At 41.5% G+C, this 144,179-nt stretch overlaps 3 protein-coding genes and 2 non-coding genes across 6 annotated transcripts; 2 read left to right on the top strand and 3 right to left on the bottom strand.

The window, feature by feature from the left end:
• Positions 1-5,670: 5,670 nt before the first annotated feature.
• On the top strand, positions 5,671-29,414 carry LOC133130032 (adhesion G protein-coupled receptor G3-like). The gene is made up of 14 exons (XM_061244245.1): positions 5,671-6,060; positions 13,790-13,876; positions 14,072-14,512; positions 17,074-17,107; positions 19,824-19,938; positions 20,142-20,261; positions 20,377-20,487; positions 21,486-21,528; positions 21,728-21,831; positions 23,213-23,334; positions 23,884-24,164; positions 25,043-25,142; positions 25,704-25,978; positions 28,034-29,414. Exons 2-14 carry the CDS (start codon positions 13,813-13,815, stop codon positions 28,147-28,149), a joined length of 1,926 nt encoding a protein of 641 aa, XP_061100229.1. The 5' UTR covers positions 5,671-6,060; positions 13,790-13,812; the 3' UTR covers positions 28,150-29,414.
• Positions 12,228-12,298, bottom strand: trnag-gcc (transfer RNA glycine (anticodon GCC)). Its single transcript has one exon. It is a non-coding gene; the product is annotated as a tRNA-Gly (tRNA).
• On the bottom strand, positions 13,133-13,203 carry trnag-gcc (transfer RNA glycine (anticodon GCC)). The gene has a single exon. It is a non-coding gene; the product is annotated as a tRNA-Gly (tRNA).
• A 27,039-nt stretch (positions 29,415-56,453) lies between the features above and the next one.
• Positions 56,454-64,460, bottom strand: LOC133131573 (von Willebrand factor A domain-containing protein 2-like). Its single transcript, XM_061246945.1, has 11 exons — positions 64,451-64,460; positions 63,876-64,009; positions 63,601-63,710; positions 63,151-63,342; positions 62,265-62,402; positions 60,777-60,884; positions 60,181-60,236; positions 59,788-59,895; positions 58,256-58,825; positions 57,061-57,612; positions 56,454-56,623 (listed from the first exon to the last, which is right to left on the bottom strand). Exons 1-11 carry the CDS (start codon positions 64,458-64,460, stop codon positions 56,454-56,456), a joined length of 2,148 nt encoding a protein of 715 aa, XP_061102929.1.
• Positions 64,461-68,082: 3,622 nt separating this feature from the next.
• LOC133130927 (serine protease HTRA3-like) lies at positions 68,083-78,353 on the top strand. Of its 2 annotated transcripts, XM_061245933.1 has the most exons (10): positions 68,083-68,923; positions 71,998-72,097; positions 73,193-73,415; positions 73,557-73,751; positions 74,117-74,149; positions 74,269-74,377; positions 75,285-75,350; positions 76,290-76,347; positions 76,892-76,987; positions 77,459-78,353. In XM_061245933.1, exons 1-10 carry the CDS (start codon positions 68,500-68,502, stop codon positions 77,625-77,627), a joined length of 1,473 nt encoding a protein of 490 aa, XP_061101917.1. In that variant the 5' UTR covers positions 68,083-68,499; the 3' UTR covers positions 77,628-78,353. The 2 variants fall into 2 exon arrangements, with proteins under 2 accessions (XP_061101917.1, XP_061101918.1); XM_061245934.1 differs by lacking the exon at positions 75,285-75,350.
• The last annotated feature ends 65,826 nt before the right edge of the window (positions 78,354-144,179 follow it).

Genomic DNA, 144,179 nt, shown 5'->3' on the forward strand with positions numbered 1-144,179 from the left:
ACACACTGCCTTTATTTAACCATTAAACTGCAAGATATCTGTGTAGAAAATCTGGAGGGACACCACAACCAGATATGAATGATATGATACGTATTTTCAGCAGATGTTTGAGATCAGAACAGGCAGTTAGAATTAGAATTAGAATTTGTATATGTATAAGTATACAGCAGTGTAAACTCAACAAATCCCTACTCCGGTAGTTATGAATCTGCACCAGATAGAAGATACACACCTTGACAACACTGAATTTATCTACACACAGTTATTATAATTATAAAACTGACCCCGCTGTTGTAACAGTGGGGCATTTTAATGCATTTACATTTCTTGAGTTGTTTTTAAATTTGTCCATTTAAAAGTTAAAGGGTTTCTGTTATTCTCAATCCACAACAACAACATCAGGCCTTTACTACAATTTAATCTAAAACTAAAGCAAAAAAGATATATACCAGTCACACATTAAAGTTGAGGCCAGAACTTTGGAAATGAAAAATGTTCAGAGCCAACAGCCAGGTGGTTTAATTGCTGACACAGGGACCCGTGCCTGTATCAGGTGAGCGCAGGGGTATTTTTAGTCAGCTTGGAGATGTTGTAATATGCCTGGTGAGGATGTACTGTAATATAACTCCCAATACACCCTCCACCATTGCTGCTGTAGCTTGGCGGTAAAGTAGGCCTACTGCTGTACCCAGTGGTGTGTCTTGACAGCCATAACTGGAAAAGTAATAGCCAGATTGGCATGAGATTTGCTGTGTAGATTCAAGCAACTAGGATGAAGAAACACATTGAATTGTGTGACCCCATGACCTTTCCTCTAGCGCCACCATCAGGCCAAACATTCCAATTGCGATCAACATTTCTGAAACAGTAATGGTTGGATTGGCATGAAATTTGCAGGGCACATTCACGTTCCCAAGAGGAAGAAATCTCCTTATTATTGTGACCCCATGACCTTTTTCTCAAAAACATTCACATTCAGACTGCTGTGTCTTGGTAGAGGTGTTCAGTCTTACTGAGTGCATTCTTTCTAGTTTTCAACATGCTACCCTGCTGTAAAATCCAGCCAGCTTGAAAATTGCTGGGTATGAGCTGATCAACCAGCTAGTGCTGGTAGCTTCTTTTTTTCTGCAGGGTACAAGAGCTTTAAAGTCTTGATATCTCAAAATTATACTATCTGTGATTCTCAGTTGTCAAAATGGTACCCATGAATAGGTGTCTCTCTGGTAAGCTAATTACGGTAATATAACAGCATGGCTGCACTCTCAGAAATATAAGGGGTATGAAAAAGTGCTCAAAAGGGTACAATGCTTGTCACTGGGATGACACCCTGTAGGTACATAAAATAGTACCTCTAGCCAGCAATACATAATTCATGTGTACCTCCTTTGCTTGTAAAAAGGTACTTATTAGTACATTATTGTAGTTTGAGGGTACATTTGGGAAATGTGTAACCTAAAGCACAGAAACGTGCCTCCACTGTGTGTGAGAGGGATGTGGTCTGGGGCCAGGCCTGGCGTACAGGGGCCTGTTTGTCTGCCGTGGAGCCTCTTAGTGTGCCCACGCGGATCAGCCCTGAGGAGAGGCGTTATTAATAATGCAGGCGTTAGCGTCCTGCCGTTATCCCCCCAGCCGGGCATGCGTGTCTGTCTGCTCTGTGGGGGGGGGGGGGGGGGGGGGGGGGGGGGGGGCTGTGTGACGCGATCGCTTAACGCTACCCTCAGTCAGCTCCGTGCCACAGACGTGTGTCATAGGCAGGAGGCAGTCCACCCATTCAGGACTGCCCTTCCTTCATCTGAGAGGAAAGAGAGAGAGGAGGAGGGGGGAGAGAGGGAGAGAGACAGAGAGACAGAGAGAGAGGGGGGGAGTAGGAAGGGGGATTCACAGAAAGGGTGAGGGAGTGAGAGACTGGAGGGGGGGGCTAGGGTGTGTGAAAGCACAGAGAAACAAAAAATGTACAGGGCGAGATTGGGGTGCTGGTGACAAAGAGAGAGGGAGAGAGAGCGAGAGAGGGAGAGGGAGAGAGAGAGGGGGAGATGGAGAGAGAGGGGGGGAGGGGGAGAAAGGGTGAGGGAGTGAGACAACGGGGGTGAAAATGGCAGAGAAACAAAAAAGAACAGAGGGAGACTGAGATGCTGGTAAGAAAGAGAGAGGGAGAGATAGAGAGAGATGGGGAGAGAGAGAAAGACAGAGAGAGATAGGGAGCAAGATAAGGAGCAAGACAGAGAGAGAGACATAGCCAGAGAAAGAGGGGGAGAGAGACTGACAGACAAACAGACAGATGGAGACCAAACAAAGCGCGGGGGGGTATTTCTGGTATTGGAACAGAGAGAGTCTGTTCAGTTTTTTGTTTTTTTGGCGCTGACTCAGACAAGAAGAGAGCTTTATGGAGGGTTATGATTCGGGATTGCGTACTTTAGATTAAATGTTTCACAATTTCTGTTTGTCGTTGTTCTGAAATGTTTGGCCAACGCAAAGCTAGGTTTTAGGTGTGACGAATAGTCCTGAATATAACCCTCAGATCATAAGGGTGTTCAAAAGAGACAAATGTAGGCATTGTTCAGGTGACATAACGGGCACAAGGCAAGATGGAAGCTCTAACTTTGAGAAACAGGGGTAGAGATAGACATATAAAAGGGGGAGGGAAGAGAAGATAAAAGAAAAGACTTTAGAAGGAAGGCGAGGGAAGGAAGGAGAAAAAAAGAGAAGGAGCAAAACTGAGAAGGTGATAATTTGAAATGAATGAGAAACAAAACAGAAGTACGACAACACCCACCATTACCTCCCTGACGCTATAATGAGCAGAGAGGCTATTATAATGCACTAAACACAAACACGCCCACATACAGTACTAGATTACTGTAATTACTGAAGAGCTGGAAAACAAGAATCACTTTCATGGTGACATTTTTGGATATTCCACAACTGCATTTGACTCTGAGTGACTGGAAAGGCTTCAAACAACAAAAGGCACTACAAACAAAGTTTGGAGGTTTGAGGGCCAAAAAGCAGCTCTGCTCTTCTCTGAGAGACAGATACGAGGGAGCTGGGAAACCCTCATTTTAACATCGCTTATCACGTGTAGCACACTGAACAGCACAAAATCTCAACATCATCTGATGTCTTACCAATGTCCTGAACATCTGTAGTATTTTTATTTTGAAGTAATTTGAGCACTAAGCTTTCCTGCATAGGTTCACACATAGAAGTCCTGCTAATATTAAAGTATATTCTCAGCATCTGTGTGTATGTGTGTATGTGTGAGTATATGCCTGTGTGAGTGTGTGTGCCCGTGTGAGTGTGAATATGTATGTGAAAATGTGTGTGAATGAGCGTGTGTGTGTGTGTGTGTGTGTGAGTATGTGCCTGTGTGAGTGTGTGTGTGCCCGTGTGAGTGTGAATGTTTCTGTCAATTAGTGTGTGTGCGTGAGTATATGCCTGTGTGAGTGTGTGTGTATGCCCGTGTGTGTGTGTATGTGTGAGTGTATGCCTGTGTGTGAGTGTATGCCTGTGTGTGTGTGTGTATATGTGTGTGTGAATCAGTGCGTGTGTGTATGTGTGAGTGTATGCCTGTGTGTGCGTGTGTGTGTGTGTGTGTATATGTGTGTGTGAGTGTGTATGTGTGTGAATGAGCATGTGTGTGAGTGTGTATGTGTGAGTGTGTATGCCTTTGAGTGTGTATATATGTGTGTGTGTGTGAGTGTATATGTGTGTGAGTGTGTGTGAATGTGTGTGTGTAAATGAGTGTCTGTGAATGAGTGTGTGTGTGTGTGAATGAGTGTGTGTTTACAGGCTGTAATCACACAGGGAGGGTAATCTCCTCTCAGAGGCTTCCTGAGCTCACAGTTACAGAGACGCAGAGGAGGGGGCAAAATTGCCGCTGCCCCGTTGGCACCACGTCAACAAACCAACGACCGTACAGTAATATGACTGTACCTGCTGTAATCATCACCAATCGCCACAAACAAGATGCAGTTTTCGAGGACAGACAGACCAGACGTGTTTTTTGAGGAGGAACTCGGCTCTGACCAAAATTGTGTCAGCAGAGCATAGAGCCTGTGATCTGCGGGGAGAGAAGGAGGAAGAAGATTTAACAGAAAAGCAGTATTTCTGAGAATTGTGCACATCAGCCAGGACCACAGAAACAACCACAATCTGGTCCAATGGAGCTGAACTCCACAACACTGTGGGACATTTCTGTAGTCTTCTGCAGTAGACCATCCACTACACCGTTTACCTTCTCTGTGGCAACAGTGCTTTCAGGGTGTTGAAATAAACGGTTAAACTGGCACTTTCCCCCATCAGGGTTAGTGGTTATGGGGCCCTTATATAATCCCAGGCTGGATATGTTGTTAGGAGATCAGCTCAAAGATACCGCCTGTGTGCAGTTGGTTCACACTCCTAGTCCTTGAGGTATCATATCTCTGCATGGTTGCCACCCCCCTCACCTTTTCCTTGCAGGGCTGCCACTGTGTGTATGTGTGTGTGAGTGTACGTGTGCGTATGTGTGTGTGTGACTGTACGTGTGTGTATGTGTGTGACTGTACATGTGTGTATGTGTGTGTGACTGTACGTGTGTGTAAGTGTGTGTCTGAGTGACTGTACGTGTGTGTGTGTGTGTGTGTGTGTGACTGTACGTGTGTGTATGTGTGTGTGTGACTGTACGTGTGTATGTGTGTGAATGCACGTACTTCTGTCGTTATGTGTGTGTATGTGTGTACATGTGTGTGTGACAACGTGTGTATGTGTGTGTGACTGTACGTGTGTGTGTATGCGTGTGTGTGTGTGTGTGTGTATGCCCCCAGTGTCTGCAGGGCTGTCACTCTGAATGGAGAGAGGAGTCTGACCGCAGGCCACAGCAATCTCCGCCCCTCCTGTCAACAAGATTTGACATGGCCCTCAGGTTCCGGTCTTAACCAGACACCTTGCACCGTGTCTATGGAGTGGGCCAAAATCAGTTCTCCAGCTACGCCAACACCTTTCCCCAAAATGAACCTCCACCACGCATCCTATTACTGCAATTATAGACAAACACACACACAGACACACACACAGGCATACACACAACCACACACAGACACACAGACACACACACACACACACACATACAAATACATACTGTTAACCTGAGGCACTTGCAAACGCCACTGAAGACATAAAGAAACCAGGTGCATTCCAGTCCGCCATTAAAAAAAAACACCATCTCTAGTCCTGCTCTCAAAAATATAGCTTTAAGCAAGATTCCAATGGGCAGGAACTCTATGCCTGCACGACTCTAATGTCTCTCAAGAAAATGTTTTGAAACTTTGAAAGTCAAAACCAGGCGATCACAACATGTTTATTATTATTATGGATGCTGTTCTGCCAACCTACTGGAACGCAGTATGTAGGCTGAAGTAAGACAACAGTGGTGCGTTTTTTTTTTTTTTTTTGTCGTTGTAAACTATAAATCTGCGTCATGCCATTGGGTATAAATAACCTAAAATCCGTAAATGACGACAATAAAACGTTATGTAAAAATAATGGTGTAATTGTATTCAACTCTGCCCTCATTCCAACGTGACTCTTTCATTCCGTTTTTATGTAAAGACGAATCCACACAAACCGAGCTCCTTCTCTGTCACGTGCTCGCAGCCAGCCAGACGCACACACCTTGGCCATGCAGACGCCGCCTCTGGCCAAATTTCTTCTCTCTCTTGTTTATGTAGAGAGCAAGGATCACGACAGTGCTGTCACCATATCGGACGCTGATGCTCTCACTGGTGCGGTAGTGGCTTTCGTTTCGTGTCGGCCAGACAGTGTCTGAGAGTGACAGGTGTCGTTTCAAAACCCCGGAGTCTCCAAACGGGGGAAGGGGTTGGACTGCTGAGTGCACTTGAGCGACTTGTGCTCTTTTTTTTTTTTTTTTTTTCTTACTGTGACTGAATAAAAAATCCGATTGGAGCAAGCGGCGTGTCTCGGTCGTGTGAGCTGGAGTGTGAACTTCCTGAAACGCACAAATATTCAGTAGATACTCAGAAACAGTAGCACAGTGCTGTGTACAGATAAGGAGCGATCAAGAAGGTAAAAATCGCCTTTGCTTAACACCTCTGTTGTTTTAATGTAGCATATTTAACGGGAAAAATGACAGTAAAACGGGTCAATCACGATTATTTAGTATGACATCAATTGTGTTTACTCTAACACCGACCGTGTTATTATTATTATTATTATTATTATTATTATTATTATTATTATTATTATTATTATACGGACAGAATAAACTTGATTTGCAATGTGACAAATAATTTGCAAATGTTTTGTATGTTATGTGAACTAACGTTTCTCTTTTAGGAGCGGGTGTTATTTATCTGCTTATATGATAACGATCACGTTTTCAGTTCTGTGTGTCAGCAGTTGCACCTTGATCGTCTTTTATTTGATAAATATATTAATTTACAGTATTTAATTTTGATATTTGATTTTTATTTCTAATGCATTTCCTTTGGGTTTCAAGGCATTACGTTACGTGGTGTTCGAGTGTGAGCACATTCTTTGATTTGTGTCTTATCTTTTAGATTAATAATAGGTCTAATATCAACCCGTTTTAAAGTTTGTGGAATTTAGCCTTACGGGCGAAGTCCACAGGTCTCCGAGGTAACGCGATGGTTATCACTTTTTCTGTATCTGTAGCCCAGTAGCCGCGGCAAAATTAGATGATTTATGACTGGCATAATGATACTTAACAGTTCCTAAATTTTGGAACTGTTGGAAAGCCACTTTCCAATTTGAATAAACTAGACCAATTGTAATAGCCTACTTGCAGGTGGTGAAACAGATAACACGGCCACTGAGCTCGCCCGCTCAACGGCCAAAAGTTCAGAGTCCACGCAGTTCGGAGACAGATAGCAATACGTCTTTGGCGACGGTGCTAACGGCAATAGACCAAGACGTTCACGCACTGTAAGCGAGCTATACCATATTTTTGAGTCGTGGGCTTACGACAGCAACAATCAAAGTGTGCCCGGTTTCCAGGGCTATACATTTTTAAACGTTATCTTAAGTTACCGGTTAGGGGAATTTATTGCAACGAGAGATAACTTTACTGGGATAACTGTTCGAAAATGTCGAGCACACATATACACACACTCACATTAACACTGTGTGTTAATCGGTTAGCTAATCCACGGTAATCATTAAGTGAATCCACTTGGCGCACGTTTTAATGTGGGAGTGACAGGGTATTGTACTCTGTTCTGTTTAGGCTATTTTAATGTCTCCCGTGGATAACAAACAAATCTAATAACAAAATACTAAATAGGCTACTACAAGTGTTCTCAGAATCCGATTATAACACGCGTGTAACCTCTCTACGATGTTTTTGAGTACAGTTTGTCAACCATCACAAATGGAGGATAATGTATGTTTTTCGTTAACTTGGTTTTCCTGTCTCAACCGGGCGGTTTTGTTTATACACCTGCGTTGTCCACAAACTCAGCGCTCGACCCTGGCTTTCGTCCTAGCCTCTAAAGCGAGCTGTTTGAAACGGCGGGTGTGGGAGCACTGTCTGTCTCCTCCACAGCTATACATATACCTATACAGCTGTATACTACTACTACTACTACTACTACTACTACTACTACCAATAGCTTCATTTATATTACATTAAAGTGTGCCTCAAAATGCTTTCCAAACATAGCGAAACCACCTAAAAAGTTTCGTTGTGACAAATGGACATTTGCCTCTTAAGCATTTAAACAAAATTTTGTAAAATTTTCATAGCAAACCTTCTTGGTAATGTTGAATGTAAAACACAGCATGCAGAGATCTGTCCTAGACAGCTTCCACTGTTCTTCTGGCGATGCCCATCAGCCACACTAACTAATCCAATAGCCAAACCTAATAAAGTGATCACTATAAATGTATACGGGGCGACATGGCTCAGGCAGTGAGAGCAGTCGTCTGGCAGTCAGAGGGTTGCCAGTTTGATCCCCCGCCCGGGCTGTGTCGAAGTGTCCCTGAGCACCTAACCCCCAAATGCTCCTGATAAAGCTGGTCGGGGCCTTGCATGGCAGCCAATCGCCGTCAGTGTGTGAGTGTGTGTATGAATGGGTGAATGGAGAAGCATCAATTGTACAGCGCTTTGGATAAAGGCGCTATATAAATGCCTGCCATTTACTATGCAAAAATGTAAAAGCTAAGTAAATTGCTTTAGATTAGAGCATCTGCTAAATGGCTGTAATGTTACATTGTAATAATTTAGCGAGTCCACTAGATGTACTGTAGATGTTACACACAGTACATGTACTGTAGATGTTACACACACACACTTTCGGAATTGTACTGTCCTCTCAGGTCCACTTTTGCGCTTGTTCTTGTGTTTGATTTGCACTTTGTTGTACGTCGCTCTGGATAAGAGCGTCTGCTAAATGCCACGTAATGTAATGTAATGTAACTTTGCAGGTCTTGGGGGCTGCAGTGCTGGCTGTATTTTGGTGTGTTTGAGCACAACACACATTGTTTCCAAAGTGTGAACAGGCTGTCGGTTAAAAGGAAACCACAAAATCAACTGGCTCTTTAACCCTCTAGGACTGCAGTTTGGGACCCCTGACCCTAGCCACCAGGGCTCGAACCCAGTATCTGTTCTTGAGCCCAGGTTTCAGTTTGTGGTGAGCAACTTACACTCAGAAGCCCGTTCTAGAAACATCTATTGTGCATCACTCAATGAGAGTGAGTGCCTCAAAACTGAGGCAGTTCACTTCACAAGTAAGGGCAACATAGAATCACTGGAGCATCCAACCTTTGTCATGATATACTTGCTCCCAGTGAGAGCCCCCATTTTCACTGCATTTCTCAGTGAGGCATTAAGTCAGGTAGACAAAATAATGCCAGATTGCAGTCATATCTGACGGGATACACGCATTTTTAAGTCACGTACTCAGAGTGAACAACTTGTTTGATTTTCTTTTTCGAAAGGTGAGTCAATGCGAGAATTCAAAGTATTGAAGTAAGGTCATGTGGAATTTCAGGACCTGACCTCAGAGTGCCTGCAAGAGATGGTTTTCATACGTCTGCGGAGGTTTTCATACACGTTGAGTACTGTTGGCCTTGGGTTGAAATGAGTGCATCCGCAGAAACTTCTGATGTTACGTATTTGAAATATGTGTGGTGAGGACTGTTCCTCCTAGCCTGGTTTTGTAGACATTGCTGACCTTGGTTGATTCAACCGCTGCCCTTTTTAAAACACTCTTGCGCTCTCAGAAATTAAGGTATGAAAAGTGTCTAAAAATGCTTGTGGTACCCTATAGGTCCATACAATTGACTATTCTCCTTTACACTGTACTTTACACATTAGTGTCCTCTACTATGCCTTATACTACTTTACTGTGCTTTGTGCGGGGGAAAGGTGAGACAGCAAGCACTAGGAAGTGTTTATTTTTTTGACAACATGCCAACTACTGAAATGAATTAAATGAAAATTAGTCTTAAACTTTTGGGTCAGGAAGGCAAGAGGAGATGGTGCACTCCTGAAAATCACCCCCCCCCCCCCTATTTAAGCAGAACAGGAACATTCTTTACCACAGGAAAAACTTGTACGGGACAATAGAGAATGGGAGCTGTAAGGGGAAGTTTAAAGAGGTGTGTCTTCACCTTGCTCAAATAAAAATTCATTGTTCACATGCACATAGTGGGAGGGGAAGCAAGTTTTTATTTAGTTTTTTTGCATTTTTGCTTGCAAAGTTAACCCTAGAGTTTGAACCCAACCTTCAGTCTAGCTGACAGCAGGAGCACTGAATTTTCTTTAGGTGTGTTGTCAAGTGTATGCGTGCGTGTGTGTGTGTGTGTATATGTGTGTATGTGTGTGTGGTGTGTATGCATGTGTGTGTGTATGCGTGTATGTGTGTGTGTATATGTATGTATGTGTGTGTGGTGAATGTGTTTGTGTGTATATGTGTGTATGTGTGTGTGGTGTATGTGGGTGTGTGGTGAATATGTGTATTTGTGCATAGATGTGTGTACATGGGTGTGTGGTAGATCAGTTTCGACCTGGTGAAATATGCATTCTGAAGTTTGAGTAGCTGAACCAGGGCCAGGTCTGTAGCATGCAGGGACATGCTAGGAGCTGTTAGCTGTTAATAACACAGAGGAAACTCTACTTGCAGTGCACATTCTCAGAAATAGAGGTACTGCTTTTTTGGAAGTGCCAACAAAAGTACAAAAGTCCACTCACTGTCACTTTGGTTCTGGGAGTGCAGATGTGAGTCTATCCTCTGTTCAGTGTGGGACATGTTGCCCTGTTGCCACAAACCGGTTTCATTTTCTTCTTACAGATCATCCATTTGCAGGGGGGAAAAACTTTCTAACACTGCAGAGTTTCTAATGAAGCTTAACATTCTGTGGGAGCTGAGGCGTTCTCATGGTTTCTCGATTTCCCTTTCTGTGGGAGATAAAGAGAGGAGTTAAATTGCACTGCAGTCAGACAGGATGAGGTTAGGGAACTCAAAAAGAACAGATAAAGCATGCTATCACACTTTTCCAAAGCACCCAGCCGATCGTATTTCTGGCAATTTACTCTGGGGTTGGAATATGATATCCCTGCTTTTCATCTGTGTGTGTCTGCGTGTGTCTGTAATCTGTCCTGTTTTCACCGCCAGTGTAAAATGTTCAGTGTAAAACCATCGCTGATTGAGAACTTTTACCTTTAATAGAGTATAAAATGTAATTTAGTCCCTACTAGGCCGATTAACAATGGTCATAGTGGATCAAACTCTACAGTTTCACATAGATTAAGCTCAATCCTGGACTAAATTGAGTTTTGTTTGGAGAATCTAATCCAGGATTTCGATTTAATCTGAGTCTGTGAACCTGGTCCAAAGAGGACGTAGTCCAATGAGTTGCCGCTGCCTATGCTCTATGTTTCTGTAGAGCAGGGATCTCGTACTCAGATCCTGGATGGCTGTACCGTCTGTTGGCTTTCAGTATGTATGTACCCATGCTTAAGTGCATAATTTAAGTCAATAATTATCTACACTCCATGTTCCCAAAGCTAGCCTTGACCTGCCTGCGGACTGAAAGCTGTTGTTGAACCACGAGATCCTGCGGACACTGTAGCCACGTCCGAAACAGCTTATTGCCTACTATTGAGTTATACAGCTTGTATGCAACTTGTATACTTGATAGTAGGCAAGTAAGCTGTTTCAGACATGGCCAGTGTCTCCGCAGGGCTGGTATCTGAGACCCCTGGTGGAGAGTTTGGGTATGGCACTCCTGTGAAGACCTTGGAAGCGAATCGGCATCCTGAGGATGTTTTGTCGCATTATCAGGGAAAGACCAGCAGAACAGGGACGTTCCCAAGTGAATTTTTTAATCCGGCAATGTGTTCTTATTCTCGTTTCTTATTTTAACGCTAAACCAAAGTTCAGTCTGCAATGAATGTCATTATTTCATTTGATGGCGCTGCACAGTTTGATAATATACTCAGACAGAGGTCTGTACAGTAGGGGGGCATTTTTACTGAAATATCTGAACCTTCTGTGTTGTGTGCTAAATGGCAAAATTACATACATACCATTACTGAAAGTGCTGGTGCTCGTACTTTTCCTGTTTTCACATGGCAGCAAATTTACTTTTTGATTTAGTTAGTCATTTACAGTAAGATCAGTTATCATTACACATAGAAAAAAACCCCAAACAATAATTTTGCTTTAGTGTAAACGTTAATCCATGACAACACTTGACAAGTTATGGCAGTCAGGATTCCGATTAAAGGCCTTTATTATAATAGCGAGTCCAAATAGAAATACGGAACATCAGCAAAGAAAGTGTTGGTATACACCTACAGTTAGGCTGAGAACAGGAAGCTTTCCCTCGGGTGTCACCCACTAAAAAAACCCAGGCTGTGTATTTAGAGACTGTTACCTAAATAACACTTTGGACAACCCACGGTACAGAGAGAAAATAGCTTCTGAGTGCTTAAATGTGTACCTCTCCTGCCACAGTATTGAACTTTTTTTTATCAAAGTGGTCAAGTTACGTTCAGGGCCCCTCAAAAAATGTCCTCATTTTCTTCAGTTCGCCTTCTATTCGGAGAATGGTGGGTGGGGACGAGGGCAGGACAGCAGGACGGGACGCAGATCAGCACCGGGTTGTGTGGGTGGAGAGGGAGGGGATGAGTGGCGATCAGCACGTGGACCTGCGGCCGGGTTGTGTGGGTGGAGAGGGAAGGGCGGGTTTTATAAAACGGGGAAGTCTGCATTGGCCGGGAATCGAACCCGGGCCTCCCGCGTGGCAGGCGAGAATTCTACCACTGAACCACCAATGCTTGACTGTGCTGCAGGATGTCATGTGATCGTTACAAGTCCAGCACGTCGCCATAGAAACAGGAGCAGCGAATGGCTGAATCTTATTCAGGTCTACTGAAACCTGATCCTCCTGCCCTCAGGCGCGCCTACACAGCTGTTAAATTTCGTGAGTGACCAAAGTACAGTGTGCAGACTCCCATAAAACATGCAAAAGAGCGTTTAGTCTTGGGGATCGGTGTGAGATGAGTCATAGATGAGGGGTAATTATTCACTTTGGAAAGTGCTGCATCTGCGTGCACTGAGAGTGAAAGTGTGTGTTTGCAGTGAAGAGCGTCTATCGAATGAGACATCGAGACAGAAACGGCATGCTCATATGCATCATAGGCATGCATGTTCTCACTTCATGGGCTGCTGAGTGGCTCTTCCTGTGAACGCATTGTTCTAGATCAGGTGTGTCCAGTCTTATCCAAAAATGGCTGGTGTGTGGGTGAACGCACTAATGAACTAATCATGGTCTTCAATCAACACCTTGATAAGAAGAGTTGGGTGTGTTAGTGCCGGGCTAAATGGTAAATATCAGCATTTATATAGTGCCTTAATCCGAGGTGCTGTACAATTGATGCTTCTTATTCACTCACACCAATTGGCTGCCATGCAAGGCACCAATCAGCTTGTCAGAAGCAATTGGTGTCTTGGGACTTTGACAGCTCAGCCATTTTTGGATGAGACTGAGCACCCCTGATCAACTGTTGCCGGCAGCTGCACAGGTCAACACACAGTCTGGAAGAGAAGGTGTCTGTCAGCCAGGAGGCACTGTGCTCTGCCCTACGGGAAAACAAAACAAGAACGCAGTCTGCATTGGCCGGGAATCGGACCCGGGTCTCCCGCGTGGCAGGCGAGAATTCTACCACTGAACCACCAATGCTTGCATGGTGCCTGGACATTTCATTTCCTCTGAAAAGGGAGATGCACCTTCACTGTCTGCCTCAGCTGCACTGACTGCAGTGTGTGCCCACACATGCACATCATTGGTGGTTCAGTGGTCACAGTCAGAAAACACAGGTCCTTGTGCTGAGTGCTGATGAGGACTAAGATGAAGTCCAAGCCCTACCATGGCCATGTGTTCACACGGAGAGCTCCGCAAGTTTTTTCCTTCCTCAGTAACAGAGCTTTTCTTTATTGTATGTCACTCTGGATAATGCCTGTACCTGGAAATGGATCCTTCCAACCCCTTAAATGTTCCATCTAGGAGCTAGAAGCAGAAGTTAGGCACTCCCAATCTTTCCTCTGAGCAAGAAAACATCAGCGCATCCTTTTGCGGAAGTATTTTTCCGGAAAGTGGGATTGGAATGAGAATTTCACCGAGCGAGACTCTGCTGTCGTGACAAAATGAGCGTTTGGAAACTCTTTGTGCACTTGGTCTCCTGGTGACCAAATGTGGTTGAAAGGACTGTGAGAGTTGTCATTTATTTAGGCTGACAGGTACATGCTGTTTGTCTCCATTCTTACAGGGGTCAAAGGTCATTCCACTGCAATGGAGAGAGGCAAAACGAGAGGGGTCTTGAAACTGGCTCTTTTCCTGGCCCTACTACACCAGGGTGAGATATGGAAGCACATTACACAGTAGCAATAAACTAAGATACTATAGTGTCTGCAAACACAAAATGTGCATTTCAAAGTTATATCAGCCAGGTATTACATCTGCTGTGTGCTTTCCTTTGAATGTTACGAAGTGCTCATATTTATAAGAATAAGTCATTTTTGTAATGTTGTTTTGGTTTGTATCCATACAGGTGCCGGTGAATACGTGAGGGATTTGCAGATGTGTGGGGAATGGATTCATGGAAAATCCCGGAATGTCTGGTTTGATGTTGGCAAAGGGTGTGGGAACATTACCATCGCGGCAAACGAAACCACACTGTCTATCCAGGGGGATATCACCGGGAATTGCGAGAATTCCTCTACGATCCCTCTTCCTGTGGCCGGAGGGAAGAGCTTGTTCTGCGTGTTTTGGGAACCTCTCCTAGACCTCCTGGAGGTAAACTTAGGAGACAGGAACTACACCCTGTGTAAGAGCGCCGCCCTCCAGGAGTCCTGCTGTGCCGGCCTGTCCAGCAAGGGAAACAAGGCTGCCTCTGGGAATTATGGAATTGTGAACGGAAGCGAAAAAGGGGATTTCATAGAAACCAGAGTCCAGGAATCCTTCAAGTTCTACGGGCACCAGGAGGACTGCCGTAAGCAAGCCTTCTTTTCATCACAGAGAGCCGCACAACTCCAGTTCTGGCCACCAATCACCTTAGTTTCCGTTTTTTCACTGCTCTATACTGTGAGCCAGTCTTAACTTGTTGTGTATGCAAGCTTTCAGTCCATCCAATGAATGCTGCCTTGATTGATTCCAGTTTCACATTTGACCACACTATGCATCTAAATGGAATAAAGCTCCGACTATAAGTGACAGTTGTTATTCAGATGACATATGTTACATATTTCACTTTATATTCACATTACATGCAAACCTGCAGCCCAAATTCAGCAAATGATTGAACTAATTTTATAATCACAATCTGAGGCTGGAGTAAAAGCCGGCGTACGTGTTTGAGACACTGCCCTCCATGGTGCTGTGTTTGAGACACTGCTGTGCGCTCTCCTGTACTAAACACAGTAAAGTCTTTAGGATGCACTTGCAGTATTTGTGCTACCAATGTATTTGGTGCTACTGTAATGCAAATGTCAGATCAAGAAGACACAATTGAGCTAATTAAATAATTAAGATCAGAGGTTGGCACAGAATCCTGAAATGGACCTTTTTTCTCCACAAAGATGTAAGACTTATAAGAAACAAATGCATACTTGCATGCATACTTAATACATTGTAGCTTTAGATGCATACTTAATAGCGTATAGATTCCATCCCTGCTACCAGTAACCAGTGTCGTGGTGAAATACAGACCTGGGTCAAATACAGTGGTACAGTACAGTACTGATTTTGTAGGTTTGCCCACTTACAAAGAATGGAACTGTGTAGAATTTTAATCATAGGTACATTTTAACATTCAGAGACAGAATATCACAAAATAATCCACAATAACAACATTATATTAATTTGATAAATGTATTATCACATGTTTGCATGAAGTAAGTATTTGATCCCCTACCAATCAGCAATAATTCTGGCTCCCACAGACCAGTTAGTTTTCCATTAAGAAGCACTCCTAATCTCAACTCATTACCCAAAACACCTGTGTCAACTCGTTACATCGTTATGTAGCTGTATAAAAGACACCTGTCCACACAATCAGATTCCAACATTTCCACCATGGCCAAGACAAAGGAGCTGTCTAAGGACATCAGGGACAAAATTGTAGACCTGCACAAGGCTAGCATGGGCTACAAGACAATAAGCAAGCAGCTTGGTGAGAAGTTGACAACTGTTGGAGCAATTATTAGAAAATGGAAGAAACACAAAGTCACCGCTAATCTCCCTCGGTCTGGGGCTCCACGCAAGATCTCGCCTCGTGGGATATCAATGATCATGAGAAAGGTCAGGGATCAGCCCAGTACTACACAGGAGGAGCTTGTTAATGACCTGAAGGCAGTTGGGACCACAGTCACAAAGAGAACCATCAGTAACACACTACACCATGAAGGATTAAAATCCTGCTGCGCGCGCAGGTTCCTCTGCTGAAGAAGGCACATGTACAGGCCCATCTGAAGTTTCCAAAGTACACCTGGATGATCCAGAGGAGGCTTGTGAGAAGGTGATGTGGTCAGATGAGACCAAAATAGAGCTATTTGGCATCAACTCGACTCGTCGTGTTTGGAGGAAGAGAAATGCTGAGTGCAACCCCAAGAACACCATCCCCACTGTGAAGCATGGAGGTGGAAACCTTATGCTTTGGGGGTGTTTCTCAGCTAAGGGGACAGGACGACTTCACCGTATCGAGGGGAAGATGAATGGGGCCATGTACCAGGAAATTTTGGGCGACAACATCCTTCCCTCAGTGAGAGCACTGAAAATGGGTCGTCGATGGGTCTTCCTACATGACAATGACCCAAAACATACAGCCAAGGCAACAAAGGAGTGGCTCAAAAAGAAGCATATTAAGGTCCTGGAGTAGCCTAACTAGTCTCCAGACCTAAATCCCATCGAAAATCTGTGGAGGGAGCTGAAGCTTCGAGTTATCAAGCAACAGCCTCGGAACCTTAAGGATTTGGAGAGGATCTGCAAAGAGGAGTGGACCAAAATCCCTCCCAAGATCTGTGCAAACCTTGTGAAAAACTACAACAAACGTCTAACCTCTGTGCTTGCCAACAAAGGTTTCTCCACCAAGTATTAAGTCCTATTGTTCTATGGATCAAATACTTATTTCATGTGAAAATATGATATAAAATTTATAAAATGTATATGATGTTGTTATTGTGGATTATTTTGTGATATTCTGTCTCTCAATGTTAAAATATTAAAATTCTACACAGTTCCATTCTTTGTAAGTGGGCAAACCTACTAAATCAGCAAGGGATCAAATAATTATTGCTCCCACTGTACCTCATTGTTTTGGATTCAAATTATTTTCTACACTTTACTGAGCTTGTCTAGTGTGTTGGAACCTATGAAATACTCTCAAAAAGTGCAAACCCTGCCTTCTGGTCCACTGGCTTAATCTCACAGAAAAGTATTTGAATCGAAAACGATTACGTGTTTGACCCAGGCCTGGTGCAGGTGCAGCATTATGAAATTAAATGCAACTCGTGTACCGAAGAGTTTCACTCACTTTTACCCCTTTGTTGTCTGCAGAAAAAGACTTGTGCAGTGAACGTTCTGCAAAATTGTAAGTACGCGCCTCGCCCTTTTTGCACATCCTCCTTTTTACTGCCTTTTTCTGCCCTCTTCCTCGATCAGCAGTGAAAGGAAGTGATCAGTTCACACCTCCAGCCGCATGGAGATTGTAGATAGAGTTATGTGCAGCACTTAGAGTGAAATGCTGAGCTTTTGCTAGCAAATAGGAAGCTGTATTTTTCGCAGCAATGAATAGAATGGGCGTTGGTGGATGCAACAGAAGTATTACCATGTGATTGCATGCGTTTGTCATGTTTCATCTTCAGAGCATTAATACAGACAGGCCAGGAGGTGTTTCACAAAGCAGGATTACTGAGTTAGCTGGATAACTGGCCCCAGTTTCACAAAGCAGGATTACTGAGTTAGCTGGATAACTGGGCCCTGTTTCACAAAGCAGGATTACGGAGTTAGCTGGACAACTGCACTGAGTATTCAGAGCAGTTAGGAAACAGAATTATTCAGTCTTAACTGGTGTTTTAGTCTTGTAATGGTTGCACTAACTTCATTAAACAAACACTGCTAAACTGAACTAATAACCAGTGCAGAAAGTTAAGGTGAGAAAAAACACATTTAAGCAGTTATATTTATAAACAATGTTGTACATTTTTAAATGATGCTAATCATTGTGGGTAGTCCTCTACCATTGCATTTGCAGTAGAGGCCAACCCAAAAATTAAGAGACACATCAAATTCATGTAAAATGTCAGCTTTAAAAGGCTTATAAATACGTATATACTTCTTTTCAAAAACAGCAAACTAGTTCTAGTACACAAATTACAAAGTTTTACACAAAATGCGGAAAACAATTAAATAGAAATAGGGGATCGAGTGAGCAGATGGGAATCACCCGAATCTAACTTGGTATTGTTAGTCAATTCTGAATTTACTGAGGAATGAGAAAAGGTGAAGTTGAGGTCAGAACTATAGAATCCCTCCCCACCTTCAAGCGCAAGCTGAAGACACACCTCTTCAAACAGCACCTCTCCCCATCCCTCCCTACCTCCCTGTGAACCTTAATTGTTGTCTCTGTGACTTGTGTATCAGTATTTTAGTTGGCTAGGTAAGCAGTGTTTGGATAGTTAACTTTGGTGACTTTTGCTCTGTTTGTTTGTTCAAAAAAAAAAAAAAAAAAAAAAAAAAATGGCCCTTGTCCTTATCTTTGTTGTACAGGTAGCAGTTGAAATTGTACTTACCTCTAGGGTCTTTCAGTGAACTTATCCCTGGGTATGGGTATGCACTTTGTTGTACGTCGCTCTGGATAAGAGCGTCTGCCAAATGCCAATAATGTAATGTAAAAGAAGCAGATCAACCGTTCTTAGTAAAAATGTGGCTTTAATGGTTTTTTCAATTTTCTAAATTATTTTTCTTTTTTTAAAACACATTGATTAACACAAAATAATCATTTAAACAGGGACTTAAACTAATGAAACAGAAAGACATCAAAAGAATGAAAACAAACTTTAAGAAAGAGTGATTACAAAATATTCCAAAAAGACCTTACAAAACTTAACAAAATCTATTTCTACGACAAAGAAAAACTAAAGTGGATTAAAAGACAAAGAAATAGTTCTTAGTAAAAAGCAGGAAAGTTTATTAGTCAGGAAAATGTTCCAAAGAGCAATGGAGTTTGGTGTTTATAGTGTTACATTTGCATGTATTCAAATATATCTACAAATCAATTGTAACCTCTGATTGGTGGTAAGGAATTGCACCTATCCCAAGCACTTCCGATTGGGCCATTCAAATCCATAATGGTAGTGGGGCCTTGCCCCGCTCCCCCCTGGAGTCCAGTGGAAAATCCCCAGAGGGGGAACCTTGAAACTAATAGCAGTCATTATCATATGTGAAGTGGTCCAGTACACAAATTTGCCTGTCTCCCAACAGTATTTAACACCAAGATTTTACTGTTTACTCTGGTGTAATTTCAACAAAAGTCATGGTTATATTTTCTTAAATGAACACCAGAAATGTGCACTTTTTCCCACGACACCAAGAATCTAACACTTTGGGATTTGCTGTGTGTGTTCCCGATTTTTAACGGTTCCAGGTTTCACTCAGTCTCTCAGTAACCCGGTGTGGTGATACTGGGCCACTGTGCAGTACGTTTAAAGGCAGATATTGTAGAAAAAAAGCTTGTCATTATGCTGCCTTGAACTGAATTATCGGCATTTTCAGTAATACCAAAATTACTCTGTACAAAAATGTTGGTTACCTAATTTACATATCCTTTGTACTGATGTGCGATTAACCATTTAATATCGTCTTCGGGGAAACTGAGAATGAAACTGTGAGGCGCTCCACATCAGTTTTGTAATCCCCAAGCCTTACGTGTGGAATAGCTGCTATGCTACATTATGCTATGCTTGGGTATGTTATGCTATGTTTTACTAGATACAATACTATGCTATGCTATGCTATGCTATGTTATGTTCCCTGTTGAAATAAACAGGTTTTGAAGCTGTTATCTGGTTGACCAGTTCAGACCAGCTCCTAGCTTGACCTGGTTTGACCAGCCCAAGCTATGTTTTTAAACAGCTGGTAGCTGGTTGACCAGATCGACCAGCTTGGCAGGGTTATGCCATGCCATGTCCTGTTACATTATGTGTAAACCAAGCTCAAACTGATCCAGGATCAGGGCTTGAAAGCAGACTGTGCTGTTGATTGGAGAGGGCCCCAGTGTTAACCCCCATCCCGGGTTCTCCTCGCAGAATTGAAGAGATGGCACTGAGGTCAGGTGTGATTGGCCAGGTAGACCTGCCCTGTGCCCAGGTGTCCACTCAGAGGCTGGGGGAGGGATTCCAAGGCCGTGAGGTCATCCTGCAGGTGAGACAGGTTCTTCCCAGACTGCACTGGGACCCTCCGGGGGTTGCAGGAGAGGTTGAGGCGGGTCACGATATACATGTGACAAAATTACTTGCTGTGTAGTCGATCGCATTAACACATCACCTAAGCACTGCGTGTGTGTGTGTGTGTGTGTGTATGACTGTGTGCGTGTGTGTGTGTGTGTGTGTGTGTACTGTATACAGGCCTCAGCCCTGAAAAGTGGGCCATCGGTGACAGTTTGGCTGCCCCCCTCTCTGGCACCCAGTGTGGGGACCGGAGCCTCCGCGGTGCTGACGTACTACAAGGAGAACACGCTGTTCCAGGTGAGAGTGCATCCCACAAGGGGGGGGGCAGTGGGGAACAGCGGCAGACCTGGGGTCGTTGCTGGGGAGATCTGGGGTCACGTCCCATAAAGCCTTTACCCATCCCGTTCCGCAGACGCCGGAGGACAGGATCCTGGATGAGGTGGTGGGCATCTCCCTGGAGGGCAAAGTCGTCTCCCACCTCGCCCCGCCGCTGAGGCTCGTCTTCCGTCACGCACCGGTGGCGGTGAGTCTGCGGTGCTTTTCAGACCAGATGCCAGAAATATGATCTAAGTCACTTTGACTTTGGAATGATTGTTGGTGCCAGACAGGGTGGATTGAGTATCTCAGAAACTGCTGATCTCCTGGGATTTTCATGCGCAATAGTCTAGAATTTGCAGAGAATGGTGCGAAAAACTAAAAATATCCAGTGAGCAGCAGTTCTGTGTGCAGAAACAGCTTGTTAATGAGAGAGGTCAAAAGAGAAGCTGACCGGAAGGTGACAGTAATGCAAATAACCATGCATTACAACAGTGGTGTGCAGAAGAGCATCTCTGAACACACATTACAACAGTGGTGTGCAGAAGAGCATCTCTGATCACACATTACAACAGTGGTGTGCAGAAGAGCATCCCTGAACACACAACACGTTAAAAGTGGAGAGGATTCAGGAGCAGCAGACTAATAAGTCTGAAAAATAAGTCTATTAAATACCTAATAAAATGAGTGTAAACTGAAGTGAATCAGATGAATGACCTTGGGTGTGTGAGTGTGTGAGTGTGTGAGTGTGTGAGTGAGTGTGTGAGTGTGTGTGTGTGTGTGAGGCCAGGCCTCTCTTCTCACCTCGCACTTGGGTAGGGAGGGTGTGAGGGGTGGGGACTGGGTAGGGAACCGAAACTGACACTGTCAGAGTGCGGCTCCCGAAAAGCCCCCGTGTCCCGTGTCAGAAACACGACCATGCGTCCTCTCCCACTGTCACACGTCACCTGGCGCGGAAAACCACTTCAAACAGCCAGATGTCAGATGCCATCAAATGTCAGATCCGCCCCTCACCCCCCCCTCATTCTCGGGTACAAGCCACAGTGTTCTGAAAACTATGCAGAACATATGTGTAGGGCTAGACTGGGATTTCTGAAAACAAAAGATTCAGTCCGTACTGCTGATGTGATGTGGCCAAAGACAGGCAATGGCGCCATCTTGTGGTGAAACTGATGTATTCATATGTATTTCTTTGTTCTTTTACAGAAAAATGAAACGACCAGATGTGTGTTCTGGGACACAAACAGAGGTAAAGAAAAAATATATATATATGAAAAAATACCAAATCTAAAATTAAATTAAATGTGCAGATACATTTTCCCTAAAGGAAAATATACAAAATTAAAAAAGAAAACATAAAAAATGCCATTAATATAATATATTACAGAATGATAATGTACAGAAGGAGATGTCAGTTTGACAGTGGACCTGTTGCCTGTGTTGTGCAGACCCAGCGAAAGTAACCTGGAGACAGGAAGGCTGTGAGACACGCAGGACGAAGGAGGGAACCGAGTGTCGTTGTGACCACCTCACCTACTTCGCCATCCTGGTGGTGGGTACCGTGTCCTGGGTCAGAAGCACTCCGTCTGCCTGACTTATGTGCAACAACATTTGGATTTATTGATTGATTGCCTGAATGGTTGGTTAGTTGATTGATTGTCTGAATGAATTTATGATTGATCCCTTACGTTAATTATTGATTGACCTCCTATCTCCTGGTTCTTTGCCTGACCCGGAAATCGTTCGAGGTCCGCCATCTTTTACGGAAATTCCTACCTGTTAAATGTTCCGTCTTAGAGCTGGAGGCTGAGGCTGAAATTTGCCTAATTCACGTTCTCTGGATTCCCCGTCTTTACCTCCTTTTCTTGCTCCCTGCTTTGCATCCCCCCAATCTGATGGGTGGAGCTAGGAGCAGGAAAAGGAGCAAGGATAGTTAGAAGGAGCTGTAAAATAAGTGATTGGAAAGAGCCAGTATACACCACTTCCTTCTCCTTGCAGTTCTCCTTAGTTTCGAATGTAGCCTGCATGACCACTGCCCACCTATGTTCAACCTACTGAAGTCTGCTAAGATAATACAGCACAGAGCCATTTTCATTTTGCACAGCTGTACAGATTAACCATTGTGTCGTCTTAAAATTCTGTATACTAATAAGGGTAAGAAAAGACCCGCCTTCACTAAACCCCTAAAATAAAGCAGCTTAGTTTTCATTTTTCAAATCTATTTTGCATGAAGAAACAACCTGTCACTCATCACAAACTTTGTCAAAAGTTGAAAAAAGATAATTTAGAGGGTTTTCTATGCTGTTAAACATAGTGGCGTTTTTGATAAAAGTCAGGCATCATCAAAGAGCAAAAGTGTGGTTACGCTGGAATGGAAGAAAAAGAGTCTGTTTGGAACCAGCCACCGGAGACTGAGGTTGCATGAAAGAGTTTTTGACACACACTGTGATCCTGTCTACACAAACAGACCCTCTGCAAACAGACACACACAGAGCTACTCCTGCATCAAACACAAGAGGCTTTGTCTCAGAGTTACTGTACTTACGCAAAGTAAACATTGTTTAATTGGCTAAAGGTGGGGTTTCATTTCCAGATTACTCTTTTATTTTTTATGTAACCAGGAAGTCTCTTGAGATATAGACCTGGCCAAGACAGCAGCAACAATAAACATGAATAAAAGTGAATAAATAAATGTCTGCATTCATATAGAGCCTTTATCCAAAGCGTTGCACAATTGATTCTTCCCATTCATCCGTTCATACAGACACCAACAGTGATTGGCTGCCATGCATGGCACTAACCAGCTCGTTAGGAGCATTTGGGGGTTAGGTGACTTGCTCAGGGACACTTCGACACACCCAGGGCAGGATCAGACCAGCAACCCTCCGACTGCCAGACGACTGCTCTTACCTCCTGAGCCAATGTCTCCACAGGAGCTGAAGCCGAGCTCGTCGGTGGATAACCTGGAGGCCCTGACATACATCACATCCGTGTGCTGTGCCATCTCGCTGTGCAGCTGCGTGGCCCTCGTCATCTTGTACACGCGGGCGCTGAGGTACTGCCCTGCCCGCTCTCAGGCACCGAGCGATGGGGATGAACTGAGAGCCTGCTGTGTTCAATACTGCCCTCTGCTGGACGGGAGTGCTAGATAATGAGTCGCAGCTGTAATGGGGATAAGCTTTGCATTGTGTCTTTGTGTGTGTGTGTGTGTGTGTGTGTGCGCAAGGTTTTATGGCTGTTTAGGTGTCTGAGGTTTAATTGTTTCCATGCAAGTGTGGGGTGTGGAAAAGGTTAAGGCAAAAAAAAAAGTTGCACCGGCAAACATTGAAAATGCGAAGTGTAAAATTTGTCTCTTAATATTTCACTGAATGTATGTGAAATCATCCACAAAATACAGCCAAATCCAGTCAAATAAGTTTTGTTTTGGATTCAAATACTTTTCTACACTTTACTGGGTTTGTCTGGTGTATTGGAACCCATGACATACTCTCAAGTGCAAACCTGCTCCTCTCGGTTGGCTCAATTGCACAAATCAAGGAAGATCAGTCGAGCACCGAAAACAATGATGCATTTGTTTTTTTGTTTCTTCGCTTTTTCACTCCAGACGCATGAAGAAACCAGACAGGAGTAATTCCTCCATCCCCATCCATCTGAGCCTGGCCATATCGCTGCTGCTCCTCTGCGCGCTGTTCGTGCTGACGGGGGTGCTGGCGAACGTGGGGGGCGAGGAGGCGTGGGTGTGCCGGGCGGTGGGGGCTGCTCTGCATTACGCCCTGCTCTGCTCCTTCTCCTGGATGGGCCTGGAGGTGCTGAAGGCCTTCTGGCTGGTCCACTGGACCATGGACCCCTTCCTCAGCCATCGCGTCTGCAGCCTGCTGGGGTTCGGTAGGTGGAGCTTTACCCAGAGGTCACATTCCACTCACTGCGAAAAACAAAACATAAGCCAGTCTAGTTAGTATTTTAGAAAATATTGCCAATGAGGTGAGACAGCTTTACTGTTTTCAAGATGTGCCAGAAAATGTAACTTAAAAGCAGTAACTTAAAACAAGCTATTATGTTCTATTTGTGTTGTATTATGTTCAATCTCAATTCATGCATGTGTATGGTAATGAATACAATATTAAGCTATATAATAATACATTAAGCACTTAAATACTAATTTAAATACACTTTTACTCACGCGCACACATATTCCAACTTTTCAAGCTAATATATTTCCCGACTGTAACCCATTTGAATAGTTATGATGTATTTATGTAAATCACATTTCTGTTATATCCATTTACCATTGCACCTTTATGTCCAGTGAAGCTGGGTAGCCTCCTGCAATTTCTTCCTGTCAGGGAGTTTTTTCTTACCACTATTAAGAGTTTTTCTCTCTCCTGGGGTGTTATTTTTTACCTGGTGTGCTTGCTGTTTGGGGGTTCAGGCCTGGTGTTTGCCCTCCTGCTACTCTGTAAAGCATCTTTGTGATGGTCTTCTGTAAAAAGCGCTATAGAACTAAAATAAAATTGAATTGAGCAGAAGCTATTAACCCAAATGGACACAGCACAACACACTCATTCTCGGGGGTGAATTGGAGCAGATTCCTGCTGTTTGTGAGATAATAAACTCCACAGGGGGGATTAGCGACATTGGCTCAGGCGGTAAGAGCAGTGTGTGAATTGGTGAATGAGAAGCATCAATAGTACAGTGCGTTGGATAAAGGCGCTATATAAATGGCAGCCATTTACCATTTTAACGGCCCTGTTTCTGACCCCCAGGTCTCCCCGCCTTCCTCGTCGTCGTGTTTGTGTGCATTAACGGCGTGTATGGCACCCGAGACATCACGCCCAGCAGTGATATCACCAGTCCCTACTCAATGTACGTGTGCCACGTCACGTCATTTACACTTAAAATTCTGTCATGTTGTTTACAACACTTATTCATCTGCCGATCTCTTTCTATTTCGTAAATGTCGGCTATTCCAAGAGTGTTTTTAGACTTGGTTTAAGACTCATTTTAGTTTCTATAAATGCTTTAGACTGCATTCTTAGATAGGGAGGAAAATAGGAATGTATCAGAGTATGTATAATAGTGTATAATAACAGAGACACTATATCTGTGATATGTACAAAATACTGAAAACGATCTCATAATGTTAGTGTTGATAGCACACTGTCCTTAGCCTGGATCTTAGCGAGATTTTAGCTTGGGGCTAAGCAAGTGTTCAAACTTGCACATTATGAACTCAGGATAAACTACCTCTGGGTTATCCTTAGTCTAGGGCCAAGGACAGTGCAGTGTGAAAAGGCCTATATTGTCTTAAAACTCAAGTCATTATTTATTATATTATTTAATGTTATATTATATTATATTTTATTATATTATCGAAGCCATTACATTGCATGTTGAGGAATAATTTTGGCCTTGGTGTGCTGTCAGGTGTTGGATCATGGACACTCCCAGCGGTTGGGTGATCCACTACCTCACCAACGTGACGTTCCCGGTGGCGGTGGTGATAGCGGGCCTGGGCATGCTGGTTCTGGTTCTGAACACGGCCTTGAACCGAAAGGAGTGGGGTCAGAACCAAGTCACCTTCCTCAGTATCTGGGGCCTGAGCTGCCTGTTCGGCTGCACCTGGGGCCTGGGGCTCCTGAACTTCGGGCCCCTGTCCGCGGTGACCCTGTTCCTGTTCTGCATCATCAACGGCTTGCAAGGTGAGTCCCGGGCGGCTGAAACCGGCCGTAAACCGGCCCAAACCGGCCTTCTGCGTCAAGGCTCAATTCCTGCTCTTGCTGATAGACAGTGCTCACTAGCACCACTGTGGTTGGGTCCAGTAGGTCATTCAGACCTCAAAATACAAAGTCAATCATTTTTTCCCACTAGAAAATGTGGTTGCAACCAGTGTTTTTTTCTTCGCCTAATCCCTCCCCATGTGCCGATTTTCTTTTAAGTTATCGTGTTATTAGGACAGTACAGCTATACTTTGTGGACAAATCGGGGACAGATTACGCCGCTCTCTCTCACACGGTTAGTGGAGGAGCCGTATTCAGCTGCCCTACTGCGCCATCATGACGGCGTCGGTAAACTGGGCTTCAAAACGCTTTTCACCAGCTCATGGATAGTCAGTGGGTGACATTACAGCACTTTTCTACAGTCTATGGTGTGTCTGCCCCTGTGTTCTGCTGTCCCAACGACAGGACAGGTTTTCAACTGCCAAAAAGCACGAGGCTTACCCGCTAAAGACACGCAGACCTGGGTCGAAATAGTATTTGTTTTGGATTCAAATACTTATTATTGGTCTTGATCTTGCCTGCTGCATTTGAGCCTGCAAGGAGGAGCAGATGGGCGGGAGGGTACACTTTGCGGTGTTTAATTGGTTCCAATAGACCAGGCAAGCAAGTCAAATGTCAAATGCAGAAAAGTATTTGAATCCAAAACAAATGCTATTTCAACCCAGGTATGAAGATGCATCTCGTTTTTTACAACAAAAAATAGCCTTCTGTGCCTTTTCCATAACGATTCAAATTCAAATGAAGCTGAAATGCACGAAATCGTCATAGGCAGTAATGATAGTTGTATAGGAGAAAACAGACCAAGTTTAACTGCTGGCACATTGTGACAGCGCCACTTGTGTTTATTTATTAAATCTATTAAATTTAGTAAATCTGTTTGCTTGTGGTTGTAGACTTGATTTCTCATGATTATAGCAAACACAAGACGAAAGTGGTAAGCAAACAAATGTGTGTCCACACCCGGTGGGCGTTTGAGGTACCAGTGAGACACAGAGTAAATAGATCACATCAGTCTTGTTCGACCATAGAAGTGAAACAAAAGCTGGGAATCCTGGGAAGAAACAGCCTCCTAACTACTGTGGCCTCAAAATATGTACTGTCTGCTGAACATACTGTATTGCCTACTTACATTAGTACACAACGAGTTACCGAATGTGGACTGAGAGTACACTGGATGAGAAAGTTGTTAAGTCGGCAAAATTTTCTCTCAGTGTAGTGTACTGTAATATACATTTTACATTCACAATTTAGTCATTCAGCAGGCGCTTTTAATTACAAGTGCATATGTCCTTCAACAAGTTAAAAACATCACATCTATAAATAGCAAAACACTCATGAAGAGCTGTTTTAACCAAAAAACAATAATCGTAGTAAGTGTCATTTCATATTTATTTTGAATATAGGGTGCATAAGAGGAATATCAGGGGGGGGTGGGTAAATCAGGAGGGAGGACTGTTGTTTTTTTCAACAGGGTATTTACTGAGTAACAGTAAGTGATAGTGGGGTGACATTGACTTAGGAGGATGTCAGAGGTCGTCTGGCAGTCGGAGGGTTGCCAGATTGATCCCGCCCTGGGTGTTTTGAAGTGACCTTGAGCAAGACAACAAACCAACCAAATGCTCCTGACGAGCTGGTTGGTGCCTTGCATGGCAGCCAATCACTGTTGATGTGTGAGTGTGTGTGTGAATGAGTGAATGAGAAGCATCAGTAGTACAGTGTTTGGATAAAGGCGCTATATAAATGCAGTCCATTTAATAACAAATTTACTTTTTTGTTATGACACCATCCACATACAAGTATAACCTACAGCATTATGAACCCTATGTGTGATAGATACCTGCCCACTCACGTTCTGCCACAGGGTCCCTGCTGAGTAACAGCGTTTCAGGCGTTCTTCACATGAAACGCTTTGTCTGTAAAATTTGTGGAGATGGAGAGTTTCAGGGATTCAGCGTTTCTGCTTTGGCTGCCTTGCAGGTTTCTTCCTCTTGGTGCGGTTCTACCTCCTGGAGTGGATGACTAAGCGGGAATCCGTGACAGAGAGCAGAACCACGGACACCCTTGTATTAAAGGAAGTGGAAGGGGGTTGCTGATCCGGCACCTCTTCCTGTAGTAGCGGAACCGGGTTACTGTGAGGAATGTGCTGTCCTGGGCATTGTACGGTCACTGTTGGCCTTGAGTAAGCGTGTCTTCTTAGCGTTGACCCTATCTGTGCATATACTGTATTGTACTGCACTTTGTTTCAGTCCTCTCACTGTTTGTGGCACTTAGGATTTTTTGCTCGTAATTGTTTAGCTACTTGGTTACTGCACAAATACTACTTCTCTTAACATTTAGTGATCTCTTTGAGAGCTGATCTTGACCTGCTTAACCATCTTTATTTAACCCTTTGAAGAGTACATTTTATTTTGGAATGTTTTTTTTTTCTCAAAATTTTAAGTCAGTGTTCCAGAACTCCATAGATTTCTGTCACCAGCGGTTACATCAGCATTAGAATGTTCACTTAAGAACTTTCCAGTCATGCTTGTGATGTCACTCCTTAAAGGGTTAAAAGGAATACTTTGGCCGGCCAGGTACCACAGGGCCTGAGGGATTGTGTCAGCGGTGAATTCTCTGCTTCTTCAGTCATCCGTCTGACCCCCGCAGTTTGCCTGCAGCCGTTTGCCCTGGTTTCTTACACACAGAGCTTGCATAGCAGACGCACTTGAATTAATGGAAAGCATTGCGGGTAGGATTTGAGAATTTCAAATTAAGTTACCAAAGAAAACAGTCACACCATTGTTAATTCACCTCATATCATAGTCATAACCATATTCATATTTGGTAGAAATAGTTTTCATGTATATGCTGTACTGTGAACAGATTTGTTTCTCCCTGGGAGTCTCTGAGGTTTCTAGGCTTTGTGCATGTGCATGTTCCACTGTACACTCTGAAATATTTGGCCCACTTAAGTTACTAAAAACATTACGAGAGCAGGAAGAAAGCGTTAAAGCATTGGTTTGTTAAAAGGGAATGTGGAATGTAACCATGGAAATATTGTGTTCTAGAATGTTGCTTAAAGGTGGCAACAGAGACCTCAGACTTAATGTGACTAAATGTTTTTTAATTTTATTTTTCAGTAATTGGAGTTCAGTTTATTTTAAACTTCAACTGAATTTTCAGAGGCAGATAGACTGAATGTATAATGTATCGTTGATTTTTATTGTATTCTTTTGCACTTTTGTACAGTAGTTTTGTATGTAATAACTAAATATATATTTTTGTATGTTTTTTACCTTTTTGGTCTGGTTGGAAAATAATAATTCTCTCAAATGTTTTTAACATGTACTCTAAACTAGTAAAACTTCATTCTCAAACATTTGTGTGACCTTCAGTTGTGGATTTTGATCCAGAGTTCAGCTATTTGTCATTCTTACAAGATTCCTACACCATACACAGCATGCACTGAGACAATACCTTGGCAAAGGCTAAACAAGCAAACGTAATATACATCGGAAAAATAGTAACTCTCGTCTTGATCTTTTGGTTGTCCTCTGGGTAACCCAATCACCTTAAATCAACCCCCTATGTAAAATGTTTTTTGTATGGAATATGCTAACTATTCCTGGAGTGAAAAAGTGCATGATAAAAGGGAGCGTAGGTTGTCTTACGAGTCCAGCTTGGGTTTGGGTGTGGGTTTTTTTGCATTAATTGATTTTCTTCATAGTGCGGTTTTCAATCACTACGGTAGCACGATATAGAGTTTGAAAGCACTAATACTCATGGTTCCAGTGACTACACGGATCAAGGTAATGTCAGTGTCAGGTTAAGTCTGATTACTTTCTGAAGCCACTTTATTTCTTATTAATATAGTAACACTTTACAGTGAGGTTACATGAACTACGCAGCCACTGAAAAGTCTGTAGAGCATTGTCTGTTGTATCATTCATTCAGAACTACATTATGTGTATCAATGATATCATATTGGAATAAATTATTGTATTTGTTTGCTAATATATACATTTTCATGTATCTCATAGATTTGTTTGTAGTTAATACATACAGTGACTAATGAAAAGTTAATGTCATCCCCGTCATTGCCAATTCATTTAACCTTATTTTAAAAACTAGATTTAAGACACAATGATTTCTTAAACAAATTCAAATGTAATAATACTTATCTGACATATGATGTCTTGTGCTTTTTGTTTGTCCAGGAGTGGTTTGTGCTTGCAGGGCCGGCTTCTCTGGGTCTGCCACTGTTTAGTTATTGTCATACAGTGCGACAGTAATACCCCAATAATATATCAGATTTAGAGAACAGAAACTGCTTTATAATCACCAGCTATTCACACAATATAGGCAAAAACTGATTGAGCCTGTTTTAGAAAGTCACGTTCCATCCATCCCGTTTTCAGCATGTTTTCTCCTTCCAATGGTGAAATTTAATTCACCATAAAGTGTTATTGGATCAATAGTCAGAAAAATATACTGGATTACATCAGCAATGTGAAATGGGAGGCATTCTCATCGAAAAACTGCCTTATGGATGATCAAATCTCAGGTCAAGTGGAGATATCAGTAATTGCGGGGGGCACTATGTAGTTCTGACAGACTTCACGGTCACCTCAGTTTTCTGTAAATCACTGCAAATACAGAGTGAGGTGGAGCATGCTCCTTTCAAAAGATGCAGTCACAAGACTCAAGCACCATGTGTCTGACCTCAGCTAGGGGATCACTCAATTGCTCCAGCTTCTGTGTGTGTGCACGTACTGTATATGTGTGTGTGTGTGTGTAGGTGTGTTTGCGTGTGTTTATGTGTGTGTGATTGCGTGTATGTGCAAACGTGTGTGTATGTGTGTTTGTGTGTGTGTACGTGTGTGCGCATACGTATATGTGTCTGTGGGGGGGGGGTATATGGTATAATAACAGAGAGCACATTTGAGGGCTGATTGTAAGAGTAAAGCCTGATTTATACTTCTGCTTTATACTATGAGGCGACGGCATGACGCGCACCTCCCCAGAAATGTAACTGCGTCTTAGCCTCTGCATAGCCTATGGCATAGAGAACGCGGCTACGCGCCTCTGCGTAGATTCGGTGCAGAAGTATAAATCAGGCTACGGGGGAAGTGTGGAGGGAGTATCATTACACACACACGCACACACACTTTTACATTTTTCTTTTTCTTCCTGTGCCTTTTCTGGGTGTGGAGTAGTACCTGTCCCATACAGATATAAGGAGTGGGTTCCTTGGAAACCGCCTTTGCACCATATGCCCCGGTAGTGCATAGCTCTGTCCAATACTTGACTTTTTTACGATGTATGAGAATCGCCACTGTTGCTAGGGAGATAAGAGCATGACTGCGGGTTCTGACCCAATGGAGATCTCGACACAGTTCGGCATATCACCTGACAGAACTAACCCCACTGCAACTGCAACCACCGCAGTATGATTGCGTGACTTATGCCGTCCTTCTGCAACTCTGGAGTCACTCTTGTGTGCCCAAAGGCCACCTTACATGTCAAGTGAATGCAAATACAACAAACTTTGTCTACACGCTCCTCTTCTTGCCTGCTAGGCACATCATTTTTTATATTTAAAAAAATTACCTATGTGATACCTTCTCATGATAGCCTATTCAATGTGTTTTTTTAATTACTCTTTTATATGGCCTTTCCACTAGTGGTGTTGGGTGCGACACATTCCTGCCTCATATCCAAATATGATATGACACACACCAGGAACTTGTTATGTCGAGGATGGGTCGGAGAGCCAGATGCGACTAAAGGTTAACCCATGCTGGCGTGTTTGCCACAAAATCGCGGAAGAGAAAGGAACTGGGATGTACAAATACAACTGGGGAATACTCCCGGAACAGAGGGAGGAACAGAAAATAACACGGATGAAAACTCAGAAGATAAAGCCCAAAAACAGCTATGAGAAAATAAAACGACCCTTAAAAATTGGCGACTACCCAACCAAAATAAGTGCGTAAGTAGAGCACTGAAATCCCCGGACCGGGGATAAAATAAAAGTACAACCTAGCAAAAGACTAGGCACGAAAATAAAACCTTGAGTCGCAGCTCAGAAGAAAAACACAAACCAAAATACACCGTCCCTCTACCACCGGCACGAAAAATAAAAGAGAACGAAAACAAAGAACCTTTAGGAAGGTGTCTGCCGTGAACACACACTAACAAACTGAACACCTTCCTTACCTCTTTCTTTAACAAGTGTCAGAAACCCAAACCAGCTCATTACCTGACTCTACAATCTCAGTCTACCTTGTGCTTACCAGCTTTGCGCCAGAGCGAACAGTGGACATCAAAGCGTCGATCGATAGTCAGCACTGCCCTTAAATACTCTCAGGGGGAACGCTTCCCTGGCACTAATGAGGGCCAGGTGAAAGCAATGAGCCCCCTTCCCCCTGGTGGCGCCAATTGGTCACTACACCATGACAGAACTTGTATGACAAATACGAAAAAGCAAGTGCCCACAATCCAAAAAGTGTCTATAAAATGAGGTTTCATATTTTTCAATATCGTGAAAAATGTCTTATTTCTCCAAAATATGCTACAGCTCGATTAGCTATCTTTTAAGAAAAATAAGCGCTTGGCTCCTAGTTACAGGGCGGCCTGTAGTGTAGTGGTTAAGGTAAATGACTGGGACACGCAAGGTCGGTGGTTTTAATCCTGGTGTAGCCACAATAAGATCCGCATTGCTGTTGGGCCCTTGAGCAAGGCCCTTAACCCTGCATTGCTCCAGGGGGGGATTGTCTCCTGCTTAGTCTAATCAACTGTATGTTGCCCTGGATAAGAGCGTCTGCCAAATGCCAATAATGTAATGTTATTGTCACACACGTGCCCTTTTGCCGTTGTGTTTTAATATTTCCCCCTCCAGCTGCCAGACGACTGCTCTTACCTCCTGAGCCAACGACGCCACGTTTGGCCTGGTTGACCTGCCTATATGTTGACCTGAATTTACATAGAAATGCTGCCTGTTTCTCTCTTTTTCTCCCTTACACATGCAGAAAGCATGTCCATTGGCAATAATGATGCCCTTATCGATGCATACAAATCTAGGGTGTCATGGTCCCTTCCGTCCTTTAACTGCCTCTGAAGAGACACCAGAACATAGCGCTATCTATGGGGTCAGGGGCCCAGCGTGGCCACGGAACACCCTAAGCGTCACGGTTTCATTTTTGATTTTACGTTTGAATTCTCCATTCTCCATCCAAAAAATCTAGGACCAGACTCGTAACTTACCTACGCTAATGCCTGGGGTGACATTGGCTCAGGAGGTAAGAGTAGTCGTCTGGCAGTCGGAAGGTTGCCGTTTTGTTGTGCTGGTTGGTACCTTGCGTGTCAGTCTCTCGCCATTGGTGTGTGAATGAGAGGCAGCAATTGTAAAGCACGTTGGATAAAAGTGCTAGGTAAATGCAATCCTTTCGGGACTAGAGTTGATCTGTGTCTGCGAAACTGGCCCTAAGACTTTCAGCATGATATTTATGTCCCATAATGTCTATGTGGATAGTGGTTGTTGAGGCCTGCCTGTTTTGAATTTACAGGCAGCTCTGGGTTGTAGGGGCAGCTTGTTGGTCAGTGTGGGAATACTCTGGTTTTTTTAATTTTTTATTTTGATCTCTCTTACGATTACCTTGGGAAAGAAAAGCTGTGGTTGGTATCTTTTTCCATTCACCTTAGTGGCTGTTGTCTTTATCTGTAACAAATATGTTTTTTAAGGTCATTCAACTTCCCTCTTTAGATTAGACATGAAATACTAGTGGTAACATGTAAATCATTTCTTTATTTTAATTTGGTTGTGAGTTTACATTTCGATGAAGTTTGATCCAACAGGTTGCTCTGCATATTAATTTATTTGGAAATATAATTGATAACATTGATTATAGTCGGCAATAATTAACAAATTAATAATGAACAGTTAATTTATTCAGATACTGCTTGACAGCCATCACCCAAAATAGACGCTTTATTAAAGGAACCACCTATGGCTGTCTATGTATACGTCCCAATTTAAGTGGCATGGTCTTAAAATGCCACTTTGATAATTTCAATATTTGCATTTAGTAAAAGGTTATATGGTGGGAAATTGATGGAAAATATTAACCTTTTTGAATGGTGCTGAAAGATTTTGGGCAGTTGGTGGAAAATGGAGAACTGGATTTTTCATGGAGGTCAATGTCGACAATATTAATCATTAACTTTTTAAAAATTGCTCTGTTTTTGTTCATAAAAGAGAGATAACGTTGTGTATATTATTTTCACCATGAGTGACCTACAGTGGGAGCAATAATTATTTGATCCCTTGCTGATCTTGTAGGTTTGCCCACTTACAAAGAATGGAACTGTGTAGAATTTTAATCATAGGTACATTTTAACAATTAGAGACAGAATATCACAAAATAATCCACAGTAACAACATCATATGAATTTTATAAATTTATTATCGTATTTTTGCATATTGATCTTTTGTCAACATAGGATAGTAGTGCTGAAAAGGTTATGGTTAGGGTTAGGGTTAGGGTGTAGTGGAATATTACAGGTAAATAAGTGGTTGTGTGTCCAGTGTTGTCAAGTAGGAGAGAATGCAGCTATATTTCCTGTGTAAATATTTATATATGAACAGCTGTTTGTATTTAGTGATGTGACATAATGGTTGCACATAGCCTGTAATAAAACAGATATTGATATTGACAGGCATGTTTGTAACACAAGCTGTAAAAAAAACATTTGTGGCAGGATGAAATAAATTGACAGTTTTCTATGTTGTGCTGTTTTACACGTGATTATAACGGAAGCAACAGCAGCACGAGCAGCTGGGGAAGTGAATGTTTCTGGCTACATTCACAATGTCAGCCCACTGCTGAAGGGGGTCAAAAAGTCCCTATTTTAAGGCCGTTTTGCAGCAGAGCGACACATTTTCTGATGTTGTGGTTTCCCATCCAGAAGAGCATGAGCTGTTTAACACAGCAGAGTCAATAAGTTAAAACACAAAGGAACCAAACTGTCATGATTTCAAAAAGGGGTGTGGTGTCTTATATGACCAAGCAGTACGTGTGTGTAACCTATGCAGATGTCAGCGTGGTAAATGACTGGGACACACAAGGTCGGTGGTTCTAATCCTGGTGTAGCCACAATAAGATACCCACAGCCGTTGGATCCTTGAGCAAGGCCCTTAACCCTGAATCGCTCCAGGGGAGGATTGTCTCCTGCTTAGTCTAATCAACTGTATGTTGCTCTGGGTAAGAGCGTCTGCCAAATGCCAATAATTTAATTTAATATTATCAGCATAACTATTTCAGTGAGAAGTTGAATCTTTGGAAAATGTACATGAAGTAAGAGAGAAATTGTTGTCTTGTTTTTCGTCTTCTTCTTCTATCTTCTTTTTATTAGTAGTACTACAACTAGTAGTAGTCCAAGTAGTAGTAGGAGTATTGTGCAGTCCATGATTAGAAATGTTGTAATAGAGGATGAAATTACAATGTTTTTATTATGCTAAAGTATTGGAAATGTTTTCTGTTGCAATGCTGATTTTTTAAAATTGTATATAGATCATCATCTTGAAGGTCCTGCAGTTTTTCACAGATGGTCATAATGTAACAAAGACAGGCTTTATCTGCTGAAAACAGTGTACAATGTGCAGACAGTTCTGGTTGGGTCAATGTCACCGTATGGGGACAGATGAAGGTGGAGCTGGTAATGGTACAAGTTTAAGAGCGTGTACATTCAAGCTTTTGAAGGACAGACTTCTCTGACAATGACGAAAGAGACCACAATGTCCATTGTCACAAGGTCTGAAGAAGTCATGAGTGGCGAAAATGTGGAAGTTGCCGTGATACACAAAGTGGTGGGTGTTGACTCACAGAGCGTATCACTTTGCCCTCGGCAATATGTCTTGTTCGATGTAAGTCTGTCTGCAGCTTGAGTAAGATGTAAAAGTTGTTGAATGTTTTATAAGCAAGGTAAAGATGATGGTGAGAGGGAAGTTGTCTGTGGAAGACAGCCCTGGTGAGGTACTGGATGTCAAACTAGAGCACAATCTTTTGCAAGCAGGTGGTCAGACGGGCGATCAGTTCTCAAAAGACGATGTCATGGATGCAATTCCGCAGATGAGTAAGGTGACTATACATGTACGTGATGATGCAGCAATGAAAACACGCAAAATATTCTCATGAGGGAGAGAGAACAGGAACAGCCGTTACTGCAACTGAGGTTTCTGTTGTTGAAGAGCTCACAGATGATGCTGTAGTTCAGCCAGTGTCAATGGACAGAGTCCCTACAAGTTCAAAAAAAGGAACCAAAGGCAAAACATTTAAAATAGGAATGTGTATTAAACATTTTGCAGCCTGTAATTTGCATTTGTGCCCGCAGTTGTGTGTGGTTGCATTTCTGTATTTATTTGAAATAGTGTATAGTATTGCCGTTCGGTGCAATAAGAGCAATTATGTACATTGATTGTGCTTGTGTGTTGCACTTGTATTTATTTTATTGGCATATATATTGTTATATTTTCCAGTTAATATGTTTAGATTTACTTTTAGTACAAAATAAGAGTTTCAGTAGCTGGTGAAGTTCTGTATTTTCAGCAAAATATAAAACAATTGATATAATTACATTAAAAAAAAACATAAATATTGTGTTGTGTGACATGCAATGTTACAAATGATGTGTTCATTGTTCTGTACAGTGCATTGCAATAAAATACATTTTGTGGAAAGAAGTGGTTTCTGGCATTGCAGTTCCTTTGGAGAAATTGTAGTATATAAACATGTGAAGTGTACTCAACCGATAAGAGATGGGCATTTTGTAATTTGTAGTGTATTAGTATTAAGTATTTTATTTCAAAACTATACCTTCATTAAATCACAGTCATGGTTTGCAAGTAGTATGCATGATTTAGCTTTCCTTCTAACAGTTGAAATTATATTTCTACAGAAGTTATTATTTTTATTAAGTATGAAGTATGAAGTATTATTAGTAATAATAATAGTAATAGTTCATTTTAAAGAAATAACATAAGAGGAATTATATAATATTTCCAGTATGTGGTGATAATGCAGTGTTCTTAGATTGCCGTGCTATAACACTTTCCTGTTACGACTGGCTCATTTTAGTTGTGAACTGGAAAATGAGACATATGACAAAAGGCTTACAGGATAACCAATTATTTATTTTAAGTACAATGGGGTATGAGAGATCAGTATGACAGCAGTGTTGGATGCAGTCGGTGTAGCAATGTTGAGGGTGCAAAAAACCAACCAAGACGTCTGTTCTACGATAGGTGTGCGATTTACTGCCCCCAAGCAGCAACACTGGAGCTCCTTTAACTCGGAATTAAACAGGTGTAGCTTGTGGAGGGACCACGCCCACCAATCAACCTGTTGGAAGGCAAAAGGAGGGGAAAACATTAAAATGGAGCAGGGGGCGTGACACCCCTCCAACTTAAAAGGGGCACCCAAGGGCAACCCTCCCCAAACTTAACAGGGTAAATAATATAGTACAGTGCAGTGAAAAAGAGGTCCTAAAACTACCGCCAATTTAGTTAAAGGTAAAACCTTGACTGGGCCCCATCACCCAGCAGACAGTCCAAGGTAAAACACCACCTTTACCAGATTTAATCCAGGATACAGCCCCGAGTCACCCAGCAGTCACTCTGCAAAACAAGACTCCCCTGCACCCACACCACCGCTGCTACTCCACAGTGGCAAAGAGAGAGAGAGAGAGAGAGAGAGAGAGAGAGAGAGGGAAGAATACAGATGGGACGAGAATTTGGAATGTTCACAGTCCCATCACATAAATCATGTGACTCCTGTGATGGGACTGTGAACATTCCAAATTTCAGGGTACCCAGCACTAGTATCCCTAAGGTACACCAACAGCCCTTCCTCCACCCAGCCCACTGTGACTTAAGAGGTGAAGCCAAAGGTAATAGGGGAAGAGAGAGAATAGTAATAGATTCAACCAAAGTTGAATCCCAAGGGGGATTAGAGGTGGATGTAGCCCAACAGGCTTCCAGAAGTAGAACAAGGCTATGATCAAACTGGACCAGAATCTGAACCTCCACATACACAGGTTGCCATAGCACCTTGGTCACAGGGAATTCTGCATCTCCGTAGTAGTCGCTATACCCATCGGCATATATAGTCTTTAACTCCGTTGGAGTCACACTGAGCAAGAGACAATTTGAACTCAACACAAAGAGTCTCTGGAGCAGCTACTGGGAGGGAAGGAGGCATTGTATTCACCTCAACCTCCAAAGAAACCACATCACTGCACAAATACCTGTACTGGAGAAACCGCTCATAAACACTGTCCTTGGAGAGGGAGACCAGAGGACTAACCCTGACTTCATCTGTGGACGACATCCTGTTCTCATAGACCACATAATCCTTTTCCACCATCACGGTCATACCACAGACATTAACTGGGAATTGTGAGACAAAAAACTGGGAGAGAAACTGAAAGGACCACATCCACCAGTGTGACCCTCCAACAAGTCCGCCGAACCAAACTTAAGCAGAGACAACAGACCCACACAGTCCACAATCAGATGCTAAAATGGATTGGCTACAAGTACAAGGGAATACAGGGGAGCAACCGGTATGGTTTGGTTTTCCCATGAGCTGATAGACCTGACATGTTTTTACACATTTGGCCTTTTTCACACTTGTATGACCTGCAGTACCATCATGGGCAACATGTAGTACCTCATTTCTAAATTTTGTTGGGACAACAACCTGTATGATGTCATCGCCAACAAATGTGTCTTTCCGAAACAACCATTTTCGACAGAGTAAATTGTCTTGAAGGAAAAAACAGGTTGACAACCCTGAGAGTTTACCATCAGGGACCACTTGATCAAACGGTTAAGACTACCATTCTTCAACTGTTCCTCAATGACTTCCGCCCATGAGACTTTCAACAAAGAGAGCATAGGAGGGGGGACAGCCTCACTAACATATTCAACAGGCTCAGGGACTACAGAGGGTACACATTACATTACATTACATTACATTATTATCATTTGGCAGACGCTCTTATCCAGAGCGACGTACAACAAAGTGCATACCCATAACCAGGGACAAGTTCGCTGAAAGACCCTAGAGGGAAGTACAATTTCAACTGCTACCTGTACTACAAAGATAAGGACAAGGGCCATTTTTTTTTTATTAAAAAAAAAAAAGATTTGAACAAACAAACAAACAAACAAAGAGCAAAAGTGACCAAAGTTTACTATCCAAACACTACACCCAGATCTGCAAAATATGTTTCCCCAAGATCAGAAAATGACTGACGCCTCTTCCTCCGTTTGAAAGCAGCCAAATGTGAGGGGTTCTGAAGTTACCACTGGAGGTGGTGAGCCACCCAACTTTGGAGATCCAGCCAAATCATTTCCCAGTAGTAATGCGACACCATCAACAGGTAACTCAGGGCATATACCAAGCAACACATTACCTCGGACCCACTCAGACTCAAGGCTGACTACATGCCAAGGCACAGTTATATGACCCGTAACACTGTGGATAAGCATGCTGTTCCGAGTGAAGGAATCAGTAGAGAATGGTAAAACCTCTGCGGATGTTAGAGACTGAAGCTCCTGTGTCATGCACTATTTTAATGGGTCATTTGACTCTCTGGCCTACCAAAGATATCAAACACGGCTGCAATTGCAGCAGAATCGGGAACTGAACTTTTAAACTGTTCCAGTGCTATCAAATCACACAGTTTCTCTAATGTGTCAGCACCCATTGCAGTACGCCAACATGAAAAATGAAGCAATATGCGACTGTTTTTCAGCCCGCCTCTACCTTTGACAGTCCACCTTGGCAGTCAGTACAGACCGCAGCTTTATTACTTGGTCATCCTCTGTTCAACTAGCCAACTGTTCAAACAGCACAAAGACAGTATCAGGGACCTTCTCACTAAATTTGAAGACTAAGCGCAAGTTGCGTGTGAGGTCAGGCATATGTGACATGAAACCATCCTCCATCAACATGGAACCAATCATTGCAATATCTAAGTCTGGCCTTGCCAACAAAGTTGCACGTGATTGATGTTGCTCTAGCAATTTATCCTGTTCCATTCAAACTTCGTGATAATCCTTTTATATGCAGTGCTTGGACAAGCATAAAAGATTATTTTCACACATGGCTGAACATTCCAGATGTAGACCAGTCTCCTTCTCTTCTCTCTTCTTAAACCCTTGGCTCCTTCAAGGAGCATAGGCCACTGATGAATGCCCTCCATCACACTCGGTTGGGGGCAAGTTTTTCGAGGTCTCCCCAGTTGTGTCCACTCTCAGACATCTCTGTCTGGACATGTCTCCTCCAACTGTCCCTGGTGTGGCCTTGTTTTCTCTTCCCCTGTGGGTTCCACTTTAGGGTTTGTCGGGTGATGTTGGTGGCTGGTTTCCTGAGTGTGTGTCCTATCCAGCTCCACTTTTTTCTTAGGATCTGTAGGTCGATGGGATCCTGTCCAGTTCTCTCCCACAGGTCCACATTCCTAACTTTGTCCCTCCACCAGATATTCAGGATCCTCATGAGGCAGTTGTTGATGAATGTTTGTAGTCTGGATATTGTTTTGCTGTTTTCCATGTTTCCAATCCGTACTGCATCAACTTGTAAGGCGGAAATTATTAAAATCTGGCATTGTCACTCAAGAAGCCAGTGTGCTGGTCAGCTTGCTGGCTTCCTCTGGTACGGTGGAAATATGTGGCTGTAAAGTAATTTAACCCCAGGAGCATACACCATTAGCCCCCATCTTCTCTGCACGCATACGGACGGGAGACTGTGGGGGAAAAACTCATGCATTGTTCCCAAAGCAGCTGTCTTCCTGAAACCCCTGTAAATCCCCCTCCTCGTACATTTCTATCAGGGTACGACATCCTTTACGGCATGGGAAGGTTTCAGAAAGCACCGCCTGCTGGGCTCCAGACTATTCTCTTCGACCCCCCTTCCTTACTCCCTCCCTCTCACATCTCCCCATTCCTCAGTTTCCCTGAAAGTATGTATAAAGCATCAGATGTTTCATGACAAAGTCAGTTTAGATAATATTCATGTTTGGTATTATTCTGATAGTTTTTTAGTGCGACTGGTGCAATGGTTTCATTTTTGCAACAGCAAACCTTGGACATCATAACCAGCCAGGAACCAAGGAGAAACTGTGTGGAGCTCTGCCCCAGTGAAAGCCATGTGCCTCAACCCCCCCTGATCAGATCTTGTTTCCTGGGGAGGCCTGGCCAGACTCCCGTATGTAGCTTTTATTACCAGGTATGACTTTTAAGACTCCGTAATTTGGTTTCCTTTGTAATACTTTTATGTATATTTTATTTGGAACTAGAGTGTAATTATGTATGTAACCTGCCTGGTAAAATAAATTGTTAAAACTTGATCTGTGTGGTTTCGCTTACTGAACACTCACTGTTACACAGGGAATGCTTGGTTACCCCCTCAGGCTGGTCTAGGGAGGATGTAAATTTACGCTTAATGTATCACAGCGTATAGCACCCGTAGACCTCTGATGGTAAATCACTCGCCTCCGCGTGGTAGTTCATTCATGTCGAGAACAGCCGTAGCTAATGTTGGTCCCTAGGCTGCAAACAGATATACCCAAAAGTAGCTATTCCTGCGACTTCTGAAATAACTGCAGATATCTAGCCAGCTCGTGAGACATGCACATAACGCGCGATGAGACATGCGGCGGTACCAGCAGAGGATTGTTCCTGTAGCGATCAAGTCCAAATTATAAATAAGACATCCACCAAATATGGATAATTAATCTAAATTATTATTCAAATGGAGTCAGATAAACGAAGGTGAATGTATTGACCCCATTGTGGAGATTCTTGGTCAGCCCGGACCAGTAAAGAGCGGAAGGCAGAGTGGTACTATTGTCTTTGTATCGTGGTTTATTTATTGGCTGATCTAGACTCGCCGCATAGGGGCCACTAATATTTAACCCCACTAATATTCTTTCTGCAACACCAGAAGGACAAGCATGCTGATACCTTCGGCCCTCGCTACATTCCGTCGTTGGGTTAGCGTGGGGTTTTACAACCTGCTCCATGTTGGAGTGGAAGATGTTTAGTTTGGTTTTAGTCGAGATAGTTTTGGAGATCCAGATCCAGATGTTAAACACCAGCCTTTGTTGATCCTACTCTTTATGTCTGCATCTGTCCCTCCAGTGGTGTTCATCACGCTACCTAGGTATGTGAATGCCTCCACTTCCTCTAGGGGAGTGCCGTGCATGAGGATAAGGTTGCTGTTCTTAGGTTGGATCTTCAGCTCCTGCGTCTTTGTTGTGTTTGGTGTAAGTCCGAATTTTGCGGCTGCTTGTGTGACTCTCCTGCATTTGAGTGTGTGTGTGTGTGTGTGTGAGAGAAGAGCAATGTCATCCCTGAAGTCGAAGACATCTAGTTGCTCCAAAATTGTCCACTGGATCCCATTTCTCTTCCCTTTAGTTGTTTCCTTCATGATCCAGTCAACTGCCAATGGAATGGTGAAAGTAGGCAGTGATCTCCTTAAGTCATCATGATGGGTACTCCCTCTGTGTGATTTGCTCTGTCTTCTTTATGCCCGGAGTAGATAATAAGACTGCCCACTAACCAGCTTTACCTCCCCCTACTGTGTCCATCTTGTTTCTCCCAGGCCCAGGACACAGAGATTTTAGTGCACCATTTCTTTAGCAATGGTAGCCACCTTGCCAGCCTGGAACATGGTCCGGACATTCCAAGTCACAACAAGGGTGGATTTCTTTGGCGTCAGAAGGTGTATCGGCTTCCCAGCGCCCTTGCGGGTTTGGCTGGGAAGCGTCATGGTCCCCATTTCTGGGGCACCTTCCTCAGTCAGGTCTTTGATTTGGTTTTCATTTGTCAGTGATTCTGTAACCCAACCCCCAACCTGGAGGACCAGGGACTGCTTTGTCTGCCTCCTACCCCTTGACCTGTCCGGTTTGGTTGGACCTGCCAATGGTATATACCCCCTCCAGCTTAGCTCTCAGGGTCATCGAAGTACGCAAGCCTCTCCACCATGACAAGGTATGCAGTCCAGGAGAGGGGTCTCCTTCTGGCCATTCTCAGATTTAATTGTAACCGATGGAACATCTACCAAAGTAGTGAGACTGAAACCATCGCAATGGAAACCATTATGAGGTTGTAAGATGTGTGAAGGCAGAAGATAATGAAATTTGAAGGTTTGTGCAGGAAGTCACAGTTCAATAGCTGAGCAGAGCTCCTTGCAATCAAGAGAATTAAACACACATGTACCTGAGTGGTAGAAATCCACTGTGGAAACAACAGAACATTCTTTTAACAGTTTTAACATTGTTTGATGACGATACAACACAATTTGTATTATTTGTATTAATTATGTCCAGAAAAGGAAGGAACTGATGCCAGGTATGAGAGCTGCAAGAGAAAGGGGGGACATTGCCTATCTGCAGCATGATAAACTGATTATAAATCCACGGTCAGTACACCAAAACAATTACCAACCAGGTAGGTTGAAGCACTGACTTCATTATGACTTCAAGTACAACTCTCACACATATCAAAGCTAATAATTTATTACAAAGGATTGTTGATCATGATAATCTGGAGCTGAATACTTTCCAATACACCAAATATCACTAACAAGACATGGAAAATTACACTGACCCTGAAAATAACCTTTTCTTCAACTTTAACAATAACTGCTACTACTACACTGAACAGTTTAAGTTTAAGTGCTGGTGGAGGGAATTTTTATATTTTGTTGTTCATCTAGTTTTAACTACTGTTTCTGTTTTGTTACTATTTTACATGTTCAAAATAAAAATATCAAATCAAATCAACTGGAGTGCTACCTTTATGAATGACATCCAAAATTGTACAGTACTTTCCAATGCTCAACCTGAAAAAAAGGATGACATTGACATAGTGCATACTGCAGAAATGGGAAAAATGTGATTATTTAATCCCTTGACATGGGAGAAATCCCATATGCTTTAAGTGCTCCATGTGAAACCAAAAAAGTTGTTGAAGATGGCAATTGTTTCTTCTGGGCAATATCATTTGCTATAAGTTGAACTGAGAGGAACCACAGGAGAATACAATTAGCCATTTGCAACATCATGAAACTGATTTTAAGTCCTACTTAAGGCATGGGTTTTCATCAGTCCATGAGTATGTGGCAATGTCCCGAATGAAATATGTAAGCAGTCGGGCGATGGAGCTTGAAATAGTGGCAACTGCTCATCTTTTTAGGGTTGACATTTATACATACATTAAAAACAGATGGCTACTGTACTGTATGCTAAACTAGTGCAAAGGCATGTGGCCGAAAACACAATGCTACATATAGTATTTATTTGAAACATTATAATGAGTGTCACTATGAATTGGTTACATGTGAAAACCACAGGTTTCAAGGAATGTGCTGACCAATGTAATATCAATAAACATATAGGAATTCCAACTCGACAAACAGCATTGAAATGAACAACTGGCAATGATGGACAACAGGATGTTGCACACAAGCAAAGAAAAAGTGATATGACTTGTGGACTTGAGAAATAGTTCATATATATATATATATATATATATATATATATATAGAAAAGAAGAGTATCCATGCTGTGTGTGCCATCAGATTCTTTTCAGCACTCAAGTGCGTGCATGTAAGAAGGAACAGTATTTACATGCAGTACTAGCAAACAAATGTATCACAGAAACATTTCTTCATAGGTGCAATAGCAGTTTGGACCAAAATTGCACATTGTGCAAAGAGCCAACAGCTACATTATGGATTTGCAATACTTGTCACAGGAAACTACTTGCTGGCAGAATGCCATAAGAAAGTGTAATAAACAACCTAGGATTGGAATCAATTCCACCAGAGCTGAGCACTTTAAATTATCTTCAGCAGCATCTTATTTCAAGGTACATCCCATTTATGAAAATGGTTGCTCTACCTAAGAGAGGTCAAAATGGAGTTTGTGGACCTGTTACATGTGTAAATCCTAACATAACAGAAATAGCAAATGTTCCTCCACGCTGTGAAACACATGATCTGATGATAAGGGTCAAACTGAAGAGAAAGCTTGCTTATAAGGTCATTATGAGTATCAATTTGTGCACAATAAAAAAAAAAAAAGATTTTGCAACAACATGACAAATGGTATGCAGATATAACATTTAATGAACAATGGGTATATCCATTGAGCAGAATTCTGGAAGAAGGTGAAGCACTTCTCGAGAACAACCATTTCCCTACTGATGAAACGATGTTTGATGACATCAACTCTGATAATGAGAGTGCAGTTGATGAAACATTACATGCTGGACAGCAGCATGGGCTATTCATGGATACATGCTTACAACCTGTTGATATAGCACAAGAGATACTTGATCACCATTTTGATACTATCCTGAGTGTTGCACCAGCAGAAGGTAGTGATCCAGTTATACTGCTCATGGATAAGAGGAATGAAGGGAAGTCTTTCCCCGTGTTATTTCCAAGTGGCGGGCCTACATTTCATGATAGTAGACCACAGAGATTAACCTGATCACGTTATCTAAATACACAACTATTGAATGCTGATGACAGATTTCATTTTTTATGCACAGTATTTATCAGAGATTAATCTAATAGTTTCTAATGTCTCTATAGCTTTGAGAAATGGATCATCCACTGTCAACAAAAGTTACACCAGAAATGTTGACAAATAAAGACAGCCTGCAAAAGATATAACAATTTGATGACGGTTATACATTTATTAAACCTATACATGGTACACCTCCTTTTTGGCAAGCTGCTGCAATGTTGCAATGGTTAGACAGCTGGGAATCCCAACATGGTTTTGTTCTTTTTCTTCAGCTGATATGCAATGGAAAGAAATCATAACAACTATTTTTAAACAACAAAGTACTGATGTCAATGCTGAAGAGCTCGTTTGGTCAGCTATGTGTCAGGTTCTGTGTTTTTCTATATCTGTTTTATTAAGTTCTTAGCGTTTTCGTTCCTTATTTCCCTCTGCGAACACTGTAGTCTGTCTTCCCATACATTCCAACTCATTCATCTCACCTGTTCTTCATAAGTGTCCTTATATGGACACTTCCTGTCTTTCTAGCTTGCCTCTCACCTGTTTCTCGTTGCCTGTTTTGCCACCCAGTTTTTGTTTGGGTTTTATTTTTCTTCCTGGTTTTCACTCTCTGTGTTTTTGGTTTCTGGCCTTTTTGCTTCCCAGTTTTTGTCTGTTTTTCTGCTCCATGATTTTTGGGATCTTTTGGTTTTTGTTTTTCTGCCTGGGTTTGACTCCATTTGTGCTTTCTGTCACCCCTGAGTCTGCATTTGGTTCCCACTGCCTGGGTTCCTGACACTATGCTGAAAAGCAACCCAGTAACTGCAGCAAGAATGTTTGATTATAGATTCCATTCTTTTCTCCGAGAAGTGATTATGTCCCCAGCACAGCCCATTGATAAAATTAAAGATTACTTCTACTGTGTGGAATTTCAACAACGTGGTTCACCCCATGCTCATTGTCTGTTTTGGGTTGATGATGCACCCCAAATTGGAAAAAGTGATAATGCTTAAGTTATAATAGTTATTGACAAATTTGTGACGTGAAATACCACCTAGTGACGACGAAGAAATGCATGAGATTGTCACTACTGTACAGAAACATAGTAAGTGATGTTCAAAGACAAGCAAGAAGAAGGGCACTACATGTAGATTTCATTTCTCAAGATCTCCATCAAATGAAACATTTATAACACAGACAAATAGCACAGATTTATTATGATTTGATACAGAACATACAGTTGTGTTCAAATAAATAGCAGTGCGTTAAAAAAAGTGAAATAGTGAAAAACTGAAAAAATGCAAATATTTTTGAATTGCTTTTCGTTCCATATTTCGCATTATTATTTTACGGGAAGCAAAGGAAAGGAATATTTATCTGTTCTGAAAAATGGCAGTGTCGACATTTTTTCTCTTTCACTTACTGTATAACTGAATAATTTTTTCAAGATTTAACTTTACTTTAAATGACTGAACTAATATTTAGTTGCATAACCATTGTTTTTGCTGCGCATAACCATAACTGCTGTATAAAGTATTTTGATGTATTCAAACTGATCTGTGATCCCTGGAATATGAACCCAACACTGTAGTATGAAAAACATCCCCATACCATGATTTTTGCGCCATCATGCTACACTGTCTTCACAGTGTACTGTGGCTTGAATTCAGTACCCGGGGGTCGATTGACGTACTGTCAATGACAACTAGACCCGAAAATAGCTATTTTACCCTCATCAGTCCACAGAATGTTATGCCATTTCTATTTGGGCCAATCAATTTGAACCAATTCTGCACATGCCATTTTTTCAACAATGCTGCTGTACGGGGGCTTCTTGCTTAGTTTCAATCAAACGTCTTCTGAACAGGTAGTTGTAGATCATCTTTGATCTTTCTGGAGCTGATGAATGGCTGAATCTTTACCATTCTGACAATTCTTCGATCCGTTTTAACAGTAGTTGCTCGTTTTCTTCCGCATGTTTCAGGTTTTTGTTGCCATTTTAAAGCATTTGAGATCATCCTATAATTTGCTATGAGCATCCTATAATTTGCTGCACTTCTTTTTATGTTTTCCGCTCTCCAATCAACTTTCCTCCGAACGGCCCATTTTACTTAAAAACATTTTAAATATTTGCTTCCCTTCTTCCTTGATAAAGGACAATTAATGACACCTGTTTTTTCACAGAATTAATGTATTCTCAAATTAAACACTGTTATTATTTTGAACACGCCCCTTTCAATGAATGAGTCAATTACTCAGAACAAGCAGCATGTATGTCATGACAGTTGGGTCTGTTGTTTTTCTATTACACTACTACAAATCCTGATGACTCCAACGGGAATTGCTGCGTACAACATTGGTGTTCCGACAATACATCATTTGTTCTCAATTGGAACAGATGTTAAATTGCACTTGGTGCAATTTATCAACCGCTTGATGAAGAAAAGATCAGGGCCGTGTTTCTTGATAACAGTGTCTCTTAGCATTTTATGAAGACTCGAACGGTATACCTACTAAAGTTGTTTACGTTTCTATGTGTGTTCCCCAAACTATCCCTTAGGTGGTTGCTTAAGTCATAGCTTCTATGTGCAGTGTTACTAGGCCCATCGACCTTTCTCAGATTGATTATTCACTCCATGCAGCGACTGCTCGACTGCGTTATGAGAGAAAGTAGTGTTCTTTATTAATAAAACACTACAGGAATACTTAAAAATATTGCATTCATCGTGACTGGTGGGAACTTATTAATTTAATTAAATAATTACAAACTAAATTATCCAATCGTATATATAATTTTTGCCAAATTATATATACGGTTTGTGATATCAGATTGTGGTATCACACCTTGTCCCGCTACGCCACCTAGCAATACGCCTTCTTTGGCATGTCATGTTTTATTTACATTATTTTAATATCTTTGTCATGGTGCCTTACCAACACGAAAACAATATAATAATAAGTTATAATAAGTTATAGTGGAAAAAAAAACGAAAAAAGAAGCGGTCCCACAGCTTAATGATCCCACAGCTGTCTAACCATTGCAACATTGCCACGTATAGGTTTAAGAAATGTATAACCGTCATCAAATTGTTATATCTTTGGAAATATTGTTAGAGGACGTGGCATGGAAATTATTTTCCAGTTTTAGGACTACGGTGTCCAAAGAAAGAACTATGGTTAAACATTTGTCCAGACCACAGAGAGAGTTGGAAATCGTCAGTTTATAAATATCATTTAAAAGGCAATTAGGCAACATGTTCAATAAAGTGTAATATGCTTCCTAATGCATCGTAATGTACACTTCTATTCTTTGCATGAAAACAGTCCCAATAATGTGGTATTTTAGTAATATTATTAGCCAACTACAACTGTAGAATTATTAGTGTACATATTACTTAACAGATTGAGATGTAACTAAGAGCAACGGCTGATTTCAGATGTTTTCGGTCGGAACAGTGGTGGCCACTAGTGGAGTGAGCTGACAACATCGATAATATATAGCTTACGAAAGTACGACATACAGAAGGTATACTTTGTTAAGAACACAATTTGCATTAAAGTAGATTGGAGAAAAAAGTTGGACACCATATTAAAGTTTTTAATACTTGTTTGGCTCGAGTATTGACTGTAGGTATAGGTGTCATGCTGCTTAAAAACATTGGTTTAAGGTTTAGTTAATGTTTTCATGATGACAACACAGCATTATATATGTTGTGTTTGATGCAAACATTAGTCAACTCAGAGCTAGAGCACCAAATGCCATCATGAAAAATGCAACGTCGATAAAACCTGAGGAAGAGTAACATATAGTGGAGGTGTCCGACATCAGTTTCCACTGAAGTTAGCTTGGGCTTGCACTCTTGCATAAGGTTCAAGGCTTAACAGTACAAAAAGCAGTAGTGTTGTGTCGTGAGCCACGGACCCTTTGCCGAGCTCAGACCTCAGGTTCCCACTAGCAGTACCCCACGAGGAGGTGTCTCGGGGACGAACTCTCTTTTCCTTTAAGTACTCCGAACGTCCTGGAGCCCTGGTAAGTTCTACTGAACTTCCAGCCCAGTCTTGAAGTGAAGGGGTGTGATGCAAATCTGGTATCTGATTTCCTGTATTCACTGTATTCCTCTAAAAGAACCTTTCTCACATATGATTATAGTCAGATATACTTTATTATAATCAAAAGATTCAAAAGATATACAGTTATACAGCTGACAGGTTAAATATAATCTTTCAGTTTGCTAATCACATACATTGAAGGTTCATATAACCCCTTTTGCTCTTTCTAATTCACCTTTCCACCAGATGTTAAATTCAAGGTACACCCCGCAATATATCCATCCTCTTTGGCCTTTACCTTATCCTATAGCTCCCCCTTCCGGAAGTTAAAAGAAACTATTCCTAGGATATTATGTGCATCAACACTCTAAAACTTCTCTACATTTTTTCTACCTTATATAGTATCTTACTGAAAAATAAAAGACATAAAAATTAAAGGAAACTTATAAAGTTGAACTTCTATGTGCTACTTTTCCTACTTCTACAAGTAATATAGAAGAAGACACTTATCTCTTATGCAACTTTTTTAATGAGCATATTCATCACTTTTATCTGTCTCACTTGTCATAGTCTCTCCTGGACTCTCTCCAAACTTTGACATGATACAAGCCAGCAGTAAGTGCCTTCCACCAGCTCAATACATCCTTCAGGTGCTCTTTTTTGTGGCGCCTTAAGGAATCTACAAAGGACAACCAATTAATAGCCAAGTGTAATTCATCACCAAACTCCTCTACAGTCAGTCCTTTGAATCTATCCAATAAATTATCAGATTATCATTTCCCCATCATCTATATTGTTTTCCTCATCTTTTTGCTTTAACCAGGCATTATGCTCCTCCCCTGTAGGGTTGGGGTATTCCCCGACTGCTCGCTCAGCATGTTGAATCTCCTCTAAGGTCATGCTGGAACTCGTTCTATGCATGGCCTCAGTCAGACCTTTAACCTTGCTCTCTAAAACCCTAAATCTAAAGTCCCCCGACTTCAGACTCCTCTGCTGACAATTATGGCTCCTCATTAGCTCTGAACCGCATATTTTTCCTCTTACGGGCGTTCTTAATACCACCTCGATGGCGTGTGCGAGGGGTTAACAATGCATTCCTGCCTAACCCATCCCTGTCAATCTCTCATCAGGCGGGCCTAGGGCCGGGTCCTCGACAGTTGCTTAAAGAGATCTACACTCCTTGCAAAGCCTATGTTGCACTAAGTTGAGTAACATCTCTATATGGACTTACAATACAAGATTTTAAAGAATCTACTATACTGTATATGCAAAGGATACAATTGAAGATGCATTAAGCAATATGACACCTCTCCTTAACCCAATAGAATACAATTCCTATTGTACTAATTCATACACTTTGGTTATGCACAATATTTAGGGCCTTAGTACACACCTTCAAAACATCAAACAAGATAAAACATTTATGGCTGTAGATATCAAATTGGCCATGTCCATACACATATAATTTATCACAGCAGGCAGAATTTTTGACATAGAAGACTTTCTTTATATAACTTTTAAAGAAAATCGTCACGTGAACATAAAATTGCACGTTTCCTGCAAATTGGTCAGATGGCTTCAGAGGAGATGTCGTTTAAGCATTTTGCATAAAATAAAAAATTGCAAAAAATCTAACCAGCCGCACTAATACATGAATACAGGGGTATCTTTCTCGGATAAACGGTTCAAGTTATGACTGTTTAAACATTTTTTAATGTTATAGCGCCACCAACTGGCCAAACGGTAAACTTTTATTATGGAATGTAGCAGCCGGCAGTCTTAATAGGCCTAAAAATGTATTATAAATATATTTATAAGCTGATACGCTAGTGGCTCAGCTGCAATAGCAAAATGGCTACATGGTGTTCTCACCCTTACTGTATAGCCTTCCCCCTGACTGCATTCTGCTCAGCTGTTATTTGCAAAGGTGGAAAATGTCATTTGACTTCACAATTCAATGAAAATGTGGTGTTTTTACCTTATTCAAATACCAAGGAGAAGACTTGCAGTTTCATTTATTTATTAAGAAGATTTCAGGAGCATGTTTGCGTATTCGTCTCCTGAACGATCCTGACCACATTGGTGTTTATTTATAGCTTGTTCCAGCTGCTAAACTTCAGTACACTGTGACTCATTTCCTGTCCTCTATTTTCTGGTAATTATTCCTTTTGAATGTCAGTTTATTTGAAAGAAAATGTAATAATCGAAATTTTACCACTGGGACAGATAGGAAAGCAAAGAAATCTGGTTCAGTGCATAAATACCCAGTAGTCCCGCACAGTAGCACATCCACCTCACAGCCTCAAAGCCTTCGCCCAGACATTCCACTGCAAGAGGCCCTTTTTCACCTCCTGGTAGAGGGACTGGGCTCCAGGAAAGTGCTTGGCTTTGCAGGCCTAGTGGAGCCACTCCTGCTCTGCCAAGCTGAAGACTGCTTTTCTGCATGAATATTCCATTTGGTATATGAAGAGAGCAAATGTATTAGAAAGAAGCTGGAAAGCTTCTAACTGCCAAAACAAGTGAGACTAATGAAAACTAGTTGAAGGAATGAAACTTGAATAAGGTGGAAACAAAGTGTTGCTTGAATGTAACTGCAAGTTTACAATTTGTTTGTCTTCTCTTGACATTACAGTGTAGAATAATACTGCTGTTGACAATAGTATTTGTATACAATGAATTTGCCCATTGACTTGTATTTAAATGCTGGCTGCAGTATACTGTCCTCCTGGATTCGACTGGAGGAGTTTATCCCTTATCCTGTGGTTTAAAAAGGATTAGCATGCCCATTCAGACAACTATGGTACACAACTCTTGTATGCATCTTGGATTTCTATTCTACTGAAATATGATTGTAAAAGTAGTTTGAAATGTATTTAACTTAAGTGATCAAGCAAAATAAATTTGGAACTGGTTCAATATGTTAATGTGCAAAATGTATTTTTAGATTTTGTGTGGTTTTGATATATTGGCTGATTGATATAACTCTAATATCAATACTCATTGATATTATGGTTCACATTGCAAGGTAAACACTTTTCAGTTGATACAATAATACACTAAAATGCAGTTCTACCTCTGAACAGTCCATATCTGGCTCTGATGGCTGCTGTAGGGAATATAGCATTCAAGAAAAATATCATTAGACACATTTTTTATATGATTTCTGAAGTTTTATGGAAGTGCTCAGAATGATCAGTTAGGTAAATGTTTTATTGCATTGTGTTGTCAGTTGTGACGAGGGAAGGTGACAGCTTTCGTATGAGGACACGCCACGTTGTAGCTGTCCTTTATGCATGAATTAACAGTTGAATTTGCGGTGGTGGCTACAGAAATGCAGAGAGTGCATGATGACAAGCGTTAGGTTTTTGGTCAGAAAATGTCTTAACCGTTATTTTAAAACCCACGCCTCTTTTTAATTAGGTTGTCATGACAATCACACTTCCTACCTCCCCTTGTGGCCCGATTTGTCTCTCTTAGCAGAAGAATATGAAAGCCTGTTAATATCTAGTTGGCGCGGGAGACACTTTTATTCCAGGCACAAAAACAAGTTGAACATTCAAATGATCATTAACGGATCTGATCGGAATCCAGTTGTCTAACTACGCGATGTGTATCCCTGAACGTTAAGTAACGGCAGGTGATGACAGCAGAGATGGAGCCAATTATTGTTTTTGATGCCATATCTGCTTTGCCTCTGATACACAGAAACATCTCTTTGTTTCTACAAGCAGGACAGGTCGGGATATGAACCAGATCCCTTTATCGTGCAAATTCTCTTTAAAAGTTTTTTTTTTTTTTTAATATATATTCAAAAATCTAAACCATCGAAACTCTTGTTCATTTGCCCTATGATTACTTGGTGTTCCTCCCTGTGCCCTACACCTGCCTGGACATAGGTGTTTGGTACATGCACAAGTGATTTCTGGCTCTGTCCCGTGGGCACAAGAACAATCCAGGATCTATTCTATCTGTGACCACTAGGTGTCTCTTTTCACCAGAGCTTGTTGGTGACATGGTACTGCATTTAGTGGAAAATTCTCAGAAAAATAACAGATTTTGTAAAACAAAAAGTTTCAAATGGGACGTCCATTCTGTCCTGGTTTTCTTTTCTCCCAGGTAATTAACTGAACATTAGTACAACTGATTGCCTGCCAAGTAAAGACAAAACCAGGTGGAAAACCAGCAATTCTTGGCCCTCGAGGACTGTGATTTTAGGAATGCGGAATTAAAGGACGTGGCCTGACTGTGTTATGATCTGCAGGAATCGGAGGAAATCCTGCAAAACCATGTGTCTTCCACAGACTCCTGGCACCTCTCTACAGAGCGTAGTTAGTGTAGAGCCAGCCCTGTTCCTTCACCAGTACTGAACCCAGCAAAACTGTTATGAAATGACATACATGGTTCACATATTTCTTATGCTTGATTCTGACTAGCTAACTGTTTGCAATAATGCTACATTCCTGCAGAATATGGTAGCTTTGAAATGCTGCCAAATACTGTCAAAAACCACAAACCGGAAATCTGGATATACTGCATCTGGCCCACTTAAATCAGACTTCAACTTCAGTAATCAAATTTCAAATGTCTTGAGCCCGCTTTCTGGAACAGACCCCTGATGTTTCCTGATACATGTTTGCATAAACACAAGCACAATTTCAAATGAGCACATTTAATAATACAGGTTGGCAAGTGGTGTCCTGGTATTATTGTAACTAGCTATAAATTGTCAAAAAAAAAAAAAAACATTCCAAAAAGCTGTGGCCAATACGTTATTTAGATTGAGGTTAAGTGGCATTTATACATATTGTAAGATATGTTATGTGTAGATTATGGCCCTAGACAGAGGAACGGGGTATTATATGGTTTCTAAGAATGCTGCTGTCCTAACATCGAAGTCGGAGATACACTAATCTAGACCTGTGATCTGTGGGTCCTACCTCCTGCAGAGTTGTCACTGGAGACACCAGAATACATTGGTATTCATGGGGTGTCAGGGCCCTGCCAGGAGTTTCCAAACATTAAGTAAATATGTAAATAATTATTAATATGTAATATGTATTTAGTTTATCCTCACTTCCCTGAAAATATATTTATGAAATAAGGAGTTTAAACAATATTTATAGACAGAAGCATAAATGTTAAGCAAGGCATTTCATGAGGTTATAGCCCTAGTTCCATGACCCATTATATAACATACCACATAAGATATAGTTATATAAATGTCTTGAATTTCTAACCAGTACTCTTTGGTTTTTTGTGATTTTGCGTGTGTTGTAATTATTTTCAAATGGGCCAATCAGTAAAAAGGTCAGTAAAAATGACCCCTGACCCCTGCACACTGTGGATCAATCAGAGATCACTTCCACAGGCACTGTCACTGAAGGGGAGCTGTGCCCTCTAATGGACTATTCTCAGCCTGCCAATGTCACTCAATCCTCAGTCCTCATTGTGCATCCAAATGTTTTCATGTTGTTTGTTCTACTTTTATTGGTAGATTACAGAAAATGTACAGGACTGTCACTTATTTTACAACAACATGACTTATTTTGGAGAGAATGTTACTCCATTTAGAAAGTTGAATATTTAGTAACATAAATTCAAGTTCCATATTCAAACATACAACAACATTTCTGCACTTTCGTATGAAACCTTCAACCTCGTTTACTACTGCATCATACTCCTATCCTACTCTACGCTCGTATCCATTCATGGTTGACTCATAATAATAACAGAATACAATCATGACTTATTACACACCAAGGTCATAAACAAGCCAGAAGGGCTTTGTGTGTACATTTGGAACTATTATGGCAGTAATGATCTATGTACAACTATTAAACCGAACATACGCGGTGCATATGAACTGGCCAGCCGGGGCGAGCACACACACAAACACACACACACACACACACACACACACACACACATAAAGAATTAACCAGTTTACAGGTCTGAGGTATAGATCACACCTCTGTCCATCTGGTTTTAATTGTCTCTGTACATTTCAGTTCCAGGAAAAGAGGCTTTGCACCACCCCTGTATCGCTTTACTGCGGAAAACAATCCCTGTATCGCTTTACTGTGGAAACAGTCGTGTACACTGGTCTGCGTATACGTTTCGCCCTCTCCATCACAAAACAGTGAAATGCTCTCGGTCACCACCGTCACTGCCAGGAGAGCTGGAGCACCAGCCAGAGAGATCAGGATCGATACATTCCACTATTTCCACAGTTGTGTTGCCTTTTTCCCAGTCAGGTATCAGCAGGAGTGTGTGCGGAGTAGTGCCGTGGCTTTAGCGGGGGAAAGAGTGCCATAAATTGCGGAAATTGTCAATCTTTCCTTTTTCCAGTGGTCTTTACAGTGTTTATGAACGCAGCAGCAGTAGAGCTGGATCACCCCATCCAGACACTGGGAGAATATCAAGGCCAGAGAGCCGCTTTTTCAGATAACTCTGTGGAGGAATATCAGACATAATTATTAGTAATGATTTAAAGTGTGTCTCTCATGTTACCTGTTACAACTGCAGTACCTCATGAAAGCACAATACCCCCTTCAACATCTGAATATATAACCTCCTGAATGTCTAACTACGGCACAGTTAATGGAGACATTTGTAGGACAACCCTCAAAAATGAGATGTGCCATCTCAAGGGGCTTATCCTGCTAATAAATAAATGTCAACATTATAGCCCATGGATACTGCCACTGACTCATGGAGCTTCATTCCAACACGCTGTCTCTGTTTCTGTGTGTTTCCGCCGCTGGCTTCCTCGAGCTGCCTCTGATGTGAGTCAGTGTGTGTGACCGGAGGAGTCCAGCAGAGGGGGCTGTGACATACGTCTCTCGCAGTGCGCTCCACCCCAGCCCTCGCACCGGCAGCTGTAGCTCCTGTTTTTCTGCACACACACCCCTCCATTCCGACAGGGGTTAGGGACGCACAGGCTGGCCGACGCCCGGACATCTGCAGACACAGAGACACGAACGGGATGCTGGGGAAACGGCGGACTTGCAGAAAGGCATTATGGGATATCACAGTGGGTGTAATAAACCTGGATGCATGGCTGTCTGGTTACACACAATCAGGGAGTAACTGAGTCAGAATTTACTACCCCATCACCGCCATGTCTGTACAAATAAATCAAAACATTGATAAATGTGCAAATGATGTATCAATACTGCCACTACCGTTTTCCTGGGAAAATCAATGCTTCGCCATGGACTGATCTTCATAGTTAAGGCTGTGTAATTACCATTTAATTGTTTATTGGTAAGCTTGCATTCAGTGTGTGCTAAACTAGCTGTTTATTCAGCTATGAGCTGTGAAATTACACATCTCAGCTGGCAGTTAAATGTTTTTTGTTTTTTATAGATTCAGGCCATGAAGAACAGGGAAGTCACCTTTGCAAATGGCTTGCACTAAGTTGTTGGCGTAGTGCTTCAGGTGTTCATATGAGGGCACGGGAATGGCCAGCCTGGCGCTGCCGGCAATTCCCAGCAGCGCTCCGGAGTGCACGGACCCAGGCCCCACGGCCAGCACGGCGATCCCGTTCCCCCGCATCTCGTCAGCGGCCGCGACGACATCATCGACGCTCCGCCCGTCCGTCATCACCACCACGGCCTTGTGGACCCCTGGCCGGGCCCCGCCCCGCACGCTCAGCGTGTCCTCCAGGACGTGGAGCAGGGCCTTTCCCGCGCGCGGGGCGCCGTCCAGGTACGGCGCCTGGCTGATCACCTTCTTCATCCTCCCGTCGCTGTCGAACGCGCTGAGCCCAAACACCGTGCGGGGCTTCTCCCCGTAGATCACCATGGCGACCTGAGTGAGGTCGGCGTCGATGTCGAACTGCGAGACGATGGCCTTTGCGAAAGCCTTGACCTGGCGGTAGTCTTCGCGCGGCAGGTTCCCGGATGCGTCCGCCGCCAACACCAGCTCCAGGGACTTGGAGTAGCAGCCTACGTAAACACAGGAAGGGGAGTGTGGGGACTGAGCCTAAAGAACGCTGAGCTGAGCGTCACCCTAGCGCCCGCACGTCAAAGCGATGTGCAGTCGGCCGATACACAGCGTTCCTCTGCGCCTCGGGTGGTGCGCAAAGGAATTCAAAGACAAAAGTCTTGAAGGAAGAGAAATTAGACGCCTATAAAGAAGAAAGGGGCACAGGAAGAAGTAGTAGAAGTAGAAGATGGGGATTAAAGGGAAGCCTTTGTGCAAGGCAAACAATAATTACACTGTTACAATTATACTCGAGGAAAAACTTGAGAAAAGGGGTTATATTTTCTGTTTCACAGTCTGCATAACTAGTTCTAACTTAAATTTACCCAGTAAACATGTTCAGCACAGACATTCTTAGATTCACTAATAGCAGGGCTGCCAGGGCTCCTGGAGATCTGTCATCCTGCAGCCTTTCATTTCCACCCTAATTTGGCACACTTGATTCTGCTAATTAGGAACTCAAGGAGATCTCTAGCTGTTGATGAGGTGTGCTTTGTTAGGGTTGGAGTGAAAACCTACAGGACAGTAGAGCTCCATGAACAGGGTGGGCAGCCCTGCTGTACAGACTTAACTTTCCCAGACTACATCGTGAGTGACGCTGCTCACCTGGTGTGTTGATGCCGCAGATCCTGGTCCGGAGGTCCTGCACTTTCCCGTGCAGCTCCTGAGCATGGCTGTAGGAGAAGACCAGCTCGGGGTCACCGGTGACCCGGGTCATCTCGGCCTTCAGCCGGCTGCCTCCCACCGCCATGATGAAGATCTCCCTCTGCCTGGCGATGGCGGCCGCCTCGCCCGCCGCGTCCCGGGGCCGGGAGTTGGACAGGAGCACCACCACGTGAGGCACCTCCCCCCGCGCCCCCCCCGCGCCCCTGAATGCGCTGTCCGCCACGTGCCTCAGGGCGTTCCCCGTCATGGCGTTCCCCCCTCTGAAGCCGATGCCGTCGACGGCGGCGAGCACGTCTGCGGCCCTGCTGTGGCTGCCGATGGGAATCTCCGTGTGGACTTTGTCGCCGTACTGCGCCACGGCAACCAGGATGTTGGCAGAGGAGATGAAGATGGTCTGGACCACCCTCTTGATGAAGTCCTTCGCCTGGAGGAAGTCCTCCAAGCCCATGGTCCAGGAGCCATCGATCAGGAAGAGCAGGTCTACAGCGCAGTCCATGAGACCTGCAGGGACTGGACAGAGCATGCTCAGATTTGAGAGAGAACATGGCACAAACTGAGCATGCTCAGATTTGAGAGAGAACAGGGCACAAACTGAGCATGCTCAGATATAAGAGAGAACAGGGCACAAACCGAGCATGCTCAGATATAAGAGAGAACAGGGCACAAACTGAGCATGCTCAGATATAAGAGAGAACAGGGCACAAACTGAGCATGCTCAGATATAAGAGAGAACAGGGTACAAACTGAGCATGCTCAGATATATGAGAGAACGGGCCTAAACATAGCACACCCAGATGTAAGAGGGAACAGGTCCTCAACAGAGCACGAATAGATGAGAGATTCAGCTTTCACTAAGAAAAGGCAGTAGCATGAAACTTACTGATATATCTGCCACCACCTGAAAGGCAAAAACACATTCTGTGAACACATCAGAAGCAAGTCAAGTCAAGCTGTAAATATTGGAACTGTAAAATCAAAAGGCAGTGCCTTTTAAAAATTAAATACAGTGTATGATGCATGGTGATAAAAAGGAGACAGACACATTTTGTGTGAGGAAACCACTCCATTTTCTCACACAACCCAGAGATGAGTCCTTCTACACATAAACTCTGATTCCCCTCTAGGCAGGGGGAAAACAAGCGCTGGCTGCCTGTTTATAATTCCCTTGTGCATATGAGATGTGGATATGAGTGTGCTAATATACAGATAAGCATGAGTGTACTAATATACAGATGAGTATATGAATGTACTTCTACACAGATGAGCATTTGAGTATGTTCATATACAGATGAGTATATGAGTATGTTTATATACAGATGAGCATATTAGTGTACTTCTGTACAGATGAGCATATGAGTGTGCTTATATACAGATGAGCATATGAGTGTGCTTATATACAGATGAGCATATGAGTGTGTTTATATACAGATGAGCATTTGAGTGTGCTTATATACAGAGGCCGCTGTTCTTACCACAGAGCTGATCTCCCCCGTAGCCCAGTGGACACAGGCAGCTGAAGCTCTCCACACTCTCTGTGATACAGGTCCCGCCATTCAGACAGGGGCTGGAGTCACAGGGGTCTGCATGAGAGAGATCACACACACACGCACACATACACACACACACATATATAAACACACATGCAAGCACACACACATACACACAGAAGCACATACAAAAGGAACTCCAAAGTCTACAGCGTGCTCAGAAATACATTTAATCAAGCACAGAGACAACTTGCTTATTTTAAAAGCCACCTATTGTACTGTAGGTCTTTGACAAGTTTAGACCTATTTACTTATGAATAGCTCATTCCATTTTTGATATATCCAACAGTTTCCCCATGGTGAAATGTGTGTCGATACCTGGGCAGAGTGTCCTGTGACACTGGGTTTGTATCGTGGTGTTGAATCTCTTCCATCTGTAAGCATAGAACACAAAGCTTTGTTTCAGTTGCATCAACAACCTCCCGTCGCATAACTGCCCAGGAGTACATGGTCACAACTGTTGAATTGCAATACTTTCATGTTATAATGTATCACACCATTAGGTTGATATAAATTACACTTGCATTTAGTACTGCTAGTGATTTGGCATATCCACGCACTTGTCTGGGAATGTTAGCCATGTCTGGCCCTGTTCCTCACATAACTCTCCTAGCATAAGATGGATGCACTTATAGTTCTTTTCCACTGCATAATTTACAACTCCATTGTACAGAACTTTCCCAAAATAATTTCAACTGAAAAAAGTATTTCTCAACAATTTCAATTTTCAATATGCCGCACCTCTAGACATTTGTTGCGTACAGCGTCATACTTTGGCCCACAGTGGGATTAGACAAATGTAAACAAATGTGAATAAAGAAACAACAGACATCCTGCCTGCAGGCCATCACCAAAGTATAAATGTCAAACGTGACACCTTAGTTTTGGTCGAACAACGCTTTTTAAAACGTCACCTGTAGTAAGGACACATTCCAGCTATGGGGGCAGCCTGAAGGCCCGGGATTTTCCTCTTCCAGCACACGTGGTTTCCATGAAACTCTTTATGGGCCTCCAGTGTGGTCCTGAGACAGGCACGAGACACCACCCTGCACTCTGAAAGCACACACATGCATGTGCTTACACACACACACAAATACATGCAGTACCTGCACAGGCACACAAACACAAGCGCACATGCATGTGCTTACACACACACACACACAAATACATGCAGTACCTGCACAGGCACACAAACACAAGTGCACATGCATGTGCTTACACACACACACACACACACAAATACATGCAGTACCTGCACAGGCACACAAACACAAGCGCACATGCATGTGCTTACACACACACAGAAATACATGCAGTACCTGCACAGGCACACAAACACAAGCGCACATGCATGTGCTTACACACACACACACACAAATACATGCAGTACCTGCACAGGCACACAAACACAAGCGCACATGCATGTGCTTACACACACACAGAAATACATGCAGTACCTGCACAGGCACACAAACACAAGCGCACATGCATGTGCTTACACACACACACAAATACATGCAGTACCTGCACAGGCACACAAACACAAGCGCACATGCATGTGCTTACACACACACACACACACACACACACACACACACACACAAATACATACAGTACCTTCACAGGCACACAAACACAAGCGCACATGCATGCACACACCTGCACACACATGCACACATTTTATACAAGCAAATGATTTATCTAGAATGTCTGGAGCATCTTATGTACAGTCAATACAGTTATATGTGGTAATAGAAAATGGAAAATTTCCTTCTGCTGACTTGAACAATTGGAGAGGAGACATTAATCATTGAATTGATTGTTTGACTAATGGATTGTTTTTTTGCACACTCTTACAGACTTATTACTGTAAGGATGAAGAAACTAGCCAATGAAAATGCATATGTGCATATACACTCAGTGAGCAATTTATTAGGTAAACCTGTTAGAATGGAGAAGAAATGTTATCTAAGCGACTTTTACCATGGAATGATTCTTGGTGCCAGGTTTGAGTATCTCAGAAACTGCTGACCTTCTGGGATTTTCATGCACAACTGTCTCTAGAGTTTGCAGAGAATTGTGCGTAAAACAAAAAACATCCATGAGTAGCAGCTCTGCGGGCAAAAACATGCTTTTAATGAGAGAGGTCAGAGGAGAATGGTCAGACTAGTCGAAGCTGACAGGAAGATGACAGTAACATAAATAACCAGGCATTACAACAGCGGTATGCAGAAGAACATCTCTGAACACACAATGCGTTGACCATCTAAGTGGATAGCCTACAGCAGAAGGTCAAATACCTGAAATAAATACCTACTAAAGTGCTCACTGAGTGTATAATGACCCAAATGTGTGATGTGTAAAATGACAGTTGGGGAATAGGGCAGGGATCCGGGCATTACACACTCGGGTGAATATCGTTGCAGACGGCCAACTGAGTCAAGGTGGTGATGAGACCGTTGACGGCATCGTTGTAATGCTCGGCGAAAAAGACGTACATCTCGCTGGGTTCACTGGCTATTGAGTGCAGAACGTCCCACCTGAGATGGAATGTTAAAGGTGCAATAGGTAATTTCGGACTTCTTCGGAATAGCAGCAACAAACACCTTCAAACCACAACACTGTTTATCACTGCCCGTTCTCTGTAAATGCGCTGATGTTGAAACGCAGTTGGCTGTGGCAATTAGAACCAATTTTCAACAAATGAGCTTGAATTATTGTGCAGTTACACAATGTTTTGGTACAGAGGGTTGGGCCATCAACTGTATATTTTGAAACCTGAATGAAGGACAATGAACCCAAGCAGTGGGTGAGTCAACATGTCAGTGAGCCTTGATAGGAAGGGATTTTCAACGGTCTTGTAACAATGTTTTAACACATCCACCTGTACTATTTTAACATTCATACATACATACATACAGAGAGGTTTATCATGTATAATCTGTATTGGTACTTAGTGGACTTATGAGTTATTATTTACCAGAGACTGTCAAACAAACACAAAAATGCAATGGTGATCCCATAACCACAGCTTGTTTCAGAGATTCTAAAAGCCTCATTCCGCTCACTTAGGGTGCTTAATTCCCACGGAGAACAGCCTTATTCTGCTCACTTAGAGTGCTTAATTCCCACGGAGAATAGCCTTATTCTGCTCACTTAGGGTGCTTAATTCCCACAGAGAACAGCCTTATTCCGCTCACTTAGGGTGCTTAATTCCCACAGAGAACAGCCTCATTCTGCTCACTTAGGGTGCTTAATTCCCACAGAGAACAGCCTCATTCGGCTCACTTAGGGTGCTTAATTCCCACGGTGAACAGCCGTATTCCGCTCCTGCGGGCGAACATCGCCGGGGACTTGATGCTGTCCTGGGACTTTCCGTCCGTGAGGAGGACGAGGATTTTGGATGTGTCCCTCCTTCCGCCAGGGAAGCCTTTCCGCAGGACATATTTTATGGTTTTTCCCATCTCCGTGCTGCCTCCTCTTGAAATAAGAATCCATACAACATGATCAATGCCTGCTCTAATTTTTTGTCAATATAGAATATAGTGCAAATATAAATAAATAATAATAATCATGCAATTTACATTAGAAGGTAATGTAATTGAATCGGAATTACAAGCCTACTTCTTTAATCATTACAGCACACTGATGCCCATAGAGTTGTCTACAGAAGAATCAGAAAATATAAAACATCAATAGCTCTATTGACCACTTTAAATCTTGCAACAATTAACTCACCGAAACTGAATATTTTTGATGGCCTCTTTAGCTTCGTCTCGTGTAGGGTAATCATTCAGTGTAAATTCAAGTTTTGGTTTAGAGCTGTACTGCATAGCACCGATTCTAACCTGAAAGAAAATACATTTTAATGAATCAGAACTAGCAAAAGAAGCAAATTCCAACTCACAGTGAGTGTCTTTAAAATTAAAACACAATAGGACAGTGCAATAGTCAGTTTGAGATTTCATTTATGTGTGATAATGAAAAACAAATCCTATTCTCTTTAGTCTTACTCGGTCTGGGTTGATATCCAACGCATCCACCATCTTTATGGCGAAATGTTTGGAGCGTTCAAAGCTTCCTTTGCCAATGCTGTAGGAACCATCAATTAGCAGCAGGACATCGATAGCAGCTGAACACTGAATTACTGCAGACAGAGAGATAAATAACCCTTTCAATAGTAGGTTTTTTGGAATGTTTGGAATTCAAAATTGTATTCACTGTTCTAGAACTCCTTTGCTTCCAATTGCAAGTAGTGATTGCTACATCAGCATTAGAATGTTCACCTTAAAGGATTAAATACCCACTGAGATTAATTACAGTTTTATTTGATTCAATATATCCCATTTCACATGTAATGCAGAAGACATGCTAGGATATAATGAATGTAAAACTGTGCTTCACTCTCAGTATAAACATTTGCTGATATTAAGTCTCATCCGATTCTAATTCATTCTAATTCAAAGCTATTTACAGACTTAAATAGTACATTACATTTTATTAATTACATTTAATGACTCCACTGTTAACTGACAGTTTACCATTGATAGAGTGTCATGTGAAATTATTAATTTCATACTGAGGGTACCTGAGGACATTTTGTTTGGCCTGGTGTGTCGACATGTCTGTCTGTCTGTCTGTCTATCTGTCCGTTTACCTGCATTTCCATGTGTCTCTATGTCTGCATAAAATAACTATAGTAATATATTATGCTTGGTTGTGATAACAGAAATATACTCACAATTTCCAGAGGTGGATATTTTGACTATTGTTTCTTTGTCTGCCATTATCTGTTGCACACTCTCTCCACGTGATCCTGAAAATGTCATTTAAAAATACAAGATCTTTTTCTGAGTACATTTCTGAGTACTTGCTTTACATCTAGACCAGCTGAATGAATTCCTTTCCTATCCCATTGCCTACAAATGTAAAAACTAAAGGTGAATAAAAAAATACATACCCAATACAGCAAGGTAGAATGTGATGCTTATTAGCATCTTCAGACTCAAATATCCAAAATCCCTGAAAAAATAAAAAAAATAAGCAAAACGTTTAGCATTCAAAGCAATACAACAGCATTTTTTAACCCTTTGAAGAGCGGGTATTTTAGATTTTCCTTTTCTAAATTCTAAGCCAGAACTCCATCACTTTCAATTACCAGCACTGATTGTTACATCAGAATGAGAATGTTCAGGTAAGGACACATCACATAATTCTAACATTTTCTTACTGGTCTACCGTAGGAAAGGAAACAATGAATATGATCATACCCAAAACCGAAACGCCTTCATCGTCTTTACAAAAATACAGCCTTACAGGCAAACAAAAAGCAGCATTTAATCAGTTAATTCAGCACTTTCGACCGGAAAAGAGCCTTCAGTCTGATAGAACAGCCTACCGCCCAAAGCTTGTTGAGCCAGGACCAGAATGGAAACGTCCGGGCTCACTCACCTGCTGGGAGGGGGACACGCCGCCATGTCCAAACCACAAGCCGACGCCACGGGACAAGAGGGAGCTCCGGCTACACCCCGCCCAGCGCAGAGAGGAGAAAGGGGAGCCAACAGGAACGTCTCACCTGGGGGCCCAGGAATGCTAAGTGCTCCTTGACGCGCTTTGACTGGCATGTTATTCCAGGCTGTCACAACCTATGAAGCTGACAGGAGCAGGAAAATCGCACCAGTTCAGAAACAAAAGAAGAAGAAAAGAAGCAAGAGACTGAGACCCACAGTGCTGAGCACAGCTATGTTTGATACAATAACATAGACATTACATTTATAACATGCAACATGCTTATTTTCATATTTCTGCAAATGATAAAACATGACACACTAAACACACTAAAACCAAATATACAGCACATACATGAAATGTAGACTTATTTGCTTTGTCACATTTTTTGTTTACTTGCCATTTATAATATTCTAACATATGTACAAACATGATAGATTTGCATAGGTTTCAGCATTGTGGTGTTTTAATAATTCATGTATATGACTAGATTCAAGTTCAAGTTCAAGTTTCTTTATTGTCATTCTAGGTCTAGCCAGATAAATGTTGTCCCATAAAATATGCTTAGTAAATGTTTATACACTGTGGTGTTCTGTCCTGTTCTCACCTCTGACGAGCTCACCTCCATAGCTGAAGACCAGCACACCTCCCTCACAGCCTCAATGTATTTAACCTGCTGGGGCTGTAACAGGTAAATCAGGAGAAGGGTGGGGTGGAAAGACAAAAGAAAACATCATGCAGTATGGATCTCCCAAATATACCCTGAAAGGTACAATAAAGCAATTTGGGTAATAATAAGAAATAAAGAAAATGCGCAAAAAAATTTAAGAAGAAAAAGAAGCACAATGCATTTGCAAGAAATAAAGGTACAAATGCATCGTTCAACCTCTGGCTAGGGGTACAATTTCATGTACCCATCGGGTACCACTCCAGTGACAAGCATTGTACCTTTTAGGAACTTTTTGTACCGTATTCTGAGTGTGAAGAACAAGACCGCACAGGACGAGAGCGTACACCGGAACAGATGTGGAGAGGAGAGGCGTGGGTAAACGTTATGGTAGACATGCGTTGTGCTTTGTGCTACTGAAGACTCTGATGTTGTATGAGGAGCCCCGGGCTCCTGTGGAGAACCGGTCCCGCCTGGGAAAGCGACGGGTGAAGAGACAAGAGAGGTGCCTGACAGGCTGACATTCCTGATTACCAGTGACCCCAAGCTGTCTCCGAGCCTGCTGAGATTACATGAATCTGGACAAAGCCTAGAAATAATGTTGTTTTCTGCAGGGAAAAAGAGGTTGAAGTATTGAAATTTTGTCTCAGTTGACAAAAACGGTGAAAATAATTTCTGAATTATTAATTTAAAAATGAATAGTAATACAGCTAACCAGCTGCAAAATTAGTTTTTTCTGGTGCAAGTGAAAATTTGAATGCATGGCTATGCAAGGATAAAGAAAGCAAGTGAGAAATATGTTAGAATAGTTACAAACCATTCTTCTTACTTACAGAAAATGTACATGCCTTGTGATACATGCTCATCTATTTAAGACCAATCCAGAAATTATATTTATTGCTTCTAATCGTGCCTTATTTTACGTAACGTCTTCTTCTTCTTTATACATGCTTTATGCAGTTATGTTGCTCTGGTGTTTTTAACTGAAACGTTATGTGTGTGCTGCTGCCAATTTCGAAAAGAGATCACAATGTAACTTCCTTGTGAAATAAATGATTAGTAAAGTAAGTACAAATATATTTATAAGCATGAAAATAAATATTCATAGTAATGCATTAACAAGGTAACAACTGGAATTAAATTGTTGTCACTTTTTCTCTGCAAATGTATGATTTGCCACTAGATGGAGTAATGTGACAGAAGGAATGCGTACGTACAGTTTGTGTGTGAGTGACCCCCGTACAGGCATGCGTTAGTGTCTGTGATATACTTGCCAAATGCACGGCGCTGCCACTGCAGTATTGCAATAAGTTCCCTATTCTCCTTGCCTATCTCCATTAATAGTTGCTGCACAGTTAAGGATAAATATGGTCTTCACGTGTCATGGAGCAGGCTGTTATGGTACTGGATTGTTTGAGTAACCATTATACATGCTAGGATATCTCCTGGATGAGACTTTATCCTACAAGTTTAAGTACGTCATAACAAGATGTATGACCTTATCATTATTAGATTTACATTAAACCATGTTTCACAAATTGGGGTGTTTATTCTCCTCGATTATTTTCCTCGAGCTCGATTTGTGTAAATTATTTAAATTACGCGGAACTGCCACTTACATAAACATGTCCAATGCCCAACAAGAATGATTATGGCTTGGTTATGGCCACTCATCCTCAAATAGAACAAAAAAAACTTCTCTCAGACATGATTCATTGTTAGTAGGCTGTAGAACGTCTCTCCCAAAACTATCAAATCACAACGAATTCCCTGCTAGAACAGAACGTAGTTCCATCTAATAGTTATCCAATGCAATCACTCGTACAATTCACAAGATTGACGTGGTGCAGGCGTGAAAGGTTTCTAATGTAAACACGCCTGCCTGCTCACAAAGCTGAACTTCGCCAACCCTCTCCGTCGCGGTCATGGTGACAGCAGGGGTCGCCGGGAGGCAGACCCTAACACGGATCAACGGAACAACTTGATGGAGGATGAACAAAAACTGCTGCACTTCTGTTTGCACTTAGTATGCGTGCACTCACTTGGCTACTCGAGGTCTTGTGTCAAATACTCTATCAGCGCTGGAAGTTACCGACAAGAGCAAAGCAATCGACATGTGTAATGTTTTTTTTCTATCTTTGGTGTCCAACGTGAAGTATTAATTTTTGATTGTCCTCAAATTTGTTTTGGAATATTTATTTTGTTGCAGCTGTCACTCCTGCGAATTTATTTTATGGTTGTTGTTTTTTTGACATGATGCTCTGGAACCCCAAGGAAGCTCCGAACTTATGACAGTTATTCTTGGAAGTTCACTACAAGCCTAAACAATACAGGCTATATGATGCTCTCCAGGGTGACGATTTAGCCAGGGCACGCACGTGTCTGAAATTAATTTTAAAGCAAGAACCTCTGTTTTATGACATTTGTGTTTTTATGACATTCCTTAATCCCCTTCAGACAAAATGATGTATGTATTTTTGTTCGCTGCGACTACACTTTTTCTTCAGGACTTAATCGGAGCCGAAACGAGAACCAAATGCCCGCCTCGCTGCGACGTCAGCAGGTGCCCGAGTCCGAGCTGTCCCAGTGGTTATGTCCCGGACCGTTGTAACTGTTGCTTGGTTTGCGCGCAGAGCGAAGGAAGCGCCTGTGGACGCAAGGATGACTTACCGTGTGGGGACGGGCTGGAGTGTAAGCATCCCGCGGGGAAGCGACTCTCCAAGGGCGTGTGCCAGTGCAGGCAGAACTACAAAGTGTGCGGTAGTGATGGCAAGACGTATGGCAACGTGTGTCGGCTCAAGGCGGTGAGCAGGAAGGCTTTGCAGCGGGGCCTAACCGCTGTCACCCAGGCGCACAAAGGACCCTGTGATGTCGCCACAGTTACAGGTAAATCATTTGTGTTTCCGTTCTTTTGTGCGCAAACATATTTAAAGTAATTTAAATTTTGGCATGTAAATCATGTTTAAATATCTCAGTCTCTGATAAATGTCTAATATATATATATATATATATATATATATATATATATATATATATATATATATATATATATATATATTTAAAAATAATCCATAATTCCATTAATCCATGAATTTTATGTGTAAAGCCTTGTAAAGTTTCTCCACGCTAAAATTCAAACCCACTTGTGTTAGGCTTGCTGGGTCAGTCACAGTTTTTTTCTGTTGTCATTGTTTATTTGCTTATATTCTGACATTGCTTACCACAATGAAATCTAAAGTCCACACATCTGTGCATGTATTACACCAAACGGTCCACAGTAAACATAGTGATACATGCAATAATTTGTTTTTTTTTCAGTTCATTTTTTTCGGTGGTATTTGTACAGCACTTTTTACAGAGAGAATATCACAAAGTTGATTTACAGACCAATAAGAAGATTTGGCTAAAAAAAGAAGAAAACTTATTACAGTTCTGTATTGCCATGGAAACTGGAGCATCCTGGCTTAGCTTCACCCTCTGGTCAGTTCAGCCCAACCCACAGTCTAAAAATATGAGCATAAATGGGAAGCGTTTACACAGTGGTTGAACTGAAATGTAAGGGGATATGTGACATGGTCAGGAATGTGGGATGAACGCCAGATCAAAGAGGAAGTGATACAGTTCAGCCCCTCCCACACGTCCCCCTGTGTAAGTGCAGGATATAAAGAAACAAAAGACTAAACAAATGCTTTATCTTTTTGTGGTTTGACTCTGAATGGAATCGCTTTGATCTTTGTCCGAGCTCCAGGAACGCGGTGTCACGTGACTGGGATAATGGGGGTTCGCTGTGTAGGTCAGCTGTGAAAATTGGTTAAGTTCGGCAGCATGGGAGACTGAAATGGGTTCAGCTTCACTGTAATCTGGCGTCCAGCCACCCGTGACCGCTGGAGGGTGGTTATAACGGCAGCCATCTGATGAACTCTGTGTCTGCTTCCTCACCGTAATTTTCACTGAAAGAGCAGTTTTCTGCCCAGTGTTTAATGACCAGTAGTCACTAGGGAGAATGTAGGTCCTGTGCATTTATTCCTGGCGGGCAAAGGAGTCGCAGATCTGGAATATTCCGCTCAGAAACAGACTGGATTGGCAGTGAAATGCCTTTTAGTGGGTTATTTCACTGTAAACCAGTAGGCTTAGAAATGTGAGGTAAAGTTATTATCATATTCCACTCTCCTCTCTCCTGTGGCTTTGCTTAGATGTCAGACCATTTTCCAACGCTACGGCCAAGATTGTGCCATTTACGGCTTTACAATGTACACAATATCAAGACCACATTGTTAAACAGAGAAACATGGCAGCTCACTGCAGAGCAGGAAGATATGCAGGTTTAATAAAAGGAGGGGCTAACTGACTAGTCTTGGTTATACTACATATAGCTCCACTCTTTTTTCATTTTAATGGGAAATATTTTTGAAAAGTGGAAGAAAAAAAGGAAACTCTCCAGGGCCTTGTGCAATATAAGAATCAAATTCAAACATTGGAAGTCCAGAGGTAGAAGTATTTTGTTCCGATCATAGATTTGCATATTAGAACAATTCAGCCAAGAGGTTTAACTAATTTTTGAAATCCACTGGTTGAGTTCAAGGGAGGAAGAAACACATGGCAGGACTTTCAACCTCTGTGGGAGAGCTTTATAAAGTAGTGGATAATTTAATTCATGAATGCATTAATGCATTGCTTACATTAATTGCACATTGTCTTTTTTAAAGCAAGGTATGTCAGGATGAATATGGGCATTGTGATGTATAAAGATGAATGGCCAAACAAAGAGTGTCACTCATGGTGCAGTTCTTAACCATAGACAAGTTTAAGACCGTGATATAAGTCTGTAGCACTGCTGATGCCTTGCTTTCCTGGATCCTAGTGACTCATGGACGACTCAAATGTCTGATTAATGCATATAAAAAAATAACTCATGAACTATAGCACCTGAATGGGCTTTGTGTGTAGAGTAATGACTCTCCCGCTAGGAGTGCAGCTGTGGTCTCTGACTCACACCCAAGCTGTTCATACTCTCACATGTTTTTATTATATGAAAAGATAATATAACTTGACCCCTGTCACAACAGAGGCTGTAGTATCATATCACCTGGCAACTGCATCCTTCCCATAGCTAAGCACAGTCACCAGATAAGCATTTCCCAGTGACCCTGTTTCAAAAAGCAGGATCACTGAATTAGCTGGATAAGTGTACTGAGTAAAACCCGGAACCCTCTCAATCCTGGAACATGGACTGAAGTAAAAAGAGTGCAGTTATCCAGCGAACTCAGTAATCCTTCTTCATGAGACAGGACCTTGGATATCCCGCCTTTTTGAGTATGTGTGGAGCCTTAGTTTCAGGTTCCCATTTAGCTTGGCTTAACAATAGCCCCAGTGACTGGGGTTAGGGGACCTTCCTGGCATGCAATTAGAGGGCATAACTGTGGTTTAATGAGAGCCAAGTGGGTCACAGGAAAAGGTGGTTAGCTGGGGGGAGATGATTGTGTCTTTTGTAAAAACCCATGAGCTGGAAATAAATTGGTGTAATTACCATTTCAGGACAGAGCCAGGACCTAAGAGGGCAAGGAAAATCATTATAATTCAACCGGATATTTTTAGGAGAAAAAAAAATGTCTGAGGGACAGTTTAAGAATTGGGAAGAATTAACAACAGACATGTCTAAAGAGAAACTATAAAATGTTGCAGTTCTGCTAGACAATCTTTCTTACTTTAATTAAATGAAAACAGTGAGCACTCATTTATTTTTATTTTTATTTATTTTATTTTATTTTATTTATTGTAGGTGCTCTAGTCAAAGAACCTAATACCCACATTATTAAACTAAATTAAAGAAAACTAAATGAATCCTCAAAAGGCCTGAATATGGATCAAATGTAGCATTTTTCTTGTTACACACTTTCAATATAATGTTTTTTGGATCAATTCAGACTTATTAACACAAGCTATTCTTCTTGCTAGTATAGGTCCTCTCCACCCCAACAGCCCAAGGTACAAGTTCAACTTCATTGCCGATGTTGTGGAGAAGATCGCCCCGGCAGTAGTGCACATAGAGCTGTCCATCAGGTAGGTCATGTGACCATGTACTAGGCACACACACTAATGTTGAATCTGTATGCTCTCTAACTCAAGCAACTGGAAGGAGAAGTTAGAGTTTGTTTGCTGCAAACTGACTGACTCTGACAGTGTTACAATACCTGACATTACACTACAATGATTCGGCTATCATCATAGCAATAAACAGTTTTGGAAGACATGAGTCTTCCACTTGCAGTACTCCAGAAGGCACTGGGGCCCATTCATAGTCACTCTGTAATATTAATATGTGTAAAACTAAACTGATAAACAACAAATTGTACTGAAACACAAGAAGGTACAAATTAGAGAGATAAACTTACACAGCTGCACCTAAAAATTGTTCAAGAGAGAAAAAAAGGACATATAAATATTGTGTTATATGTCTGGTGCAATTGATTTGCTACCTCCAACATAAGATCATGATTGGTCAGAAGAAGTAACAGGTTTCTCAGCCTGTTCCCAGAAGTTGGGCAGACTTATCTTATATTAAAATGTCAGCCTGAGCATGTGAGGCTCACACACAAAGCAGAGGACTATGAGTTCCCCCTTGCTTTTGCACTCTGATTAGAAGCATTCACTTTGGATAATTGGATCAAGACCAGAGACAATTCTGATTTGCCAAAACAAAGAGACCCATTTCTGCACAAGGTAATAACACTTGAGTATTTCTCAAATTAGGAACAAAACAAAACAGGCATAGCTTAACCCCTAACCAGAAATATTATTCATTGAACATTCTAATGCTGATGTAACAATCACTACTGGTAATCGAAAGCAATGGAGTTGTTAAACACACTGGTTTAGAATATAAAATAAAACATTCAAAGGGCTGAGTGGTATTCAAATTGTAGGCAGTTCCTCCAGGGACTGGGCCTCTTCTGGGCAAGTCTTGGGTGGAGTCTAATCTACTTCAACCCCCAAACTGATCCCAATCTGGTGGGAATAATTTGACCCCTATGCAGATGTACTGATTTGGCCCAATACAAACAGACTGATGTGATATTGTGCTATTGAGATGTAGTGATCTCACGCCCATGCAAACATCTTTATTTCGACATGGCTGAGTGACACCTGTGTCCACAGGCATCCTCTGTTTGGTCGAAACGTGGCTCTCTCCAGCGGGTCGGGTTTCATTGTGTCGGAAACGGGCCTCATCGTCACCAACGCTCACGTGGTGACCAGCACCGCCCCCGTATCCGGGCGACAGCAGCTCAAGGTTCAGCTGCACAACGGAGATGTCTACGAGGCCACCATCAAAGACATCGACAAAAAGTCAGATATAGCCACCATAAAGGTCAACCCGCAGGTGAGCACAAGGATATCTGCATTACTTCTCACCTTGTCACATCATGAAGAAACATCTGTTTCTCAAATTCTCAGATGTGATATTAGCACCCTTGGTAATTGTTGAGGAATAATCTCTCTATCTGTCTTTCTCTCCAATTAGAGAAGGCTCCCGGTGCTGCTGCTGGGTCACTCGGCTGAGCTGAGGCCGGGCGAATTCGTGGTGGCCATTGGCAGTCCCTTCACCTTGCAGAACACCGTGACGACAGGCATCGTTAGCACGGCACAGCGGGACGGCAAGGAGCTGGGAATCCGTGACTCGGACATGGACTATGTCCAGACGGACGCCATCATCAACGTGAGCTTGCATGATCCTGCTCTGGGTTAAACCTGCCCGTTGAGCCACTAAACCTGGGTACACACTCTGCACAAAACCACATACAGAGGAATACATCTCTACCTCTTTTACAGCTACTTGTGTCAAGCAGAAAAATATAGAAGGCCTGGACACTGGCATAAAAATGGAGATAATCCAAATTGGAGGTGTTATTATTCAGACAAAATGTTAAAAATTCAAGTAAAACAAATGTTTCACTCACAGATCTTCATCAACATCATGTATAAAAGTGACATGTAAAAAGTTTTGTGGATTTAAATTTGTTACTCTTTATAAGCCATATGAATTATGTATTTATTTATGTCTTCATCTTTTTTTATGCACAGTATGGGAACTCAGGGGGACCTCTGGTTAACTTGGTAAGTGCCTGCTCTAGTTCACCATCTTTACAGGATTTTCCATCCATGGTTTTGATGTGCTGATCTGGTGAAGCCGTATTAACTCTGCCACTAATGATGAAAACATATAAACTCTGTAGGATGGGGAAGTGATCGGTATCAACACCCTGAAGGTGACAGCCGGCATCTCCTTTGCCATTCCCTCCGATAGGATCACACGCTTTCTCAATGAATCTCTCAGCAAAAAGGGTAAGAGTTTTCCTTGTTTATATTAATCAGAAATATTGCACTGCATGTAGTAATAAATATGGCCATGTCTTATTCCTTAATTTACCATGGATTTGCCATGGCTTAATCTAAACCCAGCAGGAGTGAAAATTCCTGTTGTTAAAGTAACTGTTCAATGTAGTAACATGCTATATTTATAAATCCTTTATATAAATCACTTACTATTTTTTAAATCATAAATGTGCCACAGTCACCCTTCTGATTAATGAATCTTGTGTTGATGAATCTTACTTGAAAGATAAATCTTACTATGTTAGAAACATAAACAAAAAAAAGTACCCCCATGCCTCCACATTGTATGTCACTGCCTTGCCAGGAGGGCCCATTGCAATCACCACAGCTGCTGCTTATTGGCTGATCACTGGGTCTCATAAAAGGCCCTGCTCCCACATCTGTAGGGAGATTTATTTACCAACATGGTTAGTTGCTGCTGTGGTTGATTTTGTGATGTTGTGGACGGTTTCTTGGGTGGGGGTCTGCCTTGGCGTGTGGTGGTTTTTTGGTAGCCAGTCAGATTTTACTTTGCTTGTCTTATGAAGGATTTCTTTTGATTTCAGTTATAAATAAAAGGTGGTAAGCCAAGTATCATTTTGAGTTACTCTTCTCTGTTTGCCGTGTGGTACAGTGGCCACCATGAAACATTGTCAAAGAAAAAGAAAAATTTAAAGAGGAACTCTTATGTGGCTTAGAAATTAATTTGCAGAAGAACAAGAAGTCTTATGTTCAACAATTTCCATGCTATATATTTAAACAACCAAAATAATCACATCATACATGTACTTACGTATTGAAACACAGGTCAGGAAATTTCATTCAACCGTCTGTCTGTGTGTATGTTTAAGTATCTGTGTTTTTATCTTGGTTTTAGTCAGAGAAAGGCTAATAAGGAGAGTTTACCATTGGCCAAAGCCTCAGTCTGTGGTCTCTGATACAGGTGAGACTATGGTGGTCGGGTTCTCCAGCTGGCTTTATGAGAGACTGGTCTCTCGTGAAGACTGATCTGATGAAACATTGCCTGCAGAGTGCAGAGTGGCTCAGCTTCAATGGCAAAATGGCTGCATGGTGTTCTCACCCTTACAGTATAGCCTTCCCCCTGACTGCATTCTGCTCAGCTGCTATTTGCAAAGGTGGAAAATGTCATTTGACTGCACAATTCAATGAAAATGTGGTCTTTTAACCTTATTCATATACCACGGAGAAGACTTGCTGCTTTTATTTATTTATTAAGAAGATTATCATTTTGAAAATGTGTATTTCTGCTTGTTTCAGCAAAAACCTCTCTCCAGCTGTAACTTAAGCAAGCTTTGCAGATTTGACAGTGAGCTTTTCAGCAGAGTTGACTAACTGTTTGCTGGACATACCATTCCTTGGTTTGTGGATTGAAGATATTTAACTTGCGGTCCAGTAATAGCTTCAGGGTGCGATGTTTGGAATCCATTAAAATCACTGCAACATGCTTTTGACCTACAGAGGAAAAAGCCTCTGAATTGTATTAGGAGCACATATGCAAATACACAGGCCATCATCTTTTCCAACTGGAATATTAACACATTTGACATGCTGCTGAATCAGGCTCCATCAGAACGTTTCTTCTGTTAAAAAAATGATTCTGTCTGTAATTCTGTCCAGGTATCTAGATGATTTCAATTTGATCCCAGAGGGACTGTATTGGAACATTCAGAATTGAAATTTTGATTCAACCCATCTGATATGATCTCCTGGACAGAATTTTGGCAGTTGCTTTCTGCAGTTTTTTTTGTTGTTTGTTTTTTCACAGCTAACAGAGAATATTTGCCATGCCTTGCTGTTATTTTAATTATTTTTTAGTGTTTGTACTGACAGTGTTAACTCTTATGGTCCATTTGTTTTTCAGAGGAGAAAGGAATTATAAAACGGTTTATCGGAATACGAATGCTGACAATAACACCAGCGTAAGTGCGCTCCATTTATGTTCAGTACTTAGCACATTCTGATGGGTAGTGACCTGACCTGATGTGTGCTGTTTAAAATTATTTGTATTCATTATGATTCATTGTTAATTGACCATATGGTGCCTTTTGAGAGTGATTCAACAAGATGCTTTTTGTTGCTGTTCTGTTGAGATCTCTAACCTGATCACATACTTGTCTTTATTACTTACTATGGATTATGTACTTAATAATAACATACACAAAATAATGTTAATCAAATGTGAAATACTTATACTTAAACAATATATATATTATATAATAGAGACCTTCACAAACTGCCTCATTGTGGTAAACAATCAGTGGATTAATGACACAGTTAAATTAAATCAATAAGATTTAACCTTGATTTAACTACGAAGTCTCATTGAGATTAAAATGTATTTTCCAACATCAATAAGGCAAGATGGTGGCAACAGTAACAATGTTAATAATACCAGGAGGTGGTCTTTCTCTCCTAACCTGCGCTGTTGTCCGTGTGCTACGCCTGGGTCTGCTGTTCTCACAGTCTGGTGGAGGAGCTAAAGCAGCACAGCCCTGATTTCCCAGACATCATCAGTGGTATCTACGTCCATGAGGTGGTGCCTAACTCCCCTGCTCAGCAGTAAGTCTGCCCCAAAGCAAACGACACGCTGAAAACACTTCCATTTAAGCTCATGACAAGAGACAGAGTCGCCACTGGCAGCTCCAGTACGTTTCAGAGAGTGTTTCGTGTGCGGTAAGCGCTGAAGAATGTTTGAGGTCCTGTTGTAAGAAGTATTTAATCCCTGGCTATATTGTAAATTGACACTGATTCCTTAGTTTATAAGATCTGGAAACGCTCACAATGATTTGCAGTAATGTACAATGGTGTGCAAAAATTTGGGCACCCCTGATCAAAAAGCCTTTTACAATATCTAGTCTAATCTAATCTAAGTGAACAGCAAACCTGACCTCTAAATGACCTCTTATGTAACTTCTTCTTGGCAGGATGATATACTGTGGACAAAGTTGACAAACTATCCTCTCAATTAGTCACTAATCACTGCTGCATCGCTTCCATCTTCCTGATTGTTTTTTTTTTTTTGCCTGAAAGAGGCGGGATCAGAGGTGGTGACATCATTGTGAAGCTGAACGGCCGGCCGCTGATGAGCACCTCCGACCTGCAGGAGGCGCTGTTAGAGGAGACAGGCCTGCTGCTGGAGGTGCGCCGCGGCAATGACGACCTCCTGTTCAACATCGAGCCCGACGTCATCATGCACTGAGTGTGGGGAGGGGCTTTCCGCCATATGAGACAGGGACCTCCTCTGACCAACCACTCCACCACTGCATATCATTTCACCAGGCAAACTGGGTCTCATTGGGCCTGTCACTCCTCTCAAACAGACTAACCGTGGGAGCGCCAGTCACCATTCCGCTGCAGAAGCAAGAAAGCTGGCTTCATCCAGCGGGCCCACTTCCTGTATGCTTAAATAATGTACAGATATTTCATGGGATATTTACCGCCAACTATGGAAGAGTTGATGTACAGTATGGTGCCAGTTTATATGGCTTGTGTCACAGGCAAGTATTTAAGTGTGAAATTATATAAAGCCTTGTGCTTCCGTTCAGTTGACAAAGTGCTCGATTTGCCCTGTAGATGAGCAAAAGGCATCCACATTGGTTCTGTTAACCTATAGTAAACTGTTTATGGATGAACACACCATGCAACGTGTTAATGCAGCTGGCAGACCTTTCATGGAAACCTTGCATTAGACAGTCGGTGGGTGCAGTAGGAACCATTGTGGTGCCTCAGAAACTGAAGTGTGATGTTTTAACGAATCAAAGGATCTCCTTTGCTGACAATGTAGTCCTTGTCCCTGCTGGTTTAAAATGAGTGGGCCATTATGCCACCATCGACTTCACAACTCAACTCACAACTATTCTCCTGAGGGTGATTTGTACTGTCACCACTGGTGTGGATTTCTATGAATAAAGTGTACAGATAAAAATGGCGTGTGGAATGTTTCTGTGTAAAACGACCGTGATTTAATGGCACCTTCTGTTTCATTGAGGGCATTAGTGTGTGAAGTACCCCAAAGGCCAAAATAAATCTACAAAGTAATATCTCAAATTTTACTGTGTTGAAACTAGATATGGCCTGCAGTTAAAGCAGTGTAGAATGTGGTTTCTTTTTTGCCATTCTAACCTAATTTAAATGGGGCCCTGGGGATCTATAAAAATGAAGGGTTGGACCACCTTTGATTAATGCAGAAATGTACTGTTTTTGAGTTTTTTTGTGTGGGTAATTTCTTTGTATGTCAAGTAGTCCAAAACTACTGTCATAATTGTTATAATAATCTGAAAATAAATGCAACCTACTCTTGGGCAGGGGTGGAAAATCCAAGTTCAGAAAGTAAAACTCCCCAGTATTTTGTATATATTCAATCGAATGGATTTATTAAGCACAATTCATCTGCCAGGTAGAACGAATTAGTGAAATCTGCTGGCTGAGTTTGTGGGTGCGGGAAACAAATGGAAGACCCCTGGACTTTCCACCTCTGATCTTGTTTTTTATTATTTAAATCAACTCATCCAGGTTTTCCCTAATACTCCAGTTTAAGCAGTGTCTGTCCCCCCCCTTTGCCCATTGGGCGAATCTGAATCCTGTCCTGAATCCTGTGAAATCTCTGACCTTGCACCCCTTCTCTTTGGGGTGAGAAGGAACCTGACCTCCATCCCTTCTGTCACCAGAAAATGCTGATGTTTTAACCCACCACACCCACATTCGGTCCACCAAAACCCCATTGAATAAACAATGTGGAAAAACAACACCACAGTAAAGCTCACATTTCCCCTTGAGAACCATTAATGGCCATGGTTCATTAGGAATCAGCCAGTTTATCCCTGGCTTTGTTTTTGGTCAGCATCTTTATGGCCTAAGTAGGGAATAACCAACACTTGAGCATGTTATGTGATGCAGATTAAAGTTATCCGACTGAGATACTGTATCCCCTCCACACAGCAAGCTCCAACGCCTAAGGGAACAGCTAATACAATGCAGCTGTTTGATATTAACATAGCATGCAGGGCAGGTAATCAGTGTTGATATCAGTTTGCCAACCCTAGGTTCATGGTGAAAGGTCAAGTAACTTATTTGGACCCTTTTGGATTCAGCTTACATCATTTTAGCACAGGATCCAGAAGTGCACATTCATAAAATAATGATAATGTATTTCTTTAGGAAAAGTATTATGCAGCATGTGAGCAATGTAAAAATCCTAATTACATAATCAAACCATAACATTAATGTGGACACTTTGAAAACAATTTTGAAAGGACATTTTGAAAGACTAATCTCTAAAATAAATTAATATTTGATCCTACCACTAACCCATGAAGTAGTATACATTTCAAAGAATAAGTATGTACAGTGGGCTCCAGAATGATTGGCACCCTTGATAAATATACACAAAAACTGCTGTAAATAGAAAATATTTATTTCTCCAAAAAACAGGTTCCACAATAATTGGCACCCCTGGTTTCATACTTTGTGAAACAACCCTGTCACAGATGATAGCCATAGGTCTTTTCCTATATGATAAGAGGACACATTTGAATGGATTTTTGACCATTCCTCCGTGCAGAACTTTTCACAATCATTGATATCCTTGGGATACCCCCACCCCCTTTAGTTCAGACCACAGGTTGTTCATGGTCTGGAGACTGATATGGCCATTGCAGAACATGGTTGTTGTTTTTACTAAACCATTTCTGTGTGAATTTTCATGTACTATGTTTGGAGTCTACCTATGACCAAGCTTCAGCTTCCTAGCACAGGCAACCAGATTTTCTGCCAATATTTCCTGGCACTTTGTTCAATTCATTGTGCCACTGATCTTGAATAGTGACTCTGGACCACTGACATCAAAACATCTATGACCCACCACCATATTTGACGGTAGGTATAAGGTGCTTCTCCTTGTATGCATTCAATTTTGCTGCCAAACATGTTGATGGAACTATTTATCTGACCGTAGTAATCTCTTCCAGTCATAATTCCAATGAGGTTTCGAAAACTCAAGATGCTTGGTTTTGTTTATTGTGCACAGTAAGGGCTGTCTTCCTGCTACTCTTCCAAACAGTGTTGGGGCCATTTTATGTTTTTGTTTTACTTGGTAACTCCAAGACATAACCAATCTCTGCAATTCTCAAACTGCAATCCTTGGGTTACTTAAGCCTCCCTCACCAGCTTCCTTGCCATCCATGGGGATAATATGCACCATCTTTCTGGCAAGTTTGCAACCATTTCATATATCCTCCACTGCCAGAACCTGCAGGTTCTTCCTCTACAATATATGCATATCCATCATCTCCTGATGGAGAAAGCCACCCAGCTCCTAGTCCAGGCGCTCGTCATTTCCTGCCTGGATTACTGAAACTCCCTCCTAGCCGGTCTCCCAGCTTGTGCCATCAAGCCCCTCCAGCTGGTCCAGAATGCTGCAGCCCATCAGCCCAGGTCTGCTCATGTCACCCCACTCCTCATTGCCCTCCACTGGCTTCCTATTGTCGCACGCATCCGATTCAAGTCCCTAGTGTTGGCATTTCAGGCTGCTAAGGGGACTGCCCCACCTTACATCCAATCCTTAATCACTCCCTACTCCCCAGCTAGACCACTCCGGTCTGCCAGCTCTGGTCGCCTTATGGTTCCCTCACTACGAGCACCTGGCGGTCGAGCTGCACGTTCATGCCTGTTTTCCGTTCTGGTTCCTCAGTGGTGGAATGACTTGCCTACCACTGTCAGGATAGCAGAATCCCTCCCCCTATTCCGACGCAGACTAAAAAGACACCTTTTCAAACTGTACCTTAGTCCTACCTCCTGATTCCCCCCCCCCCCCCTTCCGATATCACTATCCCTCTTGTCTAACCCAAAAAAAAAAAAAAAATAATAATAATAAATAGAATTGCACTTATGATGACTATGTTTAGAACAGCACTTCATGTGTATTTTACTAGTTATGGATGTGTTGTTTTAACTTGTGGAAGAACCTATGCACTTGTAAGTCGCTTTGGATTTACATTTGAACATGAAATATAGATCATTATCCATGTTGTTCATTATATGCAGCCTTTTTTCTCCACTTTTATTAAGGGTGCCAATAATTCAAGTCATGCTCATACTCATACTCGCCTGGTTATTCAATAACTCACTCATTCACTCAAGCAGATAGATGTTTCCTTAACCTCTATGATTAACTATGACTCACAGGCTCATAAAGCCATTCTCAGGAAAATGAATCCAGAAATATTAGAGGAAGATCCAAAAAACACTTCACCAGGTAAGCCAGGATTTTGGGGAGATTTTAGGGAGGGTACAGGACAGCATAGATAATCGCAGTTCCTCAACAGTCCCTTGTTACTCTTGGCAGAGGAAAGCACAAGGGAATTTACTAGGATTTCAACACCCTAATGAAATACAGAGCCTATCCCAATCCGAGCTCATGTGGGGAGTTAATGAACACAACATGGTTTTTGAATTCCTGGATATCCGCTTCGTGTGAACAAATGTTAATAGACAAGCTGCTTCAGATACATTTTGGCTGCAGCATTTCCCAGCCAGTGGCATTCTATACCAGTTTATATCCATGGGATATGGACACTTGTGGCCATTTGTACAAAACTATTTCTATCGATGGGCTGATTTTCGCCTTGAAAATTTTTGACTGTTTCTTTATTCAAATTAAAATGGAGATGTCTGCTCCAAAAACCATCCATTCTTCTTCTTCTTCTTCTTCTTCTTCTTCTTCTTCTTCTTCTTCTTCTTCTTCTTCTTGTGTTGTGTCCTATTTTTAGTGTTTAAACATTTGTAAGAAAGCTTTATGGAAATAAAATAAAAAAAATACAATCTGGTACAAAACCAAAATAAAGCTTTTTCAGTTCAAATGTCGACACAACTCTTCCATGTCACCATAACACCTGTAATCCAAGACACTTTTATTACATTAAAAAAAAAACAATTAAACACTGAAATTAGTTTTCTGCTGGGTCTCAGAAGGATATGGCACAAAATCACAAATTATACATAAATAATAAAAGCCAAAAACCCAGATATAGGAGACAGATGCAGTCATTACGACATCATGGTGGGGCTGGATTGGCCATTGTCTGAGGAGGACAGAACAATCAATCTCAAAGGAGGCCTTGCACTGGATGCCAGACAGAAAGAGAAGATAGGGAAAACCAAAGATGTCATGGCGATCCATGACTGGGGCGGAGCTTATTAAACGACTCTGGCTCAGCTGGAAGGGAGGTGTCCAAATTGGCCCAGGACAGGAAGAGTAGGCCTTGTGTAGGCCTTATGCATCTCTTTAAGTAATTAAGCAAGCAATGGGATTCATACTGCATTTGTGCATCAACTTCTTCAAGCTTTACTCATGATTTCAAAGCACAAGCAACTCAAAGGATGGAAAAAATGCAAACCCCTCTCCATCTCAGACTTTACAAGCAGCCCCTTGGGAAGACGTTTGGCAAACGTGTGCCCACAGAAGGAACACAGTGCCTCATTTTTGTCAGCAGAGACTGCAGACTCAAAATTTAACATGCAATTTTGTGTTTTGGCAATGGGACAAAGGATGGATACATATCGCAATGTAGCCTAATTACAGCCTAAGCTACTGCGATATTGCAAAGCTTTGCAAATACTGTCATTTATTTATTCACTAAACCAAGGTTATAGGAAGAGCACAAGCACATTTTACTCCAAAGCTAAAAATAGTGAATTGATTAAAAGATTCTGAAGTACAGTCTTCATCCAAGCCTTCCCTGGAAGAAACATCAAAGTTAATCAAGAAAATTCTAGATTTAGGATTATGGGGTTTCTGTCGGATAGTTTTTCCAAGATTATATAATGGCACAATGTTCCCAACCTTATCCACAGCTGTAATATATCCATCACTATAACAGACTGGTGCGTCTCCTCCTAGGGACCTTGACTGTGTATACACAGTAGTGTGCAAACATTTGGGCGCCCCTGGTCAAAAACGCTTATACAATTAATATCTAAGTGAACAGTAGCGAATGTGACCTCTTAATGGTACAGCGTTAAACATGACACATGCCACCTTCGATACAGTCAACCATGAGATTCTGCTCTCATCGCTGACTGGGATGGGTGTCACAGGATCTGCAATGGCATGGTTTTCCTCCTACCTCTCTGGTCGTTCCTACGAGGTGACTTGGAGGGGCTCAGTCTCTGACCCTCACCCCCTACAACCTGGAGTCCCGCAGGGCTCAGTTCTTGGTCCTCTCCTCTTCTCTCTATACACCCTGTCTCTTGGTTCTGTTATCTCTTCCCATGGCTTTTCTTACCATTCTTACGCCGATGACACCCAACTCTTTCTTTCCTGCCTGCTTGGCTCATATCTCTGCGTGGATAACTTCCACCACCTGAAGCTTAACCTTGCCAAGACTGAACTTCTCTACATCCCTGCTAAGTCCTCTCCGACAATCAACCTCTCACTAACTGTTGAGGACTTTGTAGTATCCTCCTCCCATACGGCAAAGATTCTTGGGGTGACTCTTGATAACAGCCTCACCCTGGCTCCACAAGTATCCTCCACTGCCAGAACCTGCAGGTTCTTCCTCTACAATATACGCCGTATCCATCATCTCCTGATGGAGAAAGCCACCCAGCTCCTAGTCCAGGCACTCGTCATTTCCCGCCTGGATTACTGCAACTCCCTCCTAGCCGGTCTCTCAGCTTGTGCCATCAAGCCCCTCCAGCTGGTCCAGAATGCTGCAGCCCATCAGCCCAGGTCTGCTCATGTCACCCCACTCCTCATTGCCCTCCACTGGCTTCCTATTGTCGCACGCATCCGATTCAAGTCTAGTGTTGGCATTTCAGGCTGTTAAGGGGACTGCCCCACTTTACATACAATCCTTAATCACTCCCTACTCCCCAGCTAGACTACTCCAGTCTGCTAGCTCTGGTCGCCTTATGGTTCTCTCATTACAAGCACCAGGCAGTCGAGCTGCACGTTCACGCCTGTTTTACGTTCTGCTTCCTCAGTAGTGGAATGACTTGCCCTCCCCCTATTTCGACGCAGACTAAAAAGACACCTTTTCAAACTGTACCTTAATCCTACCTCCTTATTCCGCCCCCCCCCCCCCGCCCTTCTGATATCCCTATCCCTCTTGTCTAACCCAAAAAAAACTTACTTATGATGACTGTGTGTTTAGAACAGCACTTCATGTGTATTTTACTAGTTATGGATGTGATGCTTTAACTTGTGGAAGAACCTATGCACTTGTAAGTCACTTTGGATTAAAAGCGTCTGCCAAATGACTAAAATGTAAATGTAAAATGTCGTATCAAAATAATAAAAAAAGGGAAAAGGCCCTGTGTAAAAGTTTGGGAGCCCTGTCAGTTAGTACTTTGTAACTCCTCCTCAGGCAACCATAATGGCTTGTAAACACTTCCTGTTGCCACCTAAGAGTCTTTCAATTCTCGCTTTTGGAATTTTTCCCCATTCCTCCTGGCAGAATATCTGTAGCTCAGAAATATTCTTCGGCCTCCTTGCATGTACAGTATGTTCCAGATATCTCAACAAATTTTCAATAATATTCAAGTCTGGCGACTGTGGTGGTAATTCCAAAACCTTCCATGTTTCCTGGAGGTACTTCATGGTTGATTTTGAAGTATGCTTTGGATCACTGTCTTGCTGGAATATCCATCCTCTCTTCAACTTCAATGTCTGGACTGAACTTTGAACATTAGTCTCTAGAATTTCTTGATATTTCGTGGAATCCATTTTCCTTCCACTTACACAATATTTCCTGTGCCCCCAGCTGCCACACAACCCCAAAGCATAATGGATCCACCTCCATGCTTCACAGTTGGCTAAGGCTTCACCCTTTTTTCTCTAAACATACCTTCTTTGGTGGTGGACAAAAAGTTTTTGGTTTTGTCAGTCCATCTGTCCTGTTAGTATTAATGTTTATGCTTGTTATTTATTCATTATCATACATCCTTGGTCATTGTTTTCCATTACAGTTTCTCATTTGTGATCCCCTGTTATATCTGCGTCTGAATGTTTACCAGCCGAGTCACTCCCCTGTCTGCAGTAATAATATTATTTAAAAGTAACAAAGTCTAATCCAAAAGGGTTCCCAAACTTTTGCACAGGGCTATTTCCCTATTTTTATCATTTATAAACAGTAAAATTTAATGAAAATAAAAAACAATTTTGCTTTACAATTTGCAGAAATGTTTAACTTGTACCATTTAGAGTTCAGGTTTGCTTTTTATCACATACAGATTCATTGTAACAGACATATAAACCAGGGGTGTACAGATTTTTGCACCCCACTGTACTCCAGTGCACATGGACACATCCAAGATCAGAAACCAATGACTGAAGTGTGTATACCTACCTTAACACATGACCCAGCAGTTATGTTGTGATATTCAGTGTCTGATTTCTCTTCACACTCTTTGATTTACAAACCTACATACACTCAGTTAGCACATTATTATGTATTTATCACATTCATTCCCCCTGACATTTGGTCTGAAAAACAACTGAACCTCTTGACCACGTCTGCATGCTTTTATGTATTTAGTTGCTACCACACGATTGGCTGATTAAATAGTTGCATTAACAAGTGGGGGTACAGGCCTACCTAATAAATCGGTCACTGAGCATATTATGTGATCCATTTATGCACATGGATTTACTTGCAAGTAATTAAGGGAAGACATCTTGTAGGGTACCTAGCACAGAATGATTCTCATTTGGGATTCAAACCGACCAACAACCACCAGATTCAGGGTCTGACCAGGACATCGCATTCATCCCTCATTGCTTAGATCATAAGTGGTGCAAGACAGCAAGCAATAAAACAAGATTAACTTGACTCCTCGACAAGTCATCTTTCCCACTGGGGAACACAAACTACACATATATATTTAGGTCATTCTGCTCCAGGTCTTGAACTGTGTGGGCGTCAATTGCCTATACACAGAACATTATCTGAGTCTCTGCTCCCAAATCTGTCTGGATACATATTTGATACAGATGTGAAGCACCCATTAAAACTGGGAATATCTTCAGCACAAAGGCAGAAGGACCTTTACTTCATAAATTTTAAATAAAAAAGAAACAAAAGATAACTAAAGTAATCTTTGCATATAAGAAACTGAAACTGTCCCTATGTTGGCAGCCTTAGTTTATTTTATTCCACTTCCACATTCATTTTTTGTTCCATGTATTATTCCCTTAACAAACATTTTAAAGTAGAAGCAATGCACAGAAAGGATTTTGGTCCCACTTTACAATGGGTTTATGAATTTGCATCAACTAATGTAGTTGTGAACATGAATTAATGATGGAAAAATAAATGAATTAAGCATGACATTACGTTTTTATTAGTTACTTATTATATAACTATGTTATTAGTAGCAACTCATTCTTATGCTTATACATTGTTACCAGATATTTATACATTGGCAAACCATTAACAAATCCATTAACTGACTTTTTCATTCCAATATGAATTGGCATAAATTATGAATTAATGATGTACAAATTAGCATACCTGAGCAGGTTAAATTCATGGAACCTTATTGTAAATGAACTTCATTTATTTCATCAAGAGTGTTTTCACCTTAGCAAACGCTCTCAGACGCAGTTTCATGAAACTCACAGTAGGCCTTTGGTTTCGGTTAACACTCCAGGCGATTCATCACTACGGACTCCTGGAAAATAAATGGCTGTGGAATATCCCTCAGGCCCGTCCTCTTTAGCGTCCCTGGAGGTGCCGGGAAAAATGCTTGGAATGTGGGATCAGGAGTTCCCCTAAATTCGTAGACAATCCATGAGTAAGCCTGTTACACCGCAGGAACCGGACAGGTAAGAACTCACAAGACCACATGGGCATCTTCTGAAAAAGTCACAGTTAAGCACAACACTCAAACACAAAGGGTTATTGAGGCTCCTCTTGCTTACTGCTACTCAGGTGCCAGGGTAGGCTAATGGGTAGGGATCTAGGCTTGTAACTGAAAGGTCCTTTCATTCCAGGGACAGGCACTGCCTGTAACCTGCTTAATTGCTTCAGTTTATATCCAGCTCTATAAATGATTCAACCCAAAAACTATGTTTTAAAGAAGAGATAATGATTGGCAAAAGCTGAAAAAGACAGGAAATTACACATAGTATATCTGAACTAATAGTAGCAGCCATGAAAATCAATGTTCCGACAACTGTACAATCCGATCACAGCAGAGAACATTTGGACACGTTTTTGTAGAATTTGTGACTTGATTGATTTTACTTTTAAATTGTATTAGTTTCTATTTGAAATGTATTTCCTGTCATATTGTACTGCTTCTATTTTTGGAATATAGATTGCAATTTAGATTCATTTAGCCATTAGGAACAAACAGAACAGCTAAGACATTTTCATTTTGGGATGAAATATGAATTTACTTTATTTAATGATACCCGTAATGATGGAGAAATAACTTCACTTCATCAATAAAGCCTACATACGTGTTATTCAAGGCTAGAGGTAAGATTTTTGAGTTAAAACATTGATACAAGACCATTGTAAATCCCTTCCTATCATTGAAAAAGGCTCACTGACATGTTGACTCTGTGTTTATAGTCCTTAAATTAGGGTTTCAAAGCGTACATTTGTTGGGCTGTCACTCTGTATCGAAACATTGTACAGCTGTACAACAATTCAAGCTCATTGGTTGAAAATCGAGTCTAACAGCCACAGCCAATGGCATGGGGTTTATTCTGATTGTTTGTGTAGCTGCCCAAATTGCTCTCCAGACAAGCAATCACTGAAACTCTGTATACTATTGCTTATTATCCAAGCAAAGACTACATATCTAGTTATAAAACAATACCAGTTTGTTATTGGTAGCAACAAGCAAATTAGCAAATGGTGTGTGCGACCCCCTGCGACCCTGTTCAGGATAAGCAGGTTAAGATAATGGATGGATGGATGGATATTCCTCTGTGACTATCTATTATTTTAATTGCCATACCTTGAATGTGACAGTGATATTTTGTTTTGTTTAATTATACAAGTAACAAGACTCATAGTTGGTACATTTTAAGTACATATAGTAATGACATACTCACCGAATTGATTTCTAGAATCCTGCATTCCTCTGAAAATAATCTATTTGGTTGTTGATTCAAAGAGAATATTTGATTGAATCCTCAGCAGCCTGCCCAGTGGTATATGTTGTTTGAAGTAGACCACCATAGGTATAGTATAGTATAGCAGGCATTAATGTATTGTGTGTTGGAAGCCTTGTCTGTGCATTGGTCAAGATACTTTTCTTGGTGCTTCTGTGCATTTCCTCTCTTTTTCGCCTTTTTTTTACCGGAAGGTAATGTAATCATATCTATATAAACAGTGGTTGCCCTGACTGATGATATCTTGTGTTTTCAGATAGTAGACCATTTCAAAATCTACAATAAGCAATAATCTTTACAATATTCCACTTGTGTTCTGAATAAACTCTGCTAATTTTGCCACAATAACTTCACCAGAGTGAATACAGAGGGTTCACCACAAGATATAAACCATGGGTGAGCCTCAAAAAGAGGGAGGCCAGATTAGAGTTTGCCAAACAACATCTAAAAAAGCCTTTACAGTTCTGGAACAACATCCTATGGACAGATGAGACAAAGATCAACTTGTACCAGAATGATGGGAAGAGAAGAGTATGGAGAAGGAAAGGAACTGCTCATGATCCAAAACATACCACCTCATCAGTGAAGCATGGTGGTGGTAGTGTCATGGCGTGGGCATGTATGGCTGCCAATGGAACTGGTTCCCTTGTATTTATTGATGATGTGACTGCTGACAAAAGCAGCAGGATGAATTCAGAAGTGTTTCGGGCAATATTATCTGCTCATATTCAGCCAAATGCTTCAGAACTCATTGGATGGCGCTTCACAGTGCAGATGGACAATGACCCGAAGCATACTGCGAAAGCAACCAAAGAGTTTTTTAAGGCAAATAAGTGGAATGTTATGCAATGGCCAAGTCAATCACCTGACCTGAATCAGATTGAACATGCATTTCACTTGCTGAAGACAAAACTGAAGGGAAAATGCCCCAAGAACAAGCAGGAACTGAAGACAGTTGCAGTAGAGGCCTGGCAGAGCATCACCAGGGATGAAACCCAGCGTCTGGTGATGTCTATGCGTTCCAGACTTTAGGCTGTAATTGACTGCAAAGGATTTGCAACCAAGTAATACAAAGGGAAAGTTTGATTTATGATTGTTAGTTTATCCCATTACTTTTGGTCCCTTAAAAAGTGGGGGGCACATATACAAACTGTTGTAATTCATACACCGTTCACCTGATTTGGATGTAAATACCCTGAGAGTCTGCAGTTAAAGGACATCTTGTTCATTTGATTTCAAATCCATTGTGGTGGTGTATAGAGCCAAAAAGATGAGAATTGTGTCGATGTCCCAATATTTATGGACCTGACTGTATGTCTTTAATCTTAAGTCAATATTGGATGGGCCTTGTGTCCCAACATTGAGGGGATGCACTGCAGAATTGCACTGGTTATAGCCTACAGAATCAGCATGACTGTTAACAAGCAGGGCAGCTACAGTTATTTCAGTCGCCTACATAAATATGCATGTTCAACCAACCTTTTCAAATGGCATATTTATTACCAATATATTTTTTACAGATGTTACACTGGGAAATAATTGTTTTTCAATGCGGACACATTGGGATTCTGGGATTAGCCTATGGATCTGGTCTAACTGGTCAACCTAGCTGTTTCAAAACCTAGCTCAAGGTGTTTTTTTCAGCAGGGGTTGATATTGGCTTGCAAAGCTGGACAGGGACGTAATGTTACAAGCAACAAGAAAACAGTGATAGAATCAGGTCTCATTTGGTTGTAGCCTATCGAGATAGCAAAGTGTCTTATTGTGGCTACACCAGGATTAGAACCATCTACCTTGCATGTCCCAGTCATTGACCTTAACCACTACGCTACAGGCCATCCCAACTGTAGCACATGAATTTTTTTTTTAGGAAAAGGTACTAGTCCGTTTAATTGTAGGGCATGTTCTAATTGGGTGAGGAACTGTACAATGCTTTAAAAAGTTTGTAGAACAAAAAAAAAAAAAGTCTTACGAAAATACTCATATTTTCAATAAAATATAATGTAAAAGTATGTTTCTGCTCTGAGCATGTACTGACTTTTCCCACCTGAATGCTACTGAACAACATGTACTTCACACCTACAAGCATACCGTTGGAGCGTCAATTGAAGTCAGTTGGGAGTATGTTGAAAAAAGAACAGCCCAGAAGACTTAGTACATCATTAGCATCCAACATCCAACTCTTAATGAATAAAAACCCACAGTACAGCCTTAGCTATACTGTATTTAAATACAGTTATAAACAGTTTACATTACTGCTGCAGTTGAGCCAATACATCAGATGAGAGTTTCAAAACACATTTTTAGTTTTGCATATTTCAAATGAATGCCAAGAAAAGTGGTGGGGTACGGTTTGTATTAACAACTGCAAATCCCCCTTCAGGGTAAATCTTTGCACATCAAACAACGTTCCTTGTGTTTAATATTTTCAGAGAACATTTCCCACTGACCTTGAAGACTGAGTACACAGATCAAGGGATGAAACCATAGGGTCTTGTGCCATTAAATAAGAACATTTCCTTTTAAGGACACTACTATTTGGAAAAAGGGAACATTTTAACACAGCTAAATCAGATCAAGATGGAATACTAAATAACAACAAAAAAGCATCACACAATTGTGTGGTAACATTCCATCAAAAAATGTTTCTTCTGGTTTAGGAAGAAAACTATTGCAATGGAAAGTTTACAATGAGAGATGATTCTATTCCTGTTAAAAACTTGTCAGGCCTGTTAAAAAAACCTGTTTGGGCCAAATTACTTAATCTATATGTATTGTGGAAAGAAATAATTTAATAGAAAGAAAGTATGCCTATACAAGTATGCACATTATTAGGCCAGGACAGAAAAGAGAGGGGCCCACATCATTTTTCTTAGGGGCCACAGACGGTCAGAGTAATAGTACTGCTATTACTACTAGTAGCAGCAGTAATAGTAGTAGTTGTTGAACTGAACTGAAAACAAATGTATTGTATTTAAGTCTTTATAAAGTGTGAGCTTATATGAATAGAGAGTGTGGAGGACCATTCCCTGCTTTTTTAACTGTACAGCCTGGACAGCCAACAGATGGAATTTACTCTTAGGTTGAGGTCTACCACTCCTCCACTGCATAAGAGGGATCTTTGGACAACTGATTAGAAGCAGGCTCTTGGACCTATCTGCCTGAGAACCAGTGGTTAGTTCATGTTTGTGCAATTTCTTAAATCAGTGCCAAGCCCACATTATTAACAACGTACAAGCATTTGTACGGCAAATTTGAATAATTTTGGTAGGTTAAAAGGGGTTAGATGTAATTTTCTCTGAAATATAAGGCTTTACAAGAGTATAATTTAAGATCCCACATCTACACTGACAGCAGTTTTGAACAAAGTTGTGTCTGTTGCGGAAAGCAATGAGATGTGGTGTGGTTTTCTCTCGCTGAAAACCCTCCCATTCAAGACAAGCTGTTTAACACACTGTATTTCCTCCTTCACTATTCAGGTCACACAAAAACTCATTTTGCTCCATCAAAATGATTTTTATTTTTAAATAATCATATCATATTAGCAGAAACATTTTTGCCAGCTAACAAATAGCACTGTGCTCATATTGTAACTGTAATCGCAACCGATTTAAGTGGTCATTACAAGGGCAGGAAGACCACTGCAAGATTCTTCAGCTCCATGCAATGTTCAGTGTCATTGAAAGTGTACATCTTGACATTGACCATTACCCTGCAGAAGATTCTTTGTTGTCAGTTTTAACAAGAGGTATTTTATTGTGAATAATGGTGAAAATATTGATCACATTTCAGATTATCAATAATCTGCAGGAATTTTACTGGTGTCTAAAAGGATGAAGTATTTAAAATAATTAATATAAGGTAAATAAGTATCAGTGCTTCTTTCATTAAAATTAAATTATAAAAATATACAAGGAAGGTGTCTCATCCACAGAAATCAGCATAATGTTTGGAGTCTTAAGGACAGCATTCTTTATTAAATCAAGGGGGAAATAATTATTGATGTGTTAGTCTTTATTTTCCCCTTCATTTAACAGATTCTTCCAATAAGAGTTGTCATTAAGTCCTATAACTTTACATTTCAAATAATGTGACCTGGTCCGGATGAGTCCTTTAGATCCATATGGTCCAGCAAGACTGGAGAACCACGGTTTCCTAAAAAGCTGGAACAGGGTGAAATATACACGCCAGAGCCACAGGGGACGTTTGGGGAATTCCCCATCCGTGTGGGATAGAAAACTGAGAGAATGTAAATAAGATGCAGACCACTGACCCAAAAAAAGCTCCATGAGTCCTTAATTAACCCCCCTGTGATTTAGAGTTTCCACTGAGTCTCCTCAATCACAAGCAGCCACGATAGAATTAACCTCTCGAGGTGATCTATTGCCAGCAGGCATGACCACAAATAGCGCATTTGCAAACATATGCATTTTCTTTTGCCATGATGTAATGCCAGTCTAATTGTGGCTTCAAAATGTTGCTGTTTTAAAGAGATGTATTGTCTGGAAAGCTATTGTCTAAGGAGCTCATATGGCAACAATAAGTATGGATCAACATGTTTTATTTCTGAGCGTGTTAAGTGATGTAGTCATATACAAACATGCTACTTTTTGCCATGTTTTGTTCATTATGAGCATGTGTTTCTAATGTGGTCTATTAATCAGCATTGTCTGAGGGAATCCTAGACAGAATATGACAGTGTGAATGGATATATTGGCCCTGACATCCATAAAGAACAGTAAGAGCCCTGCTGGGAGTTTGGCGAGGTCCGCAGTAGGCCCCCGGGTTCGGCCGGTTCTGACCCCTCCTCAAAGACAGGGGGCGCCTGGACACAGCCACTTTTGTGTTCTCAGGAATTATCTGCCATCTCAGGGGTCAAAGTTCAGGCCACAGCTGTGCAACAGTCTATCTGGGTATTACTCTTGCACTGTGCCTATAGACACCAGTCAGAACTGAGGTTGACACAGCCATAAGAATTGGGCTGTTTTGTCCTCTAACTGACATTGACTGATTTCTTTGTTGACTCTGAATTATTCTAACAGTAACAGAATTATACCAACATTACTCATAACCATTAAAAAGTGTATATTCAGTCTTTATTATGATCTGTGACATGATTAAAGTTGATTTGAATTAACAGCCTGTCAGTAATTTCCAATCTAATCTCAGGAAAACCAATTTGTAAATGATTTGCTTAAACTTTGTCATGGCAATACTGACTTCTAACAATTTGCTGCTCAAAAGCAGCTACACCTTGTGCGCAACATCTGGAAAAATGGAAACATTATGTTCCAGTGCTATGATTTAATATTACTATACCACACACCATGGAACCCTGTATGTGGTATAATATAAACTGGCTTTAACCTGGATTTAACAATATCCTACACTGGCCAATTTTTAAATCCCATGGCAATACTTTGGGTAATCTAAATACTGTGAAAACAAAACATCTTATCATTCCTGTAGACATTTTCAGAAATGCACATAAAACTACAACCCCATTATTGGTTATATTGGCCATTTTATAACACACTCCTACCTTCTCTATCCCTGTGATTTAGTTGCTGTGATTTGAATGAACCAGCCATACAGATTGCTTGTTTCCAACGTGTCTCAGATAGACACGTTATTTCCTCTGTGTGTGCAGTACCCTTTTAGCCTTTCTCCCACAGAACCCATAGGTCCCAGGACCTCAAAGCAGTTGTGTATTAAGTTAAGTATATAGTTTATTAACCCCATGAGGTAACCTGTCCTCTGCATTTGACCCATCCTACCTACCTAGGAGCAGTGGGCAGCCACAGTGCAGCGCCTGGGGACCTGCTCCAGCTCTGAGCCCCGTGCCTGGTTTAAGGGCAATGGCAGGAGTACCCTGTAAGAAGAACACAGGAAGGTCTCCTGAACTTCAAGAAAATTATGTTTATTCACAGGAACAGCAGATACCAGAAACCCAGAGTCAGACTGAACCCCCAACCTTCCAGCCACTATTCTGCCATTCATCAGTGTGTGCCAATTGTATTGTAAATTTGATAAAAATATTTGGCATCAGAGACAGATTTCTTAACATACATATCCGTTTGTACTCTCCTTTTCAAATCCTTTATATGTTTTCTGCCTGCCTTTATTCAAAGTTAAGAGGCTGTGGCCATGGCACAGAGAGCCTGAATTCATATTCAATTCTCATTGAATATGAATTCAGTCTAGCAGTTAATAAACCATTTTTCCTTCCATGCAATATAAATCACCATTGTTGAAGTGAAACATAACTTTTAATTTCAGCCCATTTTATTCAGGCTAAAGGCCTAGTTGTACGTCCTCCAAAAGATTGCATCAATTAGCAGTTAGCATAATGTTATAAAGAGTAGCTTTGGAACTCACCTCACTTTCTAAAAAAGACACATGATTGTGAAAAAGCAGCGTTCAATTGAAAGCAATTGTCTTGCTTTTGTTCAGAGAATGTTAAAATGTAATAGCAGCCAAGCCCCTGAAGGTAATTTCTTCTTATCATCTGGTTTGATGGAGGCCAAAGGCTCAAATCACATCCAGCAAGCCCGACAACCTCATCTCTCAAATATGCAGAAAAAACACCAATGGATTAACGCATTGAAAAATGACAGCATTCCAGAATTACGTGTGGCCCCGGAGAATTCCGGACTCGTGCGCTGGCCTCAGACTCACGCGTGTGATGCGAATAGACCCTCCATCCCTGTCCCTCCCGGCCATCAAGTCCAACATTAAATCGGAGACGGAAAAAAAAACAGGAGGGAAAAAAGGGTTCTAAAGCAGCGAGAAAATATACATCGCCAGACTGGAACAGGAAGAACTCATACTCTAAAGTTCAGCCAGCATTTCCCTCATTTGGAAACGCGCTCTGTCACCTCAGTGAGGCTTGACAGTGGCATTCCACACCAAGTGTGTCAGAGACCCATCCACCTGTTAAAACACACACCAAAAATAAAGGTGCACAAATGAAAAGGAAGTATCTACTGCTATATAAACATAAGCCCTGAACTGTGTCCAGAAAAGATATTGGAAATGTTTGAATTCCCTGACCTCAGATTTAGAGTCCAGTGATCTAACCACTCTTCATTGTGATTCATAGTAACACACCCAACTCGATATGGAGTAGTCTAAGTATAACTGAGGGTGAACTGGCCACTAGTCACACAGCATTAGGGGCTTCTTCCTGTAAATTCCACCCATTGAGTTACTCATTATTTCCCATTAGTATGACGCTCTCCATCGGATGTATCCAAAAGCAATGTGAGTTATGCTTTATGACAGGCCATTCTGAACAACATGCTAGTCTTCACATGCTGGTCAGATATCCTGCTGTGTGAGTGACATCTTATCATCTTCTGGAAGCCTGCATACAAACATATGCAAACACACACACACACATATATGCGCACACACACATATGCATGCACGCAGGACATACACACACAGAGATTCACAAACATATACACGTATACACACACATACATACAGTACACACATACACACACACACACACCATGAGTGTAAGAAGAAATCCAGGAACCTCTATTTACCTTGAACATTAGCATCCCTTTGCTAAAGGAATTGTGCAACTTTTGTCACATTGATTGTCCTAACTGCACACTGCCAAATGTCCTATTGAAATATGAAAGTCCAATAACAGGGTTGTGGCAGTTCCTCCTCCACTGCTGTGTCTGGTGTGAATTAATCTTGCGCAAGCCCACAGCGAATGTTCCAGACATTTGTGTTAGAAGATGTTCATTGGCAGTCATAACAGATCTTAGATAAAGCACAAGTTATAATAGCCATCATTCAATTTAAAAGAGTGACTCTGTTCTTTAATTTTGTGTCTGTTTATTTTGCACAACCGTCTAAGGAAAGGCGATATGATAGCTATAGACTAGCATCCAGAGCAAAGCATACATTAATGTATTCATTGGTTGCTCAGTCTTAAGCATTTATGTTGGGTTAACCCAATAGGGATGTGGTTTGCCCTTAACATGTGCTACATATGTTTTTTTCTTTTATTCAGAAAAAGAATCTTCAAGACAAAACACTTCAAACAAAGTATTTCTTTTTTTTCTTTTTTCATGTGTTATATGTGTTAATATGTGGTTTCAATTTATCGATCTTCATAAAGCATGCTTTTGTATTTTTATAGAGAACATGTAAATGAAACTGTTGGCAGGTCTGATTTTCATAGGCTTGGCTTTTTACCCAGTTCCACAATAAAGACTCTTTGTGACAGTGTTTTTGTAAAAAGCACAATACAAATAAAGTTGAATTGAATTGAATTTAAGTTTTCACTCGATGAGTACTTTATTAGTTATTTATTAAATTTTGTTTTTAGCCTTATTAAGTCTTCTGCTGCTGTAGCCTATCCATTTTCTCTCTCCAGGTTTGACATATTGTGCGTTCAGAGATGCTCTTCTGCATACCACTGTTGTAATGTGTGGTTATTTGCATTACTGTCACCTTCCTGTCAGCTTCGACCAGTCTGGTCTTTCTCCTCTGACTTGTCTCATTAATGACGTATTTCTGCCCGCAGAACTGCTGCTCACTGGATGTTTTTTGTTTTTCGCACCATTCTCTGCAAACTGTTGTGCATGAAAATCCCAGGAGATCAGCAGTTTCTGAGCTACTCAAACCACCCTGTCTGCCACCAACAATCATTCCATGCTCAAAGTCACTTAGATCACATTTCTTCCCTATTCTGACATTTGGTGTGAAAAACAGCTGAACCTCTTGACCATGTCTGCATGCTTTTATGCACTTAGTTGCTGCCATGTGATTGGCTAATTAAATATTTACATTAACAAACTATTGTACAGGTCTACCTAATAAAGTGATCACTGAGTGTATGTACACCATGAAGGATTTAGGACAATGCAGTTTTGCCTCATAAAGTGGTACTAGCTGCCTACGAGAGAGAGGTTAGTGGAGTGATATTTGTTTTTACAACATGACCACAAAGTTGAAATAATTACTGGGAGTTGCCTGGAGGACACTGTTGACAGAAACCGCAGCATGAGGCGAAGATAATTCACTGTAAAACAGTGTGGGAGCACATTAAGAGACACTATGTAAATAATCCCATGGAGACTCTCTTCAGGGCAATAAATTAAGGAGTGAAACAGCACTATAAACCTGGATAATGGGGGCCTGATCGGAAGGAATTCCTTCAGTGATTGCAGGTTTCCGAAGATCTCCCACCTACAGTGCAGTAAAAGGGGAAACAGCTAGACGAGCAGTGGGCAATTGCAGCCCTGGAGGGCCAGGGATTATGCAGGTTTTTGTTTCCACCAATTAAGTGGCAGTATATACCAAAACTAGTTCACTACTAGATTTCAGATCGCAGAAAAACCTTTCATATAGGGAGGGACAGAAGAACAGTCTTTGGCTGTCATTCATGTGCTTCTCAAAAAATGATGGCTTAAGTGTTATAGTTAATCAGGTATGGTTAAGTAAGTGAGGTTAATAATAATAATAATAATCAATAACTAAGGCCATATCATATAAACAGGAGGTTTCAGTGTAATGTGGATGTCATGAAGCAGAGTGGAAAATAGTGAGATGGCTCCTGGGTGGCTCATCTTGTTAATGCACTGCTCTAGCGGATGGATGGGCCCCGTCCACTGGTATTGAAACCAAACAAGCCCCACTGAGGAGCAACTAATTGATTCTTGAGTAATTGAGTCAATTGGGTGTCTACAAATTAGCCTGTTGGGTGTCTTCCTCTGATTCATGTCTATGCAAGCCCAAATTGGGAATTGCGGGGTATATACTTGTCTGCGCTCTCCTAAAGGAGATTGCAATGGCCACTGCAGCATGAGCATTTTTGGCCATTCAAAATTGTTGACCAAAAAGTTGAAAAGGACAGGAGAGAGAAGACCAGGACAGGAGAGGGAAGACCAGGACAGGAAAGAGAAGGCCAGAACAGGAGAGAGAAGGCCAGGACAGCAGAGTGAAGACCAGGACAGGAGAGAGAAGACCAGGACAGGAGAGTAAAGGCCAGGACAGGAGAGAGAAGGCCAGGACAAGAGAGAGAAGACCAGGACAGGAGAGAGAAGGCCAAGACAGGAGAGTGAAGGCCAGGACAGGAGAGTGAAGGCCAGCACAAGACCAAGAGCTGGGAAATACAATGGAATTAACCCTTTAAGATATAAGATCACACACAACTTTGTTCAGTGGAACAGAGCAAATGGAGACATACAGTTCAAGAGGTCCTTTCTGACCTACGATACTTTTGTTTGGTTACCAGTCCTTCTTTTTTGCAGAATGAAACAGATTACAGATTACTGTAATTACAGACAGGACACTCCCAGCAGCAAGGATTTAGAAATCCAAATTTGATTCATGCCCTACCCCAGCCACACATCAGGTTATGTTCCACCGTAAATACATCTTTGGTCTTCCAGATCATTTCAGAGGTACATACTTCAATTATCATGAGGTATAGAGTTGAAAATATAAACACTGAAAAAATATGTAAATTAGCCAATTTGCATACTTTATTCAAAATTACACATTTTAACATTTTTGTAGCAGTGTATAATCTGAACCATGCAAGATATCATTATAATTCTTTACGATTCTAAATAAGACATGTTTGAAGATTGTTTTGAACCATTTTCCTATCATCAGAACGCAAAAGTAATTTTTTCTCGAAATTTGGGATTTTTTATGAATACAAAATATGAAATTTGAGGATCTAAAAATGAGATTTGTGATGCTGTACCTGCCTATAAAGCTTATAACAACAATATAATTAGCTCACAACACTCTCCTGGATATGGAGTAAAAGTGCAAAGTTTCATGATGATAGGATAACTATGCAAAAAATGAATCCTGTAATATCGTCCAAAATCAGGTTTTGAGAAAATCGACTCCAAAGATAGAAATGGTAAATAATTATATTAATTTCACCATACACATGGTGTAAGCATTGAAAGTGTGGTATTATCCTGGAAGTTCAATAGTTGAGGTATGATTTGCAGCAATGAACAGAAAAAGGTAAACAGAGCCCTATAAAATTGGCACCCAATGTAGGGCTGTTAATATTCAATTTCCACCCCAATGCGAAATGTCCAATTATCTGCAACCATAGTGACATCTTTTTATGTCCAAACCCCCTGCCAATTTAGCAGAGTGGAGACATCAGCAGTTCTATTCCAAAACACGTGGTGTCACCAGCTGCTTCTTTTCACACCACAGACTCCAGTTAAGCTTGTGGAGTAGGAGGAAGATTGTTAATATGTGGCTTTTAGCCTGCAGTTCGCAGGCACCCAATTGCCCAGTGGAGGTTGCTAAGTAGGTAGCAATGAAAGGCAGGCCCCTAACCAACTGCACCCTCCCAACCCCTGTGTAACTCAATCACCAGCTGCCCAAGGGTTCGCCAAATTGCCATACAGAGGTACCAGCTGGCACGGTCTGGATTCAGTCCAAGACTGTGAGGCTCCCCAATGCACCACAGCATGGTGCCTTCATTAACCCAATGAGCCCCCAGCAGCCCCTGCCCAGCACATGGTCACGTCTGTGGCTCTAATTGCCCAGGGAGTCTTGCACACGGCCATTATCTGCACAGCATTTTGGACAGTGACAAACACACAACATTTGAATTATCTTGGTGCAGTGTCCCCAGTGCATACCTTGAGGGGGCTGGGATGAGCCAGGAACCACGCAGAGCCTGGAATTAATGAGAGCAGGGCTGTCCGTCCGACCTCTGCAGCTAGGCAACAGCAGTGAGTCACCAGCTGTGGAACAATGTCGAGAAATAAGAGCAGATGTTTTACATCTGGCGACTGCCCTTGTTTATGTTTCTCTTTTCTTCTCTTTCTCTACTTTGGAAGTACTTTCTCAAATGCAGCCCATTATTTGCCCCATCTTTGAAAAATAGCTGATTAGTTGCCTTTTCCGGGGTCAATTAACCACTGTCCCTTAGTGTTATGAGAGAGGACATTCAGCAACTCACAATATCTGATCACTTCTTGTCATGTAGCCTATAAATAAACTGTCATTGCAAAGCAGATTGCTAAATATGCTCAGGCCAACTGCACATCAGACTGCAGATTATGCTGATTCTCTGAATTTTTTGATTGGCAATATACATAATTTGTCTGTTATCTTTAGGAGAATTTCATGTTTAAACGCTTATCATGGGAAGGTACGAGGTTATGCTTAGAACTTTACCAAAACTTTGGTACAAAAAAGTGAATTTCATTAAATTTCAAGTCATTTTTGGGTTGAATTGTTTTTGCAATTTCATGCAATAAAATGTGTCATTATTCCGTTATGGGCGGCACGGATGGTGCAGTGGGTAGCACTGCTGCCTCACAGCAAGGAGGTCCGGGGTTCGAATCCCTGTCGGCCGGGGCCTCTCTGTGCGGAGTTTGCATGTTCTCCCCGTGTCTGCGTGGGTTTCCTCCGGGTACTCCGGTTTCCTCCCACAGTCTAAAGACATGCAGGTTAGGCTGATTGGAGAGTCTAATTTGATCCCTCAGATCCCTCTTCAGATTAGGGGCTGTAAAAAGCTTTGTAAATAGTTAGTAAATGATGAATTAATACATTTACAGGTCATGTATAACAGATTGATGTATGTATGTATAACAAATCAGTTGTTTCACTTATCATGTATAACAAACTGATAAGTGAAACAACTGAAAAGGGTAGTCTACAAATCGCTTAGACATTTGTACATGCTGAATTATTTATATTTTGTTTACAAATATAGTACTGTAGAAGAGCTTGCATTACTTTCTACTCATTGGTATTTACAAATGGTTACTACATATTAACTAACATTATTTGTTAGGGTTTTACTAGTATCACAAATGTGTTGTCATTTGTAAATTATTTGTTGATTATTAAAGTTCTTAGGCTAGTTGTTTTGCTGCTAAAAACATCCATCCATCCATCCATCCATTATCTGAACCCGCTTATCCCGATCAGGGTCGCAGGGGGGGCTGGAGCCTATCCCAGCATACATTGGGCGAAAGGCAGGAATACACCCTGGACAGGTCGCCAGTCCATCGCAGGGCACACGCACCATTCACTCACACACTCATGCCTACGGGCAATTTAGACTCTCCAATCGGCCTAACCTGCATGTCTTTGGACTGCAGACACGGGGAGAACATGCAAACTCCGCACAGAGAGGCCCCGGCCGACGGGGATTCGAACCCAGGACCTCCTTGCTGTGAGGCGGCAGTGCTACCCACTGCACCATCCGTGCCGCCGCTGCTAAAAACAGTTACATTTATTTACAGGGAATGGTGTTTGTGTATCAAATTGTAGATTGAAAGCTTCATTTACAAACAGGTTTTGCACCAAACACATGCAACAGATTGGACAGGGAGAGAATTTCAGATAATTAAATCAGGGATTAGGTGACATGTTGAGAGAGCCACGTTGGAAATTTAGCCAGGACACGTTGGGAATTTAGCCAGGACACCTAGTCATTTCAATGAGTGTCAGTGTCATGGTTTAATGTCACATTGAAAGATGGCCTCCCAAACATCAATGTATCTGGGCTTATTTGACCTGAGGGAAGAATGCCACCTACATCCAGCAGAAACTTCTCTGGATGTCTTCCATCCATATACGAACCAAGCCCATACTGGCTGAGCTTCAACCATTTGGCAGGAGCAAGGTGAAGGGTGGCATCTCTGCTGGCCACACTACCATTTACACATATGTTTCATAGATCAGCTACAGATTTATTTTGAATGTTTAGTTAACATGATAACTAATGTATGTATGTTTTATCAATGATTAATTCATATTTTATAGGGGACTTACAACACATCATCTATATAAGAACAACTGATTTATTAATCATTTACAAATGTATTTAATAATTTTTTGGTAAGAGTAATCTACAAATCATATGTAAATGTTTAGTTATCATAATAACTATTCGTTAACCAATCCTTTACACATTTTATTCATGATTAGTTCATTAGTTAGTTCATGAATTACAACATATTGTGCTACCAGAAATCTCATATTTTAAGGAAAGGAAATTATCAAATACTTTGGAAACCATCCCATAGAACGTGTGTGTTTGGACTAGGCACATTGTCACTTTCTTTCAGGACATACTGTATGCATAAACTAAACTACAGCTGAATTTAACTACACTCTTTCCTCTTTAAAAGCATTCTGGGGTTTTTAAAGATGGCTGCACCACTTGTCAGGTCGGTGGAAGGCTAAGCTTGCTGGCAAGCAGTTTTGTTTCCATTTTTGCTGCCAAACAGGCGAGCAGCATAGGTGGTGTGACTGACTGGGCGCACACAGAGAGCACTCACACAGTACAGACACACTATTACCATCTAAGGGTTCTAATCAATCTAACTGCACCATTAAAATAATAAATATGCAAGTTGCTGTAGAGCATGGTTAGGCCCTACGGTCTGGTATGAAATCCAGGCCCTATCCTTGCCAAGTGAGGCCTGCTGCCCCACAGGGCGATGCGGAAGTGGCTTTAGCATTGGCTGGAGATGGAGTCAGTCGGGTCTCATTGATGCCAGCAGTTAATTTCCGAGGCCTTAACCCTTTGATGAGAAGGGTTTCCCATCATTTTTTTCACTTCAAAATTCTAAGTCCTTGTTATGGCTTTCAATTAACCATAGTGATTGTTAGATCTGCATTTGCATGTTCAGTTAAGAATACATGTGAGAAAACTGTGATTATATTGAATGGAGGCCTGTGTCAATACTCTGGGAAGATCTGGTGAGCAATAAATCCAGGATTCCGGACACATACTGTGGTCCCCAGGTGTCGTTTAATTTATTAGGTGTTAATGGCCTTTTTTTCTCATGCAATAACATTATTTCAGCTCAAGTTGTTTTGTGGGGTTTCCAGAGTAAACAGAAAGTAGTGGGAGGTAGGCCACACTATCGTATTCTACTTTGTATAAACAGTGCAAGGCACAAAACAAAATAATGGTTTCCAAAACATATTGTGCATTTCCATGACAAATATTACTCCATGCATGTCAGAGAGATAAATAAAGGCTTGTAAAGGGAAAGGTTTGTTTGATGTTTTGACTTTGGCAGGGGATTTGTGATGCAGCACTGAACCTGATGTGCCCCGGCTGTACAGAACCCAATCCCTGGGTTTGTTTGTACCAGTGATGTCACACAGTCACACAATGCTTTCCAGTAAAATAGGCCAGCGAACACAGCCCAACCGCAGAGTTACTCACTCTTTATCACCTTGGCTGAGCCAGAGAAAATAAACACTGACAGTGCAGAGGAGAACACTGTGCATCTTAGAGTGATAAAGACAATGCGCTGAAACTTACACAGCAAGCCCACACCTTTCATCCTACCAATGACGCTAATTCATGCCAGTTGCTACACCCACTCACCTATTAGCAGACTGACAATAGATGATTGTGATGGGGAAAATACTGGAATAAAAGTACTCAAGTTGATGCTTTTAGAGTTCCATTTATTTTTCGAATTAGTTCTTATATTTATAAGCACTTATAACAGTAACAAGCTTCTACCAGCAGCAGTGACATTTGCTTTAATTACTTACAAATATGTACCTGGTACATATCTACTTTTTATAGATTTTTTAATGCATTTTCCCACTACAATACACCTTTGTGTTATTATTATTATGGCTTATCTGAGGTCCCTGAGTTTACATATTCAGCTTTTCAGTAATGGGAGATTAGCATGGCAGACAATGCAAATTATGAGAGCTTCTGTTGCTATTCCCACATCATTTGGAACAGTATGATTTAACGGATATTCAACATACTTTATGCTTGTTTTCCTTGTACTGCATGATAACCTTTCCTTTTTTCTATTGCATTACCAGTAACAATCACTCTTAGGGTATAAAGCAATGGTGAATGCTAGTCTGCCCAGAACAAGCTGGCTGCCTGGCCCTCTCTACCCTTTCCTGCTTTGTTAACAGGCCAGTTTTTGAAGTGTGCCAGACTTTGTTGACAGTATAACAATTGTGTAACATGTTTTTGTTAACTGTAAAATCCAACTCTTTCCCAAGTTGTTTGCCTAATTCAATGCAGTTCAGCACAAACCAAAGGAAATATGAGGGGTATCACTGATGATCTTTAACCTTTTAAGGCAGGAATCCTCATATCTGGCCCTTGAATCCAAATATGGTCCTGTTCACTACCGGGTAATTAGCTGAGCAATTAGTGCTGATTGGTCAGATTGTCTTCATCCCTGACTCCCAGGTAAAGGAAGGGTGGAAAAAACACAGTTCCCTGTTCCCTGCTTTAAGGTGAAAGATTGCAACTGTGTTATCTGTGTTATATTCTTATATTCTTAACTGAATATTTTCTCAATATTCTTAACTGAATATTCTGATGCTGTAAGAATCACTACTGATAATTATAAGCAAAGGATTTTGAGAACACTGACTTGAAATAAATAAAAAAAAACATTCCAAACTATTCTTCAAAGGGTTAAAAATACCTTACACTCTGCTGTTGTTTTCCAGGAGAATTAAAATAGCAGACTGAGAAGCACATTCTCTACAGCCTGTGGGATGCTCCAGAGGTCTGAAGCCCTGAGTCGCTGGCCCTCAGGTAAGACCTCGGCAGCTTTTTCCACTGCAGTGATGGGCAGTAGCAGGGATATCATTCAGAATGAAGTCAGTTTGTGGACTATGAGCTAGGGAGATCGTGCGTACCTGTGACAGCGTAGCCCTGGAGGCTGGGCCTGATGGGCCCTGAGCACTCAGGTGTCTGTGGTGGGCCGGGTCTATGACACACGTCTGAGGCTCAGGACTCCTGGCGGGGCGGGGGATGGGGCATGGGGAGTAGTCACTGGAGTCAGACAACGTGTAAACAGGGCCCAGACAGCCTCGACGCAGACCCGCCAACCGCACCTCACAGGACACAGAGTTAAACTGACCCTCCTGGCAAACAAACATCAGGAAGTCCAGGTCATTCTCACTTCCTCTGTATGCGCCCCAGCTCCAAAACATATTTGTATTAATCTCACTTTATGAAGCACTGGCAACACTTTTTTCAAGACCATGGTGACACCACCAACAGTGACAGCAAACAACAGCTTCTGTGAAAGGGCTGCTAAAGTTCCACACATTACAAACAGCTTATTCCTTCAGATTATTTTGGAATGAAAGCCTGATATTTTTGGACCTGAATAAATAAATTGCCTTGAAAATTTACATAAAGCAGTCACACAAAACAAGCCCTTCATATAGCATAATTAGCAACGGCTTAATGGATTCTTCGAAGAAAGCTTTCATGTATTGCAAAATGCACATTAGGAGTAGTTATCAAGATCAAAAGTTACAGAAATTATTACAAAAAAGGAAATAAAGGAATACTTGCAAGGCAGACACAAACATCTAAAATGATAGTCAATTTTATATATTACTGAAATTACTGTTCTTGAATAAAGAAATATAGGAGAATCTGGGATCAACATTACGTGAATTATAATGTTTATCCTGGAGGCTCCTTATGAATATTGTGGAGTACAGCATAGCTGCCATAGCAGACGAAGAAAGAGGCTTATCTGCCTGCATCCAACACCAGAACAGAAACTGCTGATATTTAAAAATGAAAGATTCTAACACATATGCATTTGTGACAACTGCACCAAAACTTTCTTTCAGCACATGTGTCCTATTGGAACACCATGAAACAACTTGAACACCTTAAAGTGACATAACTGTCTTTCACCTCCAACGGTGAAAGAGAGGCCATTTTTCAGCAGTAAAGATTAAACTGATTCTCTCAAGTCTGTTCCTGGGTTTCCTTAGTCACAGACAGTATGATAATGTCCTGTCAGTCCCTTGCTTTTAAAGATCTGGGAAATGGGATTAGTTTGAATGTGTAGTCCTGCGGAATTTGAAAGAGTCTGCCGTGTTCTCTACAGCTGCCAGAGAACATTCCGGTAACATCCTCCCAGTTTACTTTGGAGGACCGACAGCTAATGTTGAAAGACCAGGATGCAGACTGCTTGAGTCTGTAATACGGCCCCAAGCCAGCTCCTTCTACATAGCATTCATTCATCAACCATCTGCATTCCTCTGCGTTGATAAAGCAGGAGTCAAACCTCTGTTCTCTGTGTGAGTGCGTTTATGGTGTTGTATTCTGGGTTTGTAAAGGGAACGTAAAGCAATGGGTTGGCCTGTGTCCTCACTACTGAACCTCAAAGGGGAAATGTCGACTCAACCCTGGTCCTGGAGGGAGGGTCAGGTTTAAGTAGCTGCTGGTGTTTATTTTTACCCTATGAACATTAAACAGTTCAGACTCCAGAAACCCAAGTGAACTGAGTCAACAATGCAACCAGCCGCTTTAATTTATCAATTAGGGGCTGAGTAATATTGCTGATCCTCCAGGACTGGGGTGGAGCAGCCTGTGCTCGTGGTCAGGGGGACAAGGGTCAGTCCATTTCAGGATGTTCGGCCAAATTCGGCTCTCATTTGTTCAATCCTTTCTTGCTTGATCTGACATTTGTTAAGCACCAGCTACAGACTGCAAGTGTATCATAAAGATTTTACTGTGCTGAAGTACAGGAGTTTTGCACCCCTGCTCAAGGTAAATGCCTGTTGATATACATACCTTCTTCAGTATCATCAGAAAGCGAACATTCTTGTATATTGTATGGTCCAGGATTCAGTGGGATGAGAGCTGTCTGTGCCCCCAATGTATTTCTTGAACATTAGACAGCATATTTGGGCTCTTTAAGGATAAAGTGCCATCTAGTGGAAGGAGAGGTTACCAGATTTGAGAATCACAACTCCAGTCCTGGAGGGTGGGTCTGCATGCTGGTTTTTGTTCCAACCAATTACTGTCTTAATTTTTTATTCTCTGACAGCTCCGCTGGCTCACTCCTGTACTTGAGCACAGTAAAATCCTTAGGACGCACTTGCAGTCTGCAGCTGTTGCTGGTGCTTATACAAATGTCATATCAGGATTTGATTGAACAAATGAAATAATTAAGAGCAGCATCTGACACAAAATCCTGAATTTATGATTACAGTACAGATAGGTATTCCCCAAGTTACACCTATTACTATGTACAGATAGATGTCACTTTTCATCATGATGTCCAAGATGTTCTGCTGAGACTGTTCTTTCCAGTCATATCTTCTAAATGGTTAGCATTTATATAGCACCTTTATCCAAAGCACTGTACAATTGATGCTTCACATTCACCCATTCATACACACACTCACACACACCGACGGTGATTGGCTGCTATGCAAGGTGCCAACCAGCTCATCAGGAGCATTTGGGGGTTAGGTGTCTTGCTCAAGGACACTTCGACACAGCCCGGGCGGGGGATCGAACTGGTGACCCTCCGACCGCCAGACAACAGCTCTTCCTGCCTGAGCCATGTCACCCTCATCTTCTCCTTCTGTGTTGATGTTATCTGCCATGCTGATGGATGCCCGGTCTACTAAGTATAGATGTAAGTGACAGCTTGGTCCCTTGAGAAAATAGAAATAATCTGAAGGAAGATTATGTCTGGTAATGACTGTGTTATTCCCCTCTGTAGTCTTTCTATAGCAGCAGGTGGTCTTCAGGGATTGGCTAATGAGCAGTGATGTTGTATTGCGGAGAGACAGAAAAACCAATGAGCTGTCTTTGTCCATGACTCAGAAATAATGGCATCTTTATAGGGCTACTGAAGGAAAGCTTTTTGTTTTGGAAGTCACCCACTGTTTAAAAACACTAGGAGAACCTGTCTGCTTTGTGCCTCCTGGAAATAACCAATTAACCTCTGCCTGGGCATCACTTTCGAACAGGCAGTGCTTCTTACCAGGAAGAGTGCGATTTCAAGCTCAAAACAGACGATGCATGTTCAAAGACAATTGTGAGGTAAACAAATGGTATTTCAGGGGAGCACGCAGGTTGGCCTTTTCCTGCACCCTGTCCAATTAATCAGCCAGAGAGGCAAGGCAACCTGACCTGTGGAACAGGGAGCTGGGGGATTTCATCTTCTGCTGTTCATTCTGTGCTGAATCAATTACACCGCAGATTCCTCGAACCGAGAGACGCGGCTTAGCGTGGCCTTTGTTCGGTTCGATCCACCAATACCAATTGGAGCATGTAAACCTCCAACAATCACGGCTTGGGCCGAAATCAATTCAGAAAGAAATTATTTTTGTCTGGAAAAGACCTTGAAGGACAGGGTATGCTGCTACCTGATTAAAATTGGTGCTGACTGGTTTGTGTGTGTGTGTGTGTGTGTGTGTTTGTGTGCGTGTGTGCACACGTGTTTATTTGAGTTCAGATTCCAGGTAGGTCATGTGTTTGCCTATTTTAGAGCACCCATACACTTCCATAATGCATTTCCTTGAGTAACATATAACATCCATATTACATTATATTGTGGAAATTACAAGCTTAAATGTGTAACAGCATCTCTTATTATTCACCACATCCTTCTCTGAAGCTCAAAGTCTGTTATTTCCTGTCATTCAGGCACATTTTATCAACAACAGTTGCAGCTTAGGTGTGCTTCAAACACTAACAGTTCAGATCAAATTCAAATCTAATCCTCTTCTATCCATCTTAAAAAATGAATTTCCTGTGGAGAAGGTTCAAATCGAAACATTTGGTACTGTGAGAGCAGGAGGTGCTTGTGATGAATTATTCAAAACAGTGGTAATAACGGTTGTTATTGTTTCTTGAAGCTCAGGCTCCCGGTCTTCTGTTTCCAGGAAGTACAATTTCGACCAATCAGTGGCAGCTGCAGTGCAGACTGACGGATTAGAAACCATTCAGACAGGTTAACACCACCTATGATTGACATATCTCTCTAGCATATAATTGGGATATACAATATAGCAGCACCCCTTTCCTGCCAGCTGGTCCCTTTACTTTTTTGGTGGGGGGGGGGGGGGGAGTACAAAAGGTTGACCACTGGGTGGCAGTATTGAGTTTAGCTTTTAAAAATGTATTTTTGTCGTAACGTGGCAGCTTTATGAACTGTAACATCATATAGTATGGATTCTTCCCACCCCGTGAATAAAAAATTTTACAGTAATCTCTAACAATATATTGACACATTGTATGAAAATGATTAAAAGATGATTAAACTTGGAACACAGAAGTGTGGTTTCCACCAGAGTAGTGGTGGTGTGAGCGTCTGATTCTCATTTCCAACATCTGCACACGCTTCAGCTTTGGGTAATCAGTCATCATACTTACCCAGACCTCTCAATAATTCCCCAAGGGGAAAATGTGGAATATATGGAATTTTACTATGAGATCACCTCTATATATAGATTTTGCTAGAAGGAGAATGAGAAATTTCTAGATTGACAGAGTAGTAATGGAACATTCCACGGGCATATACTGTCTGCGCCGAGGGGAAACATAGGCTCCTGTTGCATTGGGGGTATTACTAAAAATCCTGGAAAATACAGCAACAAGCGATCAAGCAGTTCTGTGAGAACACTGAGGGCGACATTGCTGCCTGACTGCTGTTTTGACTGACCTTTCAGACGTCATTCAGTCATGTGACCAACATGGCTCAGACTGTGCAGTAGAACTCATTTACAACGCTAAAACAAAAATGTTGAGTATGGAACTATGGAATGTCATATATGAGGAATGTACAAATCTTTTAAAAGCACAGAACAGATGTTTTGCTTGCTTTTGCTCCATTTGAATTGTTGTTGTCTCTGGTTTTCTATTTTTCCATCCCAGCCATGCAAATAATTATGCTTCTGGGAAAAATAAAAGATATAGTGGTACCTGCCACGCAACGTTCCAATTCTATCTCGGCAGTTGTGAAGCTCATTGCAATGTTACATCTCGCATTTCATTCAAAGGAAAATAGCTTCCACAGCTGGAATATGTACACATTTTGTCCTGTACTCGATCTGCTTTTACGTGGCAGTCCATACATAAGATATTCAATGCACTAAACACCTGTTTTAACGTTGTTTAAGATCTGTGTCTTTCGCAGAATGCTGTTTGTAAGACTAACATCTTAAGATGCGACCGCACCAACACACACGTCAGGCCGCATTTTACGCTGCAAGCTTCGTGTACGTAAATCTGGCCCTCAGTGTTTTTCTGGTGGGTCCCAGGAGGATAATCAAGGGAGTCCCTGACTGACTCGACATTAATCAGACCCTTGCTGGTGTGTGATGTATAGCTTGTGTTTGTGCTGTGGAATTACAAGAAGTTCATTTTAAAAGGTCTTGTAAATCACCAATGTAATGGCTAATTTTCCAATTTTGCTTCATCTTTCGATGTTTTGTTCCAAGAGATCACGTCTGGGTGCTGCTCTGTTGCATTCTGTGAGCAAAAGAAGAGTTTGTAGATGTGCCGTAGTTCACATCTCACTTCAATTAAATTGCTGTTACCAGCCATGACCCTTGGACATAATCACCATTCTACAACTACACTTCTCTGCTAGTGCTACCAAGTACATTCTTAAGACTTTTCAATGGCAAGACATGATGTATACAATGTATACAGCATATGAGCACTATCTGTAACAATCTGAAAGTTCTAAATATATTTGTAACCGTGAATAGTACCACTGATTGCTTCAAACAAATTAATGAATTAATTAGAATTAATGGAGTTTTTGTTCATAAAAAATTATATTGGCTGTACACAAGTAGAATATACAGTACAAACCTATTCTGGAATACGCTAAAACAGACACTGTTATTGGTACTGAGATGTTTTGAAAACCCCTCAAATGATGAAACATTTTAGACCCAGGGCAGCCAGACAAAGTGACTCAACCACCCACAAGGCCGAGCAGGCTCTGGGTCTGGTCTCTCTCATCGCTATGCTAACGGGACCAATCAGGCCTGGTTGCCATGGAACGCGTGTCCAACTGTCTCTACTACAGCCCGCAGCCCGCCAGGACATTGTAGAATTGGCGCTTGCATTTGAACTGGCGGGGATGATGCAAGCATTGCAAATTCCTGGGATAACAATCTTCCATCGTGCATGAGTGACCTCTGCTGGTGAGTCTGGTAGTTGTGTTTCACCTGTCGAACTGTACGCTGCGTGTCTTCCTCTGACTCATGTCTGTGGGAGACCGACTTGTCGATTGCAGAATGATAAGAAGCAGAAGAAAAGTTCATGTTCAGAGCGCACTCTTATCTTCAGCTTTCCCGAACTGGCACTGGAGTTTCTGATGAGAGCTACAGTGTGAGCATGACTGGGCATTCCAAATTTGAAGGGTTTTATCGTAAAAATGCTGTATACTATATCCATTTTTGGCGTTTAAAAAAAAAAGCACATTTTTGTTACTAGTAGATGTGGCTAAAATGCTACATTTCATGTACAATGTACAATATGTCATTGAATTATTTCAAATAATAGTTTCAAATAAAATAAAATGAATATAATAAAATATTATAAATCTGCACATGCCAAAAAAGAATTAATCAGGATCCTATTATTAGGGATGTTCTAATTGGGGGTTCAGCTGGATATTTTTTAATATCTGGATAAAAAATCCATCTCACCAAGAACCTTGATAAAGGTTGCTTTGCAAACTTTCACCTTCCTGGGGTTATATTCTGTCAGTACTGAATACTTCACATGGAACTGGGAATGAAACAGATCCTGAATGACCTTGGGGTTTTCATAAAACTTGTTATAAGCAATAAACAAATCAGCGTCAGTCAGTAGGTCAACCTAGTATAACTGCCCGTTGTTCCTCACAGTGTGTGTACACTGTACAGCCAATAGGTGTCTGTCTTGCCTCCCCCTCAGTTTTTCCCGTGTATGGTTCATGGAGTGGCAACAACTCCACCCTAACTGTCAAAATTGTGAATTACTGTACGTGCTAGATCGCTGTTTGGCAGCGCGAATTTATCGCAATATGCTATAAAATGGTGTTTTATAGCGCCTGCGCCCGTGGGATATCGTTCTTATATATGTTATATATTCAGAGCCAGATATCTCCATCAATCGTAGATGTTTTGACACTGTTAGCTCAGGCTTTTATCGTGTTTTGTGGTGAAACTCTTCAATTGTTCCTGTACAGGACTGTGCCCAGCAGGGTTCAGTTCATCAAATGACCTGAAGTAATATTTTCTGGTTCGTCAGTGGATTAAACTGACAGTTCTGATGATGAATCAAAGAGTGGCCTTAGAAAGCAAGATACTGCTTTTTAAGGCTGAAAGGCTGAAAGGCTTGATTAAAACAGGTTCATAAAATTACACCACCAACATTATTATTATTATTATTATTATTATTATTATTAAAATGTAATTAAAACATCACATACATATAATTTTAATGATATATTTAATGACGCCTTCTCCTGCAGTGACCTTTACATTCCCTCTGATGCTGTGCTCTTCTGTGGTTATTTTTAACCCTCCATGAAGACACGTTGTAGCTCTTCTCTCCACTAAGCAGCACACTCCAGTGCCTTCTAATTCCTGCCTCCCTCTTTGCCTCTCTCCTCTGAGATGGGTTTCACAGAGACGCGCCCGCCTCCTCCTCTGCACATCTCTTCACCTCTTAGATGGGTTTCGGATAGACGCTGGCGCAACTCGAGACGTGAGGGGGACCTTATCGACAATTCAGAGCGCCGCTTCCTGAAACATTCATTCAACCTGCAGCCTAACCAGTTAAATCTCAATTTCTCAGTGCAGTGATGCATCCCACAGCCCTGAATCAAACCTCGTCCTTGCCAAACTGTGGGAGTCACCGGGAGAAACGCAAGATCTGGAGTGTCTCTGCTGCCATGAAGGTTTCAGTCTACAGGGAAAGGGCCAGATATTACCTGCACATTAATGGGGTTTTAAAGCATTGCAGAAATAAAATATGTAAACAATTCAATATATATAATGAGCTCCATAATGTTTGGGACAAACGCATCGTTTCTTGATTTAGCTCTGTACATACTTTTTGATGTGTAATCAAACAATAAGTATGTTGAGTTTGTTAGAGCAGCCTGTAGCGTAGTGGTTAAGGTGAATGACTGGGACAGGCAAGGTTGGGGGTTTGAATCCCAGTGTAGCCACAACAAGGCCCTTGCTCTAGGGGAGGATTGTCTCCTGTGTAGTCTACTCAACTGTACGTCGCTCTGGATAAGAGCGTCTGCCAAATGCCAATAATGTAATGGAAAGGATTTATGGATTAAACAATACAAGATAATCTGCCATAGAGAAAAACTGAGGCCTTAACAGGCTCCCTTTAGACACCATAATTTCCTCATCTCAAGAAACATGGTAGATCTCTCTGGAACATTTCAATGAAAAACAGAATTAATGAATAGTCAGAGCACCAGGGGGTTAAAAAAAAAGAAGGGTAATCTTGCTTGTACTGTTTCCAACTGAGCACATGGAAATCGAAGCAACTGCAAGCACATCAGAATGCCATATGCCAGTACCATTAGGCATGCATGTGACTCAGATTTTGGAAAACTTTATTAAATCCAGTTGGACACTAATGGTATTCAGTCTGATATGGAATATCTACACGTGGCAGAGACGCAGCCTTAAACTCCATTGGTGTAACACTTATCTATTTTTCCTTTGGGCGGGTGCCCGGAAGAGATTATGATATGGTGAAAGCCATATGCCACACTTTATCTGACAGAAGGCGCGCCGCTCACGTCGTACTTGCTGAATGAGGTACAGCATGTCAGCTGTTACAGCAGGAAGTAAAAAAATATCACTGCCAAACCGGGCTCTTTCATGTGTCATAAATTACAGACTGCAAATCAAATAAACCTGGTTTGCAAGAAAAAGCATGTGGTTTACATGCCCATATGGCATGTAAGATGACACATAGATCTATGGTAGACAGAGGTATTTGGCCTTTTTCCTTGGTGCCACACTGTTTTAAGTTTATTCACATTCCAGAAGCCTTTTTCTCAAGGATTATTGTTTAAAGCTTCATTCAACAGCGATGTTGTGTGAAAGAAATGGATTTGTGGGAGATTTGTCACGTTTCATGTTTGTCACATCATGTTTCATGTTTAGTCATTGTCTTAGTTACATTATTCTCACATCACGTATTATGTTAGTCTAGTCTCGCCATGTTGTTATGCTTTATTTCTTGTTACATTTAAATGTCATGTCATGTTATGTGTCATGTTTAGTTCTTATTACAATTTATTTCTTAGTCTTGCCATGTCATGTTATATAGTTTATTGTCATAATTTCGCTAACTTGTTATGTCACAATTTATGTTGTGTCATGTTATGTTCTTCCTGCAAACCTTGCATTCCTGCTTTCTCTCTACCCCTTTCTGTCACTCACACCCTAATTGTTTCAATTTCCCTTGTCTTCTTATTAATCTACTAACTTTAGATCAGGATTGGGTAATACTAACATTCTAACCATGTGTTCATGTTACCTTACGTTTCTTGTGCATGTAATTTACTAATTTACTAATGCTAGGGCAGGATAGGTTTATAACTAACGATTACTAATTACCTCGTTAACTTGTCAATCCTCCTCACCTGATTTCCATTCGCTCGTTGCTCTCAAGCTAATTGTCTACACCTGTCTACACCTGCATATAAGCTCAGTTTAATGTCATGTCTTTGTGAAATTGTTGCCCCCCCTGCTCGTCAGTGCACTTTTGAGCGTTTTTGTCAAGCCATTGTCTACCCATTACGATCCAAGCCTGTTTATTGACTAAAGATTATTGATTTCTGTTTTGTTGACCATTGTCTGCCTGTACCACGACTTTGCCTGCTGTCTTTGTGCTTTTGCCCCGCGGAGCAGACTTCGGTCTTGACTCTTGCTCCGTCATTGACCCTGAGCCTGCCTACTGTCTGCCTGCACTTCTGTCCCGCTGACAGCTTTCCCGGCTACTGGACTCTTTGCATGGTGCACCGATTATGAGACTGCCTTCTCCCTCAGTACTGTACTTTGGTTTTGGCTGGATTTTATGTGTATGAACAGTGCTTGTTTTTTTACTACGCTCACTGATTCCCTGAATAAAGCCCTGACGGGACTCTATTACACCCGTTTCTGAGTCGTGCATTTTGGGTCCAACCCCCCATGCACCCATCTCAAGATTTTCTATATTTATTTCTATATACAAGACTTAACTTAAAAAGCCCTAAAGCATCACCCCCTTTTCGTAACATAAGCTTGAAAATGACATACCCAAAATAAAATGGTTACTGTTCTTGAACCCTTTTGACTACAGGCATAATCCTGGTCTCCTCTGAAAGGTAACCCTTTGGGGGTTAAAGAGTGTAAATTACTGTAAATATTAATAATTCTGTAATCAAAGTTACAGAAGCTCAATCACAGTGGAAGTGGAGATTTTTTTCTCACTAAAATATTTTCTCTTTGAATGGATACAGATAATTATGGCTTTTTAGAATGATAAACTATTATGCATTTGCTTTGCTGGACCCTTGCCATGAAAAAGACACTGACATTACCTTTATTTGTGTAGTCGGTGGATTTCTAAAATGCATAGAAGGTGAGGTCCCCCCATGCTTGTTTTACCACCCACATGTAGCAAAATAAGGAACTGTTGTCGCTAAAGCGCTGGCACCTTAAAATGGGTTATAGAGATGGAGCCATGAATTTGAATGCTTTCAAGCGGTATATCCTGCTACCATAGTGATTGAAAATTGCACTGTGAAAAAAGGAATGCAAAAATAAGAGTGAGATTAATACATTTGGAAAATCCAGTCATCATTGCACATTACCCAGTGGAAATTACCATTAAACTTTTCACGATAATTTATATATTATCTATATCTTATATATTATTTTATATATTTAAATATACAGTAGGAAGATAAAAGCAAACAGAAACTATAAGAAATATAGTATATCTACAGCCATGTACTATATATTCCAAATGTATAAATGGTTCTGTGCCATATGTTTGCAAGTACAGATTCAGAGCACATGTTTTGTACTCAGCAGTTATTTATGTCTCGAGCATGGAAGCCTTAATTGGAGCAATGATGCAAGATATTTTCCAACAGTAATGGAAGCGGCCTGTGTGCATAAAAAGACTGGAGAAATGCCGTCTCATGTCTCATGTGAATGCTAACCTGTCCCATAGAATGGCCTTCCTCCTGTGGAGCAGTGTCGACATTTTGTTTTGATATACTGTATTTAGTCATACATTTCTGATAATGTAATATTACTGCTATTTGCACATTGTGCACTCAGTACACAGATAGTACATAGTAGAGAGTACTTTAGCATGTATCAAGTTACTGTTCATAATTTGTTAGGGCCTGCCTTTTGTTTTCAACATCTGGAGCTCTATCCTCCCACAGGTGTTTTAAGACACATGGAACCATGCATATGCACACACACGTGCACACAGTCACACACACACACACACACACACACACATAGACACAGAACCGTGCACAGGCTGCTAAGGAGACTGCCCCACTTTACATCCAATCTCTAATTGCTCCCTACACCCCAGCAAGACCACTCCGGTCTGCCAGCTCTGGTCGCCTTGTGGTTCCCTCACTACGAGCAACAGTCGATCGTGCTGCACGTTCACGCCTGTTTTCCGTTCTGGTTGCTCAGTGGTGGAATGACTTGCCTACCACTGTCAGGACAGCAAAATCCCTCGTCATATTTTGACGCAGACTAAAAACACACCTTTTCAGGCTATACCTTAGTCCTCCCTCCTGAGTTCCTCCCCCACTTCGGATATCCCTCTTGTCTAACCGTAACCCATAATAAAAATAAAAAATTAAATTAAAATTGCACTTACGATGACTATTGTCTTTTTGTTTAGAATGGGTGTTCATGCATGTTTTGCTAGTTATGGATTTGAGGCTTTTATCTGCCAAATGACAAACATTTTAAATGTAAATGTAATGCACACAAATGCAAATATATACACCCAACCACATGCACAGACATGCAAATATACACACAGAACAATGCAGAGATATGCACATAACCATGGACACACATGTACATACACATGCAGACACACTCACACAACCTTGTACACACATGCACATATGCACATGCACACAATCAACCATGCACAGCCACACATAAACACGCACAAATGTGATCCCCCAATAGCATCTTCTGAGCTGCAGGGATCTGCTTCTGCCATGAAAGCCTTTCATCCAAATGTTAGAGTCATAAATAATTTGGAGAGGAGCATGGGCCAGGGTCTGTGAGAGGCCCACTTTGTTCCCCCGCTCCTGTGCCCGCGCCTACGCCCACGGTCCGTCACCTCAAATGCCACCGGGGAGACGGAGGGGCTCGCCGAAAGACGTGGGCGGGGGTGGTGACTGATCATAAAAACCCCCACACAGGACATCATCCGGAAAATACAAACCTGTACATCACGGCTGGGGCCTGCCCTGCCAGACAAAATCAATTGCATTCGGGGAAAATGAAAAAAATAAAAACACATTTGACAGATGAAAGTGGGGGGGGGGGGGGCAGTGTTGTCAAACAAACAGGAAATATCAATCACGCCATGTCACGATCGTTTCACCGACGGGATTGTGACGTTTCGGTTTATAAATCGGGGTGACGGCGACTGTATTGTGGCCAGATTAGCATTTGAAATGGCCGTATTTAAAGTGCAGGTTTAAGGTGACATGGCCCTACTGCACAGCCTTCTGAATGTCAGCAGCTGTTGGGATGAGTCACCGATGAATGTTTAATCAAAGGCCCAGGGCGAGAGGGCTGAGCTGGGGAAGGGGCTGTGACTTGGTGACATTCTCAGAGGGACCAGGTGTTGAGCGTGATCACCAACACATCAACACATACAGTGCCCTCCAAAAGTATGGGAACGGTACAGTGAAATGTGTTATTTTTTATATATACTTAAAACGGCAAAAAGTAAGATTCAGGTTGTTGTTTTATTGGCACCTGCATTGGTAGGTGGTAATTAAGTGTCACCTGTGTTGTGACCCAATTCAATGACCACAGAAAAACAACCAAGACTAGCCCAATTGATAATGGCATGATAGGTTGCAAGTGAATGGTGTTGACGTGACTCTGACTTGCTAGCGGGTACAGGACTGCCAATGTTTGACCGCTGGAAAGAGTGATATTCAGATATTCTAAGACAACTAAGCGACCGACAAGCAACAATAAACTCAAGACGTAACAGATCCACTTCTTCAAGCTAGACTAGTGCTTAGGTTATCTATGCACTCATAATGTGATAACCCTAAAGGCAGGCTGAAACGGAGGTTGGGGGCGGGGGGAGTCAATTTGACTGATGTGAAATGAGGAAGGGGATGTCAAATGAAGATGCTTGTCGCAGTGTGAAAAGGATAATGATCGGGAACGGGAAATTGAAGGCCACTGGTACACAATGATGTAAAATCGCATAAAATCTCAGTGCACAGAAAAAAAAACTTGGTGTAAAAATACACAAGTATTACAATTTTATTCATTTTTGGTATAAAAGACATGGTTATGAAGAATTGGTAAAAGTTAAATTTGATATCAGCTTGTATAACTGATGTCTGCACCAGTCTGTATGTTCTTATCTTCTTTAAAACTCCACCTATTGCAACAATTCCAAAGATCACTTTCTGTTTCAGCATTCACATTGTTGTTTTGGTTTACCTCTTTCAGTGGCCTGAGTCCTGCACCGAGTAAAATCTGTTACAACTCTTTTTACTTGTTCCAGATGTGGGAGGGTTTCTGGTTTATCCAGTGTCGAAAACCAGCTTGACCAATTGAAGCTGGTTTAAGATGGAATTTTCTGCAGGGTTCTGTTACAATTAAACTTGAGCCCATTTCTACTATTAAGACACAATTGAGTCTGAAAGTAAGTAGTTAGGCTCCTAATGGCTGTGACATGTGTAAAAGTAATTAAGTGTCTGCTGAGCATACCCCTGTGACAGCTCAGTAGGTGAAGTGCAAAACAAGAGGCAGTCAGAAGAAGTGATGGCTGGCATCCCCTGCTTGGGAGGGGAGCATGCTGGTCAATATTTGTCTCAAATTGAAGAAGGACACTGTTGCAATTATAAAGGGCTTCAGATATGACTAGGCCTGCCTGCTCTGTAGATAAGTGTGTTTGGCAGCTCCGGCTGAATCAGAGCAGAAGTTTTATTCTGGGTGTAATGTTCCTGCAGAGATATCCAGGTGTCCTCTAATGAGAATCAGGATCGTGACTGACACTCAGGTGCTGAGCCACAGTGTGGGAACTCATTTTGTATTAGGCAGGCGGAAGAATAACCAGTCCAGTGTAACACCGGGCCAGAGGCCAGCCGCTGAACACGGAAAATGGCGCTTTGGAGAATGAAGCCTGAAGTTGATTCATTTCCAGGTCCACCTGTTCCTGACGGCCTGGTTTATTTCAGGATGAGGCCCAGGGATGCCCTAATGAGGGGTAATGTACCGTCCTCCAGCCCGTACACAAGCTTACTGGTGGGTTCATTCTACCCCATTTGGGCATTATCGGCACCATCTGCTGAAATGGTCTGCTTTACTGCAGCTGTAAAAAGGTGTGGGAATGTGAGGCTGGCCCTGGGCAGGGCTCTTCCCTCCTTTCCCTTTGCCCTTGAGTGACCCTCAGACACGGCATTCCTCTGGCAGGCTGGGGGATCATTGCAGGGGTGTGTGTCTCTCCGCTCTGCTCTGCCACACTTGGCACCCAAGCCACAGCAGTGATGGATCGTTCTGTCCACCCAGCTGCCCCGCTCCCTGCCCTATACTATAGACGCACATTCCAGGACCACACTATTGATACACACTGGAGCATAGCAGCACTGGAGAATTTAACCATAGACACTTGAAGATCACACCACAGATGCATGCTGGAGGATCACACCATAGATGCACACTGGAGGATCACACCATAGATACACACGGGAGGATTACACCATAGATGCACACTGGAGGATCACACCATAGATACACACTGGAGGATCATACCATAGATACACACGGGAGGATCATACCATAGATACACACTGGAGGTTAATTGCAGTGGAGGATCACAGTGTGGCCGATGATGAAAGGTTGTATCGCCTGGCTGACAGGAGGAAAAACATTCAGTGTGGAACACAAAGGCCACGCAGGCAAGGTCTGAGAGTCTTATGCTTACACTAAAACTGGCCTCTCTCACCGCAATGGTAAACAGACTTCAAACAGACCCAGGAATGCACACACAAATCTGGAGCAGAGCCTGATAGGACAGTACGTCTTATGACAAGAAATGACTAGCCTTGCTCTCTAAAAGCCATCATAAAATATTGTGTACAGTATAGAAATAGAAATTATTTTACTGGCGCAGTCAATGTGTACTAGTGGCTGTGGTTGCCTAGCAGCCCCAGGGTCCTGGGTTTGATTCTGGCTCTGTCTGCACAGAGTTTTTATGCTGTTCCTGAGTATTCCACCAGCCTCCCACAGGATAAAGCCATGCTGTGCTTTACTGGTGTCTCCCAGAAGCAAGTATGTGCAGTGGATGTGTTGTTCTGGTACACTGTGACCTCTGACCTCTAAAGGACAGTCATGTTGCTGCAAATTATTGGATGGATTATTATTATATTATTTCTGTGGTCCTGTATAACATTCATCAAACATCTAGGACATGGAAACATAATGGTAACTATATGCATAAGTAAAATATGTTCTAGGCTATGAGAACAGGTGGAAAATATTTACTTTTGGAAGAGCATTACCATAATGTGCAACTATTTGAGTTATGAAACACTGTGCATTCTAACCATCATTTGATGTTTAATAATGCATAACAACTGAAAATGTTGAATAAAATATAATACATAAAATACACACAGCTTCATATGCAGACTGGTGGGACTTTACTTCAGAGAGCAGTTCCATGTGTGTATTACTCACTCTGATTCATCCTAAGTGCTTGCAGTCTAAAGCTTGAGACCTCTTTACTTTTCCACTTTCCACTTTTATTGTACTTTGAACTTTTTGAACTGAGGCTATACTGAGGGGCATAAAAGACAGTTAAAGAATCAAAGGACTGTGGAACGGAATGTGAAATGACTGTTTAAAAAAAGATTTATGTCTGCTTCATGCTGACACAAAATCACTTTTATCGACAGGTTATGGATTCAAATCTACCTTGTTTGATACAAAAATATATAGATTGATCATATCTACAGTTCATGTGTATTGTGGGACCTAGAATGATGTATGGCAATTTAATAATTCTGGACGGAATGTAAGTATCTCATTTATCTTTATTTGAACCTGTGCTGCAATCAAGCCACAGGTCCTGGAATAAAAAGGGACTGTATGCTACATTGAAAGTATGGTATGTACTTTGAACAGTGATTCTTGCTGGCAGTTGCCTAGAAAACGTAACATGTAGTATTCCTCATTGGCTGACTGATGATTGTCTCACACCCCCAGGCAGACTGAAAGAGTGGCTCCAATTATCACAGCATTTCGGAGGGTACCCTGTAGCCTATCCACTTAAGAGGTTTGACACGTTGTGGGTGTCAGCTTTGACCAGTCTGGCCCGTCTCCACTGACCTCTCTCATTAACAAAGCATTTTTTAGACTTTTTGAGAATTTGAGACTCTAGAGGCTGTTGTGCGTGAAAATCCCAGGAAATCAGCAGTTTCTGAGATACTCAAACCACCCAGTTTGGCACCAACAATCATTCCACAGTCAAAGTGACTTAGATCACATTTCTTGCCCATACTGACATTTGGTCTGAAAAACAGCTGAACCTCTTAACCATGTCTGCATTCTTTTATACATTTAGTTGCTGCATTTAGTTGCTGCCACATGATTGGCTGATTACATATTTGCATTAAAAAGCTGGTTTGCCTAATAGAGCAAAGTACTCAGTGAGTGTATATTTTGGAATATAAATGTTTATGTGAGCACATTTGTGTGTGTTTGTGAGCGTGTGCATTTGTGTGTGTGAATTTATATATTATACTTCATATACTGTATAATACTGTTCTCAATATTGATCATTTAATATCCATGCTGAAAAAACTGTGTAGAGACAGACGGATGTTTGCAATGCAAATAAAATAATACGGGCTAAATCAAGTTGACAATGAGACCGTTTCTCTAGATAATATTAGTAGATAGTCAGAGTAGCTGAATCACTCTTCTGCAGAACACAGCTTTTCCATCTCAGATCCACTGAGTATCAGACTCCCAACCGTTGCCTGTTCTTTACTTTTACAATGGCCATTCAGACGAGCAAGTGAAAGCAGAACAGGCATTAAAATGCTGATCAGGCCTAGTAAGAATGATGTCATTCCCCCACTGTTAAACAATAACATTAGTCCCATTAGCGCTTAAGGGGGAGATGGTGTTGGAGTTATCACAGGTACGGTTTTTTCCACAGCTGGTGTGAAGGCACCCAACCTCACTAAATTTGTCAAGAGCATAAACACTGGCTGACAGCGGAAGTGCATGTTGGCGAGCTGACAAGAAAGCAAATTGTTTCAGTTTGTTTTGAAGAGTTTTGAAGATTGAAAGTGTGACACGCTGTGATTGTTTTCAGTTATTTTTGAAGTTGTTCCGCGTCCAAGTGTGTGTTGGCGCAGGTTAATTGTAGATGTGGAAAACCACAATATTGAAGCTCATCGTGGAAAGCGGGCTCCTGTGGAGGAATCAGAAGACGCTCAGATTTCTTCTTCTGGCACACACCCCGCATCCCGGCTCTTCTCGGACGGATTCTGTCGCCGCTCCAGCTTAGTTATTGATTCATTTGCTGAAGTGGCTGCTTATCTGCAGAAGGAGATTTTGGCGAGGTTTTCAGCCTAGTGTTGATACCTAGCTCACAGGACTGGAATGTGAGAAGCGTGTCAGAGTGAAAGAGCGCTTCATTATGCTTCTTCCTGAGGAATGATTTAACATTAAAGGAGATTCATCCTCTCTCGCAGTGCACTCACTCCATTTCAGCCACCCAGTGACCGGCGAGCCGGGAGACAGAGGCAGAGTAAAAATACTCAAAACAAGGTACAAGCATAAGATTTGCTTCAGTGAATTAGAAACAAATCTCCAGAATAAATAAAAAGCAATAAAATGTATTATCAAATAATTTTAATGAAATAATGAAATAATGAAATAATCAACAATCAATAATACTAGAATATTCTGCCTGTCACGGTGGGGGGGGGCAGAGGAACCAGAAGCAGACAAAGGGGTGTGGAAAAAAGGCAGGTTTAATTGCAAATGAAGGGTCCTAATCAAAAACAGGCCAGGATCAAAAACCAGGGGGTCAGTCCACACAGGCGAAAGTACAAAGGCTGATCCAAAAGACGAGTCCAGAAAGCAGGCAGGGGTCATAAACAGGAATCCAGATACAAAATCAACGAAACAAGACGGAATGCCACAAAGGTAAGGGCTTGGGAACAAGACAAACTAGCAAGGTGAAACTGAAAAGGACAGGTCTAAATACACAGGGGAATGAGACAAACTAGGCGGGGCATGGGAGTGAGGGCGGTCTAACAAATAAACATCAGGTGAGACACATGAAACGGTAATAGCACAATAATGTAATACAAACGGCTCCAGACTAGGGAGTAGACAGTTGCACAGAATCAGGAGATGTAGAGATACGGAGAGACAGGTATAAACACTTTGCTGAAACTAACCAAGTAATCAGTGAAAGAATAGGGAGGTGGAGTTACAGAACAGAATTGAAACTGGAGATTCCTAGGGGGTGGAAATGTTAGTAAGTGAGTTACGTGATTTAAATTACAAATACCCGAAACTAGTGAATGTTTGTTAGTTTGATGAACATATTAGTGCCTAAATGCTTTATAAATGACAAATGACTGTTATGACTACATTTAATTCACTGTGATGTACATATTTCATGTGGGGGCACAGTACTAGCTAGCAGACTCCTATGCTATGAAGTTCATTTTAACTCTAGACTCTATTATTATGTTCAAACTAGACAGACACATCATACTGTAACTCAGGGGTGTCAAACTCCAGTCTTGGAGGGCCACAGTGTCTGCAGGTATTTGTGGTTTCCTTTCAATCAGCAAGGCCTTGAGAACAAGGGGTGTAGACTCTTTAGCCAATTAAAGCATAAATGTATCTCTAATGCAGAAACACACCAAAAACCAGCAGACACTGCGGCCCTCCAGGCCTGGAGTTTGACGCCCCTGCTATATCTATCGCACACATGACTAAATGTGCATGTATTATAATCAAGGCTGAAATTATTTAAGGAATTATGAAATGGTTGCGTTAGGGCTGAATTTCTTCAGTCAGAATGTGCACATATTCAGACTACAGGCGTGTTTTGTCGACCAGTGCTCTCCTTTTCAAACATTGACTTATAAAGCAGCTGGAGAGGCTGTGGTTAATTTGGCAGATGAACGAGGAGGCCTTCACCCCATTTTGCCCTGACCCATGTTGCCCCTGTGCATCGCCAACAAACTGACATGTTTTACCCAGGCTGCTCTCCTCACACTGTCTCTTTCTGCCCCTCGCCACTCATTATAGAAAGCCTGCATCACCAGGGAAACGAGTCAGGTGCACACATTTAGACAGGAGAAACACAACCAAAAAAAAGGCTAAAAGCATAATGGAATATCTGTAGGAGTGAGGTTAATCATTTTGTTACTCATGTTTTACTAAAATGCTGCCCTTTTGCAGCTAATAGCTCTTATTTGGTACCCGGGGGAGATGACTCAGTGTAAATTAGAACTATAAACACATTCCTCTTTCTTTAATATTCCTTCGGGGTTGACATTTAGAGACACTTGAACACTGTCTCATCCTAAACCATGCCAGAAGAAGAACATCAGTCAAAACTATACCCATAACCATACGAAAAATGAAAAACCCACGGTATGGGCCACGGTATTACTTTATAGTCAAGTGTACTGAACACCAGATTATACCATGAAATGCTATAGACTTACACAAAAAGGGTTCTTTGGCATAGGGGAACCCATTTTAGTTATTTATGGAATTCTGTATCCATCTCTGTAAACCAAGTTGCTGCTGCAATCATGTCAATCTATCGATTCTTCTATCAATCCTTCTGTCTTACTTTCAAAGATTGATGAGGATCGATAAACAATGGTTGTCATGCTGGTCCTAATAGAATGCTTTTCTTAGGTGATATATTTTTAGCAAGGTACCGTCATCGCTGTGCCTGTTTGAAGAATCTGCAAACCTGTCATTTTCTTCAATGCTAAGGTCCAGGCAGGCTGTGTCTACAAAGCAGTTCCTGCTTTCCGCATTGCGCTACAAGCAGTCGTGTGCCTAACTGACCCCTTAGCCACCCACCACTCTTCTGAAACAGTCTTTCCATTTAGTGCTAAATAGAGTCAGCTGAGGCAAAATAACTGTTTGCAGTCAATGTATGCAGGAGTAAAACCCAAGTGCTTGCCTGTTATTCAGTAAGTATATGGGCCTTTGAACATTGATGAAAAAACTCTATGCAGTAAAAAGCTATATACATGCACTTTATTCAGTATTTATTAGACTTATTGGTCTTCTGCTGTTGCAGTGACGATCATATAGGCGGTGCAGCGGCACCGGGGCCCCTGCTTTGGGAGGGCCCATGACTCTCTGTGTCTTATATAGGTACGCCGATTTTTTCACAGGTCTTTATACGTAGCAAAATAACACACCTACGTATGCAATAAGCAAACTCATCTGGTTATTACACATTCTTTGTACAATATGTGATCATCCTAAATTCATACTGTGTGTTTATTTTACAGAAAAAAGGCTATAATGTATAAACTATTCAATGAAACAACTTATGGCAGGCTAATTAATTTGGTGTTGGTGTTATTTTCTGATATGCCAAGAGTACTGCCAGGAAATATGCTCTTGGTTTTCCAATGTGAACTGTCTTGATCATCTGTTGATATTAGCTAGTCTAATGCATAAAAAAATGCCCTTGAAGCAGAAAAGTGGGTCGCAGAAAAGAAAGGATAAAAAAGGACCAGGAAGAAAAGGTAGCAGAACTACCTAAACTGCACAGCTTTGTGAAAAAATAATCACTCGACTGCTACCCTGTTCCCAGTAGCAGTTGCCCATCGCAGTCACTGCACTAGATTTAATGTTAGCCTACTGTACTTTTTCAGGAGCAAATTTGGCTACATTTGGCTGAAAAGTTATAGTTTTCTAGCAACTAGGACGTAGCCATGCTATATCCAGGTAAACTCTGAACTGTGTTGGGGTTAACCTAGTCCATCTATATGTCAAAACGTATTTCCACCCCCTAGACATCTAGATTCCAGTTTTGCTCAATGCAGTAACGTTAATGTGAGCTAACATCATTCTTACATTGCTTGTAATCATTAACTAACATTAGTCATAGTCCGTACATGTATGGCATTCAAATTAGCCAAGGAAGCTGCTAATTCTCCCAGCAGTTACCGTGAATTAGATTTGTTTGTTCAATTGATTGACTTGTCAGGTTCTGTGTTTTTCACAGTTTATTTTTTGTCTAAGTTGTTAGCGTTTCCATGTTTTCGTTACCTCTGTGCACAACATAGCCACCCTGTCAGTTCGTTCACCTCATTCATTCGTTTGACCTGTGTTTCACTTCCTGATTGTTTCCCACACCTGATTACCAATCCCTCTTGTTGCCTGTGTTATGTAAACCCCTTTGTTTGTCCAGTTCGTCACCAGATTGTTATGTGTCTTATCCATACTCTCCAGCGCCTAATTGATACCTGTTACGACCTGTTTCGCTCCCGACTTCCGCGTTTTGTTTATCCTGTTTGATTTTGAACCATAGTTTATCAACCTGTTTCTGTACCTCGGGTTTTGTTTTCGGATTCTGTTTCTGTCTGCTTAGCCCGTTAGTTATCAACCCATCGCCTGTGACCACAATTACGATTTGAATTATCCTTGTTATACCTGTTTGCTGGAGTATTGACCCTGTGCCTGGACTCTGTATTACAAACTGCCTTATCCCCACTGAATTTGTTTGCTGGCTATTGACCCTTGTTTGACTCTCCTGAACAAAATAAAGACTCTGAACAAACTCTCTGCCTTCTGGATTACTGTGATTGGGTTTGCTTGTTCTACGGACCTGATAGGACTGGTTTTAGAGAATATTTGATTGAATCCTCAGCACCCTGCCCAGTGGTACATGTTGTTTGAAGTAGACCACCATAGTTACAGTACCCATAGCAGGTATTAATGCATTGTGTAGTTGGAAGCCTTGTCAGTGCATTGGTCAAGTTACTGTTCTCTGTGCGAGCTGTTATGACATTGTCTCTCACTTTAAACATAGTTTTTGCGTTGAATTTCTAGACTTTTTTTTACCGGAAGGTAATCATATCTATATAAACAGTGGTTGCCGTATCTTGTGTTATCAGAAAGTAAACCATTTCAAAATCAGAATTTTAAAATATTCCATTGCCTTCTGAATAAACTCAGCTAATTTTGCCATAATGACTTGAACTATTAATGACTAATATAATTCAAATTTTTGACGGTTTAAAAAGAAAAAAGAATCATAAGTAGTTTAAGACTGTTACCTATCAAATACATAATGGCCCTTACATGTAAACGTCACAGCAGCAAGAGCTTCAGCGAAGTATCCAACAAGCCTTGAACCCCTTGAACCACATTCTTTTCCACCTAAAAAATGAAATAGTTGAATAGTTATGGTAATTGTCCGGAAGCATTGCGATAGCTGATTTTGCAAAACTTTCAGCTACCGTTTGGCTTGTGCCATTGCAAGCAAATGTTTTAAACCAACTAGTTAGCTAGGTCACTAAGCAAGCACAAAAAGAGAAGAGATGAAAGAGATGCATGCGCTTTATTTTCTATGACTTGCTGATGAAGACCATGTAAATATTATGATACTAACAACAACACATGCTAGATGCTGAAAGCTGATCGGCTTCAGACATTCAGATATTTCCACAGGGTCAGTCTATGTGTGGGTCAGTTGCTGTAGTTTCTTTTATAGCAGGGGTTGATATTGGCTTACGAAGATGGACAGGGATGTAACGTCATACAAGCAACGAGAAAACAATGATCCGGACCCAGTCTCGTTTGGTTGTAGCCTATCGAGATAGTACACACAAGCTAAATGACACGAAAAACAGTGGCTGCTATGCACACTCCATATGGCTCTGGCAATGTATAATCCGTATGTTCCGTGAGGCGCGTGGCTCGCAGTTGCACAATGCCTTACATTATAGAGTCACTCGCTAACAGACTCGTTAACTTTTCACCATTCATTTTCATCGGAGCCTCGTTCTCAAAATATCAATTTTAATAACAACCGTAGCACATGAAAACCCGATTTTAGGAAAAGGCACTAGTCCGTTTAAAAGAAGGACATATTCTAATTGGGTGAGAAACTGTAAAATGCTTTAAAATGTTTGGAGAAGAGTCAAACAATGACTAAAATGTAGAAGAAGAGAAATTATTATGAAAATGCTAATATTTTCACTCATCTTTTCAATAAAAACTACCAAACGGATTTACTGGATTAATTGGAATAGCGCGTCCGCTTTACGAAAGATTTTTCATTTATATTGGTCCTAGAACGGCGAAACAACGAGGCTGCCGATGTTCATGTTTTGCACGCAAGTGTGGTTCGGGCATTATCTGTAAAAACACCACTGTAATATACTGTCATTTTTAAAAGTAATAATGACAAGTGGAAAGGTAAAACAAAAGCTAAGGAAGTAACTGATTTTCATATATTAATTCATATTTTTATCATAAAAAAATGCATTCAGTGAATTAGGCAAAGGAACACAGTGAACAATACATTCAGTAAATTTATTGTGTTGTGCTTTTCCTCTGATACTGACACATAGGCCTAAGCTTTAGTTATGTAAACATCCCGACTATTATTATTTGATTTGTTGACTTCATTAATACAAATGTTCGCAAAAGTATCGCAAATGATGTGTCCCAATAACAAGCAAAATAAATATAATATAATTTCTAATATATCTGTCTAATGGCATTGTTTGTGTGTGCGTAGGTTATATGCCTTTGCATGCGCGTGCCTGCGTCTTGGTTGGCATTTTTTGTTAGAGGAAGGGCCCATAAAAAAATATTGTGATTATTAGAGGTTATGTGCGTTTTTTCCTGCCATTCTCTGCAAACTCTAGAGACTGCGGTGTATGAAAATCCCAGGAGATCTGAGATACTCAAACCATCCTGTCTGGCACCAAAAATCATTCCACTGTCAAAGTCATATTTCTTGCCAATTCTTGCCCATTTGGTCTGAACAACAGCAGAACCTCTTGACCATGTCTACAAGCTTTTTTGCACTCTGGTGTACAGGTCTACCTAATAAATTGCTCACTGAGTGTATATGCATGTATTTCAACCTTCATGGTCTGGCAGTATTTACCTGGTAATTACCTGCTGTTAGACATTCAGATATGGACTTCCTGTGGCAGCATTGCACCTGTGAACCGGGCGCACCACGCAAAGAAAGAACAGAGAAAATAACAGGGCATGAAAATAATTATGGGAAGACTTTTGTAGGAAAAGAGAAATTACCTACTGTACGCTCTTTATGGCCTTGTATGCGCGATTAAGCCGGTCCTGTCATGTCGGAATTGAAAAAGCGGAATCGCCACTGCGTTCTGAGAATTCTGGGCAAACTAGCTCCCTCTCTGTCTTTTGAATCATCGCCCGTCACCGTTGACTCATCGCCCATCTCTGACACACTCTTCTCCCTCATCAGCACCCTCCTCCTCCTCCTCCTCAGTGTTTGTGAATAATTGAAGTGGCCCCGTCCCCGTCTCGTGTGTTCTGCTCACGTTTATGGGCTGTTTGGAGCCTGCGGCACGTTACTGGGGGGGGGGCACGCTCCGTCTGGCGAGCTAAACAAGGCGTCCTGCTGGACAAGCCCACCCATGCACATGCCACAGTCTGAGGGGAGGGAGACACTCACTTCTCAAACCGACAAAGAATAAAATATTAAAGCTACACACGCATCAGTACATAGAACTCTGAAGTCTTCCGACATGTCCTTATTTCAAATGTTCAAGCCTGTTCTGTTTTCAGAACCAGGGCGGAATCAAAGGAAGAAATTGTCCATTTAGAGTCTGGCCGGTTAAACAGAGGCACTCCAGTTAATTGCACCTGCTGCCTGTCGCTGCTTCTCAGATGTAGAACACATCAGTTTCCCCATCAGCTCTCTGTAGCAATCATCAGCTACGGTACTGCGTCAGAAGCCCACCTAAATTAAATTACAGGGTAAAATTGGTGCAATTACTAGTTGGAAATAGCCGTTCCCGGGGAATAAAAAGCTGCTGGTTTTAAGGACATACGCCAGTACAGCTAAATGCAGCATGTAGGTCAAAAGAAACATGTTTTATTCTAAAAGGAGGCACAATTTTGATAAATTTCTAATATAAATTGACTGTGACTATAAATTGTTATTATCCTACTACATCTTTTAACTTGTGAGAAGTTCCGTGTGGTTTTATTTAATCTCACAGAAATTGGCAGATTTGAGGGCAAAACAAATGAAAAGAAATGTAAAAGCAGGAAAAGAAAAGTGTCCGCAATTTTTGAAGGACAGCAGAGGTCATAGTAGCCAAATGTGCACAGCACACACAGCTTTGCAATCACATGAAGAATGCAGCCAAAGACAGACCCTCTAAACTTTGGACAGATTGTTTTAGGTCTATTTTAGATTTATTTCAGGATAATCAGGCATGTCCCTTTGGGTGGTGTCTCTGCGCACTCAGCTTTACTCCAGCCCTCCATGGGCTCAGCCACTGTTATTTCATCTTTTCAGTTATACCACACACGCCTTAATTACACCTCAGTGCATTATTTTTCTTATTTTTCTTTCAAAGCAACACACAGAGCATTTTCCAGAACAGTCAAGCTCCACGTGAGATTCAAACCTGCAACCTGCTGGCCACGGGTGACAGACACAGCAGCACGCTGGCATGATTGCAGGACCACAGCGGGGAGTGGCACAGGCCTGGCAGCTATGTTTTTCCAAACAACAGGCAACTGATTAAATTAAGGTTCTCAAGAGTTATTATTTATTATAATAAACAGAGAAAATAAGGCAACATTAAACATTTGACTTTCAATTACAGGGTAAATCTCAGGATACGGATGGGACAGATATGTTTCTGGGTTTTTTTTTTTTTTTCAGTTTTTTTTCAGGAGGGGGGGTGGATCTCAGATCCCTTGCCTCACTTGTTAACAAGAGTAGACATGCAAGTACCTGTAATTAATATAATAAACATGCTAATACGCAATCATGTTGGATTGATTAATTTTTTTTCCAAATGTAGTCAGTGTCCTCATATCAAAATCCAAAATGGACATTGGGGGAATTGTAATAGTGACTCAAGACAGTGTGAATGTACAGTAGACATACAGAAAGGTTAATACATAGTCGGTTAAAGATATTTAAATGTCCTTCCACACCACAGTACAAACAAGGTGTAGAATGCTACAGCATATTGATATATGGTAAAAAGGCACTTTAAAAACGAGGGTCAGGTCTGAAGTTGGGTGTGTGGAAACCTTTACAGTCGTCATATGATCTCTGTGGAAATTATACCCTGAAATCCATAACATAGTATTTAGGGTTTTACTTTTTCATTAAAAATGTAGGAGCTAGCTTGCCATTGAGACATTCCTTTCCTTTCCAAACCTGCGTGGTCAGATTCTGCTACCTCCCACGGCTGTGGTGACCACAAAAGACATCAGTTCCATCTGTCACTGGGGAGCAAGGCATTCATTCACGTGATACAGAAGGATTTTTGGAAGTGCTGACGTAGACCGTGGAAAGCTTTGACCTTTTTTTGACCATACAGGTACCTCTCAGGGCAGTCGTGTGGAGGCAGTCTGCTCCAAATATGGCAGAGTATAACGTAAACACAGACTTTAACCATCTCTTTGACGTATGCACAGACTACTGTAACAGCTTTAAACCACAGCTTTCCACTTTTCTGCTGGAAGTAACTTTTTTAAAATTCAGGCAGTGACAAATGAACAAAAAAAAAAAGAAAAAAGAAAAACAAAGGAAGGTCCCTACAAATCTTGGTTTGCACATACATTTTCACAAAGATGTAACTCACTAACAAAACCCACACTTCGGATCCCAGTCAGTGTGTTTTGTGTTTGTTGAAAACTTTCTGCCACCAAAGGACCTTCATGTAACCACAAAACCCTAATGAAGAATATTTGACTGCTGTGCTACTTTTGAAAATAATAATTGGCAAGCATTTCCCTCAGTAAGTGACACCTATGTCCAGAGGCAGAAAGTGAAAAAAAATCTTCAAGATAAGTAAAGATTAAGTGCACACTGCATTCCACTCCTTAGACACATTCGTCTATACAAGAATCCTCAGTGACAGATTTATGTCAGATCTGACCTACTATATAAACCATAATTCAGTAAAATATATTTTTATCTATATTTTTAATCTATACTTCCAATTCACCCCATTTTCCACACAACCCATTTTTATGAATACCCCCACTGAAAAAAAGTAGTATCAAGTATCCGTTGATGCAGGCAGACTGTGCTTCTGCCCTAAGTTTAACCGGCTGTTACTGTAAGTCTCATCTTTCCCCCTCTCTGAACACAGGGTGTCAGCAAAAACTGTTCCCCAAAAAACACATGTTGATTAGAATTAATTTTGCTCCATTGAGTTTCTGACATACTGTAGGGCCAAGATTAATTCAACTATTAATCAAGGTTAATGAGTCTGCTGGCCTAAATGTGTTAGAGCATCAGATGTGTTATGCATAGTATATAGTATACAGATTGAACCTTTATGAATATATTTTTCATAAATGTTACAGGGGTGTTAACTTTTTTCAGCAGCACAAACTGTGATGACCGTTAGGATTTACAGTGGATACACAGCACAGCACTTGTTATAGCTTAGTCATCAAGGGAAAAGACTGATATTACTTATCACGCTTTACATGACGTTCCAAGTATCAATCTGAATAACTGCATATGATATAAAAATTCAAATTGGACTGTGCCTGATTACATAGGTTAGGGTAGTTTCATATTTTAAACATCTGCACCCTCCTGGTTCACAGGCAGACCGCTTGCCTATCCCAGGAGCTGCAGAGCCAGGTGTGGCTCCCTACCCAGAAGTCCCTCTGAGGTGGACCAGGAGGCAGAATGGGGTCTCCGCTGGCTCAGCAGTCCTATCCCACAATTCTCTTGAGAGAGAGAAGCATTCTGGGACACCATCCTCAGATATATCACCTCCCAGTATGGATAACTGCTGTGCTCTGCTTACAGTGCAGCTCCACCTGCTTTGCATGGGTGGTGTGAGCACATTGGCTCTGCTCCATTAATGAGAAAACTGGGTCTATGGAGATGTCTTCTGCTCCTTTGGGGAAGACAGATGGTATTTTCACAGGTATTTATTATATGAGATAAAATCTTCCCTATCAGATGAAAAATGCACTCTCATCAGAGTCGATTCCTTTATGAATACTGGGTTATATAATTCATGAATAAGGTAACCTTTATTTAACCAGGAGAAGGTGTGGACAGTGAATTGTGGGTAATGTGAAGTTCTTAACAGTGCCTATAGCCTTTCACACTAAAGATGGCATCTCTTTACCTGAAGAGAATCTCACAGCCTCGCCTGTCATATCAAATTATGTTTTTTGTTAATACCTGCTGAGTTCACAACCCCCAGTCTTCCTCAGGGTCTCACCGCACTCATGCCCCACCCCAGAACCACGGCGACCAGATGGTGCGATCCGCCCTGAGGTGTGTGTGCTATTTTTACACTGGCCCCGCACCCTTAGGGCCCACGCACTGCCCCTCAGAGAGCAGGCACGCGGTTTGGCAGGAGGGGAACGTGAGCGGGGGCCGCGTGTCTCCCATCCCGGGGAGTGGACCGGCGTCTTCCACTGACAGCTTCAGCCCTCAGGAACAATCTGGCCCCCCTCCCCAAAAACTGCCCCAGGGTCAGAGAGACCCTTCATTCTTCATGTCCCGTCTCATGGACGAAGCACCCAGAGAATCGCTACCTGTTTTATTCATGCATGGCTGCTTTGCCCCGCCCCTCCAGGCGTAAAACTACCCCCCCCCCCCCCCCCCGCTGTCTGATTGGGCCACAGGGTATCTACCTCCCCCTCGTGGGGGCGGAGGCTTGGGTTGCTGGAGACTACCTGTCATGTGGAATCAGGAAGGATCTCAGCAGGACTCCTGCAGTCAGTGACCTGTGATCTGTCTCCTTCTCCATTCTGGGTTTAAACGGCTATATGAGAGACGCCAATGGCATTAATATTCTGCACCTATTGTGCTGTAGCTATTCTATGGTCACCTCCAGGTGTGACTGCAGACAGTTTTCTGCCTTTACCCAACTTGAAAAAAATATCCCAAACAGGGTTCTTCCTGGTATGAAATGAGTCTTTGGTGTGTGCTCCCTATCATTGGGTTAATACAGTCACACATACCACATTGTTCCATTGAACCACATCCTATTTTCACTTTGAAAAGTTTGCTTTGGTGCATGACAAATATTTTGGTGCATGGCAAAGAAAATACATTCATAAAATAATGTTTTTCATCCTTAAAAGTACATTCATAAATAAATGTTTTTGTAATGAACGCTGGTTCATAGATTATTAGGAAAACCCTTTCATACCATTTGCAAAACAGCTCTATTCAAAACCTCTCTATTCCATCCTAATCTGATACACTGTTTTCTTTATCTCGGGTATTCAAACCAAACGCTGGATAGCTTACCGTCATCTGTTGTTTAAAATAATATAAATTAGGCTTTATTATTTGTTGTTTTCAAACCTCAGATAAATGTTTTATAGCTTTATAGGTAATTCTGGCACTGCAAAATAAATACATAGATGACGTCCAGAACAAAATAGATTACTTTTTGGTTTTCTCCTCTGCCCTCCAAAGAACACAACAACTACGAAATGAAGTTAGTTTGTCTTTTTAATAAGAATGACTGCATTTTTTTCTCATTTTATTAGCAGAGAATAGCTGCTGTATGACAGTTGAATACCACCCAGAGTTATGCCCTGATAGCTCACTTAGCAACAGACTTCTAGTTTGTTCCCATTTGACTGTGGTCTTAGGGCTCTTGGGTACCATGGTTACCTTCCTTGGAGATGATTAAACTGCACCCATTAATCTTTGCTGATCCAAAGTTAATATTAGACTCCAGAAATGACACTGTCACAACACACACAGGAACACTGTATAATTTTGAGTGCCTTGCTATTTTATTCTGAGTGCAATGAATTAACCACAGATTACTTTTAACCCAAAAGAAACACGTTTCTTTTAACAATTACAGTGAAGAATGTGTGATTACGGATAAACACAGGTCAGCAGGCCCTTAATCAGGCATGAACACTTCATTAGATTTGTTCTTTTCTTGGCAGGGGCTTAACTTAGGAAAAAATTCAGATTCACAATGAGTAAACAGTCATTTGTTTATTAAGAACTTGGAATGAAAAGCACCCTAAAATGCCTATTAAGTGTGTTCTTATTTAACACACTGTAACAACACCTACAGTACTCTATTTATTATTATTATTATTATTATTATTATTATTATTATTATTATTATTAGTAGTAGTAGTAGTAGTAGTAGTAGTAGTAGTAGTAGTAGGAGTAGTAGTAGTATTTTTATTTATTTTTTATTATTACTTTTGTTATTATCAGTAGTAGTATGAAGTAATATGACTAACAATTGATTGATTGATTGATTGACTTTATTCAATGTACAGTTCCAAGAATACATGGAACAGAGGACATGCATCTCAAACTTCATCAAGGATAAAAACACAATAAAGTCACAGACTTGTTTCCATTGTGGTCCTTGGTCGAGGACAGACAAACAAAACAACAAGGAACAGGCACAATAGGCACAAAGGAAGATAAGACTATGAAAGCTGTAAGTACGTTACAATGCTAAAATATTAAGACAATGATAAATACAAAGGTAAAATACTAAAATACTAAAACAATACTAATTACTAAGAGTGATACATAAGACTATAGTTAAAAAAAATAAAAATAAAATAAAATAAAAAGTACCTAAAACACCATGTTACTAAGAGACATTTTCTCTGAGCCAGGACTTTACTTTGGTCTTAAAGGAGTGCACACTGGATACACTTTTGATCTCGAGGGGCAGCATGTTCCAGTTGACAGTTCCACTAAACCTGAACGAGTTTTTGCCCATGTTGGTTTTAAACCTGGGCAGGCAAAGATCAGCAACACTGGCTCTTGTATGGTGATCATGAGTGTCACCACATCTCTTAAGATAATCCTTAAGATACATGGGGGCCCTGTTGTTACATATGTTGTGGACCATGCTAAGCTGCAACTGGACGGCCCTGGCATCTATGGGGAGCCAGCCGAGCTTAAAGTGCTCTTTCCCTATATGGTCTCTAGGAGATAGACCCAGGACTAGCCTAATTAGGTTGTTTTGTGAAACTTGAAGTTTGTCTTTGAGGGCTTTTGACAGGCCTCCATACCACGAGCTGATGGCATAGTCAAAACAGCATAAAACTAGAGAGCTAGCCAACAAATACAGGCTAGCTGCATCTAGGAAAGGAGCTTTTCTGGCTAAAAATTTGGTTCTACCATTGACCTTACTAATGGTCTTGAGAGCCATGGTTTCACCACCCAGGCTGCTGTCCAAGATACAACCCAGATAGCTCACTGAGTTTTTAGCAGGGAAGATCTGGCCTCCAAGGACAATATCAGGTGATGATAAACGGCTCAACCTGGGTTTAGAGCCAAATAAAATATACTCAGTTTTGGCCATGTGGAGGGACAGCTTGTTATCAGTGAGCCATGACTTGATATTATCAAATTCTGCAGATAAAGTGGCCTGAAGATTGGACACGTTCTTATCGGAAGCCAAAATGGCTGAGTCGTCTGCGTAAAGGAACAAATTTGAATTACAAGCAGCTTGTAGATCGTTTATAAATATTAAAAACAGCAAAGGGCCTAGGACACTTCCTTGTGGGACCCCACACGTCACAGGCAGTGGTCTAGAAAGATGGCCGAGACATTGAGTCTTTTGGTCCCTGTCTGACAGGTAGGAGACAAACCATTTAAGGCCTAAGGAGCTCAGGCCAAGAGCCGTAAGCTTGTCAAAAAGCAGGTTATGGTTGACTGTGTCAAAGGCCTTCTGAAGGTCAATTAAAATCAAGCCACAAATTTTACCGGCATCCATCTCTGATCGAATAAAATCAGTGAGGAAAAGAAGACAGGAGTCAGTTGAATGGGACTTCCTGAAACCAGATTGAAAAGTGTACAGAAGTTTGGACTCGCTTATAAAATCATAAAGCTGCTCGTGGACTACTTTCTCAAGAACTTTAGAAGTGACGCTGAGAATAGAGATTGGTCGATAATTACCTGGGTCTGACTTATTACCTTTTTTAAAGAGAGGTATTGTTTTGGCATGCTTCATATCGAGCGGAACAATGCCATGCTCAAGGGACAAATTAACAATGTGGGTCACAGAAGGTGCTATAATGTCTGCAGCGTCTTTTAGAAACCTGGCAGAAATATTGTCTAAACCGGTGGCTTTAGCACATTTAAGGCTCTTTAACAGGTTGACAATTGTTGCCACTGAAACTGGTTTGAACGAAAAGCTGTTTGGAGAAGCCCCCAAACGAGCATAGAAGTCAAGGAGATGGCTCTTGCCAAAGATCGCAGGGCCTGCCGGTAGACAGTCCACTAGTTTCTTAGCAATGGAGGTAAAGAAGGAATTAAAATGGTTGGCAATCTGGTTCTTATTTGTGATTTTTTCACCATCGATGTCTAAGGAGATACAGAGACTTGAGTCTTTAAGGGGTTTTGAAGTGCAGCCCAGATTTTAAAGCGTTTTCCAGAGAGTTTGAGGATCGTCTTTATTTTCTCTGATCTGATCAGAAAAATAGTTTGATTTAGCTTCTCTGACTTTAGACTGGACAGTGTTTCTAAGACCTCTGAACAACAGGAGGTCAACTTGATTGCCTGACTTTTTAAACAGAGAGAGGGCATTTTCTCTGGCGCCAATGGCTTCAAGGATCTCCTGTGTGAACCACGGATTTGATCTCTGCTTAATTCTGACTGTTCTGGCTGGGGCCACACTATCAATGGCAGAGGAAAATAGCCTTTTGAAGTTACCCCAAGCCTGGTTAACGTTATCCGAGTCTAACACAGATGCCCAATCTAACATCTGAGTCTCCTCTATGAGCCTGGCCACAGAGTATCGCTTGAGGGATCTAGCTGAGATGGATTTATGACAGTTAAAAGTAATGCGATGAGCTCTCCTAGAACAAAAAGTGAGGAAATGGTCGCTAATCCCATAAATTAACACACCACTCTGGGAAATGGACTTAGCATCAGATACTAAAATCAGGTCAATAATACTGCTAGTTGTACCACAAATTCTGGTAGGTTCACAGATCAGTTGAGTGAAACCAAAAACCCTGTCCAGGCCACTGAAAGTGGGACAGGATTTGTTGGCAACATCTGTGTTAAAATCACCCATCAAAATGCATTCTGTTTTTAGCAAATCCTGACATTTCAATAAGACCTGTTCAAGCAAGTCGTAGAAGGTGTTTTGCTGCGGAGGGCGATAACATATGCCACACAATGACAACAAAACAACAACAATAATAATACTAATACTACTACCACTACTACTACTACTACTAATACAATAATAATAATAATAATACTAATAATAATAATAATAATAATAATAATTAAACTTGTAGAAGTACAGTAGCTTTTTGTGAGTTTGTAACACATATATCAATGCAAATCAACTTCTAACAAATTAAATGGGCTTTCTCATAGTTTGAAAGCAACTGGACACTCCATCAGGCAACTATTGCAGTACATCTGTTTATTTGTTTGTATATTTTATTTTGCTCTCATGATGTCGAGGGAATAAAATGTGTCTCTGTCAGAACCGAGCTGAACACCTTCGGCACAGAAACAGCTCTGTCCATGAGGTAACACAGAATCAGAACCGTATATGAGCTAATACACAAACGTGCAGCTTACACTCTGCACGAAGTTACAGGAGGAGCACAGTATGAGTTAACACACAAACACAGACTCTGCACAAAGTTACAGGAGAAGCCAGCCGCAAGCTTACACAGACTCCACTCAAAGGGTAAAGGAGAGGTACAGCCAACAAGCTACAGTAGCACAGACTCCACCAAAAGGGTTAATACCCTGCAGTTATTAGCCACCTGCTGTTAGCACAGTGTCACATTTGTCTTTCTCAGTAATCTGTTCTGTTCAGTAGAACAGGTCATTCATTGTGCTGATGGAAGGCAGTTAATTTCTCTGATTCTCATGTCTCCATAAAGTCCTCTGTCCATGCCTAACCTGGTTTACCTGTCATAACGGTACCTGCATTACTTGGCCAGTTAAATTCACCCAGGGACAGTGTTTGATACAAACATACAGTACTGTGCAAAAGTTTTAGGCAGGTGTGAAATAAGAATTCTAATAGTTTATTTTTATCAATTAACAAAATGCATGAGCAGAAGAAGTGAATGAACAGAAGAAAAATCTAAATCAAATCAATTTTTGGTGTGACCACCATTTTCCTTCAAAACAGCATCAATTATTCTAGGTATACTTGCACACAGTTTTTGAAGGAACTCAGCTGGTTCTAAACATCTTGGAGAACTAGCCACAGTTCTTTTGTGGATTTAGGCAGCCTCAAATGCTTCTGTCTCTTCATGTAATCCCAGACAGACTTGATGATGTTGAGATCAGGGCTCTGTGGGGGCTATACCATCACTTCCAGGACTCCTTGTTCTTCTTACGCTGAAGATATCTCTTAATGACATTGGCTGTATGTTTGGGGTCGTTGTCCTGCTGCAGAATTAATTTGCGGCCAATCAGATGCCTCCCTGATTGATGGTATATAATGAGGAGACTGTAGTGGCCACTCACTAGCAGGACAGTGTGTTTCAGTGGTTTAGACTTCACTGCGATCTAGCCCTTGTTAACGTTACTATGCAACTACATTATCCATGTTCCTTAGCGGTAATGACTTTCAGGAAGTGTTGCGAGAGAGTGTTTGTGTGTTGAATGAGAGAATGCAATAAACAACACGTTTATTTTCTCCGTCCACAAAAAGCCTCCTTTGCACCTTTTTGTTCCCATACTCCCACAAGACCATTAATTCTGACCAAATCCCCAACTCCATTGGCAGAAATGCAGCCCCAAACTTGCAAGGAACCTCCACCATGCTTCACTGTTGCGAGCAGACGTTCATTTTTGTACCGCTCACAAGCCTGCGGCGAACAAACCTTCTATAAATGTTTCACATTTTGACTCATCAGTCCAGAGAACCTGCTGCCATTTTTTTGCACCCCAGTTCCCGTGTTTCCATGCATAGTTCAGTCATTTGGGCTTGTTTCCAAGTCAGAGGTATGGCTTTTTGGTAGCATTCTGCCATGACAGTGCCTGGTTACTTCTGACCAGACTTCTCTGCATAGTAGATGGGTGTACCTGGGTCCCACTGGTTTTGGCCAATTCTGAGCTGATGGCACTGCTGGACATCTATCTTCTGATTGCGAAGGGAAGTAAGCAGGATGCGTCTTTCATCTGCTGCACTAAGTTTCCTTGGCCGACCACTGCATCTACGGTCCTCAACGTCGCCCGTTTCTTTGTGCTTCTTCTACAGCTCAGACAGCACATCTGAAAACCCCTGTCTGCCTTGAAATTTCTGCCTGGGAGAGACCTTGCTGATGCAGCATAATTACCTTGTGTCTTGTTGCTGTGCTCAGTCTTGCTATGGTGTATGGCTTCTGACATTAAACATTCAGCAACCTCACCTTGGAAGCAGAGTTTGGCTGTTCCTCACCCAGTTTTAACCCTCCTACACAGCTTTTTCTGTTTCAGTTAATGATTGTGTTTCAACCTACTTCTTAAATTGATGATCATTAGCTCCTGTTTGGTATAATTGGTTAATCACACACTATATGCCTACAAAATCCCTGACTTTGTGCAAGTGTACATAGAAGAATTGATGCTGGTTTGAAGGCAAAGGGTGGCCACACCAAATATTGATTTGATTTAGATTTCTTCTGTTCACTCATTTTGCATTTTGTTAATTGATAAAAAATAAACTATTAACTGAGACGGGTGCGTGGAGGGTTGGACCCAAAATGCACGACTCAGAAATAGGGGTGCAATAAAGTCCTGTCAAGGCTTTATTCAGGGAATGTTCAGTGAGCATAGTCCAAAAACAAGCAATGTTCATACACATAAAATCCAGCCAAAACCAAAGTACAGTACCGAGGGAGAAGGCTCGTAATCAGTACACCATGCAAAAAAGTCCAGTAGCCAGGAAAGCTGTCAGCAAGGCAGAAGTACAGGTGGTTGGCAGGCTCAGGGTCGATGACGGCGCAAGAGTCAAGACCGAAGTCTGCTCCACGGGGAAAAAGCACAAAGACAGCAGGCAAAGTCGTGGTACAGGCAGGCAATGGTCAACAAAACAGAAGTCAATAATCGTTGGTCAGTAAACAGGCTTGGATCATAACGGGTAGACAATGGCTTGACAAAACCGCTAAAGCGGTGCACTGACGAACAGGAGACAACAATTTTGCAAAGACATGACATGAAACTGAGCTTATATGCAGGTGTAGACAGGTGTAGAAATTAGCTTGAGAATGAAAATCAGGTGTGGAGGATTGACAAGTTAACGACGGAATTAGTAATCGTTAGTAATAAACCTATCCTGCCCTAGCGTTAGTAAATTAGTAAATGACATACACAAGAAATGTAAGGTAACATGAACACATGATTATAATGTTAATATTACCCAATCCTGATCTAAAGTTAGTAGATCAGTAAGAAGACAAGGGAAATTGAAACAATTAGGGTGTGAGTGACAGAAAGGGAGAGAGAGAAAGCAGGAATGCAAGGTTTGCAGAAAGACACAAAAAAGTGTATGCTAATCAATGAACAGAACAACATAACATGAAACAAACATAAATTGTGACATAACAAGTTTGCAAAATATGACATGAATAAACTACATAACGTGGCAAGACAAGACTAACAATTAAATCATAACAACTGAAGATGAAAATTAAATGTAACAAGAAATAAAGCATAACAACATGGCGAGACTAGACTAACATAATATGTGACATGACAATAACGTAACTAAGACAATAACTAAACATAAAACATGACAAGCATGAAACTTGACATTAACATTTCTACTTTTGAAAGCATTCTTACTTTACTGCATTTTTTCACACTTGCCTTTTGCACAGTATATACCCACTAGTTAACATGACATTAAATACAGAATGGCAGAATAAATAGAAAATGAATAAATAAAATAAATAGAAAATACTATACCAGAGCCATTAACTTTGACTTTTTAAAACAATTACTACCTAATCATCCCCTTATTCAATTGGCAGAAATATTGTTTTCTCCCTCCCCTCCTTAGCCGGTAGTGTGGTGAGCGTTCTGGCGCAAAATGGCAGCCGTGCATCACCCAGGTGGTTGCTACACATTGGTGGTGGATGAGGCGAGTTTCCCCCTCATCATTGTAAGCACTTTGAGTTTCTAGAAAAGTGCTATATAAATGTAATGATCTATCTATCATAAGTAATAACTTTTTCCACATTTCTCTCCCCTGTCTTCACTTCCCAAACATGCATAAGCTGCAGCACTCATCACAAGCTTTGAGGTCACTTCCAGAGAGTGCTAAAAGGCCTGTGTTCACCTCCAGATAAACCTCTGCAATCCCGGAGGGGCTGCCTGCTCCAACCCTGACTGGCATTCCCACCAGGTGACGGGTCCCATCCACACACTACCAGAGTGTCTCTGCAGTGCAATGTTTTTATCAAACCCATTTCCTCCTTATTCAAGTGCTTACTTGTAAATTGAGGTTGGCAGAATTAACTATTTATATTGAGTCTCGAATGCACTAGCAGGGTTTTTCTTTTTCATATACGGGTGGACTTTGCAAACATTGAGTGAATAAACTCAAAGCTTTGTGGTTAATAAAATATTGAAGTGCAGGGGGGGAGTGGTGCATTTCGGTTTTGCTGTTTGAACTTTGACAGAACTCTTTCCACGGCTTTTCAATTCCCCAATCCACAAGCTAAAGGCTTGGACATAATGAAGATTTCATGTCCATACCATTTCCACATTTCCACTCGAACCAGGTACTCTGTGAGAGAGGAGGTGACCATATCTGATTGGTCCTTTTATATAAGTGGGTGTGATTTTATGTACACTAATTGTAACACCACATAATAAATAATAAGAAATATGAGTCATAGAACTTAATAAGTTACATTTAGTTTTTTTCCAAGCTGAGCATTCTTTTTAAAAGGAGTAACATGGTGGTCGGTCACAGGTTTTTATATGCAGTTTGTACAAGAGGGCATTGAAGAAACATGGTGAAAGTAATAAATATGTCCATTCTTTAGTTTTGGAGAAGTAAGCATTTTAAATTTATCATCCTATCTTCAACCGATTGAGAATGTTCTTCTCGTAGTGGGTCACACGAGGATAAGCACTCAACCATCCACGCATTTTGCGCTGCTGGCCTACAGGCAAGACAATGCAAATATTTGACTAATGTTAGGTTCACTTAAATTAGACTACCTTTTAAGGACTATTAACTATTTCTGGTTATATTAATTCAGCTAGCTAGCTAGCTTGCTTTCATAAGGTGACGTTATTGATACCGTTAGCTAGCTAGTTTTCTTTCATAAGGAAGTTATAGTCGTGCTTTTATCTTAACTTGGTTAGCTAGCTACCAAAAAATATTATTGGAT

The sequence above is a fragment of the Conger conger genome, chromosome 6 (assembly GCF_963514075.1).
Source record: "Conger conger chromosome 6, fConCon1.1, whole genome shotgun sequence".
Lineage (NCBI taxonomy): Eukaryota > Metazoa > Chordata > Actinopteri > Anguilliformes > Congridae > Conger > Conger conger.

Excerpts from the sequence above, each read along its gene's own strand:
- LOC133130032 (XM_061244245.1), top strand. The coding sequence starts at position 13,813 with ATGGAGAGAGGCAAAACGAGAGGGGTCTTGAAACTGGCTCTTTTCCTG. Across the intron at positions 20,262-20,376 it reads AGGAGAACACGCTGTTCCAG|ACGCCGGAGGACAGGATCCT; the intron begins GTGAGAGTGCAT and ends CCCGTTCCGCAG. Across the intron at positions 25,979-28,033 it reads CATCATCAACGGCTTGCAAG|GTTTCTTCCTCTTGGTGCGG; the intron begins GTGAGTCCCGGG and ends GCTGCCTTGCAG.
- LOC133131573 (XM_061246945.1), bottom strand. Across the intron at positions 60,885-62,264 it reads AACGATATTCACCCGAGTGT|GACCACACTGGAGGCCCATA; the intron begins GTAATGCCCGGA and ends TGCCTGTCTCAG. Across the intron at positions 56,624-57,060 it reads AGTGCAAGCCATTTGCAAAG|ATGTCCGGGCGTCGGCCAGC; the intron begins GTGACTTCCCTG and ends CTGTGTCTGCAG.
- LOC133130927 (XM_061245933.1), top strand. The coding sequence starts at position 68,500 with ATGATGTATGTATTTTTGTTCGCTGCGACTACACTTTTTCTTCAGGAC. Across the intron at positions 75,351-76,289 it reads GTCTGTGGTCTCTGATACAG|AGGAGAAAGGAATTATAAAA; the intron begins GTGAGACTATGG and ends TTTGTTTTTCAG. Across the intron at positions 76,348-76,891 it reads ATGCTGACAATAACACCAGC|TCTGGTGGAGGAGCTAAAGC; the intron begins GTAAGTGCGCTC and ends CTGTTCTCACAG.